Consider the following 144,179-nt stretch of genomic DNA (forward strand, 5'->3'; position numbering starts at 1 on the left):
AAATGAAAACTGCACTAAAGAGAAATGCATTGTTCTAAGAACTAAAACTAAAAACCATACTAAGCTTCATGGTTGTTCCTGTTCAGGTTTAACAGAAAACTCTATAGCAGAAATGCTATAATCCACAAAAACACTAACCTACATGCTTAATTTAAACCGATCATCTTCTTTCTTTCTTTAGGGTTCATGGCAACAAGCATAAACATGTTCCTAAAGAAAATTCTAGTAATACTAAGTTGTGCTCATAACTCTAATCTAATACATCTGTACAGGAATGCAAAATTCAAACCTCCTTCCACCAGCTAACATCTCTGTAAGATTTTCAAACAAGCAGTTGGTATGCAGAAAACCCGGCAATTAAATCCTCACTGAAGAAACTCAAATCCAAGTTCATACATAGATGAATCGATCAACACAATACCACAGGGAAGCTTCTGAAGAACATCAGACCTTTCTAAACCAAAACACTAGCTAAATTCCGAAACTTGCAGGACTCATGTGTAAACGAACATGCCAATTAGGGTAACAAACAGGAACCCCAAATCAAAAGCTGAATCAAAGCTTGAAGAAAACTAAATCCGAAACCTAAATTCACAGCAACAAATCACCTACAATTTATCCCAAAACTTTCGGAAAAAGAAAGAAACAATCGGAGCTATCCTACTGCAGGTGAGTAGCAACTTACCTATCCTTGGACTCAAAACCGGGAAGAGGAAGGGTTCTAGGGTTCGGATAACTCGATCTCTTGGTCTCTTCTTATGCTCACGGCTTCCTTCTTGACGAGAGGAGCTCGATGGTGAGAAGACTTCATAGAGAGGGGCGCTCGCCGGCCGCCGGAGACACCGGGTTGCTCGCTGCGTTTTCGCCGAGAAGAGCTGCGCCGTCGAACTCGAGATAAGGGGAGAGGGAAAGGATTCGGGAAAAAGAAAAACTTAATTCTTTTCTTATAACTAGGGTTTCAATCATAACATATATATATATCTCGCACCCTTACCTTTTCATGAAATACTCGCGGAAGAGTTGGTTGGCTACGGTTTTGACCAAGTCAAAAGCCCCGGGTTCAATTCTCGGCTGCTACCTCTTTTCTTCCTTTTATTTCTATTATCTAACTACGGCTTAAGAATATTTCGCACCATATATATTTAACAAAACTTGCTTAGCTCAGTTGGTTGGCTGACCTTGGTTAAGGTCTAGTTCGGTCCAAGATCTTGAGTTCAAAACCCAACCTTAATACTTTTTTTTTTAAACTTCTTCCTCTTGGTAAAAATACCAAACGAACTCCAAAAATTGCATAAAAATACTCTAAAAATTTCTAAAAATCTCTAGAATTTTTCTATAGCATTTCTAAATATTTTTAAATTACTTTTAGGACTCTAATTGAGGAAATTTGGGGTGTTACACTAACTTTGAAATGCATAAACAAAAATCTGCATACTATGCTAATCAAAATTCTGCATACTATTCTAATAAAGATTCTGCATTCTATGCTACACTATTTCTGTATACTATGCAAACATAAATTCTGTACTATAATACTTAACCAAACTACACTATAATCTTTTTCTTTAAAAACTGCATTATACGTTCCACCAAAAATTTGCACTACAAGTTCCACCAAAAATCTGCACTACAAGTTCCACCAAAAATCTGCACTATAAACTTTAAAGAAGTCTACACCATAAACTCTTAAAAAATCTACACTACAAGCTCTAAAGAAATCTGCTCTAAAGAAATCTACATTTTAAGCTCTAAGAAATCTGCACTACAAGCTTAATTAAAATCTGCACTATAAGCTTACATAAAAATCTGCATTATAAGCTTGATTGAAATCTGTCTATAGGCTTAATTAAAATCTGCACCTATAGACTTAATTAAAATATGCACTATAAGCTTAATTAAAAATCTGCACTATAAGCTTAATTAAAATCTGCACTATAAGCTTAATTAAAATCTGCACTATAAGCTTACATAAAAATCTGCATTATAATCTTAATTAAAATCTGCACTATAGGCTTAATTAAAAATCTGCACTATAAGCTTAATTAAAATCTGTACTATATGCTTAATTAAAAATCTGTACTATAAGCGCTTAATTAAAATCTGCAATATAAGCTCTACATAAAAATCTGCATTATAAGCTTAATTAAAATATGCACTATAGGCTTAATTAAAAATCTACACTATAAACGCTTCTTATGCTTCGAATTCAAGAAGAACAAAGGTCCGAAACTACTCTTACTGCCGGTGAGAAGCACTTACCTTGCTTCTTGGACTCACAACCGAACAAAAAGGGCTTCTAGGACCTTGGCTGGCCGCCGGAGATTCTGCCCAAGCTCCGCCATCGTACGCAGAAGAGAAGGAGAGAATGGTTTAAGTCATGGGAAAACAGAACATCAACTTATCCCTTTTTATAACTTAATATTTTTGTTAACTCCTAAAATAAATTCGCTATCTTTTCTAAATAGACAAATCCAACATCAACTTATCCCTTTTATAATCCAATATTCTGTTAACTATCTTAAATAAATTCGCTACCTTTTCTAAACAAACAAATCCAACATCAACTTATCCCTTTTATAATCCAATATTCTGTTAACTATCTTAAATAAATTCGCTACCTTTTCTAAACATACAAATCCAACATCAACTTATTTCTTTTATAATCCAATATTCTGTTAACTATCTTAAATAAATTCGCTACCTTTTCTAAACAAAAAAAAATCTGTTTGCCCACCTGGTTAGCTGGGTTTTGACCGAGTCAAAGGTCGTGGGTTCAATTCTTGGCTTGGACATTTTTTTGTCGAAACTTCCTTCATTTAGTAAGAATACCAAACGACCTCCAAAAATTACATAAAAATACTCTAAAAATTTCTAAAAATCCCTAGAATATTTATATAGCATTTTTAAATATTTTTAAATTACTTTTAGGACTCTAATTGAGGAAATTTGGGGCGTTACAATTCTCCCTACCTTATAAAAAGTTCATCCTCGAACTTAGAATAATTCTGGATATCTCTGTCTTATACTGTCCTCACGCTCCTAAGTAACTTCCTCGTACTTCTGGTTCTAAATGACTTTCACTAATGGTACTCTTTGTTCCTTAGTCTCTTAACTTCTCGGTCCTCTATTATTCATATCGTATCGTACCCATTAGGGGTCCTTGGAAGGCTTGATATCTTCTCTATCCTTTCTAAACATACTTATTTATATGAATATAAGAGAGACAAAACTTCTATCTTACTAAAGCGCATTTAAGCAATTACTCCATACTGCAAATAATAAAGAAAGCATAAAAGAAAAACTTAAATACTTTCTTACTTGAAGACGGTAAGGTTGGTGCTGATGTGTGATGCTAGAGAATAGGAACTGCTCTGATACCAACTTGTAACACCCCACCCTTCTCGCTACTGGACTGTGAGGGCGGAGCGCTACTGGACTACTAACTTTACTTAACTATCCTTGTTCACATGTTGATAGTAATTCCTAAAAGTCTTAGAGAACTCAAAACTTATAATTAACTAGCAGCGGAAGACTAAATGACTCATCTAATACATTCTTAATAAATGACAATCTTAATAAATTCTTATGCTAGGTCACAAGGCTTCTATAGTCCAGGCATCACACATCCATCCGCACCATCTTGTCGCCTTCCTTTGCTATAACTTTTCCTTTCCTTTATCTGCAGTAAGAGGAAATGCAACTATAAGCAAAATTGCTTAGTAAGCGCTATCTAACTCACAAAATCTCGATATGCATGTACATATATCTATAACATGATCTAACCGATTACTTATTGAAGATTACTCATGCTCATCTAATAATAAAGGAATCAAACAGGCTGAAATGCTAAACATGTAAAGCTACTCATGCTCAGAAAATAGCAAAGAACAGTAAGCTAATCTAAATAACATGTTAGCATAAAAGAAAACTCAACTTGCTGCTTTTAAAACAAAATGAAACTTATTTCATTTGTTCTAAACTTATTCTTTTATTTCACTTGTTTAAAAACTTCTTATTTAATACTTTTATACTTATGTAAAACTTATTTTACTTGTTCAAAAACTTATACTTATAATACTTCAAAATAATAATCAACTTTCTTCTTGGGCCCGGCAACTGTACTTGCTATGCGCGCATCCATAACTAGACCCGAGATAGCTGGTCCCGAATCTAGTAGGGTTTACTAGGTTATCTAAACCTAGGGACGACTATGGGAGCCCAACCCAAGGACAACTATGAGTCCAGCACAGTTCCGCTGATAAAAGTAAAATACTGATTTATAAGATGATTTATCTTAATTACTTCTTCTTTAAATGCCTTGGCATTTTAATGAGCACCTTGTGTGCCAAAATCCCTAAAGTCTTGACTTTGGGATCTACTTAAGGCCTTGGCCTTTTTCTTTCTTTTCTTTATCTTTCTTATACTTGTTAATACCTCTAATAAAAGAATGATTCTTTAAAAATTGAAATGTTTAAACAAATTCTAACTTTGAAATGCATAAACAAAAATCTACATACTATGCTAATCAAAATTCTGCATACTATTCTAATAAAGATTCTGCATTCTATGCTACACTATTTCTGCATACTATGCAAACATAAAAACTGCACTATAATCTTTTTCTTTAAAAACTGCATTATACGTTCCACCAAAAATCTGCACTACAAGTTCCACCAAAAATCTGCACTATAAATTCCACCAAAAATCTGCACTACAAGTTCCACCAAAAATCTGCACTATAAACTTTAAAGAAGTCTGCACCATAAAGCACTACAAGCTCTAAAGAAATCTGCTCTAAAGAAATATACATTTTAAGCTCTAAGAAATCTGCACTACAAGCTTAATTAAAATCTGCACTATAAGCTTACATAAAAATCTGTACTATAAGCTTGATTGAAATCTGCACTATAGGCTTAATTAAAATCTGCACCAATAAACTTAATTAAAATATGCACTATAAGCTTAATTAAAAATCTGCACTATAAGCTTAATTAAAATCTGCACTATAGGCTTAATTAAAATCTGCATTATAAGCTTACATAAAAATCTACATTATAATCTTAATTAAAATCTGTACTATAGGCTTAATTAAAAATCTGCACTATAAGCTTAATTAAAATCTGCACTATAAGCCTACATAAAAATCTACACTATAAGCCTAATTAAAATCTGTACTATATGCTTAATTAAAAATCTGTACTATAAGCGCTTAATTAAAATCTGCAATATAAGCTCTACATAAAAATCTGCATTATAAGCTTAATTAAAATCTGCACTATAGGCTTAATTAAAAATCTACACTATAAACGCTTTATTCAAATTCAAGAAGAACAAAGGTCCGAAACTACTCTTACTGCCGGTGAGAAGCACTTACCTTGCTTCTTGGACTCACAACCGAACAAAAAGGGCTTCTAGGACCTTGGCTGGCCGCCGGAGATGATGCCCTAACTCCCTTTCGTTTTCTGCCCAAGCTCCGCCATCGTACGCAGAAGAGAAGGAGAGAATGGTTTAAGTCATGGGAAAACAGAATATCAACTTATCTCTTTTTATAACTTAATATTTCTGTTAACTCCTTAAATAAATTCGCTATCTTTTCTAAATAGACAAATCCAACATCAACTTATCCCTTTTATAATCCAATATTCTGTTAACTATCTTAAATAAATTCGCTACCTTTTCTAAACAAACAAATCCAACATCAACTTATCCCTTTTATAATCCAATATTCTGTTAACTATCTTAAATAAATTCGTTACCTTTTCTAAACATACGAATCCAACATCAACTTATCTCTTTTATAATCCAATATTCTGTTAACTATCTTAAATAAATTCGCTACCTTTTCTAAACAAAAAAAATTTGTTTGCCCACCTGGTTAGCTGGGTTTTGATCGAGTCAAAGGTCGTGGGTTCAATTCTCGGCTTGGACATTTTTTTGTCGAAACTTCCTTCGTGTAGTAAAAATACCAAACGACCTCCAAAAATTACATAAAAATACTCTAAAAATTTCTAAAAATCCCTAGAATATTTCTATAGCATTTTTAAATATTTTTAAATTACTTTTATGACTCTAATTGAGGAAATTTGGGGTGTTACAGTAATTAGGATTAGTTAAAAAGAGACCAAGTTTAACTTGAATCATGGTACTGGTGAAGTTTTTGGATGATAGTACGTTAGGGAAGCTTGGGCATCGCATGTCTAGAAAGATATGGTTTCGATCTGGTGCATTTGGCCAAGTGGAACTGACCGAAGCTACCCTTAAATGGATCCTATCTAGTGAGACCAAGGTTTAGTACTAATCTCCGTGGATAGGACTATTCGGAAAACCTCGAAAGGTTAGTTACTTCTAATGACGTCCATGTGACTCACCAAGCTTAGAAGTTTATCCGAAGAATGCCTGTTTGTAGAGACCAAAGCTAAACCTGAATCTAACACAAGCTAAACCAAAACTCCATAATTAAAAATCCAACCCATCTCACAAAATTATAGGATTCCCTGATTGAAAACTTAAATCAGGTGAGACAACTAAGGATCAAAAATTAAATTTTGAATTTCAAAATAAATTAAAATTAAAATTAAAATTTCAAATTTAAATTAAATTTCGAATTAAATTAATCAAATTAAATTTCGAACTGAATTAGTTAAGTTAAATCTTGAACTAATCAAATTTCGAATTAAATAACTAAAATGAATTACGATTAATTTATTTTTAATTTTAAAACCAAATTAACCTCAAAAACTATTTTAAACTTTAAAAACTATTTTAAAAATTATTTTAAAACCAAATTAACCTGAAAAACTATTTTTAAGACTAACCTTAAATCCTACTCATTGTAGGAAACCAAGTGGATTTTGGACAGTGGTTGCTCCAAACACATGACTGGAGATCACACCAAGTTCACTCAACTCACCTACAAAAGCTTATGAACAGTTGCCTTTGGAAACAACGGCAAACTCAAGGTGATCGGAATAGGTAATATTGAACTAAAAATAGATTTCATAATTACAAATGTTCTACTTGTCGAGAATTTTAAATACAATCTTGTAACACCCCACCCTCCTCACTACTGGACTGTGAGGGCGGAGCGCTACTGGACTACTAACTTTACTTAATTAGAGTTGTTCACATGTAAAGATCAATACATAAACTCTAAAAAAACTCAAAACATGCAAGTAATGAATAGCGGAAACAAAATAAAAACATACAATTAACTAACAGCAGAAGACTAAATGACTCATCTAATACATTCTTAATAAATGGCAATCTTAATAAATTCTTAAACTAAGTCCCAAGGCTTCCATAGTCCTGGCATCACACACCATCCGCGCCACCTTGTCGCCTTCCTTGCTAAATCTTTTCTTTTCCTTTATCTGCAGTAAGAGGAAGTGTAGTCTATAAGCAAAATTTGCTTAGTAAGTGCTATCTAACTCACAAAATCACGAATGTGCATGTATACGAAAAGAACTAGAAACTATATGCTCTAAAAAGAAATAAAGCATAACTGCTCATGTCAAACTAATAGCAAAGAAAAGCTAAGGAATCTACTCATGTAATTCTAATAGTTAATCATGCTGCTCATCTAATAGGTAAACATGAAAACTACTCATCTACTAGATAAACATGGTAGAATAAGGAACTAAACTTACTGATTTTTAGAACCATATGAAACTTATTTTATTTATTCTAACTTAATCTTTAATACTTTATGTTTATGTAAAACTCGTTTTACTTGTTCAAAAACTTATACTTATAATACTTCAAAATAATAATCAACTTCTCTTGGGCCCGGCACTGTGCTTTTTCTTTCGTAACGACCCGACCCATTCGGCGGCCCATCGGCTATGCGCGCATCCCTAATGACCCGGATACTTGGTCCAGAATCTAGTAGGGTTTACTAGGTTATCTAAACCTAGGGACGACTATGGGAGCCCAACCCAAGGACAACTGAGAGTCCAGCACAGTGCCACTGATAAAAGTAAAATACTTGTTATCTTTTAATACTTCTATATAATGCCTCGGCATTTTCTTTAGCACCTTGTGTGTCAAAATCCCTAAAGTCTTGACTTTGGAATCTACTTAAGGCCTTGGCCTTCTTCTTTCTTTTCTTTATCTTTCTTATATTTTTCTTAAACTCTTAAAAGAATATAGGCATGCTACAACAGGATTAAATTAAAGGAAAGAAAATCTGACTTCTATAAGCATACTATATCAGAGACAAATCAAAAGAAAGCATATATAACTTCTTCAAACATGCTACAACAGGTTTAATACAAAGGAAAACAATTCTGAAATCTTGAAATAAACAACATGTATATAACTGCTCAGGAATATGCTCAAAAGGGTTGTTCTAACTCATTACGGCAAGGAAAAATCAAACTAAGGTGCTATACAAAAACTAAATCTGTAGAACGTTAAAATTGCATACTTTAAGAACTAGAACTAAACTATCTGTTTATAACACATGCACCCAAACTAAGGCATAAAACTCATGACATGCCAATCCTAATTTGTATACATAAAAACATAATGTACAGTAAATCTGAATGCATTTATACTAGCATAAACATGCATGAAACTAGATCTGAAACTTTATGCATCAAACTAAATTTGAAACTGAATGCCACGGCAGAAAGTCATAAAGAACCGACTGCTCAACGTGCTCAACCCCCTACATGCTCCTTCTTTGAAACTCACGGCAACTAAACACAAGGACAGTGCAACAATTTGATCGAACACAAATGCCCAAATCTAAACATGTCTGAATCTGATGTACTTGATCATAGAGGCAAAGGAATCCAAACTACATGCTCAAACTTATACAAATTATCCCCTTTCTCTCCTTGGAACACACGACAGCAAGCACAAAACCTAACTCCCTTAAAAATCAAAACGAGAAGCCAACACGAATCCGAAGCTACTCTACTGCAGGTGAGGAAGCACTTACCTTGATTCTTGGACTCACAACCGAACAAAAAGGGCATCTAGGACCTTGGTCGGCCGCCGGAGATGATACCCTAACTCCCTTTCATTTTCTGCCCGAGCTCCGCCATCGTACGCAGAAGAGAAGGAGAGAATGGTTTAAGTCACGGGAAAACAGAGCATCAACTTATCCCCTTTTATAATCCAATATTCTGTTAATTATCTTAAATAAATTTGCTACTTTTTCTAAACAAACAAATCCAACATCAACTTATCCCTTTTATAATCCAATATTCTGTTAATTATCTTAAATAAATTTGCTACTTTTTCTAAACAAACAAATCCAACATCAACTTATCCCTTTTATAATATTCTGTTAACTATCTTAAATAAATTCGCTACCTTTTCTAAACAAACAAATCCAAGATCAACTTATCCCTTTTATAATCCAATATTCTGTTAACTATCTTAAATAAATTCGCTACCTTTTCTAAATAGAAAAATCCGTTTGCACACTTGGTCAGCCGGGTTTTGACCGAGTCAAAGGTCATGGGTTCAATTCTCGGCTTGGACTTTTTTTTTTGTCGAAACTTCCTTCGTTTTGTAAAAATACCAAACGACCTCCAAAAATTACATAAAAATACTTTAAAAATTTCTAAAAATCCCTAGAATATTTCTATAGCATTTTTAAATATTTTTAAATTACTTTTAGGACTCTAATTGAGGAAATTTGGGGCGTTACAAATCTCCTGAGTATAAGTCAATTGTGTGATACTAGGTATAAGGTTAAATTTCTATCTACAGAGTGTTTAATCAAACATCTAGATAATCCTACTATAAGCCTAAAAGGTTTTAGAAAAGACAACATCTATGCTATCAACTTAACCACCTCTTCAATTAAGTGTTATTTAACACAAAAAGAAGAGACTTGGTTATGGCATAGGAGAATGTCTCACACTAACTTTAGAAATATAAGCAAATTAAATGGACTAGTGAGAGGCTTACCGAAATTACCTAACCTAGATTCAACCATATGTAATGCTTGTCAACAAGGTAAACAAACAAAATCCACTCACAAACCAACCAATCAACCACAAAGCTACTCGATATTAGAACTTCTACATTTAGACCTTTTTGACTCCCATGGGGTCAAATCCATAAATGGAAACTTATACTGCTTAGTAATAATAGATGACTATTCTAGGTTTACTTGGGTTAAATTCTTAAAACATAAAGACGAAACTTTTGAAATCTTTGCAAACTTTTGCAAACAAATTGAAAACGAAAAAGATATTAAAATTAAAAGAATTAGGAGTGACAATGGGGGAGAATTTAAAAATCATAATTTCAACAAGTTCTGTCTTGAGAATGGCTACCATCATGAATTTTCGTGTCCTAAAACTCCCCAACAAAATGAAATTGTAGAAAGAAAAAATAGAACTTTACTAGAAGCCTCTAGAACTATGTTAAATGAATATAACCTACCTAAATATTTTTGGGCAGAAGCTGTAAGTACAACCTGCTATGTGAAAAATAGAACAACATTAAATAAAAGACATAATAAAACTTTCTTTGAAATATTTTATAACAAAAAACCCAACATAAAATATTTTAAAGTATTTGGGTGTCCAGCCTACATCTTAAATACTAGAGAACACTTAGGAAAATTACCTCTAAAGTAGAAAATGGAATTTTTGTAGAATATTCTCTAAACAGTAGGGGTTACAGAATATATAATAAAATTACGCTAAAAATAGAGGAAACCACAAATGTAAAATTTGAAGAAACTCAAGAACAAACTCAACTTCAACCTGTTGAAAATAATAATTCTAAAGAAACCAATCAATCCCTAGATCATGAAGAAGATGAACACATTCAAGCAAATCAACCTCCTAGAACTATAAGAATCAACCCTAACCATCCAACTGATCAAATAATTGGTGACCCAGACCTAAGAGTTCAGACCAGATCATCCTTTAGGAACCTAAGTCAAATTTCCCTGATTTCAAAAATTGAACCCAAAACTGTAGCTGAATCCCTACTTGATCCATAGTGGATCATCGCTATGCAAGAGGAACTAGCTCAATTTGAGCGTAATGAAGTTTGGGATCTAGTACCACCACCTAAAGATAAGAAAATAATAGAAACAAAATGGGTATTTAGAAACAAATTAAGTGAATCTGGGAAAATTACTAGGAATAAAGCTAGGCTAGTTGCCAAAGGGTTCAGTCAAGTTGAAGGACTTGACTACGATGAAACCTATGCCCCAGTAGCCAGATTAGAATCCATTAGAATGTTACTAAGTTATGCAGCCCATAAGGGATTCAAACTATATCAAATGGATGTTAAATCAGCCTTTCTCAATGGACTAATAAAAGAAGAAGTTTATGTAGGTCAGCCTCCTGGATTTGAAAATCTAGAACATCCTGATTATGTTTTTAAATTAAAGAAAGCATTATATGGACTTAAACAACCACCTAGGGCATGGTATGAAAGGCTGACATCTTACTTAACATCCAAAGGATTCAACCAAGGTCAAATTGACCCAACCTTATTTGTTAAATTACTAAAAAATGACATATTTATAGCACAAATATATGTAGATGATATAATATTTGGTTCAACTAACTCAGACTTTTTAGAAAAATTTATCAACCTAATGGAACAAGAATTTGAAATGAGTTTAGTAGGAAAATTGACATATTTTCTAGGATTACAAATTAAACAAACAAATGAAGGAAATTACATTTATCAACATAAATACACTAAAGAATTACTTAAAAAATTCGGAATGGAAAATACAAAAGAAATAAAAACACCCATGTCAATAAACACAATCTTAGACAATGACCCAAATGGAAAACCAGTAGATCTAAAATATTATAGAAGTGCAATATGCATTCTACTCTACTTAATTGCAAGCCGACCTGATATCTTATTTGTAGTTAGTATGTGTGCAAGATACCAAACTTGTGCTAAAGAATCTCATTTGACTCAAGTCAAAAGGATTTTTAGATATCTTAAGGGAACAACAAACGTAGGAATTTGGTATCCTAGGACCAGTGACTTTGAATTAATAGGATATTCTGATTCAGATTATGATGGATGCAAACTAGACCGCAAAAGCACAAGTGGTGGATGTCAACTACTAGGCCCATCACTTGTTAGCTGGTATAGTAGAAAGCAGTATTGTGTTGCACTATCTACAACTGAGTCAGAATACATAGCCATAGGAGAATGTGTAGCCCAATTATTATGGATGATGCACACCTTAAAAGATTTCAACTTAAAAATCACAAATGTAAAAGTTTTAATTGATAATATTGTTAGAGTGTATACTAAAAGCCTAGCTTTTGGTATAAACATTTATCTAGAAATAAGAATCACATTGGTCAAATGTCTACATTTATGATAAATGTAGTTGCTCAATTAATTTATATTGTAAATAACATGGTGTGTGGTGTCACATACAGAAGATCATGTTATCGGTTTCTTATAAATTATAAACAGTAGCTCACGACCAAGATGGAAAGGAACAAACCATTGGAAGGTCGTAGTGTAATTAGGTATTAGTTTATCTTAACTATATAATTACACTAGTACACTTAGAGTGTATTGAGTAGGACCATTTGAGGTCGTTCCTTTTATACTGACTTTATAAAGGAACAAAAACCTCAGTTATTATGGAAGTGTGTGCTTTTAATCCTAATATAATAACAATCACATATATTTGATATTTATTTCTTTAATTTATCAATGGGTGAGATTTAGTTCGATGAATCAATAAGCCCGATAAGTTGGGAAATGATATCACTTATAGTGTGTGTTGTTGATTATAGAAGGAAACTGTGTCCTAGTAATCTAGGTTGAGAATGTCCCCAAGAGGAGCTCATAAGGATTGTCATGTTAAACCCTGCAGGTGGACTTAGTCCGACATGACGATGAAGTTGAGTGGTACTACTCTTGGAGCTAGATATTAATTAAGTGAGTTGTCAGTAACTTACTTAATTAGTGGACATTTGTTATCTTAAACACAGGGAGACTAACACACTCATGATAAGAAGGAGCCCAAAATGTAATTTGGGATTGGTGCGGTAGTTCAATAATAGTTCTCTAGTGGAATGAATTATTATTGATAAAATTAAGTTGTGTGTTCGGGGCGAACACGGGATGCTTAATTTTATCGGGAGACCAAAACCAATTCCTCCTCTCGGTCCCTATCGTAGCCTCTTAATTATAGAGTACTATACCCACCTATACCCACCTTCTTACCCATCCTATAGGGGCCGGCCAAGCTAGCTTGGAGACCAAGCTAGGGCCGGCCATGGGTATGTTCATGGGTGAATTCATGTGGCCATCAAAAGAATTTTAATTTTAAAATTTTTCTTATGTGGATAATATAATTTAAAAGAGAGTTTAAAAATTTAAATCCTTCCTTTTATAAGATTCTACAAAAGATTAAGAGAAGAGTTAAAATCTCTTTCCTTATTTGTAGATTAAAAGGTTGATTTTAATTTTGGTAAAACTTTCCTTTTAATTATATTCATGATTTAAAGAAAGTTTAAAAATTAAAAATTCTCTTTTATTAGTTTCTACAAAAGATTAAGAAAAGATTTAATATCTTTCCTTATTTGTAGATTGAAAGGAGATTTTAATTTTTAGAGATAACTTTCCTTTTTGAAAATTATCCACATGTTTAAAAGAAAGATTTTAATTTATAAAATTTCTTTTATTAACCAATCATGAAGGATTAAAATTATTGGAGAAATTTTATAAATTTCTAGAAACAAATTAGGAAGTTTTAATTTTGTTTTAATTAAAACTCTCCTTGTTTTGGGGAAAGGGTGGTCATTATAATTTGAAAAGAGAAAATTATTTTAATTAAATAAATTTTCCTTTTCAATGGCAAAAGAATTAAGGAAGTTTTTATTAAATTTTCCTTATTTGCCAAGACCAAGGATTATAAAAGAGGGGGTAGAGGAGGCTTCAAGGCTAATGACTCTATTATATTTTTCCTCTCTTTTCTCCTTGGGTGTGGCCGGCCCTTTCTTTCCTCTCCTCTCCTTTGTGTGGCCGAAACCTTCTCATGGTGGAGATAGCTTTGGTGGCCGGATCTAAGAAGGAGAAGAAGGAGAGAAAAGAAGCCTCTTTTCTAGCATCCCTTGGAGCATGGTGGTGGTGGCCGAACCTCTTCATCCTAGGAGAAGTTTTGATGGCCGAAACTTGTAAGGAAGAAGAAGGTGCTTGGTGGTTCTCATCTTGGAAGATCGTTGCCCACACAACGTCCGAGGTTAGAAGAGGAATACGGTAGAAGATCAAGAGGTCTTTCTAAAAGGTATAACTAGTAATTTTTGTTTCCGCATCATACTAGTTATTTTTGGAAATAATACTAAATACAAGAGTCATACGATTCTAGAGTTTCGAATTTGTTTTCGATATAGTGTTCTTTTGTTTTTCTTTCCCTTGTGATTTGATTGTTCTTTTCGGTTAACCTAAAGTTATTTTTGGAAATTAAATATTAGCTTTCCATAAAAGGTTTTGTCTAGTCGGTGGTGGTTGCTCCCATATCCAAGAAGGTCATGTGCCTCGCCACGTCAGTACTGGGAACCAATTATGGAAATTAATATTTAATGGAATTAATAACTTAAGGTGATTTGGGTCGAACGTGTTAAGTTCCGCAGGAGACCCAAGTCAAAACCTAAAAGAACGAATAGATTAAGTTTTGGATCAAACGTGTTAAGTTCCGCAGGCGATCCAAAATTTAATTTAAAAGAACACATGGTATCTAGGAAAAGGTTCAGACCTTTGTACAAAATTTTTGTACAGTGGAACCTCTAGGTTTTCCGAGTAGCAACCAACAAATATTAGCTCAATAAATTTAACAAAAAATCCAGTGCATCATTCAAGAACCAAACATATTGAAATCAGGCACCACTTTATCAGGGATCATGTTACTAAGGGTGACATTGAGCTCAAATACGTTGAGTCCAAGTCAAACTTAGCTGACATATTCACTAAACCACTCCTTAAAAATGAATTTAGCCATTTACGTAGAAAACTAGGAATGTGTCTAATAGACTAGGAGTTTCAAATTTCAAAAATATTTTCAAAAATGGTTATTCTCAAATTATAGGTTAAAACATATTTTGTTTTCAAAACTTTCCTACTTTTAGATTTTTAAATGAATTTTTAGCCTTAGACTAGTTTAAAATCCTTAGAAAGCATATACCCATAGGACTAGTTTTGAACATCTCACCAAAACCCTAGGCTTACCTTGCTTGTGTTTGACGAACATAGAAAGGGGTGAGATGCATAGGCCACTTGCCTAAGACTTAAGATGCTTATTTCAGTGTATCGACATAAGTCTGGGCGTTAAATACAGAATATATATTAATCAAGTTACGGTTGACCTTAACTTGACTAACCAAGTGAAAGCTGCTATCTTTTGATAAGTCAGTCAGTAACAAACAGGTTAGACATTTGATGTCAGGTTCAGGGGGAGAAATAAAACTACTTCAGTTTTTCAAATTAAACTTTAAAATTATTTTTGACTCAACTTGATTAAAAATATGCAAATTTTTTTTAAAAAATTGATTCTGAAAAAGAATTTTACAAAATAATTTTGAAAACTCCTTTGTCTTCTTTGAATATTTTAAAACCATGTTTGCAAACTAACTCTTATACAATCAAGTTGTTTTGGGTTTCACTTTTTATTGAAAATTGTGGAAATGAGATTTTTCAAAAACTTAAGTTAACAAATTAAATCTTTTACAAACTTAGTGTTGAAAAATAAATTTCAATCAGTTTTGAAATATAATCTTTTTCAAACTCAGTTTTGGAATTTTTGAAAACTTATTTGAAAAGCATTTCAAAATTGAAACTAGTTTTAAATATTTAAAATTTGGTCTTGAAATTTAGAACTTATACACTTGTGTTTGAGATCTTTTTTAGACTTAGCTATTTTTCTAAAATCTAAAAGTTAAATGCTTTAAACAAGTTTTTTAAAAAATTTAACTCCCCCAGATTATCGTGACATTCTTTTTATCTGCTTATCTTGACATTTCAAAAATCTATGTTTACATAATCAAAGCTTATTTTTGATAAATGTCAAAGGGGGAGGGTTAGGTGGTTAAGTTAGCTAAACCCATCTGAAAATACAAACTAACTTAACAACCACATTAAATGCATGTTGTTTTATGCATATGTTTACACTAACTTAACCAGGTTGTCATTCCATCAAAAAGGGGGAGATTGTTGGTGTGGTTTGCACTAACGATTTAACCCAAGTTTTGATGAATGATAAATCAGGTTAAGTTAGCTTGTTGTTATCTAAACACTCTGATCGAGTGTGCAGGAAAAGTCCAGACAGGTCGACGGCCGATATGTCCGGCACGAAGCCCGCCTAGGTCGGTGTGGGATAGTGAGAAGTCCAAACGGTCGACGGCTGACCGGACGCTTGCGAGAAGTCCAACTAGGTCCGACCGGATAGAGAAGTCCGATGGGTCAAGGAATGACCGTAAGTAAGGTAAGTCATCGAGGGGAGGATCATGAGGACGCGCTCCGGAAGGAACATTAGGCGTCGATCCGGCTTAGATCCATTTCGGATATCTAAGTCGAGATCGTGACTAGATTCTGGTCTCGGAAAGACTGAATCTAAGTCATACTCTGTTTTACTAAGTCATACTTCTTATACTAAAACTCATAAACTGTGCTAACACTTTTTGCAGGATCTATTTGTCTCAGACTAACCTTGTTTTGCAAGAAAGTTGTTCGCTGGAAAAAGGTGGTCCGGGCCCCCGGAGGTCCGGGCGCCCGGGAGGCACCCGGGCGCCCTGGAGGCAAAAATTATCCTGACCGCGCGTCGCCACTTGGAGCTCGCTGGTTGGACTTGCCACGTCTCACCAGGGTGCCTGGAAGGGATCCAGGGCGCCCCGAGCTTCATATAAAAGATGGGGCAGAGGCAGAGATCCGAATCAACTCAGAACTCTTAGATTGCTTGCTCTGCTGCTCTGCGCTCCAACGACGCCAACGAAGCTCCGACAACGTTCTCTTGTCCTTGTGGTTTTCTTTCTGTCGGTATAGCTTTGTTTTAATTTTCATTAGCATTCCTTGTACTGTCTTTTGTAATCATTATTTTGAATTGCTAGTGAATTGCCCAACGAAAGTGCTCACGGAGTACGGGCCTTCGAGTAAGAGTCGTCACAGGCTCCGAATGAAGTAAAAAAATATTGTGTTCATCTGTCTAAGCTGTTTCATTTCCGCTGCGCTTAACTATTTTATACTCGTTGTTTTTCGAATCAATATTCACCCCCCCCCCTCTATCGACGTTTCACGATCCAACACATGTAACTAGATCAAAAATAAAATCCTAATAAAACTAAATACAGCTCCTGCTGTATTTTATAATACAATCATGCACACACATATAAATGCCCTTCACATGTCCAAGGGTCCAATCACACACATAATAACTAAAAGGCATAATAGTTGGATTCTGCATCTACAAAGTTAGCACATCCTACTATTAACCTGCCTAAATTATGTATGACATGTGCATAATTAAACAAATACCAAATACACAGAGGTAAAACCCTAACTCTGATACCAATTGTTGGTTGATACTCGGAAAGCCTAATGGTTCCACTGTACAAAATTTTGTACAAAGGTCTGAACCTTTTCCTAGCTACCATGTGTTCTTTTTGTTGGTTGCTACTCGGAAAACCTATAGGTTCCACTGTACAAAAATTTTGTACAAAGGTCTGAACCTTTTCCTAGCTACCATGTGTTCTTTTAAATTAAATTTTGGATCGCCTGCGGAACTTAACACGTTTGATCCAAAACTTAATCTATTTGTTCTTTTAGGTTTTGACTTGGATCTCCTGCGGAACTTAACACGTTCGACCCAAGTCTCCTTAAGTTATTAATTCCATTAAATATTAATTTCCATAAAAGGTTCCCAGTACTGGCGTGGCGAGGCACATGGCCTTCTTGGATATGGGAGCAACCACCACCGACTAGACAAAACCTTTAATAGAAAGCTAATATTTAATTTCCTAAAATAACTTTAGGTTAACCAAAGAGAACAATCAAATCACAAGGAAAAGAAAGAAACAAAAGAACACAACTTCGAAAAAACATATTCGAAATACTAGAACGTAAGCCTCTTGTATTTGGTATTATTTCCATAAATAACTAGCATGATGCGGAAATAGAAATTACTAGTTATACCTTGTAGAAAAACCTCTTGATCTTCTACCGTATTCCTCTTCTAACCTCGGACGTTGTGTGGGCAACGATCTTCCAAGATGAGAAACCACCAACCACCTTCTTCTCCTCCAAGCAAGGTTCGCCACAAAAGAAAAGCTTTACCAAGGAGAAAACCAAAATACTAACCAAGCTCCAAGAGATGCTAGCTTTCTCCTTCTTCTTCTTCTTCTCCGAGTAGTATCCGCCACCACAAGAACTCCAAGGGAGAGGGAGAGGTTCGGCCACCACAAGAGGAAGAGAAGGAGATGATGGCTGGCCACACCAAGGAACAAAAGAGGGAGAGGAATAATAGATGTTGTATCTTGTGAAGGCACCCTCACCCCTTCTTTTATATTCCTTGGCCTAGGTAAATTAGGAAATTTAATTACAATAAATTTTCCTTAATTTCCTTGACATGATTTAATTGAGAAAAATAAAATAATATTTCCCCAATTAAACAATGATGGCCGGCCAAATCAATAGGAAGCAAATTGGATAAGTTTCAATCAACAATTAAAACTTTCCTTATTTGTTTCCGGAAATTTTAAAAAATAAAATTTCTCTTTAAAATCTCTTCATGGTTAATAAAAGGAAATATCTATAATTTTAATTTTATTAACATGTGAATAATTTTAAAGAGAAAATAAAACATCTCTCCAATCTATAAATAAGGAAAGAGATCTAATCTCTTTCTTTAATCTTTTGTAAATCTTTTACAAGAGAGATATTTTAATTTTAATTCTCTTTTAAATTAAATCTTCCACATAATAATAAACATTAAAATTAAATTTTCTTTTTAATTAATTATGGCCGGCCCTACTAGCTTGGGTTCAAGCTAGGGCCGGCCACCTTAACTTGGTTCCCAAGCTAGCTTGGCCGGCCCCCTTTAGGTGGGTATAGAAGGTGGGTATATGTGGGTATAGTACTCTATAAATAAGAGGCTACGATAGGGACCGAGAGGAGGAATTGGTTTTGGTCTCCGATAAAATTAAGCATCCCATGAACACATAACTTAATTTTATCAATGATAATTCATTCCACTAGAGAACTATCATTGAACTACCGCACCAATCCCAAATTACATTTTGGGCTCCTTCTTATTATGAGTGTGTTAGTCTCCCTGTGTTTAAGATATCGAATGTCCACTAATTAAGTGAGTTACTGACAACTCATTTAATTAATATCTAAGTCCAAGAGTAGTACCACTCAACCTTATTATCATGTCGGACTAAGTCCACCTGCAGGGTTTAACATGACAATCTTTATGAGCTCCTCTTGAGGACATTATCAACCTAGTATCACTAGGACACAGTTTCCTTCTATAATCAACAACACACACTATGAGTGATACCATTTCCCAATTTATCGGGTTTATTGATTCATCGAACTAAATCTCACCCATTGATAAATTAAAGAAATAAATATCAAATATATGTGCTTGTTATTATATTAGGATTAAGAGCACACACTTCCATAATAACCGAGGTCTTTGTTCCTTTATAAAGTCAGTATAAAAGAAACGACCTCAAATGGTCCTACTCAATACACTCTGAGTGTACTAGTGTAATTATATAGTCAAGATAAACTAATACCTAATTACACTACGACATTCTAATGGTTTGTTCCTTTCCATTTTGGTCGTGAGCTACTGTTTATAATTTATAAGGTACTGATAACATCATCTTCTGCATGTGACACCACATACTATGTTATCTACAATATAAATTAAATGAACAACTACAAACAAATGTAGATAATTTGACCAAATGTGATTCTTTATTCATAATGAATGTTTACAAAGCTTAGGCTTTCAGTAAACACTTCAACTAATGACTAAGCCCAAGCAGATCGCCCCCACAACAAAGAAGAGGAAGGAGCCAAGTGTACTTCTTGTGTCACATCTTGGCGATGACAACTTCTCCTCGCTTCACGATATCTCGTATCGTGGTACTTGCGCTCTATATGTTTACTCGCCTTATGAGCTCGTGGTTCCTTCGAGTTTGCAATTGACCATTATTATCACAATAAATTGTGATGATCTTGGGCAAACCAGAATCACATCTAAGTCCATTAGAAAGTTCCCGAGCCATACCGCTTCTTTAGCCTACATACTCAGCTTCCATGGTTGAGTCCGAAACGCCTTAACACTCCTCCATGAAATGGCTCCACCTCCTAAAGTAAACACATAGATGTAGACTTACTATTGTCCCTATCGATTGAAAATCAAAATCCGTGTAACCACAGGGAGCAAATCATCTACTTGGTAAACTAGCATATAATCCCTAGTCCTTCTCGGTACTTTAATATATGCTTTATCGCAGTTCTTGTCCAGGTTACTCGATATCTCACGACCATGCCTACCAGAAATGATATCGTGTCTCGTATATAACATTGCATACATTAGGCTTCCTACACCAAGCATAAGGAATCGCTTTCATGTCCTCTATCTCTTTTGATGTCTTTGGAGACATCTCTTTAGATAGAGCTACTCCATGTCTAAAAGGTAAGAAACCTTTCGAGTCTTGCATGCTAAAACGAGCAAGGATTGTATCTATATATGAAGCTTGGGATAGACACAACATTCTTTTCTTGCGATCCCTTATAACTTTGATCCCAAGAATGTGTGCACATTCTCCTAAGTCCTTCATATCAAATTGTTTGGACAACCATACCCTTACGTCTGATAATACCTTGACATTGTTGCCAATTAACAAAATATCATCTACGATAGTACAAGAAATACCACCACGTTTCCGTTACACTTCTTATATACACAAGACTCATCCAGACTTTGAATAAATCCATATGACTGGATTACTTCATTAAACCGGATGTTCCAAGACCTTGAAGCTTGCTTCATCCATAAATGGACCGATTGAGCTTGCATACTAGATGCTCTTTGCCTTTTTCAATAAATCCTTCGTTGCTTCATATGGATGTTCTCTTCAAGACTTCCATTAAAGCCTTGACATCCATTTGCCAAATCTCATAATCCATACGAGCAATGGATAAGAGTATCCGATAGACTTAAGCATACTACGGTGAAAAGGTTTCCTCATAATCGATTCCCTCTTCTGAGTGTACCTTTCGCAACAAGCCTAGCTTTGAAGGTTTCTACCTTCCGTCTGTCCCTCTTTTCCTTTGTAGATCCACTTGCATCCAACGCTTTTACACCATCGTGGTTCTACAAGCTCCCGGACCTTATTAGAGTACATAGACTCTATTTCGGAATTCATCGCATTTGCCAAGATCTGCATCTATATCTTGGAGTGCTTCATTATATGACCGGGGATCAGTTCATGTTTTCCGGGATCAAGTCCAAGACTCTCCCAAAACATGAATCTTCAGTTGCCTCACAACCCTCCCACTACGACGAGGCACTATCTGTGGTTGTGTATGTGTGACACGTGTTGCAGTCTCTTGTGGTACTTCATCTTGTCCCGTTGGTATGAAGTAGACATATCCTCTCTAAGTTCTTCTAAAACGACTTTACCGGGCTTGTGATCCATTATATAGATTTCTTCTAAAACTGGGCATTGGTGCTAACAATGACCTTCCGGTCTTTAGGACTATAAAATAAACCACCTTTTGTTCCTTTGGGATATCCTACAAACACGCGAACTTCTGTACGAGATTCTAACTTATCAGCATCTGGTTTCAGCACATGTGCTGGACTACCCCAAATCCGAATATGTCTTAGACTGGGTTTTCGCCCATTCCACAATTCTATGGGAGTAGAAAAAACTGATTTAGAAGGTACTAAGTTCGGAATGTGCGTTTCCAGAGCATATCCCCAAAACGAATTTGGTAATTGAATAACTCATCATTGATCTAACCATCTCCATAAGAGTCATATTCCTTCGCTCGCCACACCATTCTGTTGGGTGTTCCAGGTGCGGATTGAATCAGCCTCCGATAAGTAATTCCTAAACTCTCCTAAGAGGTATTCGCCACCACGATCCGATCAGTAGTGTCTTGATACTTTTACCTAGTCGCTTCTCCACATCATTGTATTCTTTGAACTTATCAAAGCACTGGACTTGCGGCGCATCAAATCTTGAATAATCGTCTATGAAAGAGACGAAATATTCAAAACCTCCTCTTGCCTGGACAGACATAGGACCACACAAATCAGAGTGAACCAACTCTAACACTTCTTTGGCTCTATACCCTTGGCCTTGAACGACCTCTTGGTCATTTTACCTTCCAAGCAAGATTCACAAGTTGGAAAATTTTCCAACTCAAATGAACTCAAAGTCCATCGGCTATAAGCCTTTGAATCCTACTTAAGTTAATAAGCCTTAGATGCCAAAGATATGCTTGGTTCATTTCCGAAGGTTCTTTTCTCTTATTAGAATTAGAAGATGAGTTATAAATTTCCATGTTTTGCTTTGTGGAAGAAATTGGATTTAAAGTATACAAATTGCCAACTAATGTAACTGATAATCACTTTATTTCTTTTAATAACTACATCATTCGAAAGAAAATATCCATCTAAAAGCAGTTTAGAAACTGAAATTAAATTCTTTCTAAAAGGGTACATAAAGATAATTTCTTAAAACCAAATTTTATTTCTACTAAAAGATAAGTAGACGTCTCCCACCGCCACCTTAGTAGCATTTCCCATGTAGACTGTAATCTCCCTTCATAGTCGTGGGTTTCGGAACCCCGGAATTGCAGACATGATCAATGGCTCCCGTATCACCAGGTGCTGGTAGATAACACCGCTAAACATGTTTCAACAACTAGAGTATGAGATATACCTTTGTTTTGGTTCCTACGAGGACAATCCGCCTTCCAATGTCCTGCCTGCTTACAGATGAAGCACTTGCCCTTCGACTTCTTCATTCCAGCTTTAAATACTCTGAGTTTTATTCACTTTCTTTCTGAACCAGTTTGTTTCTTCTTCTTCTTTCCTTCGGTTTAGAAGTAGAACCATTTTCAAGATAGTGAATTTGAGCATTGTGATGAAATAATCCTTCACGCTTGAAGTTCTGCCAAGAGTTCCGCTAATGAATAAACCCTCTTATTCATATTATAGTTCGCGAAACTGCTCAAAACTTCTGGTTGGAGGATCATATCGATCTGGGTTTCCCATCAATTTCTCCTCCAAGGATCAGTTCGGATAAGCTATCATCTTTAGGATATGATCCCTCACAGAGTACCCTCTTGCATGGTGGTCATTATCTTTCTCATGGCTTCTTGCCTGAAGCCCTATCCTGACGACCAAAGAGTTCCTTGAGATTGTTCGTAATATCATAGGCGTTGGTAAATCTTGATGTCGATGTTGCAATACATTTGACATTGAAGCCAAAATGTAACACCGCGCCATCTCATCTTTACCCATTTCCTATGATATTCAATCTCCTCTTGGGTAGATTCACCAATGGGTGCATCAGGACAAGTTTCAGTCAGTACATATTTATAGCTTTCTCCAATCTGTAGTTTGGTCCAATAAGTCTATTCTGTTGAAGTATGATGGACAGTGGGTTGAAAGACATCCTAAGAATCACAAATAACTTTTGGTCGAACTCTAAATTTAGAATAATATTGATTCCTCAAACAATACTATTTTAAATTAACCAACACCTCATCACACCGTGAATTTTGTATGTTAGTGTGGACGGATACAAATTCAACATTTGTAAAAGGAGGGTTTTAACCCATTAATTTTATTATCTTGTCAACCTAACTTTTGACAAATAAAATTAATAGTTGGTATTATTTGACACAAATAATAATAGTGACTCCGTTGGGGAGGATACTATTAGATGTGTCTAAGTGTATACCATTACTTGACACTAAGTCCATTAATAAGATTATGCCCTTCCGTTGGGGAAGATCACACGCCTTAATTAATTTCCTATAGTCATCCAAAATGGAAGTCTGCTCTAGTGATCCACAAGCTCATCCGTTATGGAGGAAGGCACTCAGAGAACGCCCAAGCTTGTTTGCATCACTTACAAACCAAGAATGGAGACCATGGGATTTATTTAAAATCCTCTCCCACTTAGTTATTTATAAATGAGGAATTTTAACTATGCTAGCCTACTAGACTTGTAAACTAACATGCACACATTGACAATATAAAAGCAATAAATAGAAAATTTAATTTTCAACTATTATGGCTTTTATCTCTAAATTGTCCTCCGTGTGTTGTCATCCCAAGCTGCCGCCATATTTGGCCACCGCCAGGGTGTTGTCGCATCCATCTTGCTCCTAGTTCCGCTGCACCTCTGGTCCTTAGAAGGTTCCACGCTTTGCAAGATTCGATCCATGACATAAATAGAATTTTACATTTTGATCCTATATTCCATAAAAGGAATGTACATGTATCTAGATCAAAATAAAATCCTAATAAAAATAAATGCTGTATTTTAATACAATCATGCACACATTAAATGCCCTTGACATGTCCAAGGGTCCAATCACACACATAATAACTAAAAGCCATAATAGTTGGATCCTGCATCCACAAAGTTAGCACATCCTACTATTATCCTGCCTAAATTATGTATGACATGTGCATAATTAAACTAAATACCAAATACACAGAGGTAAAACCTGGCTCTGATACCAATTGTTGGTTGCTACTCGGAAAACCTATAGGTTCCACTGTACAAAAATTTTGTACAAAGGTCTGAACCTTTTCCTAGCTACCATGTGTTCTTTTAAATTAAATTTTGGATCGCCTGCGGAACTTAACACGTTTGATCCAAAACTTAATCTATTTGTTCTTTAGGTTTTGACTTGGATCTCGGAACTTAACACGTTCGACCCAAGTCTCCTTAAGTTATTAATTCCATTAAATATTAATTTCCATAAAAGGTTCCCAGTACTGACGTGGCGAGGCACATGGCCTTCTTGGATATGGGAGCAACCACCACCGACTAGACAAAACCTTTAATAGAAAGCTAATATTTAATTTCCTAAAATAACTTTAGGTTAACCAAAGAGAACAATCAAATCACAAGGAAAAGAAAGAAACAAAAGAACACAACTTCGAAAAAATATATTCGAAATACTAGAACGTAAGCCTCTTGTATTTGGTATTATTTCCATAAATAACTAGCATGATGCGGAAATAGAAATTACTAGTTATACCTTGTAGAAAAAAAAACCTCTTGATCTTCTACCGTATTCCTCTTCTAACCTCGGACGTTGTGTGGGCAACGATCTTCCAAGATGAGAAACCACCAACCACCTTCTTCTCCTCCAAGCAAGGTTCGGCCACAAAAGAAAAGCTTTACCAAGGAGAAAACCAAAATACTAACCAAGCTCCAAGAGATGCTAGCTTTCTCCTTCTTCTTCTTCTTCTCCGAGTAGTATCCGGCCACCACAAGAACTCCAAGGAGAGGGAGGTTCGGCCACCACAAGAGGAAGAGAAGGAGATGATGGCCGCCACACCAAGGAACAAAAGAGGGAGAGAATAATAGATGTTGTGTCTCATGAAGGCACCTCACCCCTTCTTTTATATTCCTTGGCCTAGGTAAATTAGGAAATTTAATTACAATAAATTTTCCTTAATTTCCTTGACATGATTTAATTGAGAAAATAAAATAATATTTCCCCAATTAAACAATGATGGTCGGCCAAATCAATAGGAAGCAAATTGGATAAGTTTCAATCAACAATTAAAACTTTCCTTATTTGTTTCCGGAAATTTTAAAAATAAAATTTCTCTTTAAAATCTCTTCATGGTTAATAAAAGGAAATATCTATAATTTTAATTTTATTAACATGTGAATAATTTTAAAGAGAAAATAAAACATCTCTCCAATCTACAAATAAGGAAAGAGATCTAATCTCTTTCTTTAATCTTTGTAAATCTTTTACAAGAGAGATATTTTAATTTTAATTCCTTTTAAATTAAATCTTCCACATAATAATAAACATTAAAATTAAATTTTCTTTTAATTAATTATGGCCGGCCCTACTAGCTTGGGTTCGCTAGGGTCGGCCACCTAGGCCGGCACTAGCTTGGCTGGCCCCCTTTTGGTGGGTATGAAGGTGGGTATATGTGGGTATAGTACTCTATAAATAAGAGGCTACGATAGGGACCGAGAGGAGGAATTGGTTTTGGTCTCCGATAAAATTAAGCATCCCATGGCCCCGAACACACAACTTAATTTTATCAATGATAATTCATTCCACTAGAGAACTATCATTGAACTACCGCACCAATCCCAAATTACATTTTGGGCTCCTTCTTATTATGAGTGTGTTAGTCTCCGTGTTTAAGATATCGAATGTCCACTAATTAAGTGAGTTATTGACAACTCATTTAATTAATATCTAAGTCCAAGAGTAGTACCACTCAACCTTATTATCATGTCGGACTAAGTCCTGCAGGGTTTAACATGACAATCTTTATGAGCTCCTCTTGAGGACATTATCAACCTAGTATCACTAGGACACGGTTTCCTTCTATAATCAACAACACACACTATGAGTGATACCATTTCCCAATTTATCGGGTTTATTGATTCATCGAACTAAATCTCACCCATTGATAAATTAAAGAAATAAATATCAAACATATGTGCTTGTTATTATATTAGGATTAAGAGCACACACTTCCATAATAACTGAGGTCTTTGTTCCTTTATAAAGTCAGTATAAAAGGAACGACCTCAAATGGTCCTACTCAATACACTCTGAGTGTACTAGTGTAATTATATAGTCAAGATAAACTAATACCTAATTACACTACGACATTCTAATGGTTTGTTCCTTTCCATTCTGGTCGTGAGCTACTGTTTATAATTTATAAGGTACTGATAACATCATCTTCTGTATGTGACACCACATACTATGTTATCTACAATATAAATTAAATGAACAACTACAAACAAATGTAGATAATTAGACCAAATGTGATTCTTTATTCATAATGAATGTTTACAAAGCTTAGGCTTTCAGTATACACTCCAACACTTTTAAATTAAACTTGGATCGCCTGCGGAACTTAACACGTTTGATCCAAAGTTTAATCTATTTGTTCTTTTAGATTTAGACTTGGATCTCCTGCGGAACTTAACACTTTCGATCCAAATCACCTAGGTTATTAATTCTATTAAATATTAATTCCAAAATTGGCTTCCAGTACTATCGTGGCGAGGCACATGACCTTCTTGAATATGGGAGCAACCACCACCGACTAGACAAAGCCTTTTAAGGAAAGTTAATATTTAATTTCCTTAAATAACTTTAGGTCAACCGAAAAGAACAATCAAATCACAAGGAAAAGAAAAACAAAGAACACAACATCGAAAATAAATTCGAAATACTAAAATCGTATGCCTCTTGTATTTGGTATTATTTCCAAAAATAACTAGTATGATGCGGAAAGGAAAAATACTAGTTATACCTTTTAGAAAGACCTCTTGATCTTCTACCGTATTCCTCTTCTAACCTCGGACGTTGTGTGGGCAACGATCTTCCAAGATGAGGACCACCTAGCACCTTCTTCTTCTTCCTTCAAGTTTCGGCCAAGCACCAAAATCCAAGGATGAAGAACTTTTCCACGTGTACCTACTAAGCTCCAAGGGATGCAAGCTTTCTCTCCTTCTTCTTCTTCTTCTCCAAGTAGTATCCGGCCACCACAAGAGCTCCAAGCAAAGAAGGGTTTCGGCCACCACAAAGAAGAAGAGAGGGAGAGAGGATGGCCGGCCACAACACCAAGGAAAAAGAGGGAGAGAATAATAGAGGTTGTGTCTCATGAAGGCACCCCCACCCCCTCTTTTATATTCCTTAGCTTTGGTAAATAAGGAAATTTAATTACAATAAAATTTCCTTAACTTTCCTTGACAATAATTAATTAATAAAAATTAAATAAAATTTCTTAATCAATTATGTCTTGGCCGACCACATCAACAAGAGCAAACAAGAGAATTTCAATCAACAATTAAAATTCCTTATTTGTCTTCGGAAATTTTTTAAAAAATAAAATTTCCCTTTAAAATCCCTTCATGGTTGATAAAAAAAAATTTCTATAATTTTAATTTTTCTACATGTGAATAATTTATAAAGAAGAAAAATAAAATATCTTTCTAATCTACAAATAAGGAAAGAGATCTAATCTCTTTCTTTAATCTTTTGTAGATCCTTTTAAAAGAGATATTTTAATTTTAAATCTCTCCAATAAATTATATCTTTCACATAAAAAAATTTTAAAATTAAAATTCTTTCTAATTTAATGGGGGCCGGCCACCTAAGCTTGGGTTCAAGCTAGGGCCGGCCACCCATGAACCAAGGCTTGGCCGGCCCTAGCTTGATCCACAAGGAGAAGGTGGGTATAGGTGGATATAGTACTCTATAAATAAGAGGCTACGATAGGGACCGAGAGAAGGAATTGGTTTTGGTCTCCCGATAAAATTAAGCATCCCGTGTTCGCCCCGAACACACAACTTAATTTTATCAATAATAATTCATTCCACTAGAGAACTATTATTGAACTACCGTACCAATCCCAATTTACATTTTTGGGCTCCTTCTTATTATGAGTGTGTTAGTCTCCCTGTGTTTAAGATGTCGAATGCCCACTAATTAAGTGAGTTACTGACAACTCATTTAATTAATATCTTAATCCAAGAATAGTACCACTCATCCTTATCGTCATGTCAGACTAAGTCCACCTGTAGGGTTTAACATGACAAACTTTATGAGCTCTTCTTGGGGACATTATCAACCTAGATACTAGGACACAGTTTCCTTCTATAATCAACAACACACACTATACGTGATTTCATTTCCCAACTTATCGGGCTTATTGATTTATCGAACTAAATCTCACCCATTGATAAATTAAAGAAATAAATATCAAATATATGTGCTTGTTATTATATTAGGATTAAGAGCACACACTTCCATAATAACTGAGGTCTTTGTTCCTTTATCAAGTCAGTATAAAAGAAACGACCTCTAATGGTCCTACTCAATACACTCTAAGTGTACTAGTGTAATTATATAGTCAAGATAAACTAATTCCTAATTACACTACGACCTTCCAATGGTTTGTTCCTTTCCATTTTGGTCGTGAGCTACTGTTTATAATTTATAAGGTACTGATAACATCATCTTCTGTATGTGGCACCACATACTATGTTATTTACAATATAAATTAATTGAACAACTACAACTAAATGTAGACAATTTGACCAAATGTGATTCTTTATTCAAAATAAATGTTTACAAAAGCTTAGGCTTTCAATATACACTCTAACAGGTATAAGCAAGATGAAGGAGACTAAGAAAAAGTATCTGATCGAACTCGAATCGAAAGACAAATCAGACTCAAAAGATGAAATTATCGTCGAACTTGTAAACCCAGTCCAGAAGCTATACAAGAAGAAGAATGGATTTCCCAAAAGAGAAATCAAGAAGTTGATCCAGTCAAAGATGGCGTAACCAAGTCCAAAAGCCAAGTCCAAAGTTATTTTCTACGGTTGCAACAAAAAGGGGTATATCAAGGCAAACTGTCTAAACCAGAAGGAAACAAAGAAGCAACGAAAAAAGAAGGCGCTACAAGCAACATGGAATGAGTCATCATCAGAAGACTCCAATGAAGGTCTTAGACAGACAAGCCTTCTCACACTTTCGGTCAGAGAACAAGTCGTCGAGTCCGAATCCGAGACAGAATCGAAGTTGTGTCTGAGTGAAGCCACGTATCTAGTTCAGAAGGTTCCCAATCCACTATAAGAATTTTCTTAATTAGATCTCATAACCTGATCTCGTACTTGTCTAAAAAACTAGCGAAATCCAACCTTTGGGTCAAGTCACTCTAAGAGGAGGTCACAACCCTCAAGGAAGTGACTAACTCAAGCTCCTTGACTGAATCAATTCAAGATGGAACTTCAACTCAAGTCCAACGTCTTAAGGAAGAAAGTTCTAACTTGAAAGTCAAGTCAAGGAACTTAGGGACTTACAGAAATGGTTCACTTGGGTTTGAAGAACCTTAACCTAATTCATAGGAAACAAAGGGTCGTATACAACTGATCCAGACTTGGCTATAAGGCCAAACGTAAATTTAAATCATACATGTCTTTTGTTAATTGAACAAATAAAAAGGTAGTCCAAGCATGGGTCCCCAGGTCTAATTTGGTTAATCAAGTTGGACTTGATCAATATTAGATCCCAAAGGATTAAATCCACTACCTTGATAGACCTTATCGAGGATATGATCCAGGGTGAGCCAATAGAAATGTCATCTTTATTATTAAATAAATCTGTTTGATGTTTGATTTACTACTTTCCTTATACATGCTTAGATTATGATAGATAAAGGCTTAGACTTGATCGACACTTATTTAGTTATACTAAGGATTATCAGAAAGAAAGTTAAATATTTAATTTCTTTAAAAGATTTGTCTAGAAGTGGTTGTTGTTCCAATATCCAAGAAGTCTTAGTACCTCTCCACAGCCTGGAAGTCGATTATTGAAATAAATATTTAATTGACTAACTGTTAAACCTTAGTCTAACTCAAATATAAATCAATCCTTAGATATTAATCTAAATTAAAGATTAAAATTCACCATCTCACAAAATCCATAAGATTCCCTGATTGATAATATAGTATAGGGTGAGATGGATTTAGATTAAAATAAAAAATTAATAAAATCAAAACTAAATCTAACTTAAATCTAAATTAAATCTAACATAAATCTAACCAAAATTAAATTAAATCTAAATTAAATCTAACCTAAATTAAATTAAATCTAAAATTAAATCTAACCTAAACTAAATTAAATCTAAATTAAACCTAACCTAAACTAAATTAAATCTAAATTAAATTTAACCTAAACTAAATTTAATCTAAATGAAACTCAACTCGATTCTAACCTAAACTAAATTAAATCTAAATTAAATTGAACTATACTCAATTAAATCCAACATAAATCAAATCTAAATTAAAACTAACTTAAATTAAATCTAATAAATCTAATTAAACTTAAGTTAACTCAATTAATCATCTCACAATCACCCATAGGTATAACATGATTGATAACTTAGAGTGGGTGAGATGAAAATTAAGGGGTTAAATTCAATCAATCTATCTGATAATCCTTCAAAAATGGATCCAAATCAAATTATTTATGTGTAGGAACATAATGATTTGGACTAATGGATGTTAGATAGTGGATGCTCCAAACACATGACTGGAGACCAATTGAAGTTCATCAAACTAAAACCTAAGAACCTAGGATTAGTTGCATTTGACAACAACAGAAAAGTTAAGATAATCAGAACATGTAATATCGAACTAAGTTTTGATTTCATTATTCAAAAAATTTTATTAGTCGATAAATTCAATTTTAACTTACTTAACATATGTTAACTGTGTGACTCTAGATACATAGTTACTTTTTCTAACTCTTGAATGTTTGATTAAAAATATTAAAAATTCTAAAATTACACTTAAAGGAATTAGGAAAAATAATATTTATACAATTGAATTACCAACCTCCTCACTAAAGTGTCTTTTTACACAACAAGAGGAAACCAAGTTGTGGCACAGAAGACTGGGGCACACTCACATTAGACTCATTTAAAAAATGAGTCAAAATGGCTTGGTTAAAAGTCTACCTAAATTAAAAAATTTAGAAAATATAGTTTATAATGTGTGTCAACAAGGTAAACAAAGTAAGTCAACCCACAAACCAACAAACCTAAATCGAACTAACTCAATACTTGAGCTTCTACACTTAGACCTATTTAATTCACACAGAGCCAAGTCACTAAGCAGAAACTAATACTGTTTAGTTATAATTGATAATTACTCAAGATTTACATGGGTAAAATTTCTAAAAACTAAAGATGAAACTTTTGAAATCTTTAATAATTTTTTCAAATTAATAGAAAATGAAAAAGATATAAAAATTAAAAGACTTAGAAGTGAGCATGGGGGGAATTTAAAAATAGAATACTTTTGGGCTGAAAAAAATAATACAGTGTGTTATATTCAAAATAGAATACTAATCAATAAATTTCACAATAAAACCCACTATGAAATTTATTATAATAGAATCCCCAATATAAATTATCTAAAAGCTTTTAGATGTAAAGTACATATATTAAATACTAAGAATTATTTAGGAAAGTTTACATTAAAATCAACAACAGGAATCTTTTTAGGGTACTCCACAACCAAGAAAGATTATAGAGCTTATAATAAAATTACTCTAAAAGTTGAAGAAACAACAAATATAATTTTTTATTAAGAAAATAACCTACTAAATTTAATCAATGAAAATAGTAATCAAAATACAAGAAATATTGTAACGCCCGAAAATTCTCAAAATAATTATTAGAAATATCCTAGTATTTTTCTGGAATTTTAGGATATTTTTAGGGAATATTTAGAATAGCGGAAGTAGTAAAAAATAAATAGGAAACGAAAATAACTTACGCGGGAATTGAACCCGAGACCTATGGGTCCTATGACTTATGGTGAACCTTAGTAACCAAGTGAACCCAGTAGGGTCGTGCTGAAAGAAAAGGGAATCAATTAGATTTATATTTGAGTTGCGTGAATCTACCACTTAATATAAATAGGGAGGAATTAAGTGAAGAGTTATTTCTTTTAACGTAGCTTTTCTCCTCCTCACCCTAGTTTCCGCCGACCCCTCTCCCTTCTCCTCTCCTTCTCTCGGCGCACCAAGCCAAGGGTTCTAGGAGCACCTCCCGGCAACACAAAGGATACGAGGACGCTCCTCTTCACGAGAAGAACGCATAGACGTGAGAAGATCGTCAAGTAGATCGTCTCCTCCGGAAATCTAGCGATTAGAATCGTAAGAAAATCCGAACAGGAGGTAAGAAACCCCTCACCTGCAGTATAAGTAGCTTCCGTGTGAATTCCATGTTTTAGTTAGTAGTATATAGCTTTTCGGCACAAAGGATGTGAATTAGCGCATACCAAGTGTTCGATTAAATTACTAGCACAGTTAAAATGCAACTTAGGCATTTTAATAGCTTAGTTAAATGCAATAGAAGCATTTCACAGCTCATATAGTCTTTTATAGGACTAGATGTCCAATGGGTGGGCTCCCACACGCCTCTAGGTTTAGATAACCTAGTTCGGGTTTAGACAACCTAGTAAAAGCAAGACAAGAATTTATTAGCTTATGTTCAGTATTTTACTGTGCATGGATTAGATATCCATTGGGTTGGACTCCCACAGTCCGGTTCAGATAACCTAGTAGCCCTACTAAATTCGAGATTTACAAACCCAGGTCTAGATTGCCAGGCCCAAACAGCAGCATGATTAGTATTTTCATCTATTATATATGTAGTTTTAAATTCTCACAAAATAATTAGGTGAAATCAGTATAGCTTTAGCATTTGCTCGAATTAGCTCAGTTTATGCTTCAGATCAGCTCACTCTTATGATTATGTATGATAGCTCTATGTTCAGCTTTTGTTGCACATGCTTTAGATGATAGTATGTCATGACTAGCTTTTGGTTTCCATGTATTGTATGATAGCATGCCATGTTTTAGTTTAATCAGTACATATTCAAATAGCATGTTTGAAAAGCATATTGCATCGATTGCATGTTTTGTGAGGTAGATGGTTTCTTACTAAGCGAAAGCTTACAGATACTTTTTCCTTATACTGCAGATAAAGGTAAAGGAAAGATGGACTAGCGGAGGCTGGAGGGCAATGTGATGAAGATGTGTGTGGATGGAACTTGGAATAAAGATCTTAGGGAATTTCAGCAAGCTTGTTTTAAGCACAAAAACCTTTTAGCATTTTATTATTTTGCACCTTAGTATGTTAATTGCTATGAATTAGTTAATCATGCACCCTATCATGCTTAGAACACTATTTGTGTGATGTTAGAATGTTTTGCATGTAGTTTAGAATTGATAAAAGAAATTTTGGCACGAACAAGTGCTGAAATCAGAGCTTAGCTGCAAAATCAGAAACCCCAATCGATCGGTGGATCGATTGGGGGTCCTCAATTGATCAATGGATCGATTGGCAGCTTGTTCCGCGAACAGACTGCGTCTGGATCGATCAGCCGATCGATCCAGCCTAGTTTCATCGCGAACAGAGAGCTCCGGAATCGATCACTGGATCGATCATCGATCCAGAATATTGCCCGAGCACAGTAGCATACTGAATCGATCACTGGATCGATCCAACCCAAGTTCCGCAGACAGTAGCATGCTGGATCGATCATCGGATCGATTCGACCATTCCAATCGATCGGTGGATCGATTGGGAGGTCTGATAACGGTTGGAAAATGTTTAATTCAGTTCCTTGACCATAGGGGGATGTAGTATATGCTAGGTATACTTTAGATTACACCCCTTAGCACATATGGAATAAAGAAATGACAATAGTTTAGCAAAATTTTATTTAGTACAGCTTCCGCACCTAGATTGAATGATGGTCCGGGAATAGTTTAGCACAGCATAATGTGATGGTCCGGGTCGTTACAGAGTGGTATCAGAGCAAAAGTTCCATACTTCCTTCACACACATCAGCATTGAACCTGCAGCTTCCAAGTAAGAATACCTCTCACTTTGTTATGTTTATTGCTTTCCTGTTTGTAGATAACTAAAGTATGCTTATCTGTGATAGTAACTAACATGATAGTATTAGCTATGTAAACATGATGCTTTAGTTATGTATGTCCTCTCTTCCTTCAGAAATGGCAAGAGGACGCCCAAATCGAGCCCCATGGTTCTGCCTCCCAGATTAGTGGCTCGATTACAACAGCAATGAGAAGAACAGGAGATAACCACCTTAAAGGCTAATCAGTAGAATACCCCGGAACTAAACCTAGCAACGCCAGTAGTCTTAGAGGTTCCACCAATCCAGCCCAGCAATAGAGGCAAGAAGAGAAGCCTATCGATCCAGAGGCTTTCTCGGCACCAGGGAACCATGGGATGCTCAAGCCTGGCTCAAAAACTGGCCAGAATACGAGAAGGTGAAGTGTGCCTCCTTCGCTGACAAGAGATGCACGTATGTGGTGGGAGAGGATTAGAGCGAAGCGGGCCGACTTTGAGAAAGAATTCTTCGAGGAGTTCTTTCACATGCGGGTCACTTACGACGAGTTCACGGAGTTTCGTCGTGGCAACCTATCGTTGAGGAAGCCGTGAAGAAATTCAGATTGGCTCGCCTATGCCTGAACTAGTCGACGTAAAAAGAACGAGTCTTGATGTTCAAGATCCGAGGAAATAGCAATGAACGTGGTCAAGGCGTTCATAGGCCACAAACCACCGAAGAACTAGTCAGCGCTCACCACCGAGCCCTACGAACAATATCAAGCAAGCAAGTCCTCTCGAGTCCAAAGGGTAAGGAGGCTCGGTACTTAAACAACAGGCCACGACTTTAATCGAAAGGGAACTCCAACAAGCGCAAACCTGGAGTTACCCGAAAGGAGGACCAACTAGTAAACAACCTAGTTATCCCAAGTGTGCTACTTGTGGGAAATTTCACCCAGAGTTTGTCGCAAGGGCACATGAGGATGCTTTGAATGTGGACATGGAAGGGCATATGGCTAAGCAATGCCGAACAAGACAATTCTTCCTCAACCACACCGATACAAGATGGAGGCTACATCAGATGCAGGTCGCTTTAGATGGTCCACACATCAGCCAGAGAAGCTCCTCCACTACGACCAATGCGAGGATCTACGCACTCACCGTAGAGGACGTAGCAAATGCCTCGACAATTGTTACAGGTCGATCAAGATTTTACAATTCTATACTCGGGCAACCCATTCTTATATATCCGTGACATTTGAGAAGTTAGCAATACCTCCGAGGTACTCCGTAGTCAGTTTTATAGCAGGCAGAGAACTCTTTTGTGATCCGATAGTGCTAGATATAACGATTATGAGGTCATCTTTGGATGGACTTCCCGATCGAGCGCCTCTATGAGAGTAAATGGAGAAGTATTCCAACGTATAGCACGCTGTTCGAGTTCATCGGAGAACCCAAGAGAAAGGCCAAAAGTTTCTCTATGCATGAAGGCACATAATGGATTGGGATGTACGGATTTTTTAGCACACATAGTCGCACTAGCGTGAGACGGACCACAACAGCGAGAGGTCCGAGGTCGATGTGTGACTACTGGTCTTCTTAAGAGTTACAGCCTAGCACCGCATGGGAGATTGAATTCGAGATAGAACTCATTCCCACAAACCTATTTCCAAAGCACCCTACCGCATGGCTCCCGGAGCAGGAACTTCAGAGCAACAAGTGACTTGACTGAAAGGCTGCTTCATTCATCACTAGTCAGTCACTCACCATGGGGGCACCTGTATTGTTCAAGAAGAAGGGACGGGAGGATGCGTGATAGTATAGATCAGACCACAAGTCACAATCAAGAACTGTATCCACTTCCGATTGATGACTTGTTTGATCACTAAAAAGAAGAGCAATAGACCTCGGATCAGGTTATCATCGGTGAAAGTTAAAGAGGATATACCCAAGACAAGATTCGTGACTAGATAACGGACACTACGAGAGTCGTAGTCATGCCCTTTGGCGTGACAAATGCTCCGCTACTATGGACCTCATGAATAGGGTATTCAGAGAATACTTAGATAAGTTTGTTATCGTATTCATCGATGACATCCTTATCTATTCAGAACTCGGAAGGAAACCTGGAATAGTATCGAATGTAACCTTCAACGTAATCACGTGTTCATGAAATGTGAATTTTGGTTAGATCAGTGTCCTTCCGGTCACATCATCTTCAAGGATGGTATCATGGTAGACCCGATAAGATAGAGTCGAGTGGTTGGAAAAGACCAAAACGCATGCGAGATAGAAGCTTCAGGATTAGCAAGTTATTACAGAAAGTGTGAAGATTTCCAGGATAGCCTCCCCAGTAGCTCTTACGGGAGTCAAAGGTTTGGCGGAGCGACTTTAGCGAGCTAAAGAGGAGATGCTAGCCTATTCGCGAAACTGACTTCAAACCTGACTTTGACATTTATAATGATGCCTCTAAATTGGGACTAGGAGCATGCAAAATGGCAAGGTGATCGCCTATGCCTCTAGACAACTCAAAGACTATGGGACTATCATACTCATGATCTTGAGCTCAGCATCGTGTTCGCCTCAAAATTTGGAGACACCGTATGGAGATCACAGAGTGCATGATCATGCGAGTATTTCTTCACTCGAAGGATGAATGCACATGGCCAGGCGGTATGAGATGGCTAGAGGTCTAAGGACTGACATAGACATCCTCTACCACCAAAGAAGCTAATAAGGTAGGATGCACCAGACGTATCAGATCCTTAGCTCTATCTAACACGCACCGTAGCCGCTCCTACAGCTGATGGAGATCATATGAGTTTTGCCTACTGCATGACTCTAACCGCCTCAGCAGGATCCGCATATACCAAATCAGCGAGAATCCCGATAGTGGGGTATTATACTTCGGTCGATCGGGAGGAACTAAAGAGGAAGATTTTAGATGAGGCTCACAGGACTCCTTATGCGATGCATCCTGGCTCCACCAAGATGTACCAAGACCTGAAGAGACGTTTTTGGTGGCCTGGGATGAAGAGAGACATCGCTAGATATGTTAGCACCTGTCTGACCTGTCAGAGGGTCAAGGCAGAACATCAGAGACCAGGAGGAGTTTTGCAGCCTATCCAGATTCCAGAATGGAAGTGGGAAGATATTTCCATGGATTTCATAGTGGGACTACCCAGAACCACGAATGGTTTTGATACCATCTGGGTAATAGTCGACAGATTGACTAAATTAGACCACTTCTTAGTTATCAAGATATCCTACTCAATGGAACAGCTAGCTCAGTTGTATCTCAAGGAGATCGTTAGATTACATGGAGTCCCACGAACCATTATTTTATGACGTTCACATCACACTTACGGGAGTGTGTGCGATCGACTAGGCACTAAGTTGAAATTTAGTAACTTTCCATCCTCAGACGGATGGTCGACGGAGCGAGTAAATGGTACTCAAGATATGCTCGAGCATGTGCCCTAGACTTCAAGGAAGTTGGTGCAAATATATGAGTTTAGCGAATTTGCATACAACAACTATCGAGCCACCATCGGCACACGAGCTCTTCATGAGATGTAGATCTCTCTCTGGTATGAGAGTGGTGAATAGAAAGAACTAGAACTTCAGACAGAGCTACACAACAGCTATACAGCAGATCCGCCAGAGAATAGAGATAGCTCAGAGCCGCCAGAAAAGCTATGCTGATACACGGCGCAGACCTTTAGAGTTTTTAGTTGGGGATACAGTGTTCCTCAGAGTGGCTCCCATGAAGGGAGTAATGCGTTTTGGGAAGAAGGGCAAACTAAGTCCCAGATATGTGGGACCATACCTTATCAGCAGGAGAGTTGGCAAGGTAGCATATGAGCTAGAGCTACCCCAGGAAATGTCAGCTGTCCATAATGTATTGCATGTCTCTATGCTGAAGAAGCATATCCCAGATGTCACTACAAGTCCGCGAAGACCTCAGCTATGATAGTCGGCCTATTCAGATAATAGACCGAGCAATTAAGAAATTGCGTAACAAGGAGGTACCATTAGTAAAAGTCATTTGGCAAAATCACTCAGCCGAAGAGGCAACTTGGGAGACAAAAGCCAGCATGAGACAGAAGTACCCAGAGTTATTCTAAGTTCGAGGATGAACTTTTTATAAGGTATGGTGGATTGTAACACCCGAAAATTCTCAAAATAATTATTAGAAATATCCTAGTATTTTTCTGGAATTTTAGGATATTTTTAGGGAATTTTTAGAATAGCGGAAGTAGTAAAAAATAAACAGGAAACAAAAATAGCTTACGCGGGAATTGAACCCGAGACCTATGGGTCCTATGACTTATGGTGAACCTTAGTAACCAAGTGAACCCAGTAGAGCCGTGTTGAAAGAAAAGGGAATCAATTAGATTTATATTTGAGTTGGGTGAATCTACCACTTAATATAAATATGGAGGAATTAAGTGAAGAGTTATTTCTTTTAACGTAGCTTTTCTCCTCCTCACCCTAGTTTCCGCCGACCCCTCTCCCTTCTCCTCTCCTTCTCTCGGTGCACCAAGCCAAGGGTTCTAGGAGCACCTCCCGGCAACACAAAGGATACGAGGACGCTCCTCTTCGCGAGAAGAACGCATAGACGTGAGAAGATCGTCAAGTAGATCATCTCCTCCGGAAATCTAGCGATAAGAATCATAAGAAAATCCGAACAGGAGGTAAGAAACCCCTCACCTGCAGTATAAGTAGCTTCCGTGTGAATTCCATGTTTTAGTTAGTAGTATATAGCTTTTCGGCACAAAGGATGCGAATTAGCGCATACCAAGTGTTCGATTAAATTACTAGCACAGTTAAAATGCAACTTAGGCATTTTAATAGCTTAGTTAAATGCTATAGAAGCATTTCACAGCTCATATAGTCTTTCTACAGCTTTTACAGGACTAGATGTCCAATGGGTGGGCTCCCACAGTCGCCTCTAGGTTTAGATAACCTAGTTCTGGGTTTAGACAACCTAGTAAAAGCAAGACAAGAATTTATTAGCTTATGTTCAGTATTTTACTTTCTCAGTGGCACTGTACTGGATTAGATATCCATTGGGTTGGACTCCCACAGTCGTCCCTAGGTTCAGATAACCTAGTAGCCCTACTAAATTCGAGATTTACAAACCCAGGTCTAGTTAGGGATGCGCGCATAGCACGTACAGTTGCCGGGCCCAAACAGCAGCATGATTAGTATTTTCATCTATTATATATGTAGTTTTAAATTCTCACAAAATAATTAGGTGAAATCAGTATAGCTTTAGCATTTGCTCGAATTAGCTCAGTTTATGCTTCAGATCAGCTCACTCTTATGATTATGTATGATATCTCTATGTTCAGCTTTTGTTGCACATGCTTTAGATGATAGTATGCCATGACTAGCTTTTGGTTTCCATGTATTGTATGATAGCATGCCATGTTTTAGTTTAATCAGTACATATTCAAATAGCATGTTTGAAAAGCATATTGCATCGATTGCATGTTTTGTGAGGTAGATGGTTTCTTACTAAGCGAAAGCTTACAGATACTTTTTCCTTATACTGCAGATAAAGGTAAAGGAAAGATGGACTAGCGGAGGCTGGAGGGCAATGTGTGTGGATGGAACTTGGAATACAGATCTTAGGGAACTTCAGCGAGCTTGTTTTAAGCACAAAAACCTTTTAGCATTTTATTATTTTGCACCTTAGTATGTTAATTGCTGTGAATTAGTTAATCATGCACCCTATCATGCTTAGAACACTATTTGTGTGATGTTAGAATGTTTTACATGTAGTTTAGAATTGATAAAAGAAATTTTGGCACGAACAAGTGCTGAAATCATAGCTTAGCTGCAAAATCAGAAACCCCAATCGATCGGTGGATCAATTGGGGGTCCTCAATTGATCAATGGATCGATTGGCAGCTTGTTCCGCGAATAGACTGCGTCTGGATCAATCAGCCGATCGATCCAGCCTAGTTTCATCGCGAACAGAGAGCTCCGGAATCGATCACTGGATCGATTGGTTAGCTTGGATCGATCAGCCGATCGATCCAGAATATTGCCCGAGCACAGTAGCATGCTGAATCGATCACTAGATCGATCCAACCCAAGTTCCGCAGACAGTAGCATGCTGGATCGATCACCGGATCGATTTGACCATTCCAATCGATCGGTGGATCGATTGGAAGGTCTGATAACGGTTGGAAAATGTTTAATTCAGTTCCTTGACCATAGGGGGATGTAGTATATGCTAGGTATACTTTAGATTACACCCCTTAGCACATATGGAATAAAGAAATGACAATAGTTTAGCAAAATTTTATTTAGTACAGCTTCCGCACCTAGATTGAATGATGGTCCGGGAATAGTTTAGCACAACATAATGTGATGGTCCGGTCTTACAGCTTAGTTAGTGGAAGGCGGGTCGTTACAAATATAGAAGATGATGAAGTTAATCAAAGTAAATGTAAGATATCACAAATTTAAATAATAAAAATTATTGGACGAAAAATATTATGGGATTTTTCAGGAATTTTTAGAAATTTTTCGGGATTTAAACGGAGTCCGTATGACCCGTTTTGATGGGATGGATTCGGGGTACAATGGAGGCCTGTTTGAAATCCATTTAAAAGGGAGTTGATTGAGGATTAAACTTAGGGTTAATTAAATTACACCTAAGTTATATTTCTCTTATTTCCCGATTTTTCTCCTCCTTCCCCGACCGAACTCAATTCTCCCGCTCTCCCTTTCCTCTCGCCTCTGCCCGAACCCCCCCGCCGGTGTAACCTCGGCGGAGCCTCCCTCTTCCCTCTCCCTCCCGAGGCATGGAGTCTTTCTTCCTCTCTTCTCCTCTTCACTGCCGGCGCAACCCTCTTTTCTCTTGATCTCGTCGTCGTGCCCTAGATTGTTGATTCCGGATCTCTCTTGTCGAGCTCTCCCGACCAGGCCACGCTACATGGTGTAGCCGGTTCACCATGAGCACCAGCGACACTGCTCCTTCCCTTCCGGCCAACCGTCGTCGTCCCTTTCCCGCGCCTGATCGTCGACCACCAGAGCTTGACCTTTAATTACCAACCTAGCTTCAAGATTGATGCTAGGCATGATCCCGATTCTGATGTGAAGTGTCCGACCAAGCTGGATTGATCCAGCAATGTGACCAAAAGGTGAGATTTGATCTTGTGCTTAACAGGTGTTCGACAAAATGCCTTAAGGGTCTTGTCTTCTCTGTTTGTGCCAGACTAGCTGCGAATTGGTGGGGAAGCTCCATTTCTTCCTCTACAGCAACTTCAGATTTCTTTATCAAAGGATGTGGATCAGTCTTAGGTTAAGGTAAGACATAGGTTATTAATTTTTTAGAGGTTGGATTTCATTTCTGGTTTTTGGGAGATTGTGAGTGTGGTTTTGTTTATTGGATTCTAGCAAATACAGTGTTGTATGGTTTCTTCTTGGATTGATGTTCTTGGAAGAATTGGAGTATAGATTTCTTGTGTAGCATTCAAGCAGAGGTTGCTACTGGATTTACTGGTATACCTCTCAGATAGGTGTGTGTGTTCTCCTGTAGCTTATGGATAGGGAATCATAGTGCTGTTGAGCTACTGGATTTGTTGCATACCTCAAGGTGAGTGTTTTCTAGTGATGTACCTATGGTATTCTCATTAGTATGATGCTAAATTAGGTTTTCTAAGGAATCTAGGGTTTTATGCTTGCTTGAATTATAAGTGGTGAGTAGATGTATTGATTTAACTCATATTGATATTAGATTATGAATTTTTAGATTAGGGATTTGGGGTTGGAAACTATGGATATGAGTGAGAATCTAGAGGTGAATCATGTTGGAGTTTGTGATTGATTGAGGTTTGTATTGGGTTGGTATTTGTGGATATAGTGTTTGGTTAATATAGATTGTTATGTAATCATTCTTTGGATTATTGGATTGATTGTTGGTTGGGTTATTAGATGTGATGGTTTGGTTAGTTGTTGATGATGATAGGGTGTGATGTGGATTGGAGGAATTATTGTAGTTGGATTAATCGAGGTGGATGAACTATGTGGATTAGATTCATTTGTGTTTTTGGACATTAGTTTGCATTTCGGTGATGAATGTGGGTAAGTTGTTCTGATGGATTCAAGGATAACCTATTCTAATTGGGTTGTGCGATTAGGGATTGTTTAGAGGATTAATCAGGGATCAGATTTGATTAGAGTGATCTTATTGGGTTAGAAATTTTATTTAGCTATTTAATTCATATGAAATTAGCTAAATAATATATATATATATTGATCGCAGGACTTGGATTCGGGACGAGCGTCTCGACACGGGATTACTTGGCACGATCTATACTTTAAGGCGGGTATTTCTTCCTTTGCCTCTATATATTTTCTTTGAGCTTAGTGCATGGTTGTTATTTGCCGGATTAGGTTACTTTACCTTATATCGGGTTCATTTGCTGTTTTTCCTGCTTGATACTTTTGCTTGAGCTTAGAGATGACCTAGTTATATCATATACAGTCTCAACTCTTGATATCTACTCTGTTGTGATTTCACGTGTAGAGTATGTCTTGTAGGGATTGTTGGGTTGTTGGTATTACCATACTGATTGGGTATATGATGTGGATTGTACATAGGTGGGTATGTGTTATAGGAGTCATCTTGTTGACCGTGCATTTACATGTGGTGTGTACATACGTATTTGTCATGTACTTTTGGAGGAGTTGTGTTGATTGTATGTTTGGGGTATATACATATGTCTGTTGTGTTTTTACTGGAGGATACATGTTGATTGTACTTATATTTTGTGTACATGTGTCTGGTGGGATTTTGGGTTGATTATATATGTGTAGTGTGTACATATGTTTGGTGGGATACGTGGAGGTATCGTGACGATTATACTCATGTTGGAGGTATTTATTTGGTTTGGAGTGTTGCATGGATGATGATTATATATATATATCATGTTCATCATTCATTGCATCTAATGACTATTGTCTCCCTTGTGGTTGAGAGTCATCAGTTTGGTTTCGCGGCCACTCATGGGTAGTGGTAGCGGGAGTGTGCTGCTTTGCCACCCGGTCACGAGGTTTAGTGAGATCCGGCGTTGTGAGCATCAGGGACCCCGATGCTATGTAGTTAGATAACTACTTAGCATTCCGTCTGCCTTTGGAGTATGAGGCTTGTACGGTTGTCACGGACCCAAGCCTCTTGGCCATACAGGGGTCGTGTCGGGAGAGGTGGTGGGGTGACCATGGAGCATGCATGCATTATTATTCTTGCATTTGATGCACGATATATTGCATACATGCCTAGTAGATACTAGTTGCATGATTGTCGTTATTGCACTTGTTTGAGATATGATTGTTGCATATAGTTGCCATCTGCATACATGTCATTTATTTACATGTATATGCAATCGCACAGGTGTCAGGGTATATCCGTTGCAGATCCAGTGAGTTATTGATCATTGTACCATGTGTCGATTCCAGATTGGGTATGTATCTGTCATTATGTTAGTTGTGGTTTGTATAGTTTATATGTCAGGTTATTATGTCAGCTATGTTTAGGTGCATTGATTATGATAGTATGATCATGTTCTTTATTCCCTACTGAGACAGTATACTTGTGATCTCCATGTTTATTCATAGATCATGCACTATCTATACTCACCACCACATGTATATCCTTATATTTTCGTAGATGGTTGGTGTCGCTCGGAGTATCCTGTCTGTCGGGTCCTACGTCACATCCGAAGACCGTACTTGTTTTCTTTTGTATATCTTTTTATAATTTTCGGCATTGTATTTGTGTTTAGCCATGTGGCTATCTTATTTTTTGGTGTTGTATTTGTGTTTAAGTCGTGTCGGCATGCATGAGTGGGCTGTTAAATATTTATATGACTGCGTGTTGTTGTCTCTTTTATTCCAGCCGAGTAGGCTGATGATATATACTGCGTGGTTGTGTAAATATTCCAGCCGTATGTGGCTGATGTATATTTGTTTGTAGTGATGCTTCATATTGTCACCGGTACAGGGGAGATGCTGTCGGATTTTTATCTGACAGGGACTCCTTTGGGGGCGTGACAGTAAACCTAAACCTAGTGAATCAGAAGAACTACTTGTTGACCTTAACATAAGACCATCTAGGGTTAGATCCAACCACCCAACTCACCAAATTCTTGATGACATAAACCTATGAGTTTGAACTCAATCATCTTATAGAAACCTAAGTCTAATAGCTCTTATTTCCAAAATTAAACATAAAACTATAGAAGAAGCCTTACCTAACCCATATTGAATAATTAAGATGCAAGAAGAACTTGCTCAATTTGAAAGAAACCAAGTTTATGAACTAGTACCTAAACCCATAAATAAATATATAATTGATACTAAGTGGGTTTATAGAAATAACTAAATGATAAAGGTCATATAGTTAGACATAAATCTAGACTAGTGGTGAAAGGGTTCAACCAAGTAGAAGGGTTAGACTTTAAGAAACCTATGCACTTGTAGCCAGACTTGAATCCATCCAAATGTTGCTAGCCTATGCAGAACATAAAGAATTCAAGTTATACCAAATGGATGTAAAGTCTGCTTTCCTAAATGGGTTCATCAAAGAAGAAGTTTATGTAAATCAACCCCAGGATTTGAAGACTTAGACCACCCAAACAATTCCCTTAGGTTAAAGAAAGCTTTATATGGACTAAAACAAGCACCAAGGGTCTAGTATGAATAACTATCAACATACCTAATATCTAAGGGGTTTAACCAAGGTCAAATAAATCAAACTTTATTTGTTAAAACCTTAGAAAAAGATATTTTTATAACTCAAATTAATATAGATGACATAATTTTTTGTTTAACCAATACTAAATTTTTAAAAGAATTTATTAAATTAATGGAAAATGAATTTGAAATGAGCCTAGTAGGAGAACTTAATTTTTTCTTAGGTTTACAAATAATATAAATAAAAGAAGGAATTTATGTTTTTCAAACAAAATATGCTAAAGAATTAATTAAAAAGTTTGGATTAAAAAATTTCAAAAATATAAATATTGCTATGGTAACTAATATTAAAATTGACTCTAATTTAGAAGAAAAATCAGTAGAATTAATGTAAGGACCCACGTGTTGGAGTGTATACTAAAAACCCAGCTTTTGTAAACATTTATTTTGAAATAAAAGAATCACATTGGTCAATATCTACATTTATTTGTTAAATGTAATTGTTCAATTAATTTATATAGTAGATAACATGATATATGGTGTCACACACAGAAGATCATGTTGACGATTCTTTATAAATTATAAACAGTTGCTGACGACTAAGATAGAAAGGAAAAAACCATCGGAATAGTCGTAGTGCAATTAAGTATTAGTTTATCTTGATTAATAAATTACACTTGTACACTCTAAGTGTATTAAGTAGGACCATTTAGGTAAGTTCTTTTTGTACTGACTTAGTAAAAGAACTAGACCTTATTATTATGGAAGTGTGTGCTCTTAATCCTAATATAATAACAAGCACATATATTTAATATTTATTTCTTTGACTTATCAAAGGGTGAGGTTTAGCTCGATAAATCAATATGCCCGATAAGTTGGGAAATGATATTACTTATAGTGTGTGTTGTTGATTATAGAAGGAATCTGTGTCCTAGTTATCTAGGTTGAGAATGTCCCCAAGAGGAGCTCATAAGGATTGCCATGTCAAACCCTGCAGGTGGACTTAGTCCAATATGATAATGAAGTTGAGTAGTACTACTCTTGGAGCTAGATATTAATTAAGTGAGTTGTCAGTAACTTACTTAATTAGTGGACATTTGTTATCTTAAACACAAGGAGACTAACACACATATGATAAGAAGGAGCCCATAATGTAATTTGGGATTGGTGCAGTAGTGCGATAATAACTCTCTAGTGGAATGAGTTATTATCGATGAACTTGAATTGTGTGTTTGGGGCGAGCACGGGATACTCAAGCTCATCGGAAGGCCAAAACCAATTTCTCCTCTAGGTCCCTATCATAGCCTCATTATAGCCTCAAGTCCATCCAAATGTAAGACTTTTCTTGGTGTACAAGAAGGGGGTCGAACCATTGCTTGGTGACCAAGCAATCGCCGGCCACATCCTTTTCTATAGGGGCCGACCCTATTGCTTGGTGTCCAAGCATCTAGGGGCCGACCACAATATTCAAACAAGGAGGGTTATTTTTGAATTTTTAAAATCTTCTCTTTGTAGAAAACTATAAGTTTTAAAAAAGATTTTTTAATTTTAAAAACTTTCCTTATTTGAATTAGGCCACATGTTTTAATAGAGAGTTTTAAAAGTTTTAAAACTTTCCTTTTTTAACCATGTTTATGGTTTAAGAAAAAAAGGAAGATAAGTTTTAAAATTAAAATTTTATATCATCATGTTAAAAAAGAAAATTTTTGAAGAGAAGTTTTAAATTTTAAAACATGGTTTTAATTTTTAGAACTTTCCTTTTTTAACTCCTACTTTAGGAAAGAGAGCTTGTAAATTTTATAAGAGGATTTCTTCTTGTAATTTTTTTTTAAAAAAATATATATTTCCTTATTCTTGATGTGGTGGCCGGCCACCTTGCTTGGAGCCCAAGCAACGGGCCGTCCAATTATAAAAAAGAAAAATCATCATTTAATTGATTTTGTGATTAATTCAATCAAGAGGAAAGAAAAGGAAAATTAAAAGGGAAAAGGAAAAATTAGAGGAAGATTTTAATTTTTATAAAAATTCTTCTCTTATTTGCCTTGGGCAAGTATTATAAAAGAAGGGCTGGGGAGGCTTCATGACACAACAATTCTTATTCTCTTGCTTGGAGAACCTCAAGTGGTCGGCCCTCCCTCTCCCTTCTTTTTTCCCTTTTGCTCTCTTCTCCTTGGTGGTGGTGGTGATCGGATTTTAGAAGAAGAGGAAGAAGCTTTTGGGTGGTGTTCATCTTGGAGGATCATCGCCCACACGACGTCCAAGGCGAGGCGAGGAATACGGCAGAAGATCTTGAGGTCATTAGCTTACAAAGAGAAGATATAACTAGTAGTTTTCTTCCGCATCATACTAGTTATTTTCTTTGTAAGAATTCTAAATATAAGAGACAATTAGATCTAGTTTATAAAATTTATTTTTCGAGTTTGTATTTTCTTCTTTTTCAAATCTGTGATTCGATTGTTCTTTTTGGTTAACCTAGAGTTATTTAAGGAAATTAAATATTAGCTTTCCTTAAAAGGCTTTGTCTAGGCGGTGGTGGTTGCTCCCATATCCAAGAAGGCCATGTGCCTCGCCATGCAGTTCTGGAAGTCAATTTTGGAAATTAATATTTAATGGAATTAATAACATAGGTGGATTTAAATCAATAGCGTTAATTTCCGCTAGCGATTCAAATCTAAACCATTAAGAACAAATAATTTAAATTTGGAATCAATTATGTTAAGTTCTGTCTGCGATTACTAATTTAACTTCTAAAGAACACAATAGGTTATTTAGGAAAAGGTTCGACATTTGTACAAAAAATTTTTATACAGTGGAATCAGTACGTTTTCCTATGACTAACCAACACCACGAACAAAATTATGGAATTTATTTATTAAAATGTCTAAAATCATACAAGCGCTAATTAAATGATTAACTTATAGAATATTCAACGAATTTTAGGAATTTTTTAGGGTACAAAGGAACTTGTATGATACGTTGCAAGGGGGTTAAGGGAATGAAGCTGGACGAAAACATATGATACCCAAAAATATGGATCAAGATGTAAGTAATTAAAATCTAACATAATTAGATTATTTTAAGAAAAAATAAATATGTTTTCATGGATAATTTATCAGGAATTAAGTTAATATGAATTTACAGAGTTTATTAAAATTTTTATGAATTTTTAGAAAATTATTTTAGATTTTAAGGGGTATAATTGAATATGAGAAAATCTGTCTAGAAATAATCAAATAAGTTAAGAGTTGATTGAAAGATGGATTTAATTGCCTAGATTTATACAACTACCCGATTCCTCCCCGATTCCTCGCTCATGTCCCGACCCCGACCCAAATCGTCGCCTCCTTCAACATCTCCGCCAAATCGACGGAGCTTCTCACGGTGCTTGGGCTTCGGTCAGGCGACATCTACACCGGCGATCTCGTGGAGGACGCTGCGACCGGGTGCAGAGACCTCTGACTCCGTCACCAGCGGAGCTAACGCCGCGCAAGGGTTTACAGAGGCGACGAGGAAAGGAAAGGGCAAGGGCAAGGCAAGTTCATTCCCTATGTTAGTACGAGATCCGTGAGGTATGGAATAGGAACCTAGGAGATGAGATCTGTTTGATTGAATACCTCACGATTCGATTTTATTCTGTGATGTTCTTGAAGTAACTCAAGGTTTCTGTGCTTGATTCGGTGGGTGTTCCTTCTGAGGTTTTGTGATTGATTTTGGTGACGTTCTTGTGTGTTGATGGCTTAATTTGGGGTTCAGCAAGGATTTGAGTTTTCGATTGAATTTGATGTGGCTTGTTTCTGTTTTGTGAAGCTGAAGTACTACGAATTTAGGGGTCGATGATTGGATTCAAGGTTGGATAGAAGTTGATGTACTTGCTATGGGTCGCTATTCGGTTTCTCCTGAGGTTTCGTTAATGCTCTTGTTTGGTTAGCATTGTTTCTGGATTTCTGCGGAGTATTCCATTTTTTTTATGGAGCTCGATTTTCTTCGGAGTGTTCTTCTCATGGTTGTTGTGGGGTTCGCTTGGCTGTGGATGAGATTGGATTCGAGTTTTCTGTAGTGAATGGTGTTCGACATTCTGCGTGAAACCTGCTTGTTTAAATGTGAGACAGAGATGCCTGTTGTGATTTGTGCTCTATGTGAAGTTTTTGATTCGGTTGCGATCTTAGAGTAGATTTGGTGACTTTAGTAGGAATTCTGTTTTCATTGTATGATATGATTTATGGGTTTTGATTCGAAGTGGCGTGAAGACTTGATGAATCGGATTCTGTTTCAAGGGTCATGGAGATGTGTTGCTGGAATGTTTTGAAAGGTTTTGGTGCCCCGGTGTTACTCGACAGAATGTTTCCTTGAATTTTAGTTAATTTGGTGAGTGGGGGTTTCGATTCAACGTCGTAGTGTGTTTTCTTGAGGCAGATTTGGCTTCTCTTTGGGGATGTGTCGCATGCCTACTGGGTTGGTATTCTGTGAACAGTTTTGGATTGGTTTCAAGATTGTTTTTATTTCCTAATGATGCTTTCAAGTTTTAGATGAAGTTGTTTTATTTGGTTGCAGTATTTCTGATACCAATCTGTCCATATGGAATAGAGTTTGAAAGGGAAGACTTACTATCTTTTGGAATCCGTTTTGAAGTCTGTTTTCGTGATGTGAAGGGGTTTAAGTTCTGTGAATTTTTTTTAGTTTGAAATTTTTATGCAGTTCTGGTGTTCTCGTTATTGGTTTTGTTATGAAGCTTTGACGTGTGCTTGTTAAGGTTTTGATTCAGTGGAGCGAGTAGAGAGAGTAAGTAATTTCATTCTATGCATTGTTATGTTCCATGCATTGCCCTCCGATAGGGTTTTTAGTTGATGATCATCTTAGAGAAAATTGGATTTCGGTTGTGCTAATTGATTCTTTAAGATCTTTTATAAATGTTGTTACAGATTTGGATCAAGTTTTAATGTAGATGTTCTTTAACTCTTTGAAATGAGCATAACTGTAGAATAAATAGGACTAAGTTCCTTTAATGAACACATATGACTGCACAGAATGTTTACTGAATGACTGGAATGAACTATTGATAAAAGTATATTATGGATAGATTATGTTTTTATGTAGCTAATTGGATGAGTATGAGCATATGTGGTGATAGTACGGGTTGGTTGACCCGGGATGAGCTCCGGGGAGGGCCCTTCCAACTTGACTGATAATTTATTTATGGTAGCTTCGACTATATGACTGGATGCATGTTCTTTACGAGGTACCTCTAGGTTCATGGAACTGTTGACTGGCTCTAAATGTGGTTACCGGATATGTGGCATATTCACTATATTAGCTACATAGTATCACTTGTACATGTATTATCTCTTCCTTATATCATAATTAGGATACATTCTGTTTCTCCACTTGCCTTCTAGTTGCTATCCCTATACATCATGGATGTCTTGTTATACATAATGGATTGTACTTGCTGGGCCGTAGACTCATGATGTCTACATTACAGGTGAGGAAGATTCTTGTGATACGGAAGGCCCGCGGACAGAGTAGACGAGGAGGCGGGATGGACGCATGGTACTGTTCGTTGTCCGAGAGTGCAGTGCCTACTGGATCTACCTCGAGAGATTTTCGTTTCTATGTCATTCGGGTGAGGAATGTTGAGAAGTTATTATTCTTATTGATAAACACTTGTTGATATAGTCATGTCTATTGGTTATGATAGTTCCCTTATGGTACCACAATATGACCATTCAAATCGTAGTTGTTGAGAGAGATTGATAAAAAAAAACTTGGGATGTTTCAGTTTGTATCAGAGCACACTCCTAAGGGACAACATGCGCAAGCCATCTTGACAAGAACTCGACTACTTCGGCCTTCAAGTTTGTAAGATAATCTTACTTTAAAAAAAAATGCTACTATTTTTAGAAATGATGGTATTTAATTGTCTACATGTTTGAAATGAAACCACCACTACTTGATTATCTTTTGATGATTGTCTTGTTTGTTCCTATAAATTGATTAGTTGAAATTTTCAAAATGCTAGTAGAAGGTCAACTATTTCGTGCTACAGAGTATTACTTAATGCTAGAACATGTCTTCATTGGAGATATAAGAAGAACTTAGTTATATTGGATAGGTCCTTATAAATCAATATATATACAAATTCATATTTTTTTTTAGGGTGTGAATTCAGATCATTTAACCCCTTTTATTCCTAAATCAAATGTACATTTCTAGGAATGCCATTAAGAAAGTAAAAAGGTGGCCAGAAAATGGATTTTAAAACAATTGTTTTATTATTCTAGATTGGGTTAGAGTGCATTAAGGAATGGGAGAAGAATGGTTACACTATAACAAAAACATTAAAAGACAACGGTTAAAAATCGTTGTCGTAGGTCCTTTAAAACTGTTGTAATTGGCAGTGTTGTTAAAAGTGGAGGGCTACGACAATGGTTTTAAACCGTTGTCTTTGAATGAAAAGACAACAGTTTTGCAACGGTTTAAAACCGTTGTCTTTGAATGAAAAGACAACGGTTTAAAACCGTTGTTATTTAGAGCATTTTTAACGTAACACTGTCAATTTTGGGGCTACGACAACGATTTTTAACCGTTGTCTTTGAGGGTGATAGACAACAATAACGGTTTAAAATCGTTGTCTTTTAAATTATTATCTTTTAATACCAATATATCACATTTCAATTTAAATATATAATAAACAATCATAATCAAGAAAGAATATTCCCCACATCAATATCATTCAAAATGTTAGTTATACAAGAATTACAATCACAAAATAAGAAACATATCTCATGTTTAAAAAAAATTTATCCCAATCGTATGAAAAGACAACGGTTACTTCCTCGAGCTGACTTGGTCCTGTGCATGTTGTAAACCTTGCGTTGAAGGACTCAGTCTTATAGCTGGTCAGACTCCTATTTGTAGTTCTTCTATCATTGTTACTTCCTCGAGCTGACTTGGTCCCGTGTTTGTTGTAATAATTTTTCCTTGCTTTGGGAAGTTGATGGTGATTTTTCTTCACAGTGTGTAATAGTAAGGTGCATGGTGGATCATAGACATCAGGAGCCCATTTCACACGTAACTTGAAGTTCGATGGTGAACCATGCTGTGCGCGACTTCCCTTCATGGCAGAAATAAGCTTTGAAAGCATCTAGAGTAGCAGTCTAATAAATACATTAAGGAGAAGTATGAAATTTGCAAACATGAACGTGTATCACATATGGCCAATCCCACTAAAGAAATTATAATCCAATGAAAGTAGAATCAATTCTTGCAAGTTGCAACTAACATGGTCCTATTTTCTATAAATAGGAGCAAATCATTTTTGTAGACATGAATCTGCTGCATTTATGCAGAGAATGCAAATATGTCTTTTTTAGAGTAAAATTTTACAGCAAGTGCGTGTATAAACCTTATACAGCAAGTGTGTGTACCTTTGAGGATGATACTATTCCATGTATTCTTGATTGTCAGTTGTCACACTATTTTGCAATGTTAGTGCTTCACAACACTAGTAACAAGGATCAACATGCGCATAAGAATTTCTGCTTCAAATAAAAGTGCAATTCATACGGGAACATAGATCAACATGTTCCATATAAGTCTATTTTAGTTGTTATGTTCAACTAATGCATTTAATTAATTATGAAAAAAATAGATAAAGAAATATAGAATGTTGAGTGAATATTACTTGTAATTGTCAAATCCTGGACAACATTTGATGTTACTTGGAACGTTGGTGGCACGCTAGGAAATTTTGTCAATAGAACCTACAAAATATAAACATATATTAGAAGATAAAAATATTCAAAACAAGGTCATTATCCCCTCAACTAGTTAGGTTTTTTATTCTACTATGAAGCATTACAATATAAACATGTCTGAACTTTAAACAATGTAAACTAACCCTCATTTAAGTAATTGTATTTGATAAAAAAGAGAAAGGATAATAAATCATGCAATTAAATTTGAATATAAAGAACAAACTTTACATTAAGATAACATAAATTTTATATTGATTCTAGCAATCTCTTGTCTAAATGAAATATTAATACATTGCATGTGATAGTAAGGATACATCAAGGAAACTATACATAGACTAAGAAATGAAGATTGACAAAATTACTTACAACTATGATAGAAGGGCTAGAATCTTCCCTAGGATGAGAATGTCTTACGTCAGCACCAAATATTATAGTTGGTCGGTCGCTAACAAGAGGAATGCGCCTTGACAATACATCGATAAGAACTGTGTCTCTTCCTCCAACCTATGAATCAAGCCTTAGTAACACAAAGCAGAACAAGAAAAATAGATCCACCTTCCACGTACTCACCTTTCCATTGATCTAGAGGCCAACATTGGCAAGGTACTATTTACTCATTCTGAAAACATGCTTTGTCAAGCAACATTGTGAAACTAAACCAAGGCCAGTCTCACATATCTGCTTTTGATCACTTGTAATAACTATGGCATATAATAATAAAGCAAACAAGGAAAGGGAAAAAATTAAAGCTAAAAGGTTCAACCAATTGATATTTGTCAACAAGCAAAAATATCAAGTTGTGTCAAACAAGATCAAGTGCAAGAAAGACATCATACCATAAAGAGAACCATCATTATCATGCAATATTACAATGAGCAAATCAAGCTCCTTTCCCTGAGGTTGGAGTATAGTCATTGCATCATAAAGAATCATGAGTTCGGGATGAGAAATTGGTTGTTTTTAGAGTTGCACAACAGAGAAAGTAACATGGAGACAATCTGAGACTTAAAAACCTATTTAGAAGGTTAGAGGAAATGAGCAATCTGTACTTTCACTCTTAGTCAAAATTAGACAGCTGTAAGAAAAATCTCCATTGAACAAATATCAAAGTCTAATCCTCACAAGCATCCAATTGAACTGCAACATGGTTGAAAAATTTTATAATTGGCATGGAAAGAGAATATGCATCTATAGCTTGTGACCACCATGCCAAGAGAATGAAATATTTTTACAGAAGTCAACAAACCACCAGTATCGATACCAAATTATGGTCACAATTATAACATATCTCAAACTAACTGAATCTAAAGCAAGAAATATGGGTTAATCAGTTCCATGATTATATACATACATACAAGCAGATCCCATATGAAGAGGAATTTAGCTAAGAAAAAGTTACCTCCTACACTATGCATTCCCCCCACCAGTAACAATGGAGAAAATTCTAACTGCACAGATGTACCTCCACTAAGAAACATGAACTCGACATTAACCTGTAGATTTCATTTCCAGATTAAATACTCTTGAAATATTATCAGACTATAAGATTGTGCTGCAGAATATGATTTCTCAGTAATTGGTAAAAACCATGGGGCATTAGTTATTTCTAAGGCAATAATAAACTTAATAAAGAATCATGAGTTCGGGATAAGACTATATTAAATGAAATTCTATTGAAATTTTTTGAAACATTTTACTTTTGGATAAACTGCTTCAAATTCTTCAACCACAGCAACAACTCACGACTATCTTTATTTATCATGTACTCATGCAAGAAATTGGTTGTCAAAGGGGAAATTCCTCTTATCTCTAGATACTTGTAAAAGGATTTCTACAGATTCTCATCCAGATCACTGCACAAAAAAATGATCATTTCAAGGATCATTCCTCTCTCCAAAATTCATAATCCTTTTGCTCATTGCAAATATCAGGAATAGCAGACCAGAAAGTTTCAGGTTGATTCATATTATTCTATGAGATGAGAAAAGTGATTCAAACATATATAAACATTTTTCAAGATTGTGATTATAACCGAAAAGGAAACGGTGGTAAGGTCTAAGAAACAAAAAATAGCAATAATGATAAACCTGAACAAATCTGTAAAGACCAGGTATTGGCATAACATCAGCTCCTAGAAGCTTTAGTCCAAAATCAACATGAGGTTGCAAGAGACTACAAGAAATCAAAACTTGAAGGATGTAGGAAAATGGTTAAACAAAAAAGAAAACCAAATATTTCTCTCTCAATTTACCTTCTCCATGAGTGATACAAGGATTTTTGTGAAACAAGGGAAGTTCAGGACCAACGGCTTTAATGTAATCCGTGGAATTGCAAAGACTTGCAAGTCTAAAACCTAAAATGAATTAAAAGTGGGGAAATAATCAAGTCTGAACATCAACTGTGAATTACTTATGATTGAGAAAAAATATGGTATTTCTTTTGGTTGAACCTAAAGTATCCAGACCTGTGTTGTTGCTTTTAATCCAAATGCCTTAACCACAACGGTCACATTAGGGTTTCCTGCCCACTTCAACAATGGTTCCATGATCAGTTCCTTTTAATCCGAATTACCTCAACACCGTACTTTATGGTGACGCCTGCAAGTGTGTCCAACTTGGATACATACTCATACCAGAGGCTGGTGTAGGATAGTTCAACGGTCTCAACCCAATACTAAGGTCTCCACTGTTTTGAATCTGGATAAAGTTGAGGGCAAAATCATTTAATCCATAGCATTAATAAAGATTAAACTATCTAAAGAATTGCATAAGCCAGGCAAGGTGGAGGCTTGACACAAAAAAAGAATTCTGTAAAGTAACATAAAGCACATTGCCCTGAGGAATCTTTTTAGCGGTAAATTCTCATGTTCGGTCAATAGGCAAATAATTGAATCGATTGACACAAAAAAAAAAGGCAGATGAGCAAAAAAAAGGTTAAATGCAGTACCTCTAAATTAGCAAATTTGCTTTGGAACTATTTATGCTAGAAGCTGATACATCATGTGGTTGTTGTCAGTTTGGTGTTCAGTTTCACTTTATGTTAGTGTTAGGTGAACTACTATATATGCCCCTTCCAAGCTTAAGATACATATCATCTTCATTAGAGAGAAAATTTCTTACATAAAATCTTTACGACCAATTATGCCAACTACTGTTTATGCTTCTTACTTTTTTATATATTGAAAATCACTTATAAGTTATCATGAGTTGTAACGATGTTGATCTTATGGTTCTCCTCTTTGTTCCACTTTGGTTTTCATCCTGTCACTAGAGATGACAAGGATTATGGACCAAAACAATCTTTCGAAAGATTTAAAATAAGACTTAGGCTAATTGACTTGTTTAAAATAAGTGGCACAGAGAAGTAACTCTTGGCTTTGTTAAAATTAAGGCTATTTACCTTGTAACTGCAAAAACCTAAGGCTATTTGTAGGCCATGGAAGATAAAGATGGGTCAAGAAGCAGAGAGCTATATCTAGAAGTGTATAAATATTTCACTGATTAGCCAAAATGAACAACTTCAAAAGATCATTCACATTCATAACGTTCAAATAAGAAAATCACTAGATCCCAAAATTTTAATGGATGACAGTATAACATGTGGTTTCTGAAGTGAAATCACAAGCATGCGTTTCTTTGTTCGTCCATGGAATGATTCAGTACAACAAAGAAAGAAGAAGCAATGCATCGAATACACCAACACCATTGCTAGGATCATCAGAAAAGGCATACCTCAAGGGAAGAAGCAAATATAGAAGAAAGAAGGGCGATTACAATGAAAGCTCAGGAGGAGAAAAAACGTACATGACTCCCAATTTGTAGATCCCTTTTTGTTCTGAAAGGCAGAGGGAGGTGGAGGCTCGGGGGCGGACGGGGGCGGGAGCGGAGGCAGAGCCGGAGGCGGAGGAGTTTGGGGATTATTCTTATCCTTCTCCTTGGGTGAGGGTTCACCGGTGACTCCTTCACCAGAGACGTTTTTGTTGGGCGTTTGGGCGTTACTGGAGACGAAGGGTTTCCCTTCGTTACTCTCCTTTTGCTGCAAACGCCAAGGAGACGAAGGGGTGTCCTTTCCCCTTCGTCTTCCTTAGCCTTCTTAACATCTCCCACTCGTCCAAGTGAATCCATATGGTCACATAGACCATGTCAGTCACATAGACTACAAGGTGATCATGCCACGAAGACCAGATCGAAATTAATCACAAAGACTAAATAAGTCACATAGACTTTATGAGGATCAAGTCACGAAGACCAGAGCAAAATTTAGTCACAAAGACCAAATAAGTCACGAAGACTTTATGAAGATCAAGTCACGAAGACCAGAGCAAAATTTAGTCACAAAGACCAAATAAGTCACGAAGACTTTATGGAGATCAAGTCACGAAGACCAGAGCAAAATTTAGTCACAAAGACCAAATAAGTCACGAAGACCAGAGCAAAATTTAGTCACAAAGACCAAATAAGTCACGAAGACATTATGAGGATCAAGTCACGAAGACCAGACACATAAATGCCCATAGAACGAATCAAAGACATTATTGGCTTGCTTTTACCCCAGATTAAATTATTTACATCATCATGAACATCTCTAATCCCTCATATTGACCATATGTCAAGAGCATGTTCAATATCTCTAATTAAACAAATTATTCACAATTACATTTTATGTACTGAACTAAAAATGTAACTGGTACCAGTGAATAAATGTCACAGATGTAAATCAATCTTAATCTTCCTTTTTAGCTAGAATCCATTCATTCTAATTAGTCGTTTTCCTAGTTATGCTCCATAGACTGAATCATCCATAGCCAATAGGAAACATGCCAAAGTAGCAAACACTGATCAAAACTTCAAGTAGACAGCTAAATAGTCACTTAGGGTAAAATCGAGATTAACTTATAATCTCAAGGGTTTCACATAGTAGGGAAGCAGGGATCCATTCTCCTACTACCCTTCTTATCGCCATAGCACATGTGGTATGAATCACATGCTACGATTTAATTCTCTTTACCAAAAAGAGCGCATATTTTTCCCAAATTTAACATCGTACAGATTTCGATCTAGACATTCCCGATAACAATCACGAATTCAACATATGAATTCTAACTGCGATTCGATTCAAGAAGGTGGGTGCATTTACACCAATCATTACACAAATGATCTCATATTGACACAAATATCAAGGCAATCTTAACTTATGGGTATGTCTCTATTCACAGCTACAAAAGTTATCCCATAAGCAACAGTCTTACCTCTATTCATACTTAACAAATAGAGATGATTGTCCATGTGAGTGGACCAATTCCAATCTGCCAACATGCTTATCGAGACTTTTATTCGAATGTAACTAAGACATATACACTGAATAGATCATGACATTTTTCATTTATCAAAATGTCTTTACATTTGTTACATTCTTTGAAGTCCTGTGATATTTGAGATCTTTAGAAAAAGTTATAACAGCTTGACTATCATAGCACATTGTAACAAGACTCCCACTATCTTCAGCAATCTTCAGATACTTCAGAAATCTTCTTAACTAGACAGACTCTTGCACAACCGCTGCATAAGGCACACAATTTCCATTGTCGATAAGGCTACACAAGCCAAGCTATATAGCTTCTATTGTCGACAAGGCTACACAAGCCAAGCCATACATCTTCTATCGTAGACAAGGCTACATAAGCCTGATTCTTGTTATTCCATGATATGGTGTCACCATTCAGCAAGAAGTTATAACCATATATGAATTTTCTGTCATCAAGGTCTCCTGCCCAATCTGTATTTGTGTAGCCAGTCAGGCTCATATATGATCCTTAGAAATAAAGGCAATAATCCACTATCCCTTTGAGATATTTGAATATCCTCTTCACCACTTTCTAGTGTCTCGATCCTAGATTTGACTGGAAACGACTAACTAAGCCAATAACATAGCTTATATCAGGACGACTATACAATATAGTGTACATTAAACTACCATTTGCACTGACATATGTTTTTTATTCATTTCGGCTATCCCTTCAGGAGTCTTGGAATACATACTTTTGCTCAAAACAGTACCTTTTTCTATAGGTGTATGTTCAATGTTGTAGTATCTTAGTGATATAAGCCTCTTGATACAAACCTAAAAGTTTTTTTGATCATTCTCTAATGATCTTCACTTCTAAGAAGTACTCAGCTTCTACCATATCTATTATGTCAAATTGTGATTAAAGTCACGATTTGACTTCTATCACACACTTTATGTCACTTCTAGCTATTAGCATATCATCAACATATAATGATAAAATGATAAGCTTTCCTTTTTCCTACCTTAGGTAAACACAATGATCCTCATTGATCATTTCGAAACCATAAGATAATATTACTTCATTGAATCTTATGTTCCATTGTCTTGACGCTTGTTTTAGCCTATATATAGACTTCCGAAGTCTACATACTCTTTTCTCTTGGCCTTCAGCAATATAACCGTCTGGTTGTACCATATAGATTTCTTCCTCAAGATTACCATTAAGGAAAGTATTTTTTACATCCATCTGATGTATCTAGGATGACACGTATTGACACAAACTTCACAACTGGGGAGAATGTCTCTTCAAAGTCAATACCCTCCATTTGGGTATATCCTTTTGCAACTAATCGAGCTTTGTATCGATTAATCGATCCATCTGCTTTCCTCTTTACTTTGAGAATCCACTTATTCCCAATAGCCCTTCGGCCCAGAGGAAGGTCGACTAAATCTCAAACTTGATTCTTTCTCATTGACTCCATTTCTTCATCCATTGCAATTTTCCATTCTTTTCTAACTGAGCTTCTCAAAGCTTCCTCAACTGTTCAAGGTTCCTCATCATCAACTAGGAGAACCATCAATGCCTCATTCTCAATATCAAACCTTCTCCGAGGAATAATCTGACGACTACTTCTTCGAAGGTTAGACTGTTGAGAAACTGACTCATTTAGTGGCAAATTACTCCCACTCGGTTGACTAGATTCAGACATCTCCTGATTTGTTGATAAAGGAATATTATCCTCCTCCTCTATCTCATATAATCAACTTCACTCGTGTTGGGAACTCAGTTTCTAGAAAAGTAGCATCTCTTGACTCTATTTCATAGATGGTTCCATCTTTTCGCTCACCAATAAAAAAATAACCCTTAGAAGCCTCAGAGTACCTTACAAAGATACACTTCTTACCTCTAGGTCATAATTTTCCATATTCGTGAGTCTTATCATGGACGTAGGCAGCTGACCCCCAGGGTCTCAGATTATTCAAATCCGACTTTCTGCCTGTCCAACGTTCATGTGGGGTAGATGGAACTGGTTTTGAAGGCACTTTGTTAAGTATATAGGTCGCAACTAATAATGCATCTCCCCAATAGGAGATTGGTAAATTAGCCTGCGCCATCATAGACCTAACCATTTCAAGAAGAGTCCTATTTCTTCTTTCAGCAACCCCATTTTGCTGTGGAGTTCCAGGGATAGTTAGTTGTCTAATAATCCCTTTTTCATTACACATTGTCTTGAATCGATCGGACAAATATTCTCCTCCACGATCAGTGCGCAAGGTTTTAACCTTACGTTCCAATTGATTCTCAATTGCGTTCATGTAATGAATAAAGTAATCTAATGCTTGATTTGTGAGAAATCAAATACACACGACTAAAACGTGTGAAGTCATCGATAAATGGAATGAAATAAGAACTCCCATTTCTAACCTTCATTTCTTGGACCACGAATATCCGAATGAATTAATTGCGATGGTGATTCAACCCTAATATCCTTACGAATAGTTTCCTAGTCGCTTTCGATAAGACAATGCTCACATAGACAAGTTAATCTTAGCATGAGTACCTAAGAGGCTCTCCTTAGCTAATCTATTCATTCGTTCTTGTCCTATATGTCCCAATCTAGTATGCCAAATTTCATCATTTACATCAACATTACTAGTAAGAGCAATGTTTGAAAAACAACTATTATTATTTGGTTCTACATCAAGAACCATAAAACCATTTGTTACATAACCATATCCAATTAACACGGAGTTAATTTGAAGTTCCACACAACGGCTATAAAAATTTACATCAGAACCTAAATCTAGAAGACAAAACGACAGTTGGTGAATCCGAATCGAGGCGTCTGTAATAGAAACAAAGTGCCTCCACCAAGTAGGTTGAGCTTGCAGTGTCAATTCCTTTGACTTCAATTCTTGCATTGTTTCCTACATATATCCATTTGTTGCCACCGGTACCCGACGGTACTCCACGTATGTAGCTCGATCACGAGCTACGTGGTTCGTTGCTCCTGAATCTACAATCCACAAAGGATACGAATCAGCTAACAACACTGTACTTGCAACATATTGTTCGTGGAAAGAAGATCAAAATGGATTTACCTTTTTAGGCTCAGTACAATCCCGAGCAAAATGACCCTTCTTGCCACAGTTGAAGCAAGTTAACCTGCTCTTAGGTTTTTGTCCATATTTCTTTCCTTTCTTCTTGATTTGGTTTTTCGCAGCAACAGCATTAGCCTCCTTTCCTTTCCCCTTTCCTTTCTTAAACCACTTGTTCTTATTCTTGGAACCAGAACCTTCAGCTACAAAAGCTTGACCCGAAATCCTTGCGGATTCAATCCTCTCCGCCTCAAGTTCCACATGGCGTGAGACATCAGTGAAAGTCTTGATACTTTCACTATGGGTCAGATTCTGTTTCATCGTTTCCCAAGAATCAGGAAGGGAACGGATAACTGCCTGAACCTGTTGTTCATCGGTCAACGTATAACCAGCAGTCTTAAGCTCCCGAATCATGTTACCCATCTCCCTGAGATGTTGGGCCATGGTAACATTCGAGCGTTTTTTACAGCTACCAAACTTAATAGTTAGCTGACGGAGCTTACTCAGACTGACTCCACTGTACTTCTCTCTAAGGGCTACCCAGACAGCATGAGCCGATGGTAATGGCTCATATTCAAATACTAGGCCATCTACCATTGAACTAATTAATATGCCCTTAGCAATGGAGTCCTTCCTTTTCCATGCCTTATAGGCATCAAGGTCACGTCTGTGCTGTGCTGAAGAACCATCAACCGGTTCCTCCATAATTTGGTTTACAACCTCTAGAACTTCTTGTTCCTCAAGAACATATTGTATCTTGAGGTGCTAGATTTTGTAGTTATCCCCATATAATTTCTCACCCTTATTGAGTTCAGCTATGATGTTTTTAGTTGCCATGATCTACATAAATAAACAAATTATTTATTATTTCAGTATAATTCATATATGTGCAATTAATCATTGACTCAGTGTAAATTAGAATTAGTTTACAAAATCAAGTGATAACATTGTTTCCACTCATCATTTGTATGTTCTAATCTAATCAACACTAATCAATTATATTACACATATCCCAACTAATGAACAAATCATTTTATATGAACGAATCATATCATGAAATGAATTAATCATTTCCAAGTTAGTTAACATATAACATAGCTTTTATTATATAATTCTGTTCGTATAAAACAACATAAATTATTACATGACTCAAAAACTAGATGAGCTAACATTGCTCATACATAACGACGGTAAACAAAACACTAATAAACTAGATAGGCCAGCACTGCTCCCACTAGGACAAACACTAGTATAGCAGCCAACACTATCCCTATTAACCTGGACTCATTTGAGATAATCTCAGATGGGGTAGCTTCAAGATTCTCCATTAGATCCATTTCTGGATCTTCCTCGAGCATCTCCTAGTCCTCTTCAGACTCTTCATGCTCTTCTTCACCCATATGGTGAAGTAGTTCCTCACACAGTACTGAATATGTGACACGCCCTTGATGACGCCCCCATACATAGTCTGCTATTATCCTGGGATACTCTGGCAATGAATGCATCAATGCCCAGATCCTATAACTGTCCAGGACTGGAAACTCTTCTTGCTCAAGTTTCCAAAATAATCTATCCAGCCGTCTAACATGTCCGTCAACTCCATAAGCAGACTTATACTCTATCTCCTGAATCTCCTCTCGGAGCTGGTTTCGCCGCACTTCGCGACGATAGTAATCGTCCGTGCCATCTGAAAAATTGAATTTAAATAAGTCAGTACAAAACCGACTAACCAGTACAAAACCAGTTTAATTCAATTTATATAGGCATACCATCATTATAAATCAAGAAAAACAAATCTTCTCGATTTTCAGGAGTTTAAGTCGACTGACCCATTAGACCGGTCAATCAGGAGTCTGGATGTTAAACTTAGTCTATTGTCCTCATTAGAACTAATCTAATTGGACCTATGTTCTGTTCTCGTTTAAGCCCATTTGAGTCAATCTCAGACTTATTGATCAAACTTAGGTCCGTTTGATTCTTCCAGTGCCTATTGGATTAAGTCTGACCCATTAGAACAAATCTAATTTTATGATCAAATCTGACACACCAGAACAAATCCGGTCATATTTGATCAACCCAACTTCTATAATCAATAATACCCAATTAATTCAATAATAAATCGGACTGGTTAAACCAACAAATAATTTGAACCAGCTTTAGGTATCATTGAATCAAATTGATCTGCCTAAATCAATTAATAATTTAAACCAGACCTGGGTTTGATTGATCAAGTTGGTAGGGTTCTATTTTCGGTAAATTAAACTATAATTTAATTAAATATTTATTTATTAATTAATAATACATTCCTATATGTATTTAATTAATTAATAAAAATATTTAATTAAATTTACATACTGTTCATGTCGTGAAGAAGAAAAATTTAAATTTATGCATGCATTTTTTTTTCACGTTTTTGTTTTTTTTTCACAGTGCTTTCATAAAAACACTGTTCATGCCTTTTTCACTCTTGAATCGATTCAAGTGCATGCAAAAAATTAAAAAACGCAACTTACTGTTCATGCATTTTTTTTCTTTGATCGATTCGTGAATCGATTCAAATGCAAGTTTTTTCCACTGTGCTTCGTCAAAAGCACTGTTCACGTTTTTTTTTTTAATCGATCCGTAAATCGATCCAACAACTATGCGCTATTTTGAATCGATTGGAATACAATTTCAATCGATTCATTCCAATTGAATCGATTGATTAATCGATTCAATTGATGAACAGTATTCACGGTTCATCATCTTCTTCACGATATAAGAAGAAAAACGTGAGTTTTTTCACGTTGATTTTCATGCTTTCAAATCCATACATGTTCTGATACCATTGTTGATAATTTGAGAGCATGAAATCGAAACTATACAAAGATAAAACAAAGCGATGCAGTAATTATAAACTCACAGTGATCTCCCGAAATGTTGTTGAAGACGCCGGCGATCGACGAAGAGGTTGCCGCTGTCGGAAGCACGATCACGGAGCAACCGGAAAGCGCTTCAAAGTTCACGAGCCAAATCCCAGCCGAATGCTCTCCCTTTGCTCTCACACGATCTCTCTCTTTACGATCACCTCGGTGCTCCCTGATCACCTTCCGACAGCGGCAACCTCTTCGTCGATCGCCGGCGTCTTCAACAGCACTTTGGCAGATCACTGTGAGTTTATAATTACCGCATCGCTTTGTTTTATCTTTGTATAGTTTTGATTTCATGCTCTCAAATTATCAACAATTTTTCGGTAGGAAGGCTAAGGGAGGAAAAGATTCGTATGAGGAGAGGGGTTTAGGGTTCGGGAAGGCTAAGGGGGGAAAACAGAGCGCAAAAAAATTTTTGGACAGAGGGAAGCAAAACATTGCTACAACAAAAACGACGAAGGGGAAAAACGGCGAAAGAATAAAGTCAAAGACAACGGTTTATTAAAACTGTTGTCTTTGACCTCTAAAAAAGCGCTTAAAGACAATAATTTTAGAAAACCGTTGTAAAAGGTATTATTGATTTTACAAAAAGTCGCTCAACGACAACGGTTTTTATAAAATTGTTGTCTTTTATTTTTTGGAGGAGCTCAAAGATAACGATTTTGTCAAAAACCGTTGTCTTTTACTAAATTAACAATAGTTCATTCTAAAATCGTTATCTTTATAGTGTTGTCTTTTAACATTTTTATTGTAGTGTTAGATTCTACTTCGTGAGTATGTTCTTGAAGATTTATTTGTAATTGCTTGAGAAGGATAATTAAGACATTTGTTTGATATTCATAGTATATTGGTTGATGCACGTTGTAGTTATATTTACATGCCTTAATTATGTTTGATGTGGCATATTTGCATGATTGATTGGTTTGAGTGCCCAAGTATAAACATAAATGCTAACTTGTTTTATTGGCGCACAATTGATATATATATATCACTGGATTTGTCACTTAGAATCATTCTAGATGTATCATAATTGTCATTCATAAGTTAGATGCACATAATTTGGTCATTTACATGCTATCAAATGTTCAAGAATTAGTAATACATTATAAATTGGTCATATGACATGTAGAATGACACATAATTAACATTTTGAAGCACTCTAATTTTGTTCCAAATACATAGACTATAATGAATTTGCACAGGGACATATTTTCCATATGCATAAAGCACTACAGAATACTTGCATGTGATAATTTTTAGTTTTTTTATCAATTTAAGTATTTTTTAAATTAAGAACCTACCACGTATGGGAATCCAAACAACTTAGCAATTGACTAGTGGACTTAGCACTCTAGTAAACTTGTAATAGTCGATTGAATGGCCTTATTCAATTAATTGGAATTGCCATGCTAGTATCAGATGGAATGTTTTATACTTATTATGCCTTATTTCATGCTTTTGACTATTGTATGTTTTATATAATCTTATGGTATCATGATTAGACTTATTTGACCTTTGGTAGCATGTAAAATATGATATATGACACATAGATGAACCCTAGATATGTGTCTTAACACTTAAGTGCTGATCACTATGTATTACATTTTAGCCATATGACCATAGTATATTAAAAAAAAAATTGATCTTAGGATTTTCATCATTCTCATATATAAGTTTTCTCATTTTCTGATCAACCATTAATATACTTATCATTATTATATTTCTTCAAATGTGAAATATGAGTTTGATATGAAAGATATGCATATGTATAAATTGCTTTAATGCTTACATGTATTGATCACCATGTTTGATTGTTAATTATTATGATCATGCTTGTATATCCCTATTTATCGTTTAATATATTTTGATGTGTGACAAATAATAAACTTCCATAAATTATGTTTATTTGAAAGGTTAAATGTAGTTTAATACAAGGGGAGTTAGAATGGGTTGAGGAGAGCCTACGTTGAGGGGGAGTTTTGAGTTTCTGATTTCCTTATTAAGTTCCATTCATGATTATTGTATCTGTAACTTAAATTTATTTCTAAAAAAAAAATGATTGTTGGGGAAACAATCCTTTTGGATGAGCTTGATGGACTTGATAGTTGGAGGTTTAGATTGAGTGTTGAACTTAGTCATGAAACCCTGGACTCCAGAGTTTGACTTGTATTAAGTTACCTCACTAGGGCTCGATACAGAGCTTGGTGGACTTGAGTGCTAGAGGTTTGGACTAAGGTGTTACTTGGACCAAGGAAATATATTCCTAACCTAACTCATGTGATTGGACATGAGTAGGTGCAGCGGATGCCGAATCCATCTTATAGGAGACGCCCAAAACAAATCCTTGATCGCCAAGTCCGAAAGTTGAGGATCAAGGAGATCAAAATGATAGAGGTCTTATGGGAGATTAGCTGATGCTGAAAGTTACTTGGGAGACCAAACTAGAAGTGTGTAACCGCTACCCAAATTATTTGATAAGTCAAATTTCGAGGATGAATTTTTTTTAAGGGGGGGGGGGGGGGGAGAATTGTAAGGACCCACGAGCGAAATTAAGGGATTTATTTACAAAAATGTCTAAAATCATACAAGCGCTAATTAAATGATTAACTTATAGAATATTCTACGAATTTTAGGAATTTTTGAGGGTACAAAGGAACTTGTATGATACGTTGCAAGGGGGTTAAGGGAATGAAGCTGGACGAAAACATATGATACCCAAAAATATGGATCAAGATTTAAGTAATTAAAATCTAACATAATTAGATTATTTTAAGAAAAAATAAATATATTTTCATGGATGATTTATCAGGAATTAAGTTAATATGAATTTACGAAGTTTACTAAAATTTTTATGAATTTTTAGGAAATTATTTTAGGTTTTAAGGTGTATAATTGGGTATGAGAAAGTCTGTCTAGAAATAATCAAATAAGTTAGGAGTTGATTGAAAGATGGATTTAATTGCCCTAGATTTATACCACTACCCGATTCCTCGCTCATGTCCCGACCCCGACCCAAATCGCCGCCTCCTTCAACATCTCCGCCAAATCGACGGAGCTTCTCACCGTGCTTGGGCTTCGGTCAGGCAACATCTACGCCGGCGATCTCGTGGAGGACGCTGCGACCAGGTGCAGAGACCTCTGACTCCGTCACCAGCGGAGTTAACGCCGCGCAAGGGTTTCCAGAGGCGACGCGGAAAGGAAAGGGCAAGGGCAAGGGCAAGGGCAAGGGCAAGGCAAGTTCATTCCCTATGTTAGTACGAGATCCATGAGGTATGGAATAGGAACCTAGGAGATGAGATCTGTTTGATTGAATACCTCGCGATTCAATTTTATTCTGTGATGTTCTTGAAGTAACTCAAGGTTTCTGTGCTTGATTCGGTGCGTGTTCCTTCTGAGGTTTTGTGATTGATTTTGGTGACGTTCTTGTGTGTTGATGGCTTAATTTGGAGTTCCGCAAGGATTTGAGTTTTCGATTGAACTTGATGTGGCTTGTTTCTGTTTTGCGAAGCTGAAATACTACGGATTTAGGGGTCGATGATTGGATTCAAGGTTGGATAGAAGTTGATATACTTGCTATGTGTCGCCATTCGGTTTCTCCTGAGGTTTCATTAATGCTCTTGTTTGGTTAGCATTGTTTTTGGATTTCTGCGGAGTATTCCATTTTTTTTATGGAGCTCAATTTTCTTCGGAGTGTTCTTCTCATGGTTGTTGTGGGGTTCGCTTGGCTGTGGATGAGATCGGATTCAAGTTTTCTGTAGTGAATGGTGTTCGGCATTCTGCGTGAACCTGCTTGTTTAAGTGTGAGACAGAGATGCCTGTTGTGATTTGTGCTCTATGTGAAGTTTTTGATTCGGTTGCGATCTTAGAGTAGATTTGGTGACTTTAGTAGGAATTCTGTTTTCATTGTATGATATGATTTATGGGTTTTGATTCGAAGTGGCGTGAAGACTTGATGAATCGGATTCTATTTCGAGGGTCATGGAGATGTGTTGCTGGAATATTTTGAAAGGTTTTGGTGCCCCGGTGTTACTCGACAGAATGTTTCCTTGAATTTTAGTTAATTTGGTGAGTGGGGGTTTCGATTCAACGTCGTAGTGTGTTTTCTTGAGGCAGATTTGGCTTCTCTTTGGGGATGTGTCGCATGCCTACTGGGTTGGTATTCTGTGAACAGTTTTGGATTGGTTTCAAGATTGTTTTTATTTCCTAATGATGCTTTCAAGTTTTAGATGAAGTTGTTTTATTTGGTTGCAGTATTTCTGATACCAATCTGTCCATATGGAATAGAGTTTGAAAGGGAAGACTTACTATCTTTTGGAATCCGTTTTGAAGTCTGTTTTCGTGATGTGAAGGGGTTTAAGTTTTGTGGATTTTTTTTAGTTTGAAATTTTTATGCAGTTCTGGTGTTCTCGTTATTGGTTTTGTTATGAAGCTTTGACGTGTGCTTGTTAAGGTTTTGATTCAGTGGAGCGAGTAGAGGGAGTAAGTAATTTCATTCTATGCATTGTTATGTTCCATGCATTGCCCTCCGATAGGGTTTTTAGTTGATGATCATCTTAGAGAAAATTGGATTTCGGTTGTGCTAATTGATTCTTTAAGATCTTTTATAAATGTTGTTACAGATTTGGATCAAGTTTTAATGTAGATGTTCTTTAACTCTTTGAAATGAGCATAACTATAGAATAAATAAGACAAAGTTCCTTTATTGAGCACGTATGACTGCACAGAATGTTTACTGAATGACTGGAATGAACTATTGATAAAAGTATATTATGGATAGATCGTATTTTTATGTAGCTAATTGGATGAGTATGAACATATGTGGTGACAGTACGGGTTGGATGACCCGGGATGAGCTTCGAGGAGGGCCCTTCCAACTTGACTGATAATTTATTTATGGTAGCTTCGGTTATATGACCAGATGCATGTTCTCTACGAGATAGCTCTAGGTTCATGGGACTGTTGACTGGCTCTAAATGTGGTTACTGGATATGTGACATATTCACTCTATTAGCTACATAGTATCACTTGTACATGTATTATCTCTTCCTTATATCATAATTAGGATACATTCTGTTTCTCCACTTGTCTTTTAGTTGCTATCCCTATACTTTATGGACGTCTTGTTATATATAATGGATTGTACTTGCTGGATCGTAGACTCATAATGTCTACATTACAGGTGAGGAAGATTCTTGTGATATGGAAGGCTCGCGGACGGAGTAGACGAGGAGGCGGGATGGACGCATGGTACTGTCCGTTGTCCGGGAGTGCAGTGCCTACTGGATCTACCTCAAGAGATTTTCGTTTCTATGTCATTCGGGTGAGGAATGTTGAGTAGTTATTGTTCTTATTGATAAACACTTGTTGATATAGTCATGTTTATTAGTTATGATAGTTCCCTTATGGTACCACAATATGACCATTTAAATCGTAGTTGTTGAGAGAGATTGATAAAAAAAATAAAAATAAAAACTTGGGATGTTTCACTTAAAATATTATAGAAGTACAATAGGAAGTCTACTATATCAAACTGCAAGTCTACCTAATATTTTATTTGTAGTAGGTATGTGTGCTAGGTACCAATCATATGCAAAAAAAATCACACTTAACTAATGTAAAAAAAATACTTAGATATATTATTGGAACCCTAAATGTAAGGCTTTGGTGCCCAAGAACTAGTATATTTGACTTAGTTCGGTACTCTAACTCAGACTATGCTCGGTGTAAATTAGATAGAAAGAGTACAAGTAGAAGCTGACAATTTTTAGGTCAGTGCCTAGTAACCTGGTCCTGTAGAAAGTAACACTGTGTTGCCCTATCCGCTACTGAAGCAGAATACAGAGCCATGAGAGAATGTACATCCTTACTATTATGGATGATGCACACTTTAAAAGATTATCAATTAGAATATAAAAAAAATAAAAATATCAATTGATAACTAAGTTCCATCAATTTAACTAAAAATTCATTTCACCACTCAAGGATTAAATACATAGAGGTAAAGCATCACTTTGTAAGGGATCATGTAACGAGGGATGATATTATACTTGATTATGTTGAATCCAAGTTAAACCTATCAGACATTTTTACAAAACTCTTATCTGAACTTGAGTTCAATACACTCAGAAGACAGTTAGACATGTGCTTAGTAGAATAGATTCAAAATAAAATATTCTTCAAAATTATTTTTTGTTGCTTTTATAAAAAAAAGGTTATGATTTTTTTCAAAAGTATTTTTCAAAATCAGCTTGATTTTAAAATTTAGGATAAATCATTTTATTTTCTTCAAAATTTCCAATTTTACTAGTGATTTCAAAGATTAGACTTAATGTAACGCCCCGCCTTCTACTGACTAAGCTGTAAGGTCGGAAGTTACGTTTGCTAAACTATTCTGTGTCTATCACTGAAGTATAATGTATGGAAAGCTAAACTAATTAAAATCTCTGCAAATGGCTATAAAATTTAGAATTTATGTTCAAAATACCATTTCATTGTTGTACATATGCTAAAGGATGGAATCTAAACTTTTCATGCAATTGTCATACAATAGAATACATACTACCATTCTAAGCTATTTAATACATGTTTCTATGAAATTTAGCATGCTTTGGCAATTTCTAAGCATACGAGTGGAACCATGGCTTTGTATCAACTTCATACTAAAACTAAGCATGTCACGCCCCGGAGGAGTCCTTGTCCGAAGAAATTTCGGCAGCATCTCCCCTGTACGGCGGACAATCTGAAACTTTTCTACATCTCATATACCTCAGCCACAGGCGGCTGGAATAATAACAATAAATAAAAAACATTCACCACGCAGTTTATAATAGTACATCACAATACTACACTGACTCGAAATCCACCCTACTCCACTATACTCGTAAAACTCAAATCCGACGAAACTCACCTCTTCTGCCGTCCAGGCAGGCATGTAGTAAAAACATATCGAATAGATCATCCATCAATATCAAAAGAAAAACATACGATGTCCAAGTATCCAAATAACCAAGCACACACATAAGCAAATAAAAACCAAACCAAATGGTAAATAAATCCTCGAGGTCTGCAGGGATCTAGCACTACGTGCAGTGAGGACTAGCGACTGGAGACAGCATCAACCCGAAAATAACAACAATGGAGGCGGGTGAGTCCAACACTCAGCAGGTACAATTGATATGCAAAGTAAAGAAATAACACCTAGCACTAATCATCTCCTGATAAAAATAAAGATAAATGCAAACCAAGTAGACAGAGAGAATTTGTACTAACCAGACCCAGGTATAAGGACAAGCAATCCAGAAGGTATAGAAGACCATGATGTCCAAACATAGGTATCCAACAATATGCAGATATAAATGCAGAAAACACAATCACAAACAATAAATGCATCATGCATATGATGCCAATGTCATGGTCACCCCCCGGTCGACCAACTCACAACAAAAGTGGGGCCAAGTGGGTAGGGTGACGACTGCACTCGCATCACTACGATGGTGACCGAGTGGACGGATCTGTCGCCGAGTACACACGTACTCTACCCCAAATCATAAATGGGGGCGAATGCTCTCATCTCCCAGACACTATGACGGGAGGAATTCTAACGTGCTACGTGTCACACTACCCACGAACGGATCAACGGAGCACCGAAGAGTCAAACTAACGTGCTACCACGCGTGTCACGCTACCCACGAAGCCACAACGAGCAATCATGCTGATGAAAACGGCAAAGTGCTCGACAATAATGGAGCATCTCTCACACAGCATGCAATCATGTGAATGGTGCATGTCACTAAGCATGGTAATATGCTAAATCAATCTCTGGACATATGATAATGTGCACCAAAGTAAATAAATCATATCAAGGTATACTGATCAATTAAGGTATCAAACCTAGGTCCTGACATGTTAAAACATGGTTATATCACTACCCATGAGCATGTGAAATCAGATAGGTATCAACCCGAAATGTAAACAAACAATCAATCAAGCAGGTAACATGTATCGGGCAGTGATTAACCGAAACAAATAAGAAAACACAATTAATGCAAATTGTTAATTTCATTACTAAGCATATCAAAGACAATAAGTCAAAAGTACCCGCCTCCAATAGGAATATCCAATCTGGTCCAAATCTAACGTCGAGATACTCGTCTTGCGTCAAAGTCCTGTATCCAATAGATATACAATTATTTAGCTAAATTCCTATAAATAGCTAAATAAATTTCTTTAACCCTAAATTAGGGCAAAACCCTCAAAACGAAATCAAGTGAACCACCAGTAAAGCCACAACTTAGCCTGATCCAATTAACCCAACCTCACCAAATGCAGTATTTAACTTAACACAAACCTTACCCAAATTTTTCGATGCCTCAACACTGCTCAAATACTGAAGAACTTACTGTCGAGATTCGGAGAAGCTGCTGTGAGAAATCAGTGACAAATACCACTGTTATCAGCCAACAAATCCAACATAAGATCCCAAATCAACAATCATACATATTACCTCTTCCCTCCTACTGCCTGTGATGACCTAGGATCCGTCAAAGTTGCTGCTAGCACTTGACGGCTGGCCGACCGGTGCTAGGGCACAAGGACAGTGGCGAAAGGGCACTGCTGTGCTGATTTCGTGCGAGAGGAAGACTCGGCTGTACCAGGAGATGTCGGACGCTAGGGCGCAGAGCTAAGGTAGAAGCAAGAAACCTGCTCTGCTCGGCGATCGGAGATAGGGCTCGGCACAGAAGGGGCGACCGTCGGCACTTCTCCGGGCGGTGTCGACTGTGGTGGCGGCGCGAGGTGGCTAGGGCAGAAGCATCGGTGTGGCGCTAGGGTCGGTGATCCGCGTCGGCTGGCGGCAGTGGAGATGGCCGTCGCGAGGAAGGAGAAAGAGGAAAGGTTCGGCGTAGAGGAAGGCTAAGGCATCAGTGTCGGCTGTGATCGGACGCGAGGGGGAGAAAAGAAGAAGAGAAGAGGAACTGTCTCGAGGTGGTTAGGGCAGAGGGATCGGGAGGAGAAGGGAAACTCGGCGCGCGAGGTTCGGCGTCGGGTGTGCGGGGAAAGAAGCGGAGGAATTAAAGAAAAAGAGAAAACAAAACAAAAAGAAAAAGGAATTTTAAGAAATAAACATTTCCTCGCTTAAATGGGGTAGCCCAAACAGGCTTTCCCGGAACTCCGTTTTATCCCCGTAAACTCGTCCATACGAGCTCCGAAAAATTCCCGAAAAATTTCTAAAAATTTCAAAAAATTCTCTTATTAATATTCGCCTATTTTCCGGTATTTTACAAAGCATTGATACAAACTAAACATGCCGCTAGCAGCACCCCAACATCCCATATAACAATGTAAGTGCATGATAAGCATTCCTCAATTAATTCATATACAATGAGCTTGGGTATGAAATCATGATAAGCCTCTGCTAATCCATCTTCCCTTTACCTTTATCTGCAGTATAAGGAAAAGGAAACTATAAGCTTGGGAGCTTAGTAAGAACCATCTACCTCACAAAACATGCATTCGATGAAATCATGCTTTTAAAAGATGTTATTTGAAACACATGCTGATAATTATGCTGAAAATGCTAAAAAAAACATGACATACTGATATATGAGTCATGGCAATCAAATACTGATCATAGAACTATCTTGTAGGATCAATAAGAAAAAAAACAACTGAACTGATACATAAGCTGAGCTAAACTGATGCTAGACTAATGCTGAATCTGAACTGTATTTACATAACTGATTTGTGAAGTTTTGAAACTATTTTCATAATAGATAAAAATAATAATCATGCTGCTGATGAGCCCGACAACTGTACTTGCTATGCGTGTATCCCTAACTAGACCTGAGGTAGCTAGTCCCGAATCTAATAGGGTTTACTAGGTTATCTAAACCTAGGGACGACTATGGGAGCCCAACCAAAGGACAACTAAGAGTCCAGTACAGTGTCACTAATAAAAGTAAAATACTGATTCATAAGCTGATTCATCTTATCTTACCCTTATTAGGTTATTTGAACCTAGAGCTAGGTTATCTGAACTTAGGGCGACTATGGGAGCCCACCCATTGGACCTTAGTCCCATATAAATTGAAGCAAGACTAAGCATGCTATTTTAAATGCTTTTATGACATTTAACTGAGCTATTAAAATGCTTACTATAGCATTTAACTGTACTAGTCATTTTATCGAGCACTTGGTGTGCTCTAACTCTGCTCTCTATTTGGGGACCACCTCTAGGCACCCGACAGCATCTAAAACCCCAAAACTGGAGAGGGAAACATGTCTGGCCCATCTAGAGGTGCTCAAATAAACCCTAAACTTGCGAGGAGGGTCAAATACACCCTATGTGCCGAGAAATTTGCATATGGCTGAACTAAAAACATAAAAACATAAGATTAACTACTTATACTGCAGGTGAGGGGTTACTTACTTCCTGCGCTAGGTTTCTTACAGTTCTGATCGCTAGGTTTTCGAAGAAGAAGATCTCCTCGACGATCTTCTTATGTCTACGCATTCTTTTTGCGGAGATGAGCGTCCTCGTACTAGAGTCGTCGCCGGAAGGTGCTCCTACAACCATAGGGATGGAACCCTAGGTCCCTTGGGGCTTGGTGTGCCGAGAGGGTGAGGAAGAGGGAGAGGGCGACGATTGAGGGTGAGGGTGAGGAAGAGTTGCCAATCCAAAAATCATAAACCCTCACTTAAATTCCCTATTTATATTAAGTGATTAATACGACTCCACTAAATCATAAATATAATTTCTCTTCTCTTCTTTCAGCACACCCCTGCTGGGGCCACCTGGTTACTAAAGTCATACTATAAGTTGTAGGGTCTAATAGGTCGCGGGTTCAATTCCCGCTTAGGTTATTTTACGTTTTTATTTAATTTTGTTACTTCTGCTACTCCAAAAATTTCATAAAAATATTCTAAAATTCCAGAAAAATAATAGAATATTTCTAAAATTTATTTGAGAATTTTCGGGCATTACACTTAACCTAGGTCTTTTCCCCTAGAAAGCATGTACTCATAGGGTTTAGCCAGAGCATCTCACAAGTACACTAGAAATACCTTGCTTTTGTATTAAAAACATTTAGAATGATGTGAGCTACATAGGGTATTGCTTGGAATTTAGAATGATTATATCTGTGCATCAATAAAAGTCTAGGCTATAAATACCAACTCAAATTTATCAAGTTAAGTTATCCTTTTTTGTCTAAACTAACTAGATCACATACTTAACTTGACTAACCAAGTGAATGCCACTATCTTATGGTAAACGGCTAGTAACTAAGGTTAGACATTTATTCTAAGGAAAGTAGATGCATGTTTTAAAGTTTTCTTTCAAATCTTTTTTTTTTTTTACTTTACATGCTTGGACCTTAGGATAAGAAATAGGAGCATCCCCCTCAAACTTAAAAGCATTCACTTAAAATTTTGGCATTAAGGGAGAGATTAAAATTTTCTTTTCTCTAAACGCTAAGATTGTTTTTGATATATGTCAAATAGGGAGGAATAATAGAAGTTAAATTAAATAAAAACCAAACTAAGTTTTTTTTTAAAAGCTAGTTAAGTACTTAAAGTCTTTTATCAAAATATTTTTAAAGCTAATCAAGTACTTAGAGTGTTTATAAATTTTTTAAAGCTAAGTACTTAACTCAAGTTTTTATCAAAATCTTTTGAAAGCTAAGTACTTAACAAAGTTTATATAAAAATCTTTTTAAAACTAAGTACTTAACTAAAGTGTTTATTAAAAATCTTCTTTTAGTTAAGTACTTAATTGAAATTTTTATCAAAATCTTTCATAAGATAAGTACTTAATAAAGTTTATATAAGAAATCTTTTTCAAAATCTCTGTACTTAACAAAGGTTCTTAAAATCTAAGAATGAAACTAAGTTTGTTTATTAAAGAAAAAGCTAAGGAAATGTAATTTTTATGGGGGAGTTTTTTTTTTGTGAACTCTTTAAAGAATTCTTAGTTTTTGAAAAAGTTTTTTTTCTATCTACTTATTCTTCATGCCTTACTATTTTGTATGTTTTTACTTAAGTTTTGAACCTAGTTACCATAATCAATAAGGGGAAGATTGTTAGTCCAGGAAGCATCACACGATCAAACCTGAATTTTGATAATGGCAAGGGGTTCAACGTTAAGTTGTTTTATGATCTAACAAGTTGAACTAATTGTGTAGGAAATTCCTAAGTGATCTTAAGAAAAGAAAAGTCCTAGCTACAGTTAGGTAACGAAGTCTTGATCCAGGGTATGGGACAAAATCTTTAAAGGTCAAGGGTGTCAGGCAAAATCCTAGGATCGAGGATTCTTTGTGGAAGTCCTGAGGGTTGTGGACACTAGGTGGAAGACTGGATGACTCAGGTATCGGACGTTCAGCGGAAAAGTCCTGAAGCCTTGCATGCTATGTGGAAGTCCAAACGATTTGGAGGACCATTCTGGAAAAAAGTAATTTCTCCTAAGAGGAGTAGGTGAGGACGTGTTCCCCGAGGAGCGAATAGTAGGCATCGGTTCGACCAAAAATTTTAGTGAAACCCAAAGTTAGGATCGGATAGTCCGAAAACTGTTAAACTTATATTTCATTATATATTATTGCTTGGATTAACCTTGTTTTGTAGGAAATTGAAGTGCTAGAAATTGGTGGTTTTGGTGGCCATAGTTGCTCCAGGCGCCCAGGAAGCTTTCGCCCGAGCGAGATGCCTGGGCAGGTACCTTTGCGGTCCAAGCACCCAGAGCTGGTCCAAGTGCCCCGAAGTCAAAGTTTATCCAGTCGCCAAGTTGGAGCACACTGATTGGAAGGGTCTACGTCAAGGTCCGGGCGCCCGGGGGTGGGCCAGGTGCTCGAAATTTACTATATAAAGAGGCTTCGATCAGAGGATAAAATACAATATTCTGAACAACTTCTGCTTCTGCGTGCTACTCAGAAAACTCAACTTTGAAGCCTAAAATCTACTCCGATGACTACTACATTCAAGATCTATTTCTAAAGTCGTCGGTATTATTTAATTGTCAAGTTACTTATACTTAATTACTTATTCACATTTGCAACTTATTCAAATTGATAATGTTTACCCATCGAAAGCACTCTATGTGTCACGCCCCGGAGGAGTCCCTGTCCGAGAAAATTTCGGCAGCATCTCTCCTGTACGGCGGATAATCTGAAACTTTTCTACATCCTCATATACCTCAGCCACATGCGGCTAGAATAATAACATGTAAATAAACCATCACCACGCAGTTTATATAAATATAAACAAACCAAAGCAGTAATACCATGACTCAAAATCAATCCTACTCAACTACACTCGTAAAGCTCAAATCCGATGAACTTACCTCTTCTGCCGTCCAGGCAGGCATGTAGTAGAGTAAATCCAAATCATACCAAAAATTCATCAAACGATAAGAATCCATACAGTATCCATAAGTAAAACAATACAAGATTAAAAACATAGTCTGATAGCGAAACTAAGATAAAATAGCAACTCAAGATCAGCAGAGGACTAGCACTACGTGCAGATGGGGACTAGCAACTGGAACTGCTCCGGACAGCCTCAACCTGAAAATATCAACAATGGAGGCGGGGTGAGTCCAACACTCAGCCGGTACAACCGATATGCAAAGTAAGAAAATAACACCTAGCACTAATCATGCGTATAGTCTCCTGATGTAATAAAGGTGAATACAAACTGAAGTAAACAGGAGAATACTGTACTAACCAGGACCTGGTATAAAGACAAGCAATCTGAGAGGTATAGAAATCCTGTATGCATGTCAAACATAGGTATCCAAACAATGTGCAGCATATAAATGCAGCAAACACAATCGCAAACAATAAATGCATCATGCATATGGTGCCAATGTCATGGTCACCCCTGACGCCAGTCAGCCAACTCACAACAAAAGTGGGACCGAGTGGGTAGGACTGTGACAACCGTGCACTCCGCATCACTACTCCTGATGAGTGACCGAGAGAACGGGATGCTGTCGGAGTACATACATACTCCTACCCCAAATCGTAAATGGGGGAGCTCAGTGCTCTCATCTCCCGGTACACTATGACGGGGAGGGACCAACGGAGCACCGGAAGAGCAAACTGACGTGCTACCACGCTGCGTCACGCTATCCATAAGCATCACAACGGAGCACCGAACAGTGATGAAACTGGCGATATGCTCGACAATAATGGAGCAATCTATCACACAGCATGCAATCATGCGAATGGTGCATGACACTAAGCATGGTAATATACTGAACCAAATCTATATACATACATGATGTGCACCATAATCAATAAATCATATCAAGATTTCACAGATCGGATAGGGTATCACACCTAGGTCCTGAACATGGTGAAACATGGTTATATCACTACCCCTAAGCATGTGTAATCAGGTAAGTAATAACATGAGATGCCAAAACAAACAAACAACCAAACATGTAATAGGTATTTGGTAGTGATTAACCGAAACAAATAAGAAACATAATTTTTGCTATTTGTTAAACTCATTACTATGTATATCAAATGACATAAGTCAAAAGTACCCGCCTCCGACAAAAGAAAGGTCCAATTCCGACTCCGAGATACTCATCTCGCGTCAAAGTCCTGTAATACCAAACATACACACTACAACAAAAACTACAAACGACAATAGATATTATCCGTTGTTGTAGGGTCAAAAAACCGTTGTAACTGAGGGTGTTGTAGAATGTATTGCCCTACGACAACGGTTTTGAATCCGTTGTCTTTGTAGACATTTGACAACGATTTTTATCCGTTGTTGTTTATATGCCGAAAATTTGGCTACGAAGGATACGACAATGTTTTAAAACGTTGTGGTAGATAATTTTAACAACAGAAATAAACCGTTGTGGTAGACATTTTTTACAACAGATATAAACTGTTGTGGTAGATAATATTTGACACGTTTTGTTTTTTTTTTCAACAGTTTTAATATATTTTACAACGGATAAAATCGTTGTCTTTTATCACTTTTTACAAAAAAATTTCATTGTGGTTTACCTAGTTTTTACAACATTTTTAACGGTTGTCTTTAATGTTCATTAATACCAAACAACCAATCTTATTTTACTATAAGCAAACCACCAATGCAAAACTAAATATTTACTACATTAAATCCAAAATAAACATCCGTATATAATTTATCTTGTAGCCACATATACAAAAATATACAAAATGAGTTGTTAATCATCAAAATACACATATTTTTCATTACTCTCCATATACATTAAATCACATGTTTTCCATTTGCTGTTCTCCATATGGCTTTTAATTTACAATTAGCAAGGCAAGCTACATCCTAACAAAGCTCACTTCTTGCATCAAAAAAACTCAAGCCTCACGAATTGCCCGACCTGCAAGAGAAAATTTAACAAAACTTATCAAATTCTAGAATTCCAAAAGGAGAATGTAATTAACCAATCTGTAGTGCATAGAAGGCAAAAACAAATCAAATGAAGGAAACAAAAAGAGGTGTTTATTAGAGAATAACAGTACATGGAATCTACTAGGAGCAGTGATACCTAGCTTAGCATAGTTTATTAAATAATTAGCACTGCATGTAGCTAACATTATTTAAGTGAACTATCATCCAAGATCAATAGAATCCATGCAAAGCGCATTACATCCATTAACATCTTGAAACAAAATATTCATGCAATTTTCTGTGTCATTTTCCAGACTACATTACCTTTGAGACCTGGTAGGCATAATATGCTTTTCCATTTTGCAAGTAACAAGTTGCCAGGAGCTGCAAAATGAGAGTGTAAAAAAGAAAAATAATAAATTATAGGAGGAAAAACAAGATTAAGTCATGGCATATAGACGAAAACCATAAGGAGCGTACAAACAAGAAATTTGTAGAGCAACTCATAAGATACAAAAAGGTCATCATCTAACAATTCACAAAGAGATAACTTCCACATTGTCAGTCCTTGCATAATTCGAAAACAACTAAATAAGCTACTCACACAACCCAGCCATTATTAATTTTGGACCACAAAGAGAGGCAATAAATAAGGAAAATGTCAGCTAATTCTGCTCATGGTAGAAATGCAAGAATGAAGTATTGAGCAAAGGAGATAGCTAGCTGTGAACAAACAAATTATTAGCACTAAGGAATCAAAATCAATAAGTCATGGAGTCACAAACAAAATGTTCAACCATCTTTTGAAGTCTAGTAATTTATACCTAGTAATGGAAATAGTCTAGTACGCAATCCGCCCATTCGGATCGCACTTCGTCAATTTCTTCGTTGGAGTAAATTGTTTTCATGAACTATTAACAAGCCCAAATTATATTAGTAAAAAAAATCAGTAATGAAGAAGCAAAGTCAAATAAAAGAAATTATTTGAGAAAATTGAGAATATGTCAAATATTACCATTGACAACTACTCACATTAAAATCCAAATTCAGAAGAAAAAAACATCAAAGAAAAAAGGGAGAATAAAACAAAAGAAATTGTCCCTTCTTATTCCCCTTTACTCTGAATCCGAGTCCATACTCTCCATTCCCTTCAACCCTCTTCGCCTCTTCTTCTTCTGTTCAAAACTAATAAATAGATACTAAATAAATGTTTCTCAATAGAAAATATAATACCGATATAATTGCTAGAATAGATATAGATATTTCAAGATGACCAATAGGGGAAAAATGAACAATAAGTGGAGAGCGAGCCACCGCACCAATGGAACATAACATACGTGGACCCGCTCGAAAGGGCCAACAAAGACATGCTGCATTAAAGACATGCAACAATGAAGGAAAACCAAGGAATATTGTCAAAATTAATAATAGAAGAAAATGGTCGAATACTATCATGCAACACAGCAGCAATGAAAGCAATCAAACAAGGTAGAAAATGTTGAAAATTAAGATGAAACAAATATCAGAGCATGAGATTTAGAAGAATGGAAGCAAGTGGACGGAAATGGATACCTTCCTCGTGCATGTCTTCTCCCTCACTTCATACCTTGCCCTTGTCAAATCTGTTAGCCACATACCTGGATAATAGTCCTGGGATCCAAATTCACAACAATTAGGAAAATAAAGTTTGAATTTTGAGAAGAAAATGAGCAACAAGTTGTGATTTTGCTGAATCCAAAGAATGGAAGAATGTGGAAGTAATGTGACCAACACTTACCTGATAGTCTAAAGAAGAGGGCAACATCACCATCTTTGCCCATATTGTTGCTAGAGTGCAGGGAGAGAATGTTTCTTTTAGGCATTAGATAGTGCATTACACCGAACAAACCCTTCTTCATCTCCCCGGCATACTGTGTGCCAAGGATGACCATTTCTTTCCTATCAAGATTAAGATCAATGCTGGTGGAGGTAGTCATGTAGTGTGTGTATCGATTACATGGAAACTGGACAGCATTGTATAAATTGTGAAGTCCGGAGTACTGAAATCCTCCAGTTCTTTAGGCGTAGGACGGATGCACCTGCGATCCTTCCAATTATTTCATGCAAAAGAGAGTTTTTCTTCTTCTAGTTTACATGTTTTCCCTTGGCATTAAGGAGAGAAAGAGGAGCTAGTTATCTCACTAACACTAATATATGCATATGTATGATCCAGCCTGCTACTAACACAACTATGATTCACTACTAGAGATCAACAGAACAAACGCAAAGATGACTTATCTGGATAACTGTCGAACTGTAGAATTGAAGAGCATCTTTAGCATTCTTATTAGTAGTATTTTTCACTTACATATTGTGCATGAATAGGGAATGATAGGCCCTTGCAGAGACAATTTGAATTTTGATTCGATGCTCGGGATCCTAGTTGAGGAATTGGTCATTCACAAATACCTTGTATAATTCAGATGCCATATTAGGATCTATGAGGAATTACATCAAACACTTGATGTGCATGTGTACCTTATCCAAAGAGTTGAGGTAATCGACAACCCTCTCCCTGTTCACTAGGAAGGTGTGCTCATCCATCTCTATGTTCGGTGAGCCTCTGCGTGAATAGTGCACATACATTTTGAGAAGGAACCATCAATGGAAGGATCATGAATTAGTTGTGTGGACTTACTTTCCCCACCAAAGCTCATTGGTAGTGGTTTCATCCTTGCGCTTGTCCCTCGGCGAACGACCAGTCTTTGCGCCGGACAAGGTAGCCAAGGCTCCGGTCGATGTTATGAATGATCCATGTTCATGTTTTATGGCTTGCTCATAGAGTTCTACAAGGAATTCGTGATTCTTTCAATGAGAATAAAATGTGATGATTTGAGTGATGAAGAGGAGATGAGAGTAGATATCGGCCGGGGAGAGGTTGTAGAGGACATGGGTAAACTTGAGGGCGCTGTCGCTGAAGCTGATGGTCGGCGTCAAGTAGTGGTGGTGCTCGGCGGCGACCTTGGTCGCCTCCGCCTTCATGGCCGGATCGCCCCTCACCACCTTCGGCCCGTCTGGATCTTCGGCAGCCCATTGGAGAACGCCTCCGCTCACCAGGAAACGAGAAGGAGCACAACGTCGTATGAGGAGAGGGAAAGATAAATGACTTAGGTTTGGGAACGCGAAAACACGGCGCCGAAAAGAAAACAGCGAGGGAAAGGAAAACAGCGAAGGGGGGAAATGACCAAATTCAATTACAATGATTTTTTCAAAACTGTCATCGTAGCCACTAAAAATGTGGATAAAGACAACGGTTTATAAAACCGTTGTAAAAAGTGTTGTCGTTTTAAAAAAAAAGTCGCTCAATGACAACAGTTTTGCCAAAACCGTTGTCTTTTATATTTAATGGGGAGTTCAAAGACAACGGTTTTGGCAAAAACCGTTGTCTTTGAGCAAATACGCAACGCTTTCTCTTAAAATCGTTGTCGTAGGGGTATTGTCATTTGTAGTTTTTGTTGTAGTGACATTTTTATTTAGCTACAAATTAAACGAATAGCCAAATAAAAATCTTTAAGAACAATTTTAGGGAAAACCCCTAAACCATAAATCTCAATCTACCCAAATTAAATCCAACGATTAATTAGGGTTAGTTTTCAAATCCCTAATCAACCCTTAGATACAAATTGGATTTAAGCTACAGCAAGAAACAATCAACTCCTTACCCTCAATCCGAAACCTCTCCTGTTAATCCACGGCCAACTAGAGTTGCTGTCAAAAATTTGCTTGCCGGAACTATTGTTGCCATAGTTCTGTTGCGTACACTGCAAAGAACTACTACTCCCTATGTGTCAGCATCCCAGTCAAAATCTAATACCCAAATATGCCTTAACTTGCACGAAGCCAAGTTCTTCCTCTGGTTTTCTCTCTGCCGGCGCTAGGGAACAGCAGGGACAGTAACAAAAGTGATCACCGGAGAGATCGAACTGTGGCCGACGGTTTCAAGCTAGGGCACAGCGCTGTATGGGGGTCGAATGTGGCCCAAATCTAGGGCACGATGTGGCTCGGGAAGGAGGAGGAGTCGACCGGAGAACTAGGGCTCGGTGGCGGACCGGCACTAGGGCAGAGAGGTGCGACGTCGGCACCTAGGGCAACGGCGCAGATCCGGTCCCTTGGCGGCGTCAGCCGGCGAGGAGGCCGGAGGCAGTGCTGACTGCGGGTGGCGGTGATAGAGGAACGTTCCTCCTTCCTCTCTGCGGCGGCGGCGGGATGAGGTGGCCGGAGTAATAGAGGGTAGAGGAGAAGAAGAAGGGAGCGCCGACGGCTTTGTCGACGCCGGCGGAGAGCTTAAGAAGGAGAGAAACTCTCCTTGAAGGAAGGCGGAGGAAAAGAAAGAAAAATAAATAAAAGAAAAGGAAAGAATAAAAGAAAATTCAAACTTCTGCTCACTTAAATGGGTAGCCTAAACAGGCTTTCTCCGGGTCCCGTTTTATCCACGTTAACTTGTCCGTACGAGCTCCAAAAAATTCCCGAAAAATTTCTAAAAATTCCAAAAAATTTCCTTACGATTATTCACCTATTTTCGGTATTTTACATTCTCCCCTACTAATAAAAATTTGGTCCCCAAATTTTCGTTTTCTACCATCAGCAAGTACTAACAACAGATATAGAGTATAAATGTTGAACGGTAAATAAATCACATACCTCAAGTGAAAAGATGGGGATATCGAGCTCGGATCATATCTTCGAGCTCCCAAGTAGCCTCCTCGTCCGAATGATGCCACCATCCGACTTTAACCAGCCGGACAGTCTTGTTCCGCAACTGACGCTCTTTCCGGTCCAAAATTCGTACCGGAGCCTCCTCATATGTAATATCAGGCTGAACTGGAACTTGAATATCTGCCAGCACATGCGTCGAGTCGGGCACGTATCTCCGTAACATAGATACGTGGAATACATCGTTGACGCCTGCCAGGGACGGTGGTAGTGCCAGCCGGTAAGCTACCGCTCCAATCCTCTCCAAGATCTAGAAAGGGCCAATATACCGCGGAGCTAGCTTACCCCGGAGGCAAAATCTCTTCACCCCTTTCGTGGGTGAAACTCGCAGAAATACATGGTCGCCAATAGAGAACTCTAGTGGTCTGCGTCTCCGATCAGCATAACTCTTCTGGCGGTCCTGCGCCTCTGACATCCTCCGTCTGCTAGTACGGACCAACTCTGCATCCTACTGAACTCTATGAGGTCCCAACAACTGGGCCTCTCCAACCTCATCCCAGAGGACGTGTGTCCGACAAGGTCTACCATACAACGCCTCAAACGGTGCCATCTAGATAGCCGAATGAAAGCTGTTGTTGTAAGCAAACTCCACTAACGGCAGATGGTCCTCCCAACTGCCTCCGAAATCCATAACACATGACCTCAACAAGTCCTCTTAAGTCTGAATGGTCCGCTCTGACTGTCCATCTGTCTGTGGATGGAAGGTCAGATAAACGGAGCAGTGTGCTCTGCTGCAGACTCTGCCAGAAGCGAGGCGTGAACCGTGGATCTCTATCCAAATGATACTCAGCGAACACCATGTAGTCTCGATAATCTCCAATACAGATCGCCAATCGATCCAGAATCGTCCTCTAGATCGCTAAGAGGCGGATTGGTTAATCGATCAACGATTACCAAATCGCATGGCCTCGCCGTGTCCTCGACAAACCCACCACAAAGTCCATGGTAATATGATCCCACTTCCACTCGTGAATAGGAATCATCAAGTAATCCTGCGCAGTCTCGATGCTCGACCTTCACCACATGCAAGACATCTAGTTACAAAATCCGCGATGTCTTTCTTCACACCATTCCACCAATAGGAACGCCTCAAGTCTCGATACATACGGGTCCCGCCTGGATAGATTGAGAGCGGTGTGCCTCCTGAAGTAGCTCCTGTAAGACCGGATGAGACCGAGGTACGCATAATCTCGGAAGTATATAATACCTCCTCGTCGTAAACTCGGTTTCGCCTTAAGCTATCTTACTACTAATGAATCAGAATGCCGATCACCACTGCCTCACGGATCCTCGTCCCGATCGACGATCGAGCAACCATGGTAACTAATACGCTTTGGGCCTTGCTCCTCAAGATCAAACTCGGAGAAACCTCGAATCAAGTCCGGATCAAGTCCGGCAAGCCAAAGTCCCTCCGACTTCGCCGAGTATCGGCAACCACATTAGCTTTCCCGGGTGGTAGCTAATGGTACAATCGTAGCCCTTCAGGAACTCCATCCATCTTCTCTGTCGGAGATTAAGCTCCTTAGTGAAAATATATTTGAGACTCTTATGATCGGTGAGAATCTCAAATGTAATACCGTATAAATGATGCCGCCAAAGCTTCGAGCAAAGATGAAGGCGGCTAACTCCAAGTCATGAACCGAGTAGTTCTTCTCATGCTCCTTCACCGACGAAGCATAAGAGACTACTGCGGTCAGACGTAATGTCAAACCACTCAAGAGACGCCGTGTGAGAGTACAACCGTCCTCTCGTAAGGTAAAACCAAAACCGAGCCGACACTAATCTCCGCTCACCGAAGTTGGTCTCATGAATCCTCGGACCATGTGAACTTCATGCCTTTCCGGTACGGCATAGCAATACGCGAGAAACCCTCGACAAACGTCGGTAATATCCGCCAATCCCAAAAATCATGGATCTCCGAATCGACTTCCGCTCCCAACCGGTGATGACCTCGATCTTCGAGGATCAACTGAAATACCGCTAGAAACCACGTGTCCCGTAAAACCGATCAAGATAACCGAATGCACACTTGCTGAACTTGGCGTCAACTGATGTCGCCTAAGAGTCTCCAAGACTATACGAAGATTGTGCATGCTCCTCCTCGGAATGAGTAGACCAATATATCATCGATGAAAACGATAACAAATTGGTCCAAATACTCTAGAAAAATGCGGTTCATCAAGTCCATAAACACCGGAGCATTGGTAAACCCAAATGGCATTACCAAAACTCATAATGACCAGGTGCGGAAAGTCAATATCGAGTCTCAATCTCAGGTGATGATATCCGGATCGCAGATCAATCTTAGAATACACCGATGTACCTCGAGCTGATCAAACAAATCCTCGATCCGGTAAAGGATATTTATTTCATACCACTGCATTCACTGTATGTAGTCAATACATAACCTTATAGTGCCGCTTTTTCTTGACAAATAATACCGGTGAACCCCATGGAGAAACACTAGGCTAATAAATCCTCCGTCTAAAGCTCGAGTTGAACTTTCACTGCTTCAACTCTTTTCGGTGCCATATGATAAGGAGCTTCGATGTCGGTGCGGTTCGGAATCGACTCAATAGCGAACTCCACCGCCTACGAGGCAAACCGGTAGCTCCTCGGAAACACATCCGGGTACTCACGGACCACAGAACGCTCGAGAGTCTGCGAACTCATCGCTATCTTGACTAATCGAGATAATAGAAACCCCGACAGTGACAAAAATCTCTGAGCCTGAATCGCCAAAATGATCGATATGTCGTCATCTCTGATGCCAGTGAAATCCCACGAGGGTTGGTTCGGAGGTTGGAAGGTGACCACCCTCGTCTGGCAATCAACGGTAACCTGATATACTGACAGCCAATCCATGGCAAGAATGATATCAAACTCGACCATCTCCAATACTAGAAGATCTACCATAAGTATCATGTTGCCAAAGTCTAACGGGCAACCTCTGACCTCCTGGGTGATGTCTAAAGTATCACCGGACGGTAGGGAGATGGTCAATTGAGATAAAAGTAGGTAATCTACAATCTCCGCATAAAGGTACGGGATATAAAAGAATGTGAGCTACCAGTGTCAATCAATATATCTGCGGAAAATGCATAAATGGAAATCATACTGCGGAAAAGCGGATCCGTCATTTGTGCATCCTCCCAGTAATCGTGAACACGTCCCTGGCGAGGAGGTGGTATTTCTTTACGCCAGCGAGGCACCGCCGATAATGTGCGAGAAGACCGAGAAGGCGGCGATCTCTGATGGGACGAGTCTGCATCGGCCTAAAGGCCGAGGTCATCACGCCCGGAGGAGTCTGTCAGAAAAATTTGAAAGATCTCCTTGTACGGTGGACAATCTGAAACTTTTCTACATCCTCATATACCTCAGCCACAGGCGGCTGGAATAATAACAATAAATAAAAACAATCACCACGCAGTTTATATAAATATTTAGCCTCTGGCTGTCACAACTACGCAGTTAATAATAGTAATCACAAACAATAGTACTCTGACTCGAAATCCACCCTACTCAACTACACTCGTAAAGCTCAAATCCGGCGAACTCACCTCTTCTGCCGTCCAGGTAGGCATGCAGTAGAATAAAATCCAAATCATACCAAAAGTCCATCAAAACGGAAGGATTCCATACAATATCCATATGTAAAATCCAAAACAAGACTAAAACAAAGTCTGATAGAGCAAAGCTAAAATAAAATATCCAAGTATCAAATCAACCAAGTCTAAAACATAGTCAAATGAGAAGCATAAACAAAACCAAAGATAACTATAGCTGATGGTCTGCAGGGGACTAGCAACTGGAACTCTCTCTCCTGACAGCATCAACCTGAAATATAACAACAATGGAAGCGGGGTGAGTCCAACACTCAGCTGGTACAATTGATATACAAATTAGGGAAATAACACCTAGCACTAATCATGCGTACAGTCTCCTGATAAGAAAGATAAAATGCATGAAGCAGAGAGAAGCATACTAACCAGGACACAGTATAAGGTCAAATAGTCAGGGATAAGGAAATCGATGCATGTCAAACATAGGTATCCAAACAATATGCAGCATATAAATGCAAACACAAACACAGCAATAAATGCATCATGCATATGATGCGAATGATGCGTCCTGGTCACCTGACGCCATCGATCATCTCACACAATAGTGAGGCCGAGTGGGTAAGGCTGTGACACCGTGCACTTCGTCACTACTCACCGATGGTGACCGAGTGGACGGGATGCTTGTCGAGTACACCTATCCTCCTACCCCAAATCATAAATGGGGGCGCTTGATGCTCTCAACTCCCGGTACAAGATGACGGGAGGAATCCCTGCCGAATAACACGTTGTGTCACACTACCCATGAGGCGGACCAGCGGTACTAACAGAGTCCCTTCGCGAAAACACTGCACAGATCGACCACCAACCCATGAGTGGTGGTGTGTATGATCCATGTAGCGGGCGTGTGCTCAACAATAATGGAGCGGACTATCACACAGCATGCAATCATGCAAATGGTGCATGACAATAACTATAAAAACATCCTGACCTAATCCATATATATAGAAAAGTGCACCCTAGGTCAACGAATCCTATCGAATCAAAGGTACACAGAAGGTATAAAAACCTAGGTCCTGAACATGGTGAAGCATGGTATATCACTACCCCTTATAAGCATGTATAAACAAATAAAGTATACATGGGATGCAAATCAAGCAATCAATCAATCATGTATCAGATAGTGGGTAGTGACTAACCGAAATAAATAAAGGACATAATTAATGCAACTTGTTAAATTCACTACTATGTATATCAAATGACATAAGTCAAAAGTACTCGCCTCCGAAAATAGAAAGGTCCAATCTGACTCCGAGATACTCGTCTCGTGTCAAAATCCTGTGTCACAATATTTAATTTAGTTAATTCTATCATGCCACAAAATTAGCCAAATTAAATTCTAATCCAATTAAATAATAAGTTCATCCTTAATTCAAATATCAACCCATAAACCTATTTCATATTCATCATCATAATAATCCAATTCCAACCTAATTCAATGTATTTACCAAATCTAACAATCCTCTACATCATGCATCAAATCCCTACTCCTTACCTCAATTCGTATGTATCACTGTTGATCCAAAATCAAAGATGTTGGCTGCTGAAACAAGATCAGAGCCGTTGCTGGGGATCACAAAGTTACTGCCCAAACAACACATGTTATGCTAATACACTGCATCAACATCTCAAGATTGCAAGATGAATCAAATTGAAGCCCAATATTTCATACCTAAATCCCAACTTTGTATCAGCAGTCCCTTCCCAACCAAACCACACCAATCCGTGACCTCCAAGATCACATAGAACTGACGGCTGGAGGCTAAGGCAGAAGCAAGGCGGCTGTGTCGCAAACCCACAAGAGGAGGAGTCGCGGTGACCGGCGTTAGAGCACAAGGCTGGCGGCGTTTACAAGACACAGGGGTGGCAGCCGACACTAGGGCTCGGCTGGATCCGCGTCGGTGAAGGGGAGAAGGCGTCGGCTAGGGCACCGAGGGGGTGCGGCGCTGCTCCGTGCATCGCCGGCGGCTAGGGCAAAGTGAAAGAGGGTCGGCGTCGACAGTGGTGGCGGCGCGAGGTGGCTAGGGCAGAAGCGATGTCGCGTCGGAGAAGAAGCAACCGGCTTCCCTTGTCTCTCGTCGGCTGGCGAAGATGGATCGGCTCGGAGAAGAGGAGTGCGGCAACGCGATGAAGAGAAGACTAGGGCACAGGGACGGTGTGGAGAAGAAGAGAGGAGAAAGTGATCGGGAGAAGGAACTGCCTTGTGCAGTTCGGGCACGGCACGCGGGGGAAAAAAAAAAACAAATAGAAAAAGAAAAGAAAGTAAAATAAAAATCAACATTTCCTCACTTAAATCGGGGTAGCCCAAATAGGCTTTCCCGGACCCCGTTTTTTTTATCCCCGTGAACTTATCCGTACGAGCTCCGAAAAATTCCCGAAAAGTTTCCAAAAATTTCGAAAAATTCCCTTATTAATATTCGCCTATTTTCGGTATTTTACAGAGACTGCATCTGATACTGCCCCTGCGTCGGATAATAAGGTCCCGGAACAGAACTCTGGGGTGCTATGGAAGCATTGGAGTACTCCTGTCCATGCATGCCAAATGCTGCTGCAGGTGAGGGTTGGAATCTCCGCCCTCCTCGTCGAGACCCCGATCGATTGTCTTGTCCTCCCGAGTAACTCCGAGGGATGTTGAGCCTTGATGGCAATCTCGACTCGATGCCCAGGCGGTTTGCAATAAAGCAAATTGGGTCGTCCCATAGACAGCCGTGGTGATGTGATCTCGGACCCACATCAAACACCGAATGTGGTGTGGGTTGTAGGAGACCGGAACGCCCCGTCTAAGACGCCATGATTTACGAGGCCTATGAGATACCCGAGTACCGACCGATCCGGATTGCGCTCTGTGGTGTAGCTCGCGATCGCTGGATCTCGGATGTCGACTCATTACCGCTTCCTTTTCCTATCCGAAAAAACTCTCTGCTGAGCTGACTCAATAGGTCTCGCCCAACATCTCCGCATAAGATGTGATACCAAGACCGATAAGTCTTAGATCAAATGTCCATCCACCGAATGAGCTGCTGCGTCGTGAGCCCTCGGACTAGCTCGGACAAAATCGCCAATCACAAACTCGCACTATACTCATCATCGATCGATTGTCCGCAAACTCGGAAAATCCTACCCATGAGCCATCGATAAGCTCGTGGAAAGAAACGACTCTCAAAGTCTCGAATCGGCCCAGTGATGTTCTCGCCACCGATGATGGTAATCCACCAAGTGTCCGCGTCCCGTAAATACGAAAAGCACCGACCGCTTTCTCCCACTGAGCAAGCCGTATAGAAGAAAGTCCGCTCCATAGTTTCAATCCAAGACAGGGCCACACTCGGATCACGGTCTCCTCGGAAGAGTGTAAATCGACTCTTCATCGACTCGCCAACACTGAATCTGGCTCATGCCACAAAATGTCGATGAGATGTGTCTGGCAGTATCGGGATGAAACACGGAGGCTGTGCTTGTGATCTGGTGTATAAACCGGGAGGTACTCCGGTGCTGGTAACTGGAGCATATGCCGGCTTTAGGGGTGAACATAGGTGGCCGGCTAGATGTCTGGTGAGGTAATGGTACCGGATGTGGAGTGGAGGGTATCCCTAATGAAGGTGGTACCTGTATGTCTTGGGGGCAAGGGCTCAGTGCTGGGACACGGTGGGTCCACGTGGCGGTGGTCTGCACACCGTAGGGTGACCGAGCGGTGTTGGGTATGCCAATGGTACCTGGTGGTACGTAAATACAGAGGGAGTAGATCTGTTGGGTGAGGTAGGTACTCTAAGGGAGCCATCGGGTCGAGAGCCGGCGACGCATAAAGATGCCGAGTCATCCCCCGGGCTCATCAAAGCATCTCTCGGCGTATCCGAGATCTCATGATCCTCGTATGTGGTCGCCCAAAGACCACGCCTCGCGAATACGCGTAGATCGCCTCATATCTGTTAAATTATATTACAGATATTACTACCAGTATAACCAATTACCAAAATAACATCATACCTAATTGTTGTCTAAAGATGTTCCGTCGCTGTCCAGTCCCCAAATTGACCTCGGAATTTCGTACGAGAAAATCATCGGAAATCCATAATAAAATCCGAAACGAAAGTCCAAAATATATACGTAATGGAAAATCCGTGCAACCAAAAATAACTACCCAGTTTGACTCGCAAACATAGGCTAGCACATAATATCCAGAATACTAAAAGCAGGTATCACACCCTGCTCTGATACCAATAAATTGGTATCAGATAAATCTCGAAAATCCAACACACGGAAACCCAACAAGTATCGCCAAACTTTGGCACTCTGATACCATATAAATTCGTATCAGGTTATCCCAAATATCCAAAATACGAAAACAACGATCGTAAAACTTAAGCTCTGATACCAAATAAATTGTCACGCCCCGGAGGAGTCCCTGTTCGAGAAAATTTCGGCAGCATCTCCCCTGTACGGCGGACAATCTGAACTTTTCTACATCCTCATATACCTCAGCCACATGCGGCTAGAATAATAACATGTAAATAAACCATCACCACGCAGTTTATATAAATATAAACAAACCAAAGCAGTAATACCATGACTCAAAATCAATACTACTCAACTACACTCGTAAAGCTCAAATCCGATGAACTTACCTCTTCTGCCGTCCAGGCAGGCATGTAGTAGAGTAAATCCAAATCATACCAAAAATCCATCAAACGATAAGAATCCATACAGTATCCATAAGTAAAACAATACAAGATTAAAAACAAAGTCTGATAGCGAAACTAAGATAAAATAACAACTCAAGATCAGCAGAGGACTAGCACTACGTGCAGATGGGGACTAGCGACTGGAACTGCTCCGGACAGCCTCAACAATGGAGGCGGGGTGAGTCCAACACTCAGCAGGTACAACCGATATGCAAAGTAAGAAAATAACACCTAGCACTAATCATGCGTATAGTCTCCTGATGTAATAAAGGTAAATACAAACTAAAGTAAACAGGAGAATACTGTACTAACCAGGACCTGGTATAAAGACAAGCAATCTGAGAGGTATAGAAATCCTGTATGCATGTCAAACATAGGTATCCAAACAATGTGCAGCATATAAATGCAGCAAACACAATCGCAAACAATAAATGCATCATGCATATGGTGCCAATGTCATGGTCACCCCTGACGCCAGTCAGCCAACTCACAACAAAAGTGGGACCGAGTGGGTAGGGCTGTGACAACCGTGCACTCCGCATCACTACTCCTGATTAGTGACCGAGAGAACGGGATGCTGTCGGAGTACATACATACTCCTACCCCAAATCGTAAATGGGGGAGCTCAGTGCTCTCATCTCCCGGTACACTATGACGGGGAGGGATCTCTAACGTGCTACACGCTGCGTCACACTACCCATGAGCGGACCAACGGAGCACCGGAAGAGCAAACTGACGTGCTACCACGCTGCGTCACGCTATCTATAAGCGTCACAACGGAGCACCGAACAGTGATGAAACTGGCGATATGCTCGACAATAATGGAACAATCTATCACACAGCATGTAATCATGCGAATGGTGCATGACACTAAGCATGGTAATATACTGAACCAAATCTATATACATACATGATGTGCACCATAATCAATAAATCATATCAAGATTTCACAGATCGGATAGGGTATCACACCTAGGTCCTGAACATGGTGAAGCATGGTTATATCACTACCCCTAAGCATGTGTAATCAGGTAAGTAATAACATGAGATGCCAAAACAAACAAACAACTAAACATGTAACAGGTATCGGGTAGTGATTAACCGAAATAAATAAGAAACATAATCTTTGCTATTTGTTAAACTCATTACTATGCATATCAAATGACATAAGTCAAAAGTACCCGCCTCCGACAAAAGAAAGATCCAATTCCGACTCCGAGATACTCGTCTCGCGTCAAAGTCCTGTAATACCAAACATACAATTTTATTTAGCTACAAATTAAACGAATAGCCAAATAAAAATCTTTAAGAACAATTTTAGGGAAAACCCCTAAACCATAAATCTCAATCTACCCAAATTAAATCCAACGGTTAATTAGGGTTAGTTTTCAAATCCCTAATCAACCCTTAGATACAAATTGGATTTAAGCTACAGCAAGAAACAATCAACTCCTTACTCTCAATCCGAAACCTCTCCTGTTAATCCACGGCCAACTAGAGCTGCTGTCGAAAATTTGCTTGCCGGAACTATTGTTGCCATAGTTCTGTTGCCTACACTGCAAAGAACTACTACTCCCTATGTGTCAGCATCCCAGTCAAAATCTAATACCCAAATAGGCCTTACTTGCACGAAGCCAAGTTCTTCCTCTGGTTTTCTCTCTGCCGGCACTAGGGAACAACAGGGACAGTAACAAAAGTGATCACCGGAGAGATCGAACTGTGGCCGACGGTTTCAAGCTAGGGCACAGCGCTGTATGGGGGTCGGCTGTGGCCCAAATCTCGGGCACGGTGTGGCTCGGGAAGGAGGAGGAGTCGGCCGGAGAACTAGGGCTCGGCGGCGGGCCGACGCTAGGGCAGAGAGGTGCGGCGTCGGCACCTAGGGCAAGGAATCGCTCGGCTCCTGCTCGGGTGTCAGCAACGGCGGCTAGGGCACAGAGACGGCGTTGCCGGATCGACACTACTCCGAGCGGGGGAAGAGGCGATCAACGCGAAGAGATTAGGGCAGAGGCGTCGGTGTGGAGAAGACCGGTGTCGCGAGAGATGAGGGAAGGAGGGTTCGGCTCGGGCAGAAGAGAAGAAGAAGAAGTGGAAGGGGAGGACGAAAAATCGCTGTAGCCGGCGGTTAGGGCTCCGACGATTAGGGATCGGAGGAGATGGCGTCGGGCGAGGAAGGGGGGTGCGCGAGGGAAGGAAAAACGGAGGAGAAAAGGAAAATAAATAAAAGAAAAGGAAAGAATAAAAGAAAATTCAAACTTCTCCTCACTTAAATGGGTAGCCTAAACATGCTTTCCCCGGGTCCCGTTTTATCCCCGTTAACTTGTCCGTACGAGATCCGAAAAATTCTCGAAAAATTTCTAAAAATTCCAGAAAATTCCCTTACAATTATTTGCCTATTTTCGGTATTTTACACTATGTTCGAGCCTTGGAGTAGGAGTCATCACAGGCTCTGAACTAAGTAAATCAAAGTGTTAGCATTGTCTTGTTTTCTTTTTGTCTTTATTCTACTATCTTTACTCTTTTCGATTGTTTTAAAATGAACATGAAAGCCATGAGCGCCATTCACCCCTATCTAGTGCATAATGATCTTACAATTGGTATCAGAGTCAGACCGCTCTGAATCAGTATAGCTACCGCTTGAGTATTTTTTCATCACTTTTTCATTCATTATTTTTATAAAGTCTTACGTTTTTTTTTTATTTTCAAATTTGTGCTATAAGTCTGGATTGGTCTAATAACCTCTCCTAACAAATTTTTTTGATTCATCGAATTATTCTTTGAGCCGATGTATTACCTTATTTTCCTACCACACTACTAATCCAAGACTAAGTCTTGGAACAAGTTCATCATTTTTGTATTGGCAAGAGTCTTTTTCTAAATGACCCACCTAGAAGGTTATAGCACTACACGACCACCACTTTCTTCGGTGAGGATTTTGGTTATTGGAAGAGTTGAATGGAGTATCATCTCAAAATGCAAGTGGAAATGTGAATAATTATCTAGACGGGATTCAGATACACCACTAAAGATGGAGTATTCATCCCCTGTGACAAATGGGATTCACGGACTTGTAAGAATATTGAAGCTAATGTAAAGGCAGCCCAGACCCTCTAGTGCGGTTTAACCAAAGAAGAGTTAAACCGAGTCGGCCCCTTTAATAGTGCCAAAGAATTATGGGAAAAGCTATTCGTGTTGCATGAGGGAACCTCCGACTCCAAGGTAAGTAAACGAGACTTAATTTTGAATAAGCTATACAATATTAAAATGCAAGATGGTGAGTCGGTGAGTCAACACCATGCTCGGATCCAAGACCTATTCAACTATATCCATGAAATCGTTCAGAAGATAGAAAATCATGATATTATAAGGTATGCCCTCAATGCTTTTCCAAGGAACACTTTGTGGGCATCCATGGTAGATGCTTACAAAGTTTCTAAGAATCTCTCTCAAATTAGGTTTGATGAATTATTTTTAGAATTTTAATTATACGAACAGACTAATGCACATTTAGCTAAGAAAGGTATTATGTTGGTTGCAGGTACAAGAAAGATGAAGGAGACTAAGAAAAAGTATTTGATCGAACCTGAATCTGATGACGAATCAGACTCAAAAAAAGATAATGAAATTACCACCAAACTCATGAACCTAGTCCGGAAGCTATATAAGAAGAAGAAGGGATTCCCCAAAAGAGAAATCAAGAAGGTGATCCAGTCAAAGATGACGCAACCAAGTCCAAAATCCAAGTCCAAAGTTATTTTCTATGGCTACAACAAAAAGGGGCATATCAAGGTAAATTGTCCAAACCAGAGGGAAACAAAGAAGCAATGGAAAAAGAAGGTGCTATAAGCAACGTGGGATGAGTTGTTATCAGAAGACTCCAATGAAGATCTCAGATAGACAAGCCTCCTCGCACTTTCAACCCGAGAACAAGTCGTCGAGTCCGAATTTGAGATAGAATCAGAACCTGAGTCCAAGTGAAGCCATGGATCCGTATCCGATTTAAAAGGTTCCCAATCCATTGTATGAATTTCCTTAATTAGATCTCATAACCTGATCTCGTACTTGACTAAAAAACTGGTGAAATCAAACCTCTAGGTCAAGTTACTCCAAGAGGTGGATAAAATTTGTTGGATGAAGTTTCAATGAGAGCAACCATGTCAGCCCTATGGGTGCACCCGGGGAGGAGTCTAGACTCCCGTATGGGTCTATAAAAGGAGGTGACTAACACCTTCAACACATCAATTCCAAGAAGTTTCTCTCTTGTGTGCTACTTAGAAAATTATTCTACAATGCCAAAATACTTATCCGATGACTGAAAGCTTGCAACTTCAATTCTATAGTTGTTGGTAAAGTTTTGATTATAGCATTTAATTATTATACTTGTACTTATTTAAAATCGTTAGTGAATTTTCTAACAAAAGCGATCCTCGATTGAGGGCCTTGGAGTAGATGTCGTCATAAGATCTAAACCAAGTAAAAGAAAAGTGTTTGCAATTTCTCTTTCTTTACTTTATTTTTCACTGTGTTTACTCTCAATTGATTGACAAAAAAAGTGAAAAAGCTATGAGTGCTATGTTGGATCGAGAAGTGCTAGAGGGGAGTGAATAGCGCTCGTGGTTTTCACTCATTTCGTAATCATAAAACAATCGAGAAGTAGCAGTGGAAGAAGAACAATACACAAAAGACACCAAGATATTTACTTGGTTCGGAGCCTAGGGCGACTCCTACTCCAAGGCCCGCGATCGTTGATCGCTTTCTGTGGGCAACAACTATATCGCGCAAATTCAATTACAAAGGTATTACAGTAGTGCAATAACAATAACAGAGTTATACCGACGACAGAATCAAAGTCTCGAAGCTTCGGATCGTCGGGGACTTGCAACAGCACTTTAGGGTGTCTTTTGGAGCAGCATGTTGTAGTAGAGATCTCTAGAATTTGTTGATCAATGGTGCAGCTCGAAACCCCCTTTTAAACAGTGCTCAAGGCACCTTAAAGCCCATCCAAGGCGCCTTAAACTAGCCGAGTCAGCCGCGTGGATCACATCGAGCCAGGTCGCACCTTATCTGCTTCAAGGTGCCTTCATTGCTCTCCAAGGTGCCTTCAGCCACCAGTCCAAGGCGCCTTGAGCTTCCTCCAAGGCACCTCCAAGCTTGCTTCGCAGCCAGCTCCAGCTTTGCACCCGAGGCGCCTCCAAGCTCGATGGAGGCGCCTCGGACACTGTTCATCTAAGGCTATGTTGTGCTCCTTTGGTCCTGCAAAAAGTGTTAGTCTCAAACACATACCCTGCAAAATCAAAGTTAGCACAAAACAACAATATAGATATGATAATAGAATATGATGATAGTCTCCGGACTGTCCGGGTCTGACATCAGATTTCCAACCGGAAACCCTAGGTCGACACGACGCCTACTGTTCCCTCTACGGGGAACGCGTCCTCACCTACTCTACTCAGGAGATTTACCTATTGCCAGTGTGATCCTCCAGATCGACTGGACTTTTGCTCAGCGTTCGAAGCTTCCGGACTTTCTGCTAGACTTCCGCTTCCTGGCTGGTCCAGTCTTTCACCTGGTTCGCGACACCAAGACTTTCCACCTAGGGTTACCCCCCTAGGACTTTTGCCTGAAGCTCTCGACCCGCCAAGGCTTTCCGCATAGGGTTACCACCCCCTATGACCTAGGGTTACCACCCCCTAGGGTTTTCCACCTGCCTAACCACAGTGAGGACTTTTGCCTAAGTACACTTAGGACTTTTCTGCAAGCTCATTCAAAACGTTAGATAACAATTAAACTTAACTTTGAATCCCTTTTCCATTATCAAAACTTGAGTTCGATCGTCGGATGTTTCCCGCACCAACATGTTATTCACCCCCCTTCTAACGCTTTCAATCTCACAATAAGTATAAATAAAATACTAAAACCCCTTTCTACACTGATGCAATATAGGATAATTTAGATCGTCTCTCAAGGAATATAGCTGATGAATTCTAATCATAGGATTGCATTTTTTTTGTGACTGGTCTTGGGGTTGGGTTTTAAGTTGTTAATTCTAAAAGAACAATGAAAGACCCTAATCTAACCTAAACTATGATCACATCAAATTAAATAGATAAAAAGCATTTAATGAAAATTAAGCAATCAATGAAATCTAACATCTACTTATATTGAATAGAGAATTAAGGAAACTAAGCTATAAATGCAATCAACTCATGCAATTAAAAGAACAAACAATATTTCGTAATCTAATCTATTGTTGTAAACAAATCAAACATGAATAGTGGCACCAAGCTCAATGAAATGTGAATCAATAAAAACTAAACCCAACTCAAATTCTAGCTCAATTTTATAAAGGACTTAAACCACAAATTCTTTCAACAATCAAACAAATGGAAATGAAATTACATACAATGAAGGCATCTAAGGATTAGAATGATGCTTAGAGATCAAGTTAGGGCATTCTCTAACTTGTATCATCTTTAACTAGATGTGAAGAGGAGTAGAGGAGATTTACTACAATTTGATGTGTAGAGGATGTGTGTCAGAGATGGAATTAATGAGGAAGGAGAAGGCTACAATTGTGAGAAATGCCAGAAATGAAAGGAAAATCCTCTTCTCTTGTGGTGGATGATGGTGGAAGATGATCAGCGCTTGACTGAAGATGGTGTCTCCAAATGGGATGGAATATGCATCATAGGAGTTGGATGGAGTGGGTAGGAAAGGGAAAACCCTTAACTTCTAACGGTGGGTGGAGCTCCAATGGGCGAGGTGGTGAAGATGATTGGGATCATCCCTCCTCCACTCTTGTACGTGTCTCCTCTGTAGAAAATTGATGATCTCAAATCTCTACTATTGCTTCTCATTTTTGAATCCCATTGTATCTGAACAGACAACTGAGATTCTTCTAGATCTAATCCAAGGGTGGGATTCGATCTAGATCTTATCCAAAGGCTCAGATCTAGATCAACAGTGATGATCTACTTCCTTTTTGACTTGGATGACCCATATCTTGTTGGATAGCTCAGATATTCTCAAATCTTGAATGAATGGTCCAGATTAATTTAGAACTTTATCTCCTCATTTAAACTTAGATTTTAGCTCAATTTAGTCTAATCTAACCTAGTCCATGACCCTTTAATCATCTACAAATATCATATTCAAATATTAGAATCGAATACCACAATCATGAGATAAATTGTATTAAAGTCCAAGAATGAATTTAATTCATGAAATGTGATATAAATATAAAATTAACACATGAAAAGATAAAAAAAATATGCATATATGAGTCAAAATATTGTATCAAAATGGTGTTTATCAAATCCTCTACACTTATTCTCGCATGTCCCGAGCAAGCAAACAAACTTAAAAAAAAACTAAAAATCATCTCACACATAATTTCCTATCAATACCTAGAAGATAGTATTAAAAATTAAGTGAGACAATCAATAAATGTGGTGATTTTAATCCATTTGAATAATTATGAAATATTCAATCTCACGAGGTTAATGCACCTATTCTAACTCTCACACTTAAATATTGAAATGGAGATCACTCAATGTCACTCACAAGACCTCATTACCATAGGCTCGCTTATTTTATAATTCTCCATCACCATAAATACATAGCATGTATGAATCAAACAGGCTTATTAAGCATTGAAATAGAGTTAGGGCTGTAAATGAATCAAGTGTTCGTGAACAAGCTTTGTGTTCGGCTTGGTAAGAGCTTATTTATGTTCGTTCAATATACATAGGATTAATTAAACAAACAAGCTTGAATAACTTGTTAAGCTAAACAAACAAGCTTGAACACATATTTGTTCAGCTGGTTGACGTTTGTGAACAACGTTCGTGAACAATGTTCGTGAACAACGTTCGTGAACAATGTTCATGAACCATATTTATTAATAAAACTCTTTTCAATATCCTAAATAAATAATTAAATAAAATAAAATAAATAAATAAATTTAAATTATCAATCTTAATAACCAATCAAACAATTAAAAGTTTCAAATAATCAAATAAGCTTGAATTGAGAGCTAGATAACATCTAAACGAACCAAACTCAAGCCAAGCTCAAGCCAAGCTCAAGCCAAGCTCGAACCAAGCTCAAGCCAAGCTTGAATTGAGAGCTTGATAACATCTAAATGAACCAAGCTCAAGCCAAGCTTCAAACAAACTCAAGCTCATAAAAAATAAACCAAGCCAAGCTTGAACACTCATTTCAAAAGCTTGGTTCATTTTAAGCTCGGCTCGGCTCGGTTATCTTATCAAACAAGCTTGAACACCCCAAAGCTCGACTCGGCTTGGCTTGTTTATAACCCTAAATAGAGTCACAAATAACTAAGTGAAGCAAGCACAATGACTAAAGGAAAAATATCAATAAAGAAATGAGAACATTGGAGGAATATACCTGAGTTGACCAATTATTGAACATAGATGAATGCCTACACATTAACTTCAACATGACTAGGGATTTCAACTTACTCTTCACAATTGTTGAGCAACTTCATTGAGTAAGAGATAATACTCTTCAATAATCTTTAATATGCTTGTTCTTGGATGCCCAAGTGCAAATTTCTTCCCTATTGTTTTGTCAACTCATTGAATATTCTGCAAAATTACTTGTTTCACAAAATTCAGGAACATTAAAATCTAGATAAGTTCTAAAAGTTACAACTTCCACACTATTTTTAATTCATGACATTTTCTCTCCAAAAAACTTCATCATCCTTTCATGAGGATAATCTTGTTAAATCTGATTTGTTTCACCCAACCATTAATGACTAACCCTTAACCATTTCAATTTCAATTTCAGAAGTTAAATTCTAGTTCTTACATCAGATTCAAACCATATTTAAAAATTCAAATTCCTGCAATTCAAACTTCAGATTTTAGAACCCAAGTCCAGAATTTTTGTGAATTAAGGAATAAGTTTTAGAATTGAGATACTAAGGTATCTTCAGTTTAAATCATATAAAATTCATCTTGGATGAGGGTATCATTTGGCACTGAATTGATAGGATAGTAATTTCACATTGGTATTGGTCAAAACAACATAAACTTTTGGCACAAACATGTTTTTTTTCTTCATTTGTTGATGTAGCTTCAAAATTCAAGAATCAGATTCTCAGGTTTAGTTGTGTCATTTTAGAAATTTAGAATTAGGATTCAAGGTCAATGGAGATACAAGAACCTCATAGAGGACTAAATCTGATTCTAAGAGAGCTCCTAATGTGTCATTCTCATCATTTTTCCTTCTCTTCAATTTTGCAACCCTTGGTTTTCCTTCGTTCTATTCTATTTTATTTTATTTATTTTCCTCTGTGCATACTAATCATAATGATCTTTGTAAATATTTCTGTTGGTGTAGAGAGCACCAGACGATCGAACTTGAGTTTTGATAATGGCAAAGGGTTCAAAAGTTAAGATATCTTATGATATAACAAGTATGACTGTAATACTCGTAAATTTCCTCTAATCCAAAAGAGCAAAAAGAAATAGAAGAGAAAATAAATAAAAATATATTCATAAATGGCTCGAGCTAGGATTTGAAGCCAAGACCTCTTACTTGAGTTTGGTTTAAGTAGCCATTAGGTGGTGGTAAAGCATCACATGAGCAATATGAAACAATTCATTATATATAGATTATATGTGGAGAGATGCTTCAACTTTCACTTGGTATAAAAGGGGATGGATGAGATCAAAACCTAATTTTCATTTCCTCTTCCTTTCCTCCCTAGCCGAATCCTCTCTTTTCTCTTTTGTGGTTTCGGCCAAGATCAAGAAACATAGGTTTTCAAGCTTCTAAGTTCTTCAAGGGGAGGATTTAACAAGAGAGTTTCGCAAGGATTGGTACGCGGGTGAAGGGCGACTCAGAGATTAAGGCATACGAGGGAGGATTGTCTTCCCTACACCTTATAATAGTAAGATATAGCGAAAGAATGTAAGTACCGCTCACCTATAGTATAAGTTACTTTGAAGATGCATTTTGTAATGTCTTTTATGCATGATTTAGAAGATACATGTTGAGATATGCTTTAGACATGTTAAGGAAGATGCATATCATGTTATGTTAGATGCCCTCTAGAGTTTTGGGGATTAAGAGCATGTGTAGGGAACCTTGAATTGCTTCCCATTTAGTTTGGGGCTAAGAAGCAGGTTCAAGTACCCTAAAGTGCTTCCCTATAAGTGTGAGGGGATTTAAGCGCACAAAAGGTGTTTGTTTAAATGACAAGCAAGTGCAAGAACAAGAAATCAATAGTTAAAAGAAAGTATTTTACTTTAAAAAGGCATGTACTGGACACAAGGTCCATGGGTGGGCTCCTAGATCGACCCTAGGCCCCTAGATCACCTAGTACTACCTTGATAGGTTCGGGATTAGCTACCTCGGATCTTATTAAGGATGCGTGCAAAGTGGTACAATGTCGGGCCCAAAGCAAGATAATTATTATTTTCACTAATTATGTACTATAATGTTTTCAAACTTCATGGTTTGTTTAGTGTAAGCTTCCCAAGTTGAAAATTTGAGTTATATTGTGTAGCATTAATGAACTCTATAATATGCCAAGAATCCTGTGTTCCTTACATTCCTAGCATGGTTTTTAAGTTGAAGGTTTGCATGATAAACTGGTTTAAAAATGCATGTCATGTACATATTTCCGAAATATGATTTTAGTGTGAGTTACTGTCAAGTGTATGCTTGTGTTTTCCTTCAACAGTTTTAAAAAGCATGTCTTCTTTTAATGTATCGTTTTGTGAGTAGATGGTACTTACTAAGTGTTCGCTTATAGATTTGCATTTCCTTGTACTGCAGATAAAGGTAAAAGAAAGCTTGAGTAAGAGGGGGCAGCAGGAGCAGTGCTTGGTGGGTGTGTGTGTCGGAACCGTGGAGGAAGATCCTGGAACTTGCTAGTGCAAGGAATATGTTAAACCTTGGTGTAGTGTATTTTCCTATCTTTTGGCTATGCATGAAACACACACTGTTAAGAATTGCTTAGGATGATTTACAGTTTGGTAGTAATTAGTGTGTCATAAATTCTTCCTCAAGAAAAGGGATAGAATGGTAGTCCCAGGAGGAGTACAAAGGGGAGAACAACTTCCTTTGTAGGGTTGGCCGTGGCCTCCACATGGCCCGTGACATGACCGTGTGGAGTCACATGGCTCCAAACCTCTCCCCTTCGACCCAAGTGACACGGCCGTGTGAATTCACACGGTCGTACCAGAGTGGGATGTGTGATCCCCACATGGCCGTGTAGAGTCACACGACCCCGAACTTCCTTCCCTCGGCCAAGTTGACACGACCGTGTGAATGTACACGGTCGTGCCATGCTCTCTCTCTCTGGAGGACCTACATGGACGTGTGGTATACACGGCCATGCCCAACCTAGCCTTTGGAAGGGGTTACACGATCGTGTGCTACACACGGTCATGCAAGCCTTAGCCTCTGGAAATGTCACACGGCCATGTGATACACACGGCCAGGTGGTGGGTCTTGCTTCAAAGGTGACACGACCGTGTGCCCTTTACATGGTCATGCCCTTTACTAGCAGGCAAGGCCTTACACGACCGTGTGTCATACACGGTCATGCCCAGACTCGGGCCCGGTAAGGTCACGCGACCGGTTATCACCACACGCCCACGACTAGCTCCTTCTCGGGTGAGGCTACACGGTTGGTCAGGGTCACACGACCCAAACCCTCTAGCAGCTTTAGACTTCATCTCAGCTCTGCATCGCTCCAAACCACGACTCAACAGTCGAAACAAGTTCAGAGTAGATCTTTGAACCGAGCAGTGTGCATATAACGAAGTCTTTAGAAGGTATGAAAAGTGTAACATCCATGTCTTAGATTAGGGCAATAAGTAGAGCAGACGTTACAATGATTGAGCTTGCAGGAAAGTCCTAAGTGTTCTTAGGTAAAAATTCTAGTGGATTCTAGGCAGGTAGAAAATCCTAGGGGAAGGTAACCCTAGGTTATAGAAAATCCTAGTTGCGCTTAGGCAACGAAGTCCTGGTCCTGGGGATTGGGCGAAGTCTTGGCGGGTTGAGAACGTTGGACGAAATTCTAGAGTTGAAGACTCTAAGTGAAAATCCTGGGGGTCGCAAACACCAGGTGGAAAACTGGACTGGTCGAAATCGGACGTTCAGCATGAAGTTTTGACATCTCGGGCGCTGAGCAAAAGTTCAGACGATAGGGAGGACCGGTCTGGGAAAAGGTAAACTCTCTTGAGATGAGTAGGTGAGGACACGCTTCCCAAAGAGGGAACAGTAGATCGGTCTGACCTAAAATTTTAGCGAAACTCAAAGTCAAGTCAGACAGTCTGGAGACTGTCAAAGTTACATTTTTATATTATTTACCTATTATTCTAACTCTATTTTGAAGGCAGATAACAGTTTTACACGTTCAGATTTTGCCTTGTTTGGTAGACCGAATGTCCGGATCAGTCGACTAAACCACAAAGCTAGAAGATTATATTTCAGGTCGTGATGAAGTGTAGATCAAGGGATCGATCAACAAACAGGGAGGTTCAGTCGATCGAACGGTAGATAAACTTTAAATAGGGTTGATCAGACCAGATAAGACAAGGAGTGTCGAGGGTTCAGTCGACTGAACGACAGTATTAGTAGATCGAACGAACTTATCTGGTGCAACAACATCTGAACGGGAAGCCAACAAATTTAGGCGAGTTTAGTAGACCGATCAAGGGTATCAGTTAACCAATCAACATCGAGTCAAACTTGATCCCAAGATCAGTGTATCTGGATCAGACTCAACTTAGCTATAAAAGAAGGCCTTGACCAACACTTCGACATAACATTCAGAACATCTATTGCTCTTGCGCACTGCTCCAAAGACAAGTCTACGAAGTTGTAATGCAACCCTGACGACCGAAAGCACACCTCTTCGAATTCTAAAGTTGTCGGTATAATTATTCATAGTACTTTAATTACATTATCATTGTACTTCATCTTTGTACTTGAATTTCTGAAACTATAGTAATTTTCCAACAAAAGCACTCTCAAGTGTGGGCCTTGAAGTATGAGTTGTCATAGACTCCAAACCAAATAAATCTTGGTATTTGTGATTGATTGTTATTTCTTTATTTCTGGTGTGCATTCTGTGTTTTATGAAAATGTGAAAACATCACGAGTGCTATTCACCCATCCCCCCCCCCCCCCCCCCCCCGGTCGTTCTTCTAGAACGTCTTGATCCAACAACTTCAATTCCACCTTCTTTCTTGAGATGCTTTAAGATAGCATTATTATTGTTCAGAGGCAGAAGTTTCTAATTTAAAACTACTGCAATCTCTGTAGATTCAGAAGTAGTTTTAAAAATCTAGGTTGAATAAATCATCAACTAATCCAAGGATTAGATTCAAATTCAGATTCAAACTTTTGTTTCATGTTCAACTGCAATTCAGATTCTTAAGCAACAACTCTTCAAATCAGAAATAATTTCATAATTCAAAAATAAAGATGATTTTAGAATTTTGGTTTTTTACAATTCTCAATTTCAGTGATCAGCCAGGTTTCTTCTCTCCTCCTTATGGCTTAACAAATTTATTCATTTTGCATAGGTGAAGAACCAAACAAGGTTTAGGAACTACAACCCCTTACACTCAATTTTATAATCATGCATTTTAGCACATAGGTTTCATAAATTAAAATTTTTATCAATGCATGTCAATTGACACTAAATAAATAAGAGGTTGAATTCTAATTGTTGTCATTTAGAAATCACAGCACAATTTGACACACAACATGTTGAAGTTGATATATTCATTCACAGCTTTTATTGACTAAATTTTGGTGCTTTTATTGACTAAATTTTGGTCCCTGTTTCATTGGTAAAGATCTTCCAAGATGTCTGACTTTCTTATATCACTCTTAAACTTGCATTGAACCCATTAAAGATGAGAGTTCAGATTTCCCAATGGGTGGAATGACTAACTTCATTTAACCAATTATTCCAGTAAGTTCAACTTGACAATTCCCAGAATTACAGCTCTGTACAATTCACCTCAACAATCCTGCACATAATGCAGTGGGAGGAACAGAAGCCAAAGAAGTTGATGAGATAAGATAACTCCTAAGCATTCACCATTTCTTTGTTCATCCAGTTCCCAATTGCATTCAGCTACAACTACAGCTGGAAATTTTATAATTCTAATTCAAGTGTACAAGCCTTTGAAATTCAGAACCTTAACACTCCAAATGCTGAATTGTTTGAGACTTAGAGAAAAGAAGAATACCACTTATCACTGAATAAACAAGAACTTCATTTAATTTTTTCACTAATCAAGGTTAACAAAAATTCTTATGTAAGTTTCATTCTTTTATTCCGATTTGTAATTAGGACTCTTCCTAATGCAACTTCTAAATTCCTTTGGTTTTTAACACTAACTTATCACTATCCATTTGCTTCCGAATTCTTGGAATGCTACTGATCCCGTTTGGAAGCTGAGTAGGATGAAGGCGGTCGCGGTGTCGCCGGTGTTGACGGAAAGTTGTCGGACCTCCTGGATGACCTGGCCACCCGTCGAAAGGCTCCCACGAGCGGATGACGATGGGGGTGACGAGACTGCTGATCCTGCGCACACTCAGACAAGTCCCCTCCATGTTAGAGGCCAAAAACTAGGGAAAAAAAATCCTTGGGTCAGGTCCTCCGACGCTCAAGTCAGGTACTTTTTTCCCAGAAGAAACAGAAAAAGTTCAAAAGGCAAAAAGTAAAAGACTGGTGAGAAAGGACGAGTGAGCGTACCTGCGTAAGGGACAAAGCATTTCTTTTTATACTGTCATGGGTGTTTCTGGAATCTGGCGGTGCCCGGGAATGTCGGATGTCAAGCTTTGTCTGGCGGTGAATGACACGTGGCATCTTCTTATAGGTTGCGGAAGAACCGAAGGGGCAATGAACCCCGACTGTTAGTATATTCCCTAACACTCTGATTATTCTCTGACAGGTGGTTACAATTCCCTTGTGTACTTGTCGTGTAGTGAATGGTCTTCTCAGTCCGTGATCGCTAAACTGGGTCTTTGCACTTGCTGACCCCGATCTGGTGTCGCCACCAGACCTGTACCTCTAACCTTATTCTATGCATCCCTTGCTGCAGATTCCCGACCAGCCCTTCCTCTTATTGCCCCACGTATCGCACCCTGTATGCCTTAGTTCGACTCTCTTTATCCCGCCTCCAAAGCTATATGTCTCTTTGACTCCATCTGACCTGACCTGTATGCCCCCATCCAACTCTGCTTATCCTGGTCCTGCCTCCGACCTGTACACTTTTGTCTCTGTATCTTGTGCTCTAAGCTTATCAGTCCTGCCCTGTATGCATCATTCTTCTTCCGCTTATCTTGAGTCTCAACCTGTATCCTTGGTAGGCACACTCCCGACTTGTATGCATCTGTCTGCTTCCGCTTATCTTGAGTCCCAACCTGTATCATTGGTGGGTACACTCCCGACCTGTACGCATTGATCTGCTTCCGCTTATCTTGAGTCCCGGCCTGTATCCTTGGTGGGCACACTCCCAAACTGTATGCATCGATCTACTTCTGCTTATCTTGAGTCTCGACCTGTATCATTGGTGGACACACTCCCGACCTGTATGCATCACAGATCCATTGACACATATGTCCAGTCCCGAGCCATCGTTCGAGATGCCCCTCGTGTCTAACCCGACCCCTCTTGTAACTGGGCCCCTTGCGCTACCCATAAACAGGCTCTTTGACTTCCACGTAGGTCCAACTTTTAAATCCCACATAGGCTTGACTTCTGGTCGTCACGTAATCTTGACTTCTGACCGCCACATAATCATGATTTCTGACTGCCACGTAATCGTGACTTCTGACCGCCACGTAATTGTGACTTCTGACCGCCATGTCTTACTGACCCCATAATCATGCACCGTATCACAAGCCTCCCCCTCAAGTCTAATCGAAGGAGGCTCAAGCCCGACTGACTAGACCCACGTTGCGTAGTTCCTTGACCTAGTCTTCACCCCCGACCTGGCCTTGGCATCTCTTTACTTGCGGGCCCAGCTTCTGAAATCCCCTTCGACATTCATTGTCTTCCGAAAAGATTGGCGGGATCTTATGGTGCGTTTTGACTCTTAGGTTTTTGATCATGTCCCTTTCTCATGAATGCTGCACATCTTCCCAAACGCCAATCCATGTTCCAAGGTAATCCCTTCCCCTTCTTCTCCCTTATAAGAGGGGAAGTGCGCCCTTTTACCTCTCAACTGTTTTCTTTCTTCACACTGTTCCCCTGGCATCTATGATGGAATCTGGTGACCCTTCTTTGCCTCAGCGGATTGTCCAGCTGACGGACTTATTGACTCGGAAGGATGAGGCCCTACTGGCGATGATTGAAAGCAGAGAATTTCAAGCTTCCCTTACTCGCGAAATGGAAGGACTCTGGTTGACGGCCAAATCATGAACTCGGGCCGAAGTAGCCCTCAAGCTTAATGCTCAATCAGACTTCTAAAGCCAGGTTCATTATATCATTTACCTTAAGATGAAGCATGAGGATGAGGTGACTCTCCTGAAAGAAGAAGGGCATATAAAGGATGAAACTATTGGCTAACTGAAAAACTCCCTTAAACTTGTAGAGGAGGAACTAGCCCAAGCAAGGGCTCATTTAGAAAGCAAGGGTCAGGCTTCTGGATCTGGTAGTAATGTAAACCCCTAAAAAATGTTAATCTTTTTAAAGAAATAAAACATGTTTCTTGGATTCCGTTCAGGGTGCAACCCCATGTCCTCTTGCTCTGGTATCATTGTGTTTCTATAAAACACCTGCGTTCCTCTAACATTTCTAGCAAAAATAATAAGGATAACCTGCTTACCCAGCCTTCCTCTTACCTCTCACTAGAAGATCAAAAGGCTTGAGCAGCTAAGACGCTTGAGAATATGCCTGCTAATTTTCATATTTAGCAGAAACAATGGAAATATGGCTTACTGACCGGTTAGGCACGAGAACATGGCTTGTTGTATTTTGCCCAGGCGAATGTAAATGGTACCGACCGGGAGAGTCATTGCACCGACCGGGAAGGTCGTCAGGCGTGAGAGCATAGCTCACTTATAACTCGCACTGGGGCGAGAGTCTGGGACAGCCGACCGGGAAGGTCGTTGGGCGTGAGAGCATAGCTCACTTATAACTCGCACTGGGGCGAGAGTCTGGGACAGCCAACCGGGAAGGTCATTGGGCATGAGAGCATAGCTCACTTATAACTCACACTGGGGCAAGAGTCTGAGACAGCCGACCGGGAAGGTCGTTGGGCGTGAGAGCATAGCTCACTTATAACTCGCACTGGGGTGAGAGTCTGGGACAACCGATCGGGAAGGTCGTTGGGCGTGAGAGCATAGCTCACTTATAACTCGCACTGGGGCGAGAGTCTGGGATAGCCGACCGGGAAGGTCATTGGAAATCCCGCTCGAGGAAAGATGCGGCCGACCTAGGGGTGAGCTCCCGACCGGGGATTGTTTGAAGGGAACACTTTATCCCCGCTCACTTATAACTCGCACTGGGGCAAGAGTCTGGGATAGCCGACCGGGAAGGTCGTTGGAAATCCCGCTTGAGGAAAGATGCAACCGTCCTGGGGGTGAACTCCCGACCGGGGATTGTTTGAAGGGAACACTTTGCCCCCGTCTGCAGTCAAGAAATATAAAGTATCATACGTAAGTGGCCATATAAAATATTAAAACATTACTCAGCATTCAGGAAAATGACGCAATGTAGCATTGCAACATTCGAATTCATCTCCCGCCATTTCCTTCACCACTCCCCGAGAAGATCACGTAGCAGACGCTTCCGTACGCATTCCTCCTTTCATGACTTCCTTATCACGTCTATCATTAATACACTTCCTAGGGTGGTGACACCTGTCCCACGTCTTTATTGCTTACGCCATATGACGCTGCCTGCTTAACCCCCTTTTGTACACGACTTCCCATAAGTGCATGTCATTCCTTGATCGGACGGTGTTTGGGTGCTTTACCCAAAAAGATACTCGGCTCCTCTTTCGATATTTCCCAGGAAAGCCCGCTTTATAAGCCCTAAAGGCAATTCGTCATCGTCGTCTTAGCACTTCGACTAACTTCACCTCCTCGTTGTTCCGCTACCCCTGGTGTCTTAACCATTTCCCTTCTCGACTCCCAACGCCTGGTGCTCTTCCTCCTCTCGTCTGATTTCCCCTTCAATATTCCTCATTTTGATAATGGCGGATGGTAAGACATCCTTTTTGTATTCTTATTATATTTTTGACCTAGACAACTATGACCTGTCCATGATCCAATCTAGCTTGCAACTTAGCCAAGATTATGAACTTCGACTCCCCACGCCCAACGAACATCCCGCATCTCCTCCTGAGTGGTTCATGACTGTTTTCAAGGACCAGCTCCTAGGAGGCCTTCGTTTTCCCCTACATCCCTTCATCTCCTCACTAAGTCAATACTTTGGTATCTGCCCCTCTCAATTTGCTCCCAATTTCTTCAGGGCTATATATGGCACCATCATTCTGTGTCACGTATACCAAATCCCATTAACTATCGAGCTATTTCATCATTTCTATTCCTTCAAACAATCTGAACCAGGGGTATTCATGGTCAAGCCAGACCTAGTTATAAATTCTTCTCCGACATGCCCTCTTCCAACAAAGGTTGGAAGACTCGTTTTTTCTTCATTAGATTATCTGAACCCCTGATCAGGTCAACCCAATAGCACTCTGATCTTCCTACCAATCTTCCTATGTATCAGCATCAATCCTCCTGCCACGCCGCTTCAAAAAAACTCAATGGCGTGAGCGTCCGATTGCCCATAATACTATTGGAAGGCTTTTTGTACTATTTTGGGCTCAACCCAGTTTATGCAGAGATAGGGGGTCCATTAGGTAAGACCCTGTATTCCTTCTTGCTATTCTTTGCTAACTAAGGTATTTCTCTTCCACTTTGTAGAGGCTGCTATGCTTCGGGCCTACTCTTCAAATGTAAATCACCAGTCTCTTGCGGTTTTGAAAACCCTGAGTGAGGAGCTTAAACAGGGTCTGGCCAGTTCCTCATAGACTACCTTTGACCCCGTGCACCAGCCCGGGCTGAACCCTCCCCTCTAATTCCTCTAGAGGCTGCCTCTCTGGAAGACGTCGCCATACCAGAACAGGTTGAGGAAGAACGGGCCGCTTCTCCTCCCCCAGCAATGATTGCGGCTTCAATGCAAAAGGAAAAGGGTCACTCCCACGGTCCTGGCTTCTCCCCCGCCTCCTCCTGTCGGCCAACTTTCATCAGCAGCCTCCCAATCTTCCACGGCTAAGGCTGTTACTCCTGATCGGGTTGTTGCTCTTGGAACGGAGGTTCCCACTTTGTCGCCCAAAATATCAGCCCCTACTCCCGTTCGGGCTTTGTCCCCCGGGCAGACCTCTTCTCCCATTCGTGCCTTATCTCTCGAGCAGGCCCCTCTTCCCGTTCGGGCCTTATCTCCTGGGCAAGCCCCTCTTCCCGTAGTGGACCAACCCGGGAGCTCTGCAACTCTATCTGCCCCATTTCCTGTGGTTGCCTCGGCCTCTATTTCTCGAACCAGGGAGAGAATCCCCAAAAAGTATGCCTTCACTACTTCTTGGCGCCTGGCCTCCTCCACCGGGCATAATGCAGAAGCAGAAGCTGTGGAAGGTACCCCTCCTGCCATTGGCCTGGTTCAGCTGCATGGTGATTTAGCCACATCCTGGTGATCATGCAATCGGTGATTTTGGAACAATCTGCCAATGGAAGGACTGGACTAAGCCTCTCGCCAGATAATTTCTGTGAGTTTTCTTTTACCAGGGCTTCTCCTCTGAAACTACTTGTAAGCCTTCCTTCTGTATCTTCTGTAGGCTTGCTCCGCAAGCTTGAGTGTGGTCTAATATGCCACCAATTTGCAGCAGGAGCATGAAGTGCTGAAGGCTCACCTTCAAGAATTGAAGCTACCACTTACACCCCAAGATCCGCTCAACCCAACACCCGGGGACCTGGCTGGATATCTTCGGTCCATTGGGGAGTCCGCTGAGTCTACCCGAAGCATCGCCCATGCAACTTTTAACAAAATAAAGACCTTAGAGGCGGCCTTAAAAACTAGCGAGTCCAAGTTGGCTTCTGAGGGGGAGCGTCGTCGTTCGATAGTGGCTAAATTGGATGAGAAAGATACCCAATTGACCACTCTATCCTCAAAATTGAAGATTCTACAGGAAACTCAGGAGGCTCTTCAGAAAGACTTAGCGGATGTCCAGGCTCAGCTACCTTCCAGCACCGATCGGGAGAGAGCTACTCACAGTCAATGGGAGGCCAGCCAAGCCATGATCAAATCACTACAAGATGATCTTCTGAAGGCACAGGAGAATGCTTCCCAAAGCCAGAAAGATATGACTCTGATTCGAGCCGATGCTGAGAAGACCAAGGCAGAGCTGGTGGATTACCAAGCGGGTGAGGATGGTCGCCTTAGAGCGTATAGGGTATCCTATGTTGCATCTCCTTTCTTCCTAAGGAAGATTGGAGGTTTGATGAACCTTATGTTATGTTATGGGGCGGCCGGCGGAGCTCGTCAACTGTTTGAGCAGGGTCTGCTCCATTCCGCACCCTCGGAGAACTTCCTAGACACTGCTCGCCTGATGCGTGAACTTCCTGCAGGGTCTTATCCTTCCTTCAAGGACGATGACGACCTCTTTCTCCTCCCAGCACCCTCAGCTGATGCCAAACCTTGATGTAGAACTGGAGCTATAAAATTTTCGTCGATATTTTTTACTTGTATTTTCAAACTTATTACTATCTAGGACGGCTTAACCTTTCATGATATGACTGCCTGTTTTTGCCCTTCCTTCTGCTCGTTAATCTCTCAACAATGTTTATGCGTCTTTCCAGACTGGTAGGAACTATGGCTATATGAATGTATACTTCGACCTTCTAGTTCAGGCATTAACTGGTCACGGTCGGGGCTCACTTCCTTACCTTGACCTGGTTCCATTCTCCTTTCCCCGCTCACTGCCTTGGCTCAGCCAGTTACCCTGGTCTGCCTTTTCCACCATCCTTCCTTAATCCGGTATAAGACAAAACCAGAGCGAGAAAGTGAAGGTTAGGAGTTTATAGGACACTTATAACCGTAACACCTTTTCCCCAAGTCAATCTCCTCGTACTTCGCACTGATGCTTTTCTAGATATACCCTTGAGCGCTATTTTCTAAGACTATCCATCTGCCTTCTTTACTCCCTCCAATTGTTGTGTACCGCTAGATGATAACTGACCAAATTGCCCTTACGCCCAATAGCTATAAATACTTTCCACTCGCTTCTACCTCCCATCTTTTCCCCACTTTCTTCTTCCTCCAGCTTGAATTTGTTACTGTGCTCGAACCTCTATTCTTGCATCGGTAGCTTCTTGCTTGATTTCTTCTTCGTCTGCTTCTTTCAAAATGGCCTCTTCCTCTTATCTGCCTTCTCTTGTGGCAATGTATTTTCCTGGCTCGTCCACCTTCAATGAATTAGACCTGGATGATTTGCGCTATAACTATGGAGTTGCTGCCAACACCCATGTAATCATCCCAACTGGGGTGCACCAATTTTTTTCTCCTCCCACCGGCGACTGCACCTTCTTTAAAGAGCAGTTTATGGCCGACCTTCGTCTCCCTCTTCACCCCTTCTTCTCTGATGTATGCCGCTACTTCAAAATTCCCATGGCTATCGTGCACCAGCAACACTTAGATCAACAATATCTGGTATACCAACGAGCCACGGACCAGTTGACACAAGAGCTACATTCCAAAGAGGTCATAGTACAAGAGCAGAGAAAAAGATTAGAATCTCAGGCGATGCAACTATCGTCTCAAGCAGCAGAACTTCTGGTCGTCTGGACAAAACTATCTCAGGCTCGTGCTACTGCCGAGGGAGTATCCACAGCCTTGACCGTCTACAAGGAAGGAGAGAATGACCACTGCCAGCAGAGCCGCGACTTGTACTTACGCTCTCCAGAGTTTTGCGCTCAAGCGGGGCAATGTTTTTCCGCATTTGTTATCTATGGTGCAGCTGGGCTCTGAGGCAACTTTACGAACAAGGTTACTTGAAATCTGCTCCTCCCGCCGAGTTTCTTGATCATGACCAGATCCTTACAGAGATTCCGGATGATATTTTTGCTCCTTTTAAATGACTGGTACTGACTTCCTATGCACTCAGTGATGTAGATCCGAACATTTTTATTTCTTGCATAACCATTTGCACTTTAAGTTTTAACTTGATGAGGCGTCTTAATTTGCTGGAAGAAATGCTAGGACATACAATTCCCGATCGAACATATCTTCTTACTAATGCTCACCACCTGGTCTGGCAAACACTTTACAACCCAGCTTCTTCCACTTTATAAAATTACCTAAACTTGGTAAGGTCGTAAGTAGTTAGCACTCCAAGGCCGATCTAACTTCCTTCCCTGATTATCTTGTAAATAATAAGCCCCTGACGATAATTTCTTGATGACTTTGTAAGGCCCATCGCACTGTGGTGCTAGCTTGGCCACATCTCCCACGAGTTTCACTTGCTTCCAGACCAGGTCTCCTTCCCCGAAGAACTGTGGGATTACCCTTCTGTTATAATTCTGCCTCATTCTTTGTCTGTAAGCCTCCAGTCTTACTGCTGTCCTCTTGCGAATTTCACTGATGAGATCCAGCTCAGCCAGTCGTCGCTCTACATTTCCTTCATCGTATAGCATCCTCCTAACTTACAGCACTCCAATCTCTATAGGTACCACCGTTTCGTTACCATAAATTAGATGGAATGGTGTCAGGCCTGTGCTTTCTCAGGGTATTGTGCGGTAAGCCCATAGAATGCTTGGTAGCTCTTCTACCCAGTTGCCTCCCACGTGATCCAGCTTAACCTTCAGACCTCGCACTATTTCTCGATTGACCACCTCGGTCTGACCGTTGCTTTGGGGTATGCTACTGAAGTGAAGGCTTGCGTTATACTGAACCCTTTACACTAGGCCTGGATTTTTTGCCCTTGAAATTGCCTCCCATTATCTAATACCAATTTGTGCGGTATGTCAAACCTGCAAAGAATATTCTTCCATAGAAACTAGATGACAACACATTCTGTGATCCTGGCTAGGGCCTCTGCCTCCACCCCACTTGGAGAAATAATCCACCGCTACCAATAAGAAATGCTTCTGGCCTAGAGCCATTGGAAATGGTCCTACGATATCCATGCCCCACTGATTAAAGAGACACGAGACTATAGATGTTCTTAGCAGCACAGTTGGTCGGTGCGTCAGATTTTGATGTTTTTGGCAGGACAGGCAGGTGTTCACCAAGTTTTAAGCATCCCTCTGTAAAGTAGGCCAGAAATATCCAGCCAAAAGCACCCTGCGAGCTAATGCCCGACCTCCCACATGACTGCCACAGCATCCCAGATGTATTTCTAGCAGAGCCTGATCTGCCTCCTCCATACCCAGACATTTGAGTAATGGTCTAGAAAAGGACCTCTTGTATAGTTGATCCCCTATCATGACATTGGCATGAGCTTGTTTCCTGACCAGCCGTGATTCCTCTAGGTCAGCCGATAAGGTACCCTACAGAAGATAGCTGATCAGGGGTGCCCGCCAATCAATGGTTGCTTCCCTATTATTCTGCAAATATATCTGAGCTATAAGGAAGGTTTGTGCCATTGATCTGTCCAATACCCAAGTAGTTAAGGAACTGACCATCTTTGCTAGCTCATCTACTTTCTCATTCTCTGCCCTGGGGATCTTAGTCACTATAACTTCCGCAAATTCTTCCTTCATCTTCTCATATGTTTCTCGATATATTTGTAACTTATTACAAGTTACCTCAAAGTTGCCAACCACTTGTTGGGTTACTAATTGAGAATCCGAGTAAATGACGACCCGGGCAGCCCCTACGTGCCGAGCTGCCTGCAACCTTGCCAACAAAGTCTCATACTCTGCCTCGTTGTTAGTAGCTCTGAAATTAAGCCGAATAGCCAACTGCAATATGTCCCCTTAAGGAGATATCAAGAGAATCTCGACCCCACTTCCTTTGTGAGTTGCTGAACCATCCACGTAGATTTTCCAAGTTTCCTCAAAGTTAGTCTGATGAATCTCGGTCAAAAAAATCTGCCAAAGCCTGCGCTTTGATGGTTGTGCGTGGCTGGTATTGTATGTCATATTCTCCTAGCTCAGTTGCCCACTTGATAAGCCGACCCGTTACTTCTACATTAGTTAGAGCTCTTCCCATGGTGCTATTAGTTAGGACCGTGAAAGGGTGCGCCAGGAAGTAGGGTCTTAATCACCGAGCCATAAGAACCAGCCCATAAACTAACTTTTCCAGGGGTGTATATCGAGACACGACCCCTTTTAATAGATGGCTGAAGAAATATATTGGCCGTTGTATATTATCTTGTTCTTTAACAAGCACATCCCCCACGACCTCAGGGGTGGCAGACAAGTATACCCATAGTGGTTCTCCAACGACCGGCTTGAATAAGGATGGCAGAGCCTCCAAATACTTCTTCAGTTCTTCAAAAGATCGGGTACATTCCTCGTCCCACTGAAACTTGGAGGCCTTCCTGAGTACTTTGAAGAAAGGAGCAGCCTAGTCTGCAAATCTGGAAATGAACCTTGACAGGGCTGTTATTCTACCTACCAACTTTTGTGTTTCCTTTAGATTATGAGGAACTTGCATACTCATAGTGCCCGAACCTTTTCTGGATTAGCTTCTATTCCTCGCTCGGCCACTAGATAATCCAAGAACTTTCCTCCTTTAGCTCTAAACAGACATTTCAATGGATTTAGCTTCAGTCCGTATTGTCGGAGACTCGCAGGTTTCCTCGACATCCATGATCAGATTCACTGCTAAAGGGGACTTAATGAGTATATCATCCACATAAACCTCCACATTGTGTCCAATCTACTCCCGAAAGATCCTATCCATCATCCTTTGATATGTGGCTCCTGCATTTTTGAGACCAAAGGGCATGATAGTATAACAGAAGGTACCGTCAGCCGTAATGAAGCTAACCTTTTCTTGGTCCTCCACCGCTAAGAGGATTTGATGATACCCCTGATAAACATCCAGCATGCAGATCCTCTCACAACCGGCAGTGGAGTCTACCATCTAGTCAATCCGGGGCAGGGGATAGCAGTCCTTGGGACTAGCTCTATTTAGATCTCTGAAGTCTATGCATACCTTCCAATTATTGTTGGGCTTCTTTACTAAGACCACATTGGAGAGCCAAGATGGGAACTGTACCTCTCGGACGTGGGTTGCTTTCCTGAGCTGGTCCATTTTAGCTCTGATTATTTTATTCTGGTCGGCTGAGAAGTTCCTTTTCTTCTATTTTACTGGCTGGGAGTCCGGTAGTAGATGCAACTTGTGCTATGCTATTTCAGGTTTAACACCAGGTAACTCCTCTGCAGACCAAGCGAAGACATCCCGATTGCAGATCAGGCATTGGATTAATTCTTCCTTGAGAGGAGGAGGCAGGTTGCTTGCTATGCGAGAAAGACTTTCATGGAATTCAGCATATAGTTGTACCTCTTCACAGGGGATGGGTTCCTCAGCCATGGGCAGAGGTTTTTCTTGGACGGCATGAACTCCCCCGTCTTGTATCGTTTGATTCTTCCGAGCTTCTACCCGGACCATATCAATGTAGCATCTCCGAGAGACCTTTTGTTCTCCCTTAACTTCCCCGACCTACTTGCCAACAGGGAATTTGATCTTTTGATGGAAAGTAGAGACCGCAACCCTAAACTCATGCAGGGTTGGTCTTCCCAGGATGATATTATAAGAGGAGGGGGAATCTACCATTATAAAAGTGCTCCTCCTAGTGCGCACCAATGGCTCAGTGCCTAGAGATGTGGCTAGCTTGATCTGACCCATTGGCTTTACTTCGTTGCCCGTAAAGCCATATAGAGAGGTGGCCACGGGCTGGAGTTCAGTGGCATCAATCTGCATCTCTTTGAACGCAGCTCTGAATAAAATATTAACCGAGCTCCCGGTGTCAACGAAAACCCGGGCCACTCAGTTGTTGGCAATAATGGCCTTGATGATGAGAGCATCGTCGTGAGGCAGCTCCAAACCTTCTAGGTCTTGCGGCCCAAAGCTGATGACAGGGCCAACAGCCTGCTCTTGACTGCATCCGACGGTATGGACCTCCAAGCGACGCACATGGGACTGCGTGCTCTCCTAGAATCTCCGTTAGTTGGACCTCCAGAGATCATATCTATCTCTCGGATGGCTACGTTGTTGCGATTTTCTGCTTCTCGAGCTTCTCCTGGTTCCCCAACCCGATCGGGCTGCTAAGCATTGGATCCCGCTGGGTTAGGGTGGGGTCGGCCTCCTGACCCGGTTGCGGCGCGTTGCTCCTTCATCATTTTGAGTACTTGAGGAGCTAACTCAGGACGCGGTAACCCTAGCTCAGCAGCTCGCCTAGAATCCCGAGCGAGATGAAAGCAATGGTTGGTATCGTGAGTACGAGACTGATGATAGGTGTAGTACCGGGAGTTCCATGGTCCAGGTCGGGGGGCATGAACTGTCGCGACTCATGGTGTCGGTCTAATTTCCTGACAAGTTTGAAAGAGAGGCCTGACTTCCCGCGCCCGGGGAAGGGGTTGGACTGGCTGTTGAGGTGTTCGCCTCTCCGGTTTGTTAGCAGCGGCATGCGTCTGGTCTACCTTCCTTCGAGCAGCTTGGGCCTCCTCCACGTTAATATAACTGGCCGCTCTTTCCAGCATGCTATCAAAATTCTTAACTGGATCTCGAATAAGATCCCGAAAGAACTCCCCCTCTGCTAATCTGTGAGAGAAGGCACTCATCAGTATCTCAGAAGTGGCTAAGGGAACATCTCGAGCTACTTGATTGAATCGCTTGATATAGCTCCGTAGGGGCTCGGCTGACCCTTGCTTGAGGGCAAAGAGGCAATGATCTATTTTCTGGTACTTCCTACTACTAGCGAAGTGACGCAAGAAGACTGTCTTAAAATCCTGAAAGCAAGTGATGGATCCATGTGGCAATCCATCAAACCACTTTTGTGCCGAGTCAGAGAGAGTGTTCAGAAACACTCGGCACTTAACAGCGTCACTATATTGATGTAGCAAGGCAACATTCCTAAATTTGTGAAGATGATCCTCGGGGTCCTTGCTGCCGTCATATTCTCCAATGGCTGGGGGTCGGTACCCTTTAGGCAACTTCTCCTCCAATATTTTGAAAGAGAAAGCCACTTTCTCGTCGGGTTCCATGCGGGGCTCCTCCCTAAGAATTATAGCCTTTCCCTTCCTTGAATCTCGAGGGAGAGAACTTTTGGCCGCTGAGACCTGCGGCTGTTCCTTCTTGAAACTAGGACCATTGGGACCTGGCTGATAGTACCCCAGGTCAGGTTCCCAATAAAGAGCCTGGGGAAATTCTTCAAGCTGCTTCCTCTTAGAGCCCCGATTTAATACGGGAATGGGCTCCTTAGAGACCTCGAGCGCTCGGCGTGGTCGTGAGATTGTTGCTTGTTTTTCGGAGGCCGCTCGCCTCTTGGCTTCTTTGAAGAGTTCACTCTCTCGTGGTCATGGTGACATTGATTCGACCCGACTCCTCCACCTTCTCGTTCCGGAACAGGTAGTTGTGTTCCCACAGACGACACTAAATTGATCCCGTCCGGAAGCTGAGCCGGATGAAGGCGGTCGCGGTGTCGCCGGTGTTGACTAAAAGTCGTCGGGCCTCCTGGATGACCTGGCCACCCGCCGAAAGGCTCCCACGAGCGGATGACGATGGGGGTGACGAGACTGTTGATCCTGCGCACACTCAGACGAGTCCCCTCCACGTTAGAGGCCAAAAATCAGGAAAAAAGTCCCCGGGTCAGACCCTCCGACGCTCAAGTCAGGTACTTTTTCCCCAGAAGAAATAGAGAAAGTTCAAAAGGCAAAAAGTAAAAGACTGGTGAGAAAGGACGAGTGAGCATACCTGTGTAAGGGACAAAGCATCCCTTTTTATACTGTCATGGGTGTTTTTGGAATCTGGTGGGTGCTAGGGAATGTCGGATGTCAGGCTTTGTCTGGCGGTGAATGACACATGACATGTTCCTATAGGCTGGCGGAAGAACCGAAGGGGTAATGAACCCCGACTGTTGGCATATTCCTAACACTCTGATTATTCTCTGACAGGTGATTATGATTCCCTTGTGTACTTGTCGTGTAGTGAATGGTCTCCTTAGTCCGTGATCACTAAACTGGGTCTTTGCACTTGCTGACCCCGATTTGGTATCGCCTCCAGACCTGTACCTCTAACCTTGTTCTATGCATCCCCTACTGTAGATTCCCGACCAGCTCTGCCTCTTATTGCCCCACATATCGTGCCCTGTATGCCTTAGTTTGTCTCTGTTTATCCCGCCTCCAAAGCTATATGTCTGTTTGACTCCGTCTGACCTGACCTGTATGCCCCCATCCAACTCTACTTATCCTGGTCCTGCCTCCGACTTGTACACTTTTGTCCCTGTATCTTGTGCTCCAAGCTTATCAATCCTGCCCTGTATGCATCGGTCTGCTTCCGCTTATCTTGAGTCTCGACCTGTATCCTTGGTAGACACACTCCCGACCTGTATGCATCGGTCTTCTTTCGCTTATCTTGAGTCCCGACCTGTATCCTTGGTGGGCTCACTCCCGACTTGTACTCATCGGTCTGCTTCCGCTTGTCTTGAGTCTTGGCATGTATCGTTGGTGGGCACACTCCCGACTTGTATGTATCGGTCTGCTTTCGCTTATCTTGAGTCCTGACCTGTATCCTTGGTGGGCACACTTCCGACCTGTATGCATCACAGATCCATTGACACATATGTCCAGTCCCGAGCCATCGTTCGAGACACACCTCGTGTCTAACCCGACCCCTCTTGTACTTGGGCCCCTTGCGCTACCCATAACTAGGCTCTTTGACTTCTACGTAGGTCCAACTTTTGAACCCCACATAGGCTTGACTTCTGACCGCCACGTAATCTTGACTTCTGAACGACATGTAATCGTGACTTCTGATTGCCATGTCTTATTGACCCCATAATCATGCACCGTATCAGCTACTAACATCAACTAGGAAGCATCTAGGATGTCATTGAACTCTGCATTCAACACTTAAGGAAACATATTAGAAATGCCAATTCAAGAATAACAGTCATCTCTGAATAACTGGTTTCTCAACTTCCAATTTCATAAACTAGAACTTGAAAGAGTTTTGGCTTAAATCATGTAAAGCTAAGTTTAGGAGAAGATTACATTTGGCACTAAAGTGATTGGAACTTGAACTTAAAGTGATGCTGGTCATAAACAACATAAGACTTTGGCACAAAATAGTTTCTTTGGTTTCTTTTCTTTTGTTTACTGCGAAGTAATTTACTGTCTTTCGAGTTTCAGATGGCACATTATCCCTTTGCTTATCAAGTTCACTTCATTCATTGAAAAAATTGTGAATCATCACTGATGTTAGGCACTCAACTAACAAATTTCAACACTTAACTTCTAGAATTGCACTCAACACAAACCAGGAATTTCAGATACCAACTTCTTTTTTTCTCTAGAATTGAATTTTCAAAGGATTTGTTTTCTAACAATCATTCACCAGAAATTCGAAATTATTGAATGTGCCAGGATTCATTTTTTTCCAGCAAATAGCAAGATTGATTTTCCCAGTTTCTCTAACAAATCATAATAGTTTTAATTCCTGCAATTTTGCATTGATTTTTTTTCAACACATCTCCTTATACTTCTAGAAATCATACAAGAGTAAATTGACCAATTCTCTTATCAAATCGCTTGAATAGAAAAACTTGATGCAAAACTCCAACATCTGCACTTCATTGGTAAGGACAAAACAATATGCAAACATTCAAATGCACCCATTGCAATTGTTTGCGCAAAGCCATCCAATTTTATACTAACTCCTTTATCATGCTCAAAAAACAAAATTCATTACCATAAAACCCTCCAAAATCTTTAAGATCCTTGAACATATCCAAATTCTCCCCACACTTAAAGCTTTATCTGTCTAGAACAATCCAACTCATCAAGAAATCAACCGAAATTCTTAATTTAATTAAGTGAAAAAAAATATGGTAGGAGATAAAAAATGTTGAGTGAGTTATTCAATTAGAATTTAAAAGGAAAAGAATTCAAAGGATGGGGAAAGAAATATCCTTCATCATGTTCATGTGTGCATATGATATTGTGATTTTGAAAAGAAGCAAAGCAAGTTCTAGAGTTCAATTATCATGAGCACATATCACACAACAAGAGGATAAAGTATTGGCTTTAGGTGGTCCTCTTTATGTTATTTTAGAAATCAAACTCAATTAATCAAAATACAATCCATTACCATACTAACTAATAGCATGCAAATAACGCATTCAATCATGTCCAAGACCTAGAAACTTGATGGTCAAACTTAAAGAACTTTTACTATTTTCAATATATTACTAGAAAACACATAAGGAGATACTTATTCAAAATCAAATGCTATATAGATCAAACAAAATGTAATGTATGAAAGAAAAATTTGAATCAAAGTGTGAACGTAAAGTAAAGTATGCAGTAAAAAGAAAAGCAAAGAATGGACTCTCTTTTATTTCTAGTAGTTGCAAACAATTTAGTAGTAAAAGTGACGTAGTAGTGGGATGGTCCTAGTGGGGGAGAGAGCTATTCTGAAGAGATCAATGTCAATAAATGCCACTCCATCCATATTTGCCTCCTTGATGGTACCTCCAGGTGGTTGAAAATGGTTCAGGTGTAGGAGCCACTCTGAAAGTGGATCCTAAGAGTTGAAGTCATGATCGCTCCCTTTACATTATGCTCTTTGAAAGTTATTCCTAGTGGTTGGAAATGGTTCAATTTAAGCACCCACTTTGGAGGCTTACGATAACCTACAAAGCCAATAAAAGACAACACCTCCCACATGCATGCTGAGTATGAAAAAGATGGAATAATTTCAGTCCCTACAAACCATGTATCAAAAAATATATCACATCCAATAAAATCAATTGCTAGTATATCTATGAAATTTTCTAAAAAAAAATTAGGAGAAATACTAACCTTGTCGTACTGAAAGGTACCTAGAGGTTCTGGAGATATGAATGTGACATACTCCTGATCAGGTAAAGGCTTTGGCTCTAGGTTTGGTAGTGGTACAACCAAAAGAAGTTATTCTTAAGGCTTTGTCTCCTTAGCACGAGTCCCTACACTTTCCTCATGAACAAACACATAATCAGGCTCAACTGGCTCCCCCTCATCATCAGCAATACCTACATCATCAATAATATCTACAACAATAATATCATCAGAGTTAGGATCAATTACAACTATATGATCACAACATACAAAATCAGAGGAGTCCTGTAGAGCATTAGAACAGGAATCAATGATGTCACAAGCTTTACAATCGATCTCCTCATTGGAGTATTGTGCTTATTGCTGGGCATCAAATGTTGCAAGTTGATCCAACTACATATGAAATCTCTGACTCAACTCATCTTCCTATTTAGTTTGGAAAGTATGAGCTGCTTAGGAATGAGGACGCATAAGTTTAATTTATTGATCCAACTTGTGCATCCTCATTTCTTCGGGTGCTTCACTTCTACGTGTCCTTTCAACAACCCATAGCTATCGTCGGCTTAGAATTTATAGAAAACATTGCAGTGCTTACATTTTGTAAGTAATTCTCGTAACAGAAGAGTGAATTTATTAAATATTTAATAAAAAAAGAAGATTTTAAAGGAGGAACTTTCCTAACCTTAGAAGTAATTGCATCAATACTTCCTTGTGTTTCAAGTGTCACAGTTAGATTCAGAAGTTGTTTGATCTCATTATCGGTAAATTGAATGCTCCTAACCTCCTCTCCCTTGGCCTCCTTCTTGCCCTCGACCTTCTTCCATTGTAGTCAAAACTCTAAAGAGGAAGTCGAAAGTGTATAGAATTGAGTCAAAAGTGTATAGAGACTGAGGAATTAAAAATGAGAGTAGAGCAGATGAGTCTGAAAAATAATAAAATGAACTCTTTATTTATAGAGTTTGGAGAGTAACATACACTAAATTGTAGTCATTGATCATAAAATAGTCAAATAGTCTTAACTATTAAATATAAAAAAACACATCTCATCCATCCCCAATGACTAGAACCGCCAATTTCAATAGTCAAAACCACCAGTTAATCGACGGTTCTAATGACCCGATACACAAAAAAATATTGAACCGTTAGGTCTAGGGGTGACAATTCGGTTCGGGTTCGGGTTGACGGGTTCAGGTTGGCAAATGACAACTTGAACCTGACCTGATTTTTAATTCGGGTCAAACTATTCAACCTGAACCTGATCAGTTTATTTGCACTTGATCCGAACCCGACCCGTTTGACCCGGTTGAGCCGAACATGACCTGAATTTATTAAAGAAATTTTGTATATTAAATTAAAAATTAAAAATAACATTTATCTACACAAATTGAAAATCCATATCATAAATGATAAGCCATAGCAACATTGCAATCAATAGCATATCTCTATGTTTAGGGGTTTTAACTTTTTTAAAATTTTAATTTTAGTTTAAATTTATAATTATTTATAAACGGATTTGCGGGTTGTAATTGGGTCATTTCAGGTTGACCCGAACTCGACCTGTTTATTAATTGGGTCAATTGGGTCGACCCGATTTCAACCCGAACTCGAAACTACCCAACCCTAACATAATTTGTTCATGTTCGGTTCGGGTCGTGTTTTTGTGTCGGGTCAAAAATTGCCACCCCTAGTTAGGTCAAAACAGTAGTTAACCATGCAGTTTTTTTCGGGGTTTAATCGTAATAGGCCCGACACCTTGTCAAATCAGTCAGTTGGTTACAGTTTTTGAACCAGAATTGGGTCAATGGGTACTCGACCTATTGACTAGATTTCAATTCCGAGCTAGGTCTGATTCATACTTGGCCTTGGGTCGAGTCTATCTTCAATCTCTACTTTGCTTCTCATTTTTGAAACTCAAGAAATATGAACAGACAATTGAGATTCTTCCATATATGATCCAAGGGTGAGATTCGATCTAGATCTGATCCAAAGGCTCAGATCTAGATTAGCAATGATGATCTACTTCCTCTTTGACTTGGATGACTCATATCTTGATGGATAGCTCAGATCTCCTCGAATCTTGAATGAACGGTCCAGATTGTCCAGAACTTGATCTCCTCATTTAAATTAAGATTTTAGCTCAATTTGGTCTGGTCTAACTCAAGCTCGTGGCCCTTTAATCATCTACAAGGATCACATTCAAATATTAGCATCAAATACTGCACTGATGAGATAAATTATATTAAAGTTCAAGAATGAATGCAACTCATGAAATATAATATAATCATAAAATTAGCACATGAGAAGATAAAAAAATATGTATATATGAATCAAAATATCATATCAAAATGGTGTTTATCAGGAGTCACCTAGAAAACAAGAGTACTGGTTCAGTTCTATAAATCATGATTATTTTCAGATATATTAACTATCTAAATCAAGTATGATGTGAATAAAAATCCTAAACAACTAGGCCAACACTAATACTCTTATGACAAAAATGTTGCTCAAGTAAGGCTACTAATGATACAAGAAAAGAGAGCTAAGCATACTAGAAAATTATACAAAAACATAAAATCTATCATGCTAATGTCATGCTATAAGAAACAAACAAGTAATATGAAAATGATGACAAGTAAGAATAATCAAAAAGAAAAATTTATGATGCAAAAAGAAATATGACAACAACTAATAAGATCTAAACTACATACTAACTAAGCTAACAACTTCTCCGGTTAATCTACTCGACTCCTCCAAACGATCTACTTGGCTCCTGGGGCTCAGTTCCCTTGACATCTTTAGGCCCACTGACCTGACACCCTACTGAGCTTTACCTATCTGACAGACCCACACCATTAGGCTCATCCCTACTGACTTGACTAGATTCTCCTTTACTTAGCGAGCTAGGTCCTTTGGCCTAACTAATTATATGTCTCATGGGTTTGTGCCAGCATTTGAATTGATACAACATGTGTGATAGTGGGTGGGGTGTCAGAGCACATGGAGCAATATGATTATATAGATATGGAGTATGAGTGAAGTGACCATATGATATGGCGATGAAACGATGATGTGACGTTTTCCCTGCTATGACAAGACATCCAACTAATGAAGAAAGAATACCCTTTTAGCAGTATTATAAAAGGAGTCCACATCTATGGGTCAAGGTACACATACGCACATGAATATATACACACTCATCTAGTACTATTCATCTTCTACATTTCTCTCTCGTCGAAGACTGACTTGAGTATCGAAGTAGCTGAGCTGGGGCATCCCCTGGCTTCCATTCTAACACTCCTTCCCTCTCTCTCAGGATCGGCGAGCATCCTTGACGACCTCTTCCTACTCTTGGTGATTGTCGACTTCGTCAACATCAAAAATAACTCATTGGTGGCTCATTCGTCGACGATATCAGACAAGAACAATATATAATATTGGAGTTTGATTTGCCATCAAATAAGTTCTACTTAGATTGTTAGATACTAATAATATTCAAGATTATCATGGAACATGGACCCTTTTGTTGAAAGTAATTAATGAGACGAAGGGGTGTTTAGCTAAACTCGAAGAAATAGGAGATTAATTAGACCTTTAAATCGAATTTAATGAGAAGAAAAAAATAATTAAAGTGCATGGCACCACATGTCATCATATCCTTCGAGTGATGTAATGATTTTATAGTATAAAATTTGAGAGTGAGCGAGCTCGGGCCACACATAGCACAAGACAAGCATGATGATATGGACAGCCAACGCACGATACATTATATCCCAATCTCTCGCTTTCCTCGATCACATTCATAACGAAATGTTTTTTTATTCCTAATGTTTTTTTGGTTTTTGTTTTTGCTTTTAAAAAGTAAATTTGGTTTGTTGATTGCTTTTCATTAATACCACACCAAAGCTCTTCTTTCTAAAAATGATTCTATTAATAATTAACTATAATATCAGCAAAACAAAAAAATAATTGTTGTTTTTTTTACTTCCTCTCATCTGCAATAAAGTGTCATACTTCCTTTTCTTTATCATTCAGCCCGTACCCTTTATTTTCCTTCTTTACAAATCCAAAAGTGCCTTCTATTTACCTTTTTCACTGCCTCAAACAACATCAATTTCTCTTTATTTTAAAATAAAAATAGTTACCTTTTAGTTTGTTTTTTTTTTTTCAAAAAAAAGTGGGATGGGGCTTTCAAAAAGAAGATTTGGTGCCTCTTTGACAGGATAAAATAAACACTGTCGCAAGTAGAAGGCCTAAATGCAGAATTAAATTAGAAGAAACACAAAGAAAGAAGAGCGTAAAATAGAGCCAAAATTGAAATCGGCGCTATCTCGCTATTCTTCGCTGTGAATGGCTTCTTTCTCAGAGAGAGAAGCCGGTCCTCGATTCTTGTAGTGTGCGACGGCAAACCGTGAAAAATGATATCGTGAGCCTAACTATAACCAGCAGTTGGCACTCTGATAACCAACCAAAATCGTCTCTTTTCTCTCCCAACTCCCAATCTGTATCGCTCGAAAATGGCTCCCTGCACAATGCTTTTCTACCTTCTCCTCTCTATCTCATTTGCAGAGATTGCATTTACGCCATGTTTTGCTTCTCAGGTACAAGTCGGATTCTTTTTTTTTTCTCTCTCCCTTTGTTTCTTTATTTTTGTTTTTGAGGCCTGTTCTGTTCGAAAACTTCTTTTTAGGTATGTTTTTTTTTTTTTTGAGAATGTATATGTTAAGCCTTGGAAATAACCAATTTTTTTTTCCTTTTTGCTCGATTTTGTTTTTTGTTTTCAGGTTTATGTAGTTTATATGGGCAGCAAGGAGGAGCAGTCTTCCGATGATATCTTAAAGCAGAACCACCAAATGCTCGCCGCAGTGCATGGAGGAAGGTTAGACTGGGATTTTACTGTGAAAAATTAGTTTATCTGTTGTGGAAATGCTACCTTTGTTGTGAAAACATGGTCTTTGTGAATGGTTTGTCGACAGATTGGAAGAGGCACAAGAATCACATGTTTACAGTTACAGCAATGCGTTTAGAGGCTTTGCAGCGAAGTTGAGCGAAGAGCAGGCTTCTAAAATGGCTGGTTGGTATTCTTCCCGGATGATGCTAAGTCATTAATTTCATTCTTTTATGAGGTTCTCAGAGAATATTCCTTTGGGTTTTCTCTGGTACAGAGATGCCAAATGTGGTATCAGTGTTCCCAAACCTTAAGAGAAACCTGCACACCACTCACTCTTGGGATTTCATTGGCCTGGGAACCAACGAGGAGATGGAGATTCCAGGTTTTTCCACCAAGAACCAAGACAACGTCATCGTCGGATTTATTGATACAGGTGAGAAATCTACAAAATTTTATTTGAGTAGAACAGCATCCCGGCGTTCGTTGTGCTACCGCTTTTGTAGAATCAATTTTTGTTCAATTATTTTCAGTTGTTAGTATAATTATGTCGAGATATAAATACAAGTATATATTCAATCAGAATTCTTTAAAAATGTGGTTACTGGAACTTCTCTCGGTGTTGTGATTAAAATGGGTTGTTCCCAGGGATATGGCCCGAGTCTCCTAGTTTCAGTGATGTAGGGATGTCACCAGTTCCATCGAGATGGAAAGGCGAATGCCAAATTGGAGAATCTTTTACAAATTCTTCCTGCAACAAGTATGTTTCATGGTTGTGAACATGAAAAATTCATCTATCGAGATTTAGTGGAAAATGCCAAGATAACTTTGACTATGTTTCAGGAAAGTAATTGGAGCGAGGTACTATCTCGGCGGCTATGATGCAGAAGAAGGAAGCCATGGTGACTTTGTGAAGGCAGATAATGCCGTGAAGTTGAAGTCTCCAAGGGACAGCTCTGGCCATGGTAGCCACACAGCCTCCACAGCTGCAGGTCGATATGTGAGCGACATGAACTATAATGGCTTGGGAGCTGGAGGTGCTCACGGAGGTGCTCCAATGGCAAGGATTGCAGTCTATAAGACGTGCTGGGCCTCAGGTTGTTATGATGCAGACTTGCTAGCAGCCTTCGACGATGCAATTCAAGATGGTGTGGACATCATATCTGTGTCTTTAGGTCCAAATTCTCCTCAAGGAGATTACTTCAATGATGCAATCTCGATAGGCTCGTTCCACGCTACCAGCCATGGTGTGCTGGTAGTTTCTTCTGTTGGAAATGTTGGAACTCGAGGCTCCGCGACTAATCTTGCACCGTGGATTCTCACAGTAGCTGCCAGTTCAACAGACAGAGACTTTGTTTCATCCATTCAACTAGGAAATAGGAAGAAATTCATGGTAGATGAATTCATAGCATTTTTTCTAATAAATTATAATTCATTAAGCTAGACTCCTAAGAATTTTCTGACATGAATAGGGTGAAAGCATGAGTTCTTTTAAAATGAACAAGTCAGTCAGGATCGTCTCAGCATCTAATCTAAATGCTGGTTACTTCACTCCCTATCAGTCCAGGTGAATATTAACAGATATTGCTCGAGTGTCAAAGGCACTTTCACTGATCAGCTTATTTCTGTTGTGCAGCTTCTGTTTGGACAGCTCCTTGCACAGAACAAAGGCCAGAGGCAAAATTCTTATATGTCGGCATTCTGGTAGTCCATCAGAATCAAGAGTAGAAAAGAGTCGGATGGTTAAGAAAGCCGGGGGAATCGGAATGATCTTGATAGATGAAATAGACAATGATGTTGCTGTTCCATTTGTCATTCCTGCTGCTTCTGTTGGAAAGCAAGCAGGCAATGCAATCTTATCATATGCCAACAACGCCAGGTTTACTAAAGCTTCTTCCACCATCAGGTTTGGATGTGTTTTCAATTATCAACATTATAACTCTCCTTTTGCATTCATGAAGGAAACCGAAAGCGATAATTTTGCCGGCAAAGACCGTATTGGGATCTACGCCCGCCCCTCGAGTAGCTGCATTCTCTTCGAAAGGTCCCAATTCATTAACCGCAGAGATTTTGAAGGTTTGTATTAGTTTAAATTTGTCAGACCGTGAGAAGTGAGAACTAATAATAGTATGTTATTTTCAGCCTGACATTGCAGCACCAGGACTGAACATCTTAGCAGCTTGGTCTCCGGCAGCCAACCAAATCAAGTACAATATTCTATCTGGAACTTCCATGGCATGCCCCCATGTAACAGGACTGGCGGTTTTGATAAAAGCTGTATACCCCAGTTGGACTCCTTCAGCAATTAAGTCTGCCATTATGACTACAGGTTTTGCCTCTCGATCCATTCTAGGGACATTTTACTTAGGGAACTGATATGTTTTTCAGTAATCTGACATCGACAAATTAAAATGATATACAGCAAGTGTGTTGGACAAGAATGGTGATGCCATAACAGCCGATCCGAAAGGAAGGCCAGCGAGCCCTTTTGATTATGGTTCAGGCTTCCCGAACCCTGCAAGGGTGCTCGATGCTGGTCTCGTCTATGATGTGCAGCCCTCGGATTATAAAGCATTCCTCTGCTCCGTTGGGTATGACGATAAATCCTTGCAGCTCATCACAGGTGACCAAAGCAAGTGCAGTGGAGGACCTTCGCCATCAGCTTCGAATCTGAATTATCCTTCAATCACTGTTCCAAACCTTAAGGGCAGCTACAGAATCACAAGGACTGTGACAAATGTTGGAAATCCAAGCATTACTTATCGAGTTCGAGTCTCTCCGCCGACCGGCATCAATGTAACTGTAGTTCCTGACACTCTTACATTCAGAAGCTACGGTGAGAAGTTGAAGTTTAGTGTGACATTTGCAGTCATTCAGCCTTCCGAGGATTATGTTTTCGGATTGCTCGCGTGGGAGGCAGGTAAGGTTCAAGTGACCAGCCCTCTGGTTGTAAGAGTGTCATCTGGTGGTACCAGCTTGTTACAGTGAAGTCGTACCACATAAGAACAATCAAATTACTGACAACTGCATAAATGAGGCATGAATTTGTTACTGAGCTGGCCATGCAGGGATTGAGATAGCTGACCTAATGGAGCATCTCTCCAAGTAGAGAGTGCAACCAAACTAGATGTTTCTGTAAAATGGTATGTGCTTGGATTTGGTGGAATATAAAATCTTCATGAAGTTGTTGAGTTTTAATTTTAAGTATTAGCGATAGATGTCAGGCCAGATGTTTCAAAGCTGGAATGGAAAGAAAACAAAAAGAAAAAAAAAACACTTTAGGAATCTGGATTTGGTTTATGGGAATCAGACAGAAACAAGCAGGCTCACGGGCCTGTGTCGGCAGATTCATTCAAAGGTCGACGTCGATGGAAAAAAAAAATGATTTTCTATATGAATGGGGAATTGATCGACAACAAAGAAGATGTTTAGTTGATTCATCTTAATTGATTGTTAAAAGGAACTTAATTATTTCAATTTAAAGAGTTACGAAGCCATGTTTGTCTTCTTTGCTCATAGATTGAATGAGTTGAAGAAGACTCATTTCCAGCTACTATCGACTTGGTTTTTGTTCGCATAGTAATTTTCGCAATTAAAACAACGCAGCACAATAAAGTGACATTTGTGGCAGCACTGGCAATATGAAAATTTTGGATGTTTTCTTAATATCAATTAGAATGCGTGTGGGAAATATAACTGTACTATACCTTCTGGCTTAAGCTTCAGATCTTGGGTTGGAATTATGGATGCAAAAAAGGCATAGGCATGTTTCTAGGAATGTTTTACCCAAATTTAATGAACATGATAACAAAATAAATGTGAAAGAAAAAACTTAAATCATGTTTTTCTAAACATCCCTAGTTTTTTTTTTACTAGATACATGCGGTCATCTAGAAAAACTACTAAATAGAACATTTCACTAACGGTTATTATTACATGTCATCAATTACAATGTTGTATTTACTATATAAAGGAACTACTAGCAAGTGCGGAAATATGTACCGGAGGGTTTTCGGGTTGTACTTGTTGATGCAATCTTAGGTCAAGGTTGACCTGGTTGACCCGACTCGAGTTGACCTGACTCGAGGTGTGTTTTGATGTTTGACGAGAATAGAAAAGTTGTATCTTGATGTTTGACAAGAATACAAACTTGGGAGATTGTGGGTGCAACCTTTGGTCAAGGTTGACCTGGTTGACCCGACTTGAGTTGACCTGATTCGGGTAAAGTCCAAGTATGGAGACTTGGCACGGAAAAGTCCAAGCAGGGAGCTTGGCACGGGAAAAGTCCAAGTATGGAGACTTGGCACGGAAAAGTCCAAGCAGGGAGCTTGGCACGGGAAAAGTCCAAAGTATGGAAGCTTGGCATGGGAAGTCGGAGAGGGCTCGGCAGCTCGTTCTCTGGACCAGGTCAGAGAGGGCTCGGGAGCTCGTTCTCTGGACCAGACGAAGTCGGAGAGGGCTCGGCAGCTCGTTCTCCGGACTAGGTCGGAGAGGGCTCGGGAGCTCGTTCTCTGGACCAGATGAGGAAGTCGGAGAGGGCTCGGTAGCTCGTTCTCCGGACTAGGTCAGAGAGGGCTCGGGAGCTCGTTCTCTGGACCGGACGAAGTCGGAGAGGGCTCGGTAGCTCGTTCTCCGGACTAGGTCAGAGAGGGCTCGGGAGCTCGTTCTCTGGACCGGAGGAAGTCGGAGAGGGCTCGGTAGCTCGTTCTCCGGACTAGGTCGGAGAGGGCTCGGGAGCTCGTTCTCTGGACCGGATGAAGTCGGAGAGGGCTCGGTAGCTCGTTCTCCGGACTAAGTCAGAGAGGGCTCGGTAGCTCGTTCTCTGGACGACGTGGAAGTCGGAGAGGCTCGGTAGCTCGTTCTCGGACTAGGTCGGAGAGGGCTCGGTGGCTCGTTCTCTGGACAGGAAGACTTTAGGGTTTAGGGCTCTAAAGCATTGGATCGGTCAGTGACCGATCGATGATCTCGATTATCCGGATCGGTGCGGTGACCGATCGGTAACCAGAATGTTTACGTGGGTTAATCGACGGTGCAGGCCGATCGAGCGATGGACTTGAGAGCGATAGGAGGGATCGGTGCGTGGTGATCACCTATAGTCGATCGGTCACGGACCGATCAGATAGCCAACTCTGTGAGAGTTGGTTGATCGATCGAGGACCGTCGCCTAGACCTGATCGGTCCAGGGACAGTCTGGACCGATCCGGTTGGAGCCTGATCGGTCCAGGCCTAGCCGTTGCGACACAACGGCTAGATTTCTGTGTTGCTCTTTGTCTTCTTCACAGGTGCAGCAGGTGCAGGATATATATCGAGGTCGAGGGCCTCTACAGTAACTCTTCTTCTTGTTCCTCACTCTTGCGATCTGAGCTTTGCTGAGCTCTGTGTTTCTGAAGCTTCGTGTGAGCTTCCCTCGGCTGGTTTGCTGATCAGTTGCTGCTGGCATCGTGAAGTTGTTGCTTCATCGAACTCCAGTCGACAAGAAGGCAAGCAAAGTGTTGTTACATTCATATTCTTCTTGTTTTCTTGCTCTATCTTGTACTCCTTTATTGCTGTTGCAAAAGAGTTTGTGGCGAGGTTTCTCCACCCAGAAGGAGTTGTTGTTAGCCGATTTTTCGGGGTCTCATCCACCTTACGGACACGCCGAGGAGTAGGAGTATCATCTCCGAACCTCGTTACATCATCGTGTTTGAGGTTTGATCTTCTCCATTTTCGTTTCTACATTGTATTTTCGCTGCGCTAACCTAAATTGTAGGAAGAAACGATAATTTGAGGTCGGCTATTCACACCCCCCCTCTCTAGCCATCCGAAGGTTCTAACAAGTGGTATCAGAGCGAGGTTGCTCTTCGTCGGATTAACACCCGGGGGAGCACAAGCTAGAGAATGGATCTACTTGGAGAAGACATCACGATTCCACCCTTCTACGATCGCGACGACTTCGCGTATTGGAAGGTAAGAATGAAGTATTTTCTTATGACTAACCTAGTGAATTGGAATTGTGTACGAGTAGGTTTTACTCCTCCGGTGGATAATAAGGGAGAACCTCTCGAGAAGAAGAAGTGGACGAAGGAACAAATCCACCAATCCACAATCAACGACGAGGTAACGAAAATCCTTGAATTTTCATTACCTAATGATATCTTGTGTAAGATAGGTGGATACAATGATGCCAAGGAGTTGTGGAACAACTTGGCTAAGTTCCATGAGGAGAGCTCCAATTTAAGTCATGACGAGGAGTCAAGTGAGCCAAGTAGCTCACATCATGGAGGTATGGAATTAGAAGTTGAGGGCTACTCAACATCTAAGGAAGAAGAGGAGAAGAGTTCTTCTTCAAGATTGGAGCAAGAAGAAGAAGTCTCTACCTCCGGAAGGGATGAAGAAGAGAGCTTATATCCATCCTCAACCCTAGGTAACTCAAGCAACTTAATTTCAAATAAATTACATATAATGTGCTTTGAGTGTAGGGAATATGGGCATTACAAGAGTAAATGTCCAAAGAGGATTAGGAAGACTCCACCGGCGCCAAAGGTCAAGGAAGACGGAGTCCCAGTACGCAAGGGCAAGGAGCACGTGGTGTGCTTCCAATGCAAGCAAAGGGGACATTATAGGAGCCAATGTCCGAGGGGGAGGTAACCTTACAAGGACAATAGACCAAGCACATCTATAGGGGGAGCTAAGGCAAACCCTAAGGTACCCTTTAAGGCACATTATTGCAATTCTAATAAGACACATGCTAGTAGCTTTATTGCATTTGCCAATAATGATAAGCATGATAACCATAGAAACCGATACATGTCCTTAGGTGCCAAACATGTTAGCCTAGATAAGGATAATACTAGAAATGCCAACCCTAGAATTAACTCATCTAAGGTTAAGGAAAACCAAGATAGGAATCCCAAAACAACTAGACATATGCCTAGGAATACCTCAAAGAAAAATGACAAATTAAAACTTGAGGTATTAGAGAAGGAAAATCAAGTCTTAAGGTCAAGATTTGACACTTTAGAAAAGGCCCTTAAGAATTTGGAGAAGTCAACTCTAGGGTCTAAGGGTCAAAAACAAAAGCCCAAGGACATAAGAGGTTTGAGTCACAAACCTAAGTCTCAAGTGGTCAAGCCCACTTATCATAATCTTCCATTCGATTATGGAACAAGACCTAGGGCTAGGAAGACCATCACCAAGGTCACAAGGGGAGTCACCCCTAGGTTTGATCTTGAGGAGTTCCAAATGACTAAGGCTTTAAAGCCTAGGAGGGTCATTAGGAGGGTTGCTAGGGAAGTCATCCCTAGTGAATATTTAGTTAACCCAATGAGCTCAAATAAGTTTTGGGTTCCTAGGAGCGTGATTCCATCACGCTAGATGGGTTAGGGTGTGCCAACCTTAATTGGATAGGTAGTTAACCTAATCATGGCAAAAGGTGTCATTTTAGGAATTTTCAAGGTGTAATCAAGCCTTGAAAATGAAATTTAAAATTTTACTCATCCCTAAGGTGATTAGGATGTGCCAACCACTCTTGAGGAATTTTCTAGGGTCAATCTAATTGGCACATAGTGATCTAAAAATCTTTAGTATATGATTTTAGATCTATTACACTTAGGAATATAGAATTTATGGCAAAATGATCAAAATTATCAAAAATGGCAACTAAAGCTAGAATTAGATATTTTCTATACCTTTATATGTTATTAGCCATATATTGTTTGCCATATGCCATGTCATGACATCATATCTAATTTACTATCATTTGAAATGTCATGATAATGCTTAGGTTAGTTATATGTCATGCCTTATTTAAGTTTCATACTTTATGCCATGACATCATGACATTGGCACATGTTTCCACTTATGATATTATTTTATGCCATGTCATCATCTCTTGCATGTATGATCAATTAAATTGATTTAAGGATAAAAACACAATTTGATATGGAGATCAAATTGTTGTTTAGAAAATGCATGAGAACTTAGCTTAAGATGACCTAAACCCATATCTCACATCAAAATTGACTTGGATGTGTTTGATACACCTTAGATGTGTGTGAGATATTAGGATTATGAGTTAGGATCAAGGTGCATAGTTCTTGTACCTAGATGAGCCTAATTCGAAATTGAGGATCATAGGGAAAGCTTGCGTACAAGTCATGTACACTTAGCCCTAAGATTGTGGTCCTAAATTGAATGGTTTAAAATCATTTCAAAATTGATTTGAAAAACCTTGAAGAAGCTTTTCTTGTGATAGCATTCATCATTGAGCAAGTTGATACAAAGATGGATTAACCTTGAGCTATTTCAAAGTTTTTCGAACTTTGTATCAAGATTTAAAAATGGAAGTTATTTTCATAGAAAACTATTTTTCCATGATAATATATGTTATGAGGAATGTATCCTCAAAATTTTACAATTTTTGGAATTTTTTGTGATTTTTTAGGTGTTTCTGAATTTCAGGAGAAAAATCAGAAATCCCTATCAGAGATTTGTGGACCGATCAGAGGGGATGCTGATCGGTCCAGGGAGGTCTGGATCGGTCACTGGACCGATCCAGTAAAGGGCTGAGCATGCCAAAATGCTGATTTTCGACTGATTGTCTGAAATTTCAGCTTGGTATTTTAGATTTCTAAAGGATTGAAACTCTCAAAGACATTGTTGGTGCAAAGGTCAAGGGGGAGTTGACCTTTAGGGGGAGTTTTACCTATTGGTCAAGCGGGAGTTGACTTTTAGGAGAGTTTTTACTCGTCAAGATTAGTGATATGGGGATTGCCACTATGTTGATTGTTGTATTTAGTATCAAGGGGGAAATTAAGGGTTTCAATGAAAGGTATGAGACTTTCATTAGGAAGAAACTCTTGACCTTGATTCACTCTTTTTGATGTGTGTCAAAAAGGGGGAGAATGTCTAGAGAATGTTCAAGGAAGAACATTGGAATTTGGGGAGAATGCTCAAGGAAGAGCATTGGAGAACTATTGGAAAATCTAAGTTAGGTTATCGGGTTAACCTAACTTGATTATGGTTTTTGTCAAACATCAAAAAGGGGGAGATTGTTGATGCAACCTTAGGTCAAGGTTGACCTGACTCGAGTTGTATTTTGATGTTTGACGAGAATAGAAAAGTTGTATCTTGATGTTTGACAAGAATACAAACTTGGGAGATTGTGGGTGCAACCTTTGGTCAAGGTTGACCTGGTTGACCCGACTTGAGTTGACCTGATTCGGGTAAAGTCCAAGTATGGAGACTTGGCACGGAAAAGTCCAAGCAGGGAGCTTGGCACGGGAAAAGTCCAAGTATGGAGACTTGGCACGGAAAAGTCCAAGCAGGGAGCTTGGCACGGGAAAAGTCCAAAGTATGGAAGCTTGGCATGGGAAGTCGGAGAGGGCTCGGCAGCTCGTTCTCCGGACCAGGTCAGAGAGGGCTCGGGAGCTCGTTCTCTGGACCAGACGAAGTCGGAGAGGGCTCGGCAGCTCGTTCTCCGAACTAGGTCAGAGAGGGCTCGGGAGCTCGTTCTCTGGACCAGACGAAGTCGGAGAGGGCTCGGCAGCTCGTTCTCCGAACTAGGTCAGAGAGGGCTCGGGAGCTCGTTCTCTGGACCAGATGAGGAAGTCGGAGAGGGCTCGGTAGCTCGTTCTCCGGACTAGGTCAGAGAGGGCTCGGTAGGTCCGGACGAAGTCGGAGAGGGCTCGGTAGCTCGTTCTCGGACCACTAGTCGAGAGGCGTTGGATCGTTCTGGACCGGAGGAAGTCGGAGAGGCTCGGTAGCTCGTTCTCCGGACTAGGTCGGAGAGGGCTGGGAGCTCATTCTGGACCGGATGAAGTCGGAGAGGGCTCGGTAACTCGGACCAAGTCGGAGAGGGCTCGGTAGCTCGTTCTCCGGACGATGGAAGTCGGAGGGCTCGGTAGCTCGTTCTCGGACTAGGTCCGAGAGGGCTCGGTAGCTCATTCTCTAGACCGGAAGGCTTTAGGGTTTAGGACGGAAGCTCTAAGGCATTGGATCGGTCCGGTGACCGATCCGGTGATACTTGATTGTCTGATCGGTTTGGTGACCGATCGGTAACCAAACAGAATGTTTCGTGGTTAACTGATCAGTCTGGAGACCGATCAGAGACGAGGCGAACTGGGATCGTCCGTGGACCGATCCACCTATGTCCTGATCGGTCCACAGATCGATGAACAGAGCCACGCGTGAGAGTTGGTTGATCGGTCGGGGACCGATCAGCCTAGGGCTGATCGGTCACGGACCCGATCCGAGTCTAGGCCGTCGACTCAGAGGCGATGATCAGTCACCATCCAGATCCGACGGTCCGTGCCGCTGGCGTCGCGACTGCATCTAGTACCACATTTTTTGTTGCTCTTTGTCTTCACAGGTGTGGGGATATATATCGAGGTCGAGGGCCTCTCAGAGCTCTTCTTCTTGTTTCTCTCACTCTTGCTCTACTTTTCTCTCCGTCACGAAGGCTCGGTCCTGCGTTTCGATTGCCGCTTTGCGGCATCGTGAAGTTGTTGCTTCATCAAACTCCAGTCGACAAGAAGGCAAGCAAAGTGTTGTTACATTCATATTCTTCTTGTTTTCTTGCTCTATCTTGTACTCCTTTATTGCTGTTGCAAAAGAGTTTGTGGCGAGGTTTCTCCACCCAGAAGGAGTTGTTGTTAGCCGATTTTCCGGGGTCTCATCCACCGACGGATTGATAGGCTTCGTCCACCTTACGGACACACCGAGGAGTAGGAGTATCATCTCCGAACCTCGTTACATCATAATGTTTGAGGTTTGATCTTCTCCATTTTCGTTTCTACATTGTATTTTCACTGCGCTAACCTAAATTGTAGGAAGAAACGATAATTTGAGGTCGGCTATTCACACCCTCCCTCTCTAGCCATCCGAAGGTTCTAACACTACTGTCGTTGTTCCGAGCTAGCTCACTGGTCAATGCCTCCGGACTCAATTGTTTCATAGTTTGAAAAAAAAAGTTAAAATTTGTAAGTCGAGAGACTCAGCTTATTCAAAACTATCATGTGCAAGAATACTTCGTACAATGTGCGTACTAAGAGAAGTAAGAGTTGCCTAATTTTTTTTTAAACTTATCTATATTACCAAGCTACCTAGTTAGCATAGTCTGAATGTAAACCAAAGCTTATTAATGGTCATACCATGATTTCAACAAGCATGAACATAAAGATAAACCTAGCATCACAAGAATATGACATAGCATAATATAACATAGTTATAACTGGCATGAACAATAAAATAGCTTAACGGGATTATAACTAACATGAATATGAACATAGCATAACATGAACTAACGTAAACATAGCAGAAACTAGTCTAACATGACATAACATGAGCTTGAAATAACATTTCTTGAACCTAAATACGTACATGGCATAATATGAACATAAATCTAGCATATCATGAACCTAACATATTTATAGCATAACATGAACATAAACATATCATATCATGAACATAAACATATACATAAACGTAGTATATCATAAAATCTTTTTAAGGCAAAGTTGGATCATTGATAGTGACTAGTTATCATCATATAGTCGATTGATCAATCTCAGCTGTAATACCATGGTACCAGGCGGCAGGACATCAGCAACCACTTTTTCGTTGCTGTGCCTTAACCTTTAGTTGGCGGGGACTCCAGCAACCCTTTTGTCACTGGGTCGTGACCGATGGAAATATGGTGTTGGGCTCTCTATGGGGCCTTGGCCCGGAAACGCGGTCCCTCTGGGGTCTTCTCCCTCATAGTATTCCCATAAATCATTATCATAATCATTTAATTACATTCAACTTACCCGATATTAGGCTCCCTATAGAGGCTTGTCCCGTAAACGGGATCCCTCTGGGACCTTTTTCCTCACGGTATCATCTTTAAAACTTTATCATTATCACTTTGTTACAGCCAACTTACCGATATTGGGCTCCCTCTGGGGCCTTTTCCCATAAACAGGCACCCTCTAGGGTCTTTTTTCTGACGGTATTCTTATTAAATCATTATCATTTTCAGGAGCATGTTTAAGGTTATAGATTATCAAACCCAAGAAATCCAAAACTTACCTATACCACATGGTTATCAAACATCATCACTGTTATATTATGTTGATCCTAAAGAACCGAACTTTACATATACTTTCAAGGTTAACAAATATAATTATCTTTATAGCATGTTAAATCCTAAGGATCCAAAAACTTAATATATAACCTTTAAATGTTATCATGGTAAGATGTAGGGAGAAACATAAACATCCCCCTAAACCTAGATCATATTAAGGTATCATTGATGCGGATGTAGCTGAGGACAAGGGAGTGATTAGGGAATAAGGGAGGGGTGTTTGGGTATTTTCACTATTAGGGCTTTGGAGTTTATAGGTGGCCCTGTTCTTCGTGTTTGAGGGGGGGGGGGGGGGGGGTTAGAATGTATACTAAAAGCCTAGCTTTTGGTATAAACATTTATCTAGAAATAAGAATCACATTGGCCAAATGTCTACATTTATGATAAATGTAGTTGTTCAATTAATTTATATTGTAGATAACATGGTGTGTGATAACACACACAGAGGATCATGTTATCTGTACCTTATAAATTATAAACAGTAGCTCACGACCAAGATGGAAATGAACAAACCATTGGAAGGTCGTAGTGTAATTAGGTATTAGTTTATCTTAACTATATAATTACACTAGTACACTTAGAGTGTATTGAGTAGGATCATTAGAGGTCGTTTCTTTTATACTGACTTTATAAAGGAACAACGACCTCAGTTATTATGGAAGTGTGTGCTCTTAATCCTAATATAATAATAAAAACATATATTTGATATTTATTTCTTTAATTTATCAATGGGTGAGATTTAGTTCGATAAATCAATAAGCCTAATAAGTTGAGAAATGATATCACTTATAGTATGTGTTGTGATTATAGAAGGAAGCTGTGTCCTAGTGATCTAGGTTGAGAATGTCCCCAAGAGGAGCTCATAAGGATTGTCATGTTAAACCCTGCAGGTGGACTTAGTCTGACATGATAATAAGGTTGAGTGGTACTACTCTTGGACTAAGATATTAATTAAATGAGTTGTCAGTAACTCACTTAATTAGTGGACATTCGACATCTTAAACACAGAGAACACACTCATAATATGAAGGAGCCCAAAATGTAGGACGAAGGTTGGTCGCGATAGCCTGGTTGTTGACGGCAAGTCGTGGGTGATCCGGCTCCCACGGGCGGCTGATGATGCTGCAGGCCCCTGCACACACTCAGACGATCCCCCCCTCACGTTAGAGACCAGAACTCAAGGAAAAAGTCCCTGGGTCAGGCCCTCCGACGCTCAAGTCAGGTACTTTTTCCCCAGAAAACGCAAAGAGAAGCCAAAACGACTGAAAGTGAAAAGTTGTGGAAAAAAGTGATGAGAGAGCGTACCCGCGTACGAAGAATCCTCCCCTTTTTATGCACCCACCTCGCTTCTAGAACCTGCAACTATGTCAGAAAGTGTTAGACGCGGGGCTTTGTCGTGTAGTCCCGGACACCTGTCGTGCTGCTATTGGTTGTGAAAGCATCTTCTTGTTTAGGAACCTCCGCCTTTATACATGAGTTTTGTCTTGTAATGAAGGACATCTGTCAGGATGCTATTGGTTATGAGGACATCTTTTCGTTTAGAAACCTCCGCCTTCGCACATATCGCTGGTATGTAATGATTACCCCTTGACGGACAATTGTGATTCTCTGACTTCCGCACGGCTTAGTTAATCCGATCTATTGTGGCCTGCATCTGCCTCGCATCCTCCGATCAGATCTAGCCTCTAAGCGTCACCTGCCAATCGGGCTGACTCTGAACAGCTCTGTCGATCTCGGTCTTTACCCTGCGCTTTGTGCATGTAGATCAAGCTGCCTTTAAACAGCTCTGCCGATCCCGACCTATACCACACTTTGTATTGGCCCTCGGCGTAGAGTCAGAGGTTCGAGCTTCAAACAATCCGATCCCGACCTATACCCACTTTGTATTTCCGGCCTCGACCGTAGGCCTGTAGATCGAGCAGTCAGACAGCCTCTGCGGATCCACATGCTACCACGCACTTTGTATTTCTGGCCTCGACCGTAGGCTATAGATCGAGCTGCCTTGAACAGCCTCTGCGCAGATCCCGACCTATACCACCGCACTTTGTGTTTCCGGCCCTCGATCGTGAGGTCTGAGATCGAGCCGCTAAACAGCCTCCGATCCCACCTATACCGCACTTTGTATTTCCGGCCTCCAGTAGGCCTGTAGATCGAGCTGTCTCTACACAGCTCTGCCGATCCCGACCTGTGATTTGTGACTTGTACTTCCGGGCCTTCGAATCGCAGGCCTGTAGATCGAGCTATCTCTACACAGCTCTGTCGATCCCGACCTGTACCCTGTGGTCCGCCTGTCGTCTCCCTTTGTCTTTCAACTACTTTGCCTCCTTGTTCGACAAGTCTGCCTGACCTCTGACTACCCCATATGCTTGACTTTGACTGCCTAGTCAGCTTGACTATTGACTGCCAAGTCACCTTGACTATTGACTGCCACATCATCTTGACTTTTGACCGCTATATGGCCTTGACCCTTCTCACCCTTTCCTTTTGGGCCCCTCCATTGCTAGCCGTATCACAAGCCTCCCCCACAAGTCTAGTCGAAGGAGGACGACAGTCTGACTGACTAGACCTCAACACATCTCTAAGATCTCAGCATATCTTTGTGACCTCAGCATATCTCTGTGTCTTACCATACCTTCTGCGCCCTCTGCTTCCTGCCTCACGTACCAACCTTTGTGTCCCGTCGCCTGGGATACTATGCCTCCTTAATTGCTTTACCAGTTGCTTGGGGTACCGTGCCCATGTAGTTGCTTTGACCTGGGTGCGAGCTCCCATTTTTAAAGAACCTTCCAGCCGCTTCTTTGTCATGTCATTCTTCCCTCATACTTTCTTACTATCTTTCGTTATCTTGCATTCCATTAGTTGGTCCTCGACCTGATGCATTCCCCTTCTTCTGATGAGGTTGATCAGCCGTCCTCCCAAACGCGGCGAGATCAACTCACCTTACGCCTTGCCGAGAAGGAACTTGAACTGGAACGTATGTCCCGGGATCAGGCCCGTCTGCTGGCCACCTTGCAGGACATGAACGCCCTGTATCGTCTTGCAAAATCTCGCGTGCATGCGGAAAAGGCGATGAAGGAAGAATACCAGTCTAGCCTGCAGCACCAATTTAGCCTCCAAGAACGTTTGCAGCAAGAGCATGATACGGAGCTATCTCTCCTCCGTGCGTGTCTCGCTAACAAGATCGATATCGATCGACAACAAACGTCTCCTTACACGCTCGTTTCCGAGCCTTGAATGCCTGAGGGCTCCCGAGTCCCAGATATTTCTTCACGCAGTGCTCATGCTCCA

At 39.4% G+C, this 144,179-nt stretch overlaps 2 protein-coding genes and 1 long non-coding RNA gene across 6 annotated transcripts; 2 read left to right on the top strand and 1 right to left on the bottom strand.

Annotated features, from left to right (window-relative positions):
* The first annotated feature begins 48,636 nt into the window (after positions 1–48,636).
* LOC121969889 lies at positions 48,637–103,901 on the top strand. 4 transcript variants are annotated; one of them, XM_042520189.1, is made up of 4 exons: positions 48,637–48,905; positions 50,853–50,993; positions 51,150–51,225; positions 103,660–103,901. In XM_042520189.1, exons 1-4 carry the CDS (start codon positions 48,687–48,689, stop codon positions 103,683–103,685), a joined length of 462 nt encoding a protein of 153 aa, XP_042376123.1. In that variant the 5' UTR covers positions 48,637–48,686; the 3' UTR covers positions 103,686–103,901. The 4 variants fall into 4 exon arrangements, with proteins under 4 accessions (XP_042376123.1, XP_042376122.1, XP_042376126.1 ...); XM_042520188.1 differs by lacking the exon at positions 103,660–103,901 and adding an exon at positions 69,601–69,743; XM_042520192.1 differs by having other exon boundaries at positions 48,638–48,905; positions 51,150–51,229; positions 103,660–103,894.
* LOC121969890 lies at positions 80,925–82,847 on the bottom strand. Its single transcript, XR_006108693.1, has 3 exons — positions 82,320–82,847; positions 81,375–82,250; positions 80,925–80,977 (listed from the first exon to the last, which is right to left on the bottom strand). It is a non-coding gene; the product is annotated as an uncharacterized LOC121969890 (long non-coding RNA).
* Positions 103,902–128,118: 24,217 nt separating the features above from the next.
* Positions 128,119–131,971, top strand: LOC121969891 (subtilisin-like serine-protease S). The gene is made up of 11 exons (XM_042520193.1): positions 128,119–128,501; positions 128,685–128,779; positions 128,877–128,974; positions 129,066–129,224; positions 129,437–129,548; positions 129,632–130,181; positions 130,261–130,355; positions 130,425–130,667; positions 130,750–130,864; positions 130,931–131,117; positions 131,211–131,971. The coding sequence occupies exons 1-11, from the start codon at positions 128,418–128,420 to the stop codon at positions 131,774–131,776; spliced, it is 2,304 nt and encodes a 767-aa protein (XP_042376127.1). The 5' UTR covers positions 128,119–128,417; the 3' UTR covers positions 131,777–131,971.
* Positions 131,972–144,179: the final 12,208 nt, after the last annotated feature.

Source organism: Zingiber officinale, chromosome 4A, assembly GCF_018446385.1.
Source record: "Zingiber officinale cultivar Zhangliang chromosome 4A, Zo_v1.1, whole genome shotgun sequence".
NCBI lineage: Eukaryota > Viridiplantae > Streptophyta > Magnoliopsida > Zingiberales > Zingiberaceae > Zingiber > Zingiber officinale.

Excerpts from the sequence above, each read along its gene's own strand:
- LOC121969889 (XM_042520188.1), top strand. The coding sequence starts at position 48,687 with ATGTCCCGACCCCGACCCAAATCGTCGCCTCCTTCAACATCTCCGCCA. Across the intron at positions 48,906-50,852 it reads AAGGAAAGGGCAAGGGCAAG|GTGAGGAAGATTCTTGTGAT; the intron begins GCAAGTTCATTC and ends TCTACATTACAG. Across the intron at positions 51,226-69,600 it reads TCGACTACTTCGGCCTTCAA|GTGAGGAAGATTCTTGTGAT; the intron begins GTTTGTAAGATA and ends TCTACATTACAG.
- LOC121969891 (XM_042520193.1), top strand. The coding sequence starts at position 128,418 with ATGGCTCCCTGCACAATGCTTTTCTACCTTCTCCTCTCTATCTCATTT. Across the intron at positions 129,225-129,436 it reads CGTCGGATTTATTGATACAG|GGATATGGCCCGAGTCTCCT; the intron begins GTGAGAAATCTA and ends GGTTGTTCCCAG. Across the intron at positions 130,865-130,930 it reads TAACCGCAGAGATTTTGAAG|CCTGACATTGCAGCACCAGG; the intron begins GTTTGTATTAGT and ends TGTTATTTTCAG.